We start from the raw sequence: 144179 nt of genomic DNA, 5'->3' as shown, positions 1-144179 counted from the left end.
ACGAAAAACATTGAAATACATTAAAAATGGGCTTCGACGGACCTGAGATATTATGAAATATCATATATATGATCATCGGGTCCAGCTATTGGGTCGCCCATATGTATATGCATAGGCCCTGCCCCTTAGTGTTGTTCCACTATGATATAGCAATGCGATCTGATTCCAATCACATATCGCCTAAGCCAGAGGTCCATGGTTAGCACTCATATTAATCCCTGATAGCGATCGTCGATCGCCATCGCAATTTCCCTTGCGCTCGTGCCGATTTCCACTGATTGCCTCCCACCGATCAGATCTGGACCGTTGATCGGCCTGATCTGACGGTCGTTGTGCATTTGGACTATTAAGCCTGCGATTTTGGTTTTTTCATGGTTTTGGAGTGTTTTGCCTCCTGATAGTGTATTTCCACCCTTCCAAGGGCTCTTGGCATGCGATGGTTTTGACTTTGAATGATCCTTAAGAGGATTTTGAAGACTTTTGGGGCATACTTGGATCCTTTGGCATGATTTTAAGCAAACTTTGGAGACTTTGGGAGTGTTTTGGGTCCATTTTTTGGCCAAACACCTCCAAGGCTAACAGGACTCAAAGATGAAATTTTAGTATTCCGAAGATTCTGCTAAGTGACAGTACTGTACAACAATGTCCAGCAGTTGACTATAGTCAGTGACAACACATTACAACCATCAAAATGAGGGTTTTGATTATAAGCATGATTAGATCTATTTCATGGATATCATAGTTGTTTTGTTGAATAGATAAAGTTATGGATTATTATACTCTATTTTTTCTGAATCATTTGATGATGGTCTAAGAAGAAGAATATTTGCAAGGGTTTTCCCTATAATGGATTTTTCCCTGGTATCAGACCAATCCCATTGTCTCTATGTGTGTGCGTGCTTTTCTTCTATTGTTACTTTATGTTCTGCTACATTGATGATCATGATGTTGTTATTTCTATATAATTTCATATGTTGATGAAGAATGGTGTATATCTGAATAATGTAATGATGATATGGGGCATACTTAATGTATTAATGAAGAAATGCAATTATCAAAGTAAACAACAATGTAGACCTATGAAAAGTTAACACCATACTCACTTCTCCTCAAATCCTATCATGCCAAGTGGCACACCACATCACCCCCTCATTTTTCCCTCCCATACACCTCCATAAAATGACCATTACTATTTAAAATCATTCATTTTTTTTGTTTTTCCCCTTGTAAACACTCTTCACTCAAGCTAATGACCAACACAGTGTTTTTCTTATGTGCATAGCATCTGACTATCTATGTTCACCAAGTAAATCGTGGTCATGTATCCTCATAACACAATTATAATGATTAAAATTAAGAATGCTGTGATGAAAACCTCAAGATTCAAAACCCTCTGGTCACATTGACCCCCTCATCAACACAAAGGTAGAAATTCATGATTTGTTTTGTCCCCTTCACCTGTTAGACCTTTTTTTCTACCTATATGGTAATCACTTGAATGAAGATGACCTGTTTTGATTTTTTGAATCAGGGTTATATTAGCTCATAGTCCCAATCATTTATCCCTTCCCGGACTTTATGTCCTAGCTTATGGTCACATACATCAAGGAAAAGAATTATTGTGCCAGGTTAACTAGGGACAAGATTCCGGAAGTCACCTCGAAATTGGTCCAGAATGCTTTCATTTACCAAAAATACCCTAACCTGGATAAGTTCACAGAGACCACCCTTCTTTCCAATTACAACAAACTCTCAGTGGTTGAAAGATAGGCCTTGTTTCAACAAATTTTAGTTCCAAATGCTCAATCACCTTCAACCTCAGAGAAATTCCCAATTTAATTATTTTCTGAAACTGTATAATCCATCTTAGCCTTAATTCAATTGCTATTAAGTGAGGATGAAACATCTAATATCACCAAATCTTCTCTAGGGTTCTTATGTTTGATGATGAGTTATAACACCATTTTTGATATCCCTTCATCCCTTTTTGAAGCCATCAAGTTTCAATTTGGCCATTTTTTTTTTTTTTTTATCTTAACTCCTATTTCAGATACTACTCCATACTAATTTACTTGTTCCTATACACTCATGTAGGGGAATTTGATTACCTAGGCCTCAACATTGTAGACTCCAACAAGGAAATAAAATATGTAGTTGGTTGGGACATTTCTCTGAAGAAGAAACCCAACAATGATAGGATTTCATAGTTCATTTCCACTTTCTTGTCTACAAGATATAAACTTATCAACAAAGTCTCACCTTCTAGAGTTTTTCCCTAACAAATAAAGATTCTTCAACTTAGCAAAGATTCCAAGGTAGGTGGCAAGTACTTATTTGAAGATTACATTGAAATCAGGGTGTATGGGTTTGAACAATCTCCTTATCAATTTCCTTTGTTCATTCCCATGAGGATATTTTCTTTAGAGTTCATCAAACATAGCTTAAACATTGACAAATTCCACTTTGTCCTTGCCAAGAAAGGTTATATTTTCAAGCTCCCAATGATTGTAGGCCCCTTTGTTGTGAACTCCAAGCAAGCTTTTCAGCAAGTAGAAAATATGATAAAGGAACTAAACTTTGAGATAGGGGAGGTGTGGCACTATGATCCCCATGGTGTTATATCTAGTATAAGGAAAGAGATTAGTGCCTCTTCCTATCAACCTAAAAATAGACCTAAATTGGAGTGGAAGTCTAATTTGGATCCTAGCCTATCAATACAGAGATGGAGGTCGAAACACCAAGCATGAAGGAGAAAACCCAGAAAAGGAGTATTGATGAGGAAGGAGATACAATGATGGAGGATGCATCATCAAACAAGAAATCCAAACTTCAGGAGCAAAAATAGGAGGAAATTGAGGCCAAATTGACCAAGAGGAATATAGACCGGTCAGGTTTCCAATTTCTTTTTGAATGTCCTCAACAAACTACCACCTCTAGTTCAAATGAGGTAGCAATTCTAGGCTTAATAGGGAGCACATCAGCAGTAGGACCTAAGTGAGAGGAAGGGAAGATGACAGAGGAAAAAAACAAGAAGATCAAGGATGAAATGTTGTCACAACTAACATCTCACTCAGTTCCTGACCAAACCAGGCTTCTAGGTGCCATAGACCTGGATAGAAACCAAATGTTGTTTTTCTTATATCATCCTTGAGTGCAGTCCCTCCCATCTAGGACTCTATTTAGAAAAATGGACTTGTCGTTGGATATGACTAGTGTCCTAGTGACGGTGTTGGCTACCAAAAACATACAAGGGTCCCCCAATGTGAAGTCCCAATTAGACCTCACTCCGTTTGGAGTAGAAGCCCCATATAGAGTATCGTCCTAGCCACCATAACACAAAGGTTCCTCTTGGTTTCAACAGATAACATATGAAATTATATACATAAACCTTGAAAAGGCAAGTGAGTTGACATTGTGAAACACCTATTTTAATGTATAAAATGGGTCTTTCACAATATTCCTCAACTCAGTGACAAATTCCAACCATATGAAGAGATTCCTATTTCTGAGAGAACCCATTTTGACTATTGAACCACTAATTTAGACAACGGAAAGTGTATTTTTGCATTAAAGCCCACATGTGCATATTTGATTAGGTCAGACCAAAAGATGAATTGGACACCCATGGATGGCTATAAATACAAGTCAAGTGACCCAAATTTGGACATCATAATGAAGTATTCATTCTATTCTTATTTCTTTGGTTTTGGTTCACAAATGTTTGCGATGTTTTGTGGAAGTTTGCCTGCATAGGTTCAAGATTGTAGGGTCTAAGGCTCGCACATGTCTAGGGCTTTGGGTCACAACCATAGGCTTGTAACAAGAAATTTTCGTCTCCAACTTCATGCAAGTTGGATCATCCTTGTAGCTGAAGCATTTTAGTCGCACGCGCATCACACCATTCATGTGGTTGGGACCTAGGGTTTGGTTTTATCATTTGATTGCATATTTCACTTGTTGACCACAGATAATGCTAGTTGATTGAGGCTTCTGAAGCATGGTTTTGGTTATTAGCATTGTTGGGTTCATCTCATGATATTGTTTAGTTGATTTTTGCTAGATAGGATTACTATAGAAAATATCAATCATTGTACTCTCTTTTGCTGAATCATTCAATGACAATTTAATAAGAAGAAGAAGTTAAAAGGGTTTTCCCCATAGTGGGTTTTTTCCTTGGTCTCCAACAATCGTGGTGTCTTTATGTGTGAATGCTTTTCTTCTATTGTTCCTTTATGTTCCATTGCATTGATGATGCTATTTTTATTTCTATATAATTGCATATGCTATTGAATGATGTTGTAAATATGAATAATGTTAAGCTTCTATGGGGGGGGCTTTAATATGCAAATGTTGAAATGCAATTGTTAAAGCAAAGAAAAATATAGCCCTAAGAAAAATTAACAAGGGAGATAAAAAGTGAGCCTCTACAAGTAGGTAATAGTACTAACCTAAGAGATACACACAAGAAAATAAGTATATGTTAGTTATCCAAGCAAATATTTCACATAGACATAATGATCATTAAACCACATAAAACACACCTTCAAAAAGATAAGTACGAAGGCCACAAAAATAGTTCAATTCCTTAGTACATATTAATGAAACATATATAGAAAACATCCAAAAAATAGTCCTAAGACATTCATAATACATGCATGAAAATTTGTTGGCTCATCGAGCTTCAATTATAAGGTGAAGTATCCAAGTACACAATTACAATGGTGAGGCACTAGATCCAATAGTGGAAGATTAAGTTACTTCTTGCTTCTCCAAAGAATAGTTTTCTCTCCTATTCCATGTAGAGAAGCCAAGACTAGCTCTCTGAAGCTTAAGCCTCCAAAATCCCTTTCCTTGAGTTATGAGGTTGCTTTCATAATAAAGGGAATGACCTTTCATGTTCCCATGACTCTTGAATTTCCCTCATTAATCTTGGACTTCTAAACAACTCTTGACCTTCTAATAACTTTACGACTTCTCCTAAAGACATTTTGTCCATATATGACTAAGTGACTTTTCATATTCCACATATGACTCCTAGACTTCCACTCATTACATTTTTTTCCTTTTCCTTGAATATACATCATTACATTCTGCATGATGATGTGGCATGGTACATGGAAACACATTTACCATTAGGATGAAACTTGTACATGTCACAACTTGACAATCATGACATGGACTTCATGATGAGGTGGTAATGCCAGGTTTTTTTCCTTGTTTCTTCATATCGCATTCTTGACGGTAGATCTAATCTATGATTCATCTTCATGGAATATCCAATTTATTGCTCATCATCACCCTAAAAGTGTATTTGATTAATATTAGAAGCCTCTGAGTAATCATGTAATGTATTCTTTCTATCTCAGTCCATTATCTCCTTCATGTCTTCATGATTGTTTTTCGTTGTGTCTCTTCCTTGAAAGTGTTCTTTGTTCATCCCATTTACTATATTCCTTGAGCATCACCTTTTCATGCTAATATTGTACTCCTATTAATTAATATCATTCATGGTAAGTAAAAATCAGTATTAAAAGAGGAAAGATTTATTAAAAGGATGTAGTCAAACTCATCAATGGCGTAGGAAATCTACACTGTTCATTTTTACTATGCTATTCACTATGATAAGGATATCTCCTTGGTCTAACGTAGTGGGGGAAGAAGAAAGGACAAGGTGGAAACCTTCATGCTTCAAGGTTGTGCCATGCACTCCAAAGAAAAGAAAAGAAAGCTTAAAATCAAAGTTTGACCAATCAAGGGTGAGGTGGACCTCCTTCAGACTTCCCTACTGCTCCGTACACTCAAAGGAAGGTTCTAAGGAATACTAGGGTGCATGGGTTCATTAGGAAGGAGGGAATTTGAAATGTTTATCCTTCAGGACTGCGTTATGCGGTCAAAGGGAAAGGATACTTCTAGGAGAGTGTAGCTGGACTGGTCAAAGGTATACAAGAGGATTCCTTCATCCTTCCCTATTGTGCCATGCTCTCTAGAGGAAGAGGTTAAGCAAGTCTTGGGCACATAGCACATTGGGAAGGGGAGAAGGGTGAGGCTTTAGCCTTTGGGAGTGCACCATCTGCTCAAAGGAAGAGGAGGCTTGAAATAAAGCACAAATATGTTCAAAAAGGGGTCATTGTTGCTTTTTAATGCACTTTTCATCCTAGGCTAGCACATTTTGAACCAACAATGGATTCTTGACCATTAGGAGTCTAGTTTTCATTGAGGGAGGCCATAGGGATGAAGCCACTTTGCTTAGGATAAGAGGATATTTGCTTTGCATGTTTTTACTCTAAAAAATGGTGGAAGAGGTCCATGTTGTTAGCTGGGGGTGATTTGTGTGACATGCAAGGAATAGATAACCAAACTTAGTGTAGTGAGTTAATATAAGCAACAAGAGTCAGGTGATGTCCCTTGAGAGCTTCATAATGTGCAGCAGATTTGGGGTGATCCTAAGAGGTACTTATTGAACCAATCCTTGGTAGTAGGATTGCATAATTGATTCCTAAGGATAGATTGATCCCCAAACTCGATAAGAGGGGTAAAGGCTTCACAACTTGCACTAGCATAAAGGACCAATAAGGGCTTCGAAATGGCTAAGTGTGGGATTGACGGGGTAAAAGAAGAAAATACATCTAGACATGACTCAATCTTGGATCACACACATAAAACCATAAATAAAATCCAAAATAATACATAAGGCTCATGAATGATAAGCACACCTCAAATGATACCAAAGCGACACTTATTTCTAAGTGCAATAGTTGAAACAACGCATAGAACATAAATTACAACAATTGTGACCAGAAGGTGTGCTAAGCTATAGTAATGTTTCTAGCACATATTCTAATGATATGTAATACCATTTAATGCAGGAGAGTGCACCAAAACTAACTATGGTAATGTGAAAAGGTGTGGCACATGCAGGAGTGAAATCAACAAAAGTGACACCTACGATAGGAGGAAAACATGAAGATGACACTTCCAAAATGTAAATGACCTTGAAAGTGACACATGCTAGAGCGAAGATAACATGAAAACGACACTTATTAAAGTGAAAAAAATCAAAAGAGACTGCCATGAATGTGAAGGTGACACTTGTGAAAGAAAAAGTGCACAAAAGTGACAATTGAGAAAGTTCTCCATAATAAAAGTACAAACACAACCAAAATGAGGGAGATTTCTAATGAAAGTGCACACTAATTGTCATCATGAGTTGAACATTTCACAAGCACTATCTTGATGTATGGTGATATTCTTGTTCAAGATTGCATAAAGGAAGTGTTATCATGAACTCATCGAGATTAAGCATGTGTGTGCAAGTGACTCAAAGAATTAAGCACTTTTTGGAACATAAATGACCATGGAGTAACCATAGAGTGAAAAATCGTAATATCCTCAGTAGGATCCAAAATTCAAGTGTAGGAAAAATTTTGGAGGGTGTTGATCACAATGTCAACATGTCCCCTTGCAAGAAAAGATCAATTTTCTTAGGTAGGAAGAGGATATGATTTACAGTGAGTTGAGAAAGGGAGTCTTAACTATGAGCAAGGCCAAGAAGCTATTGGAGAAAGAAGGCACCAAAATAAAGAAAGAAAATGCTAATTCAAGAGCCCTTCATTTGCAGAATGAAGACTTCAAAGAGCTGATTATCAAACTGGGGGTAGACCCAAATGATAAAGTTACCATAGATGCCATAATTAAGGGCTCACAATTTGAGATCCAATCATTGAGGCAGTAGCTTAAAATGCTTGCAGTAGAGCATTTGTAAACAAAGGAGTTGACCCAAGTGGAAAATGAGAAAGAAATTTTTGCCAAGAAGTTAATAGAGAGGAATAATAAGGTGGTATCCCTCAAACAGACTCGTTACAAATATTCAAAAAAGGATTGATTCCTACATTTGGGTTGTGATTGTGCCTGACAATCTACAAAACCTTACTCAGCAATTGACCAAGTCTTTCAATGATTTGTATCTATCAAAAAGTGAGCTCAATAAAATACAAATTGACTTGGATAACACCAAGTACATTCTTACAAACAAGGAGAAATAGATCCATTCCAGTCAGGAAAGTGTGGAACACATCAATAATAAATATCAAGTAGCACAAGATGAAATCAAAGCACTGAAGAATAGGCTGAAAGGCAACATGTACCTCATTGAAGCTAGGAAAATAATTTGGGATGATATCATTTCTAAGATAAAGAGTATATGGGAGCATATGAACTTAGTTGCAGAACAAAAGGCTGCATTCAAGGATATTGAATTCTTCATCCAATCACCTAAAAATGAAGATGGTAAAAATGCCAAGACTACATAATTTTTTATCAAATATCTCAATGAGTGTTGAAAACGCAACAAGAAAATCCTAATTTATTTTTGTCCTTGAATTAAGTTAGGAATAAAATTATAATTCCACATCACATGAAATCTTGTATTAGTTAACTAATTTAATTTCACTTAGTTGTTTCAATTAATTCGAGTTGAGGGTATAACTTGAGCCATGTAGAGTGTCTCTTACATTATAGGAGCCATGGTTGAGTTTATTTTGAGTTGTAATTAATTAATTCAGTTTAACTGAGTTAAAGTCAGTTAAACTAGTTCCAACTATTGGAGGAACTAGTGGGAGGTCTAGAAGTGTCGTGTTGCATGCAACGATCAACCAAATAACTGATGATTCACTCATAAATAACTCATGCATATCATATCTAAGAGTTACTCAGTTGAGATTGGAGTTCAGGGACAATGTACTATCAATTGTATAATAATCCGAATTGTATAGGTGGTGCATGCAATCAGAGGAATGCCTATGAGGATTCCAAAATTCCAATTGAGGAATTTCCTAATTAATAGGGGTTAATTCCCAAGGAAACAACGCAAGTAAATAGGGACTTGGGCAAGCAAGAAATTGGTTAAGTATTGGCCTGAGCTTGTCTAGGAAGTAGTGAGATAGATAGAGATAGTGCAGAGGTTGTTCTGGCTTGAGAAAAGCATTGTAATATTTTCATATTTTCTGACTAATGCAATATATAGATAGCAAGGGTTTGTAGCTGTGGCTTTTCCTGGGAAATCATTGTGTAATGTGTTGATTGAATTCTTTGTCTTGTATTCTTCGTGATTTCGCAATTGTTTAATTATTTTTGATGATGAGTAGAGTATAATTAAGTCTATTCTTTTAGTAAATTAAAATTAGAAGTTTGAATCTATAAGGAATTTATACATGGTATCAAAGCATAAATTACTCTAGAAGAGGAAAATACGAGTTTTTCTTTTGCAGGTGAAATCACATTTGCAGTATCATACTTCAGAGCCAGCAGAATGTCGTTCAATGGATCGAGACTCGAATATGCCCTTGAGGGTAGTTCGAACTATATTACTTGGAAGGACAATATGGAGGCAGTTGGAAGACAACAAGCCTAACAAATTCATAGACAAAGATATTTCTAAGCCTACAACAACTGATGCTCATGATCTAGTAGATTGAAGAAAATGTGTTGCAAAGGCAAGAAGGATTATCCTAGAATGAGTTTAAGATAATATTGTGTCGAACCTCCATGGTAAGGAGACTCCAGATGCAATGTGGAAGGCCTTGAAAGACCTGTCTAAAAGCAACAATGACCACAGGATGTTGGCAGTGAAGGAAAAACTCAGGAAAATTAAGATGGAGAAGAGAAACACAATACCAAAGTACTTGACCAAGTTCACCTAATGTAGGGATGAGCTTGGAAGTGTTGGTGTTATAGTTTTTTAAGATGATCTAGTCAGCCTAGCACTTCTAGGCCTTCTCAAGAGTTGGCACAACTACCAAGATTCGGTAAATGGGAGGGAGAAGCTACCAGAGTGGGAGCTTTTGTGGTCTAACTTGGTGCAAGAAGAGATTTGGCAAAACACTAGAGATGAATCCTCATCCAAGCATGATGAGGAGGAGAACTTTTCCTTAGATGGAAAGGTGAAGAAAGGGAAAGGGAAGTCATCTCATTCCAAATCATATTCCACTCAGGGTGGGAAGAATAAGGACTTGTCGAAGATTAAATGTTTTCATTGTCATGATCTGGGACACTATGCCATGGTGTGTTTTCACAATAAAGCCAACAAGAAGCCCTCAAGAGGAGTAGTAGGTGAATCTCTTTCTTCACAATTCGAGATGGATTTCACCCTCATCACTCGTATGATGACATAGATGATGGGTAGTGTGTGGTATCTGGATAGTGGGGCCTCATTCCATATGACTGACAATGAATAATTCTTCAATGACTTGGAGGAGAAGGGCCTCTAGATGCACATAGAAATGGGAGATGATGGAAGGTATAGCACAACCCACATCAGTACTATTACATTTTAGAGGGAGTCTAATTCTCCTCTCACATTAAAATATGTCATGTATGTTCCAGGTCTGAAGAAGAATTTGGTTTCAGTCTATATGTTGGAGGATTGTGGCTACAATATGATATTTAGCAAGGGAAAGGATTTACTTCGTCACATAGCCTCAAGACAAGTGAAGCATATTGGGTTTTGGGTGAAGAACCTCTACAAATTGAATGTGGAAGACTATGCTACTTTGAGCACAAAAGAAGAGAAGGTGCAAAGTTGAGACATCAGTGAGTTGTGGCATAGAAGATTGGGTCACTTGCACCATGGAGCTTTGAAGATCATGCAACATATTTTTGCAAGACTTCCCAAGGGTACATTAGAGTAGAAAGATACACGCAAAGGGTGTACAATAGGGAAGTACACAAAAGCCACCTTTCATGACAAGGACAGTCGAGCACAAGTGATCCTTGAAAGAGTTCACTCATATGTGTGTGGACCATTCTCAATAGCCTATAGCCAAGCACATGTATTATGTAATATTTTTAGATGATTTATCTCATAAGTGCTAGATTTTCTTTAAGCAGAAGAAAGATCAGATGTTTGCTCAATTTTTTGAATTTGAAGCACTTGTTGAGAAAGACACTGACAGGAGAGTGAAGGCTCTCAGTAGTGATAACGATGGATAATATGTGTCAAATGAATTCAATAATTTTTGTGCATTATAAATAATTCGACAGGAGTTAATAACACCCCATAACCCACAACAGAATAGCGTGGCTGAAAGGAAGAACTTAAGTATTTTGGGAGATGCATGGGTTATATTACATGATCAAGGCCTACCATTTCACTTGTGGGTTGAAGCATGTAATACAACTATATATGTGTAGAACAAGAGCCCTCATCGAATTCTCAGGATGAGTACACAAGAAGAATAATTTTTAAGTAAGAAACCAGATGTTGCACAATTTAGGATATTTCGTTCATCATTTTACTGTCATGTTACCAAGGATGCAAGGAAAAAGCTAGAACCGACAGCTACTTTGGGCATATTTGTGGGGTAAAATAATACACCTCACAACTATCGGGTGTACCTACCATCTCATAAGATGATAGTGGTTCGTTGAGATGTGAAGTTCGATGAAGAGAAGGCCATGAGATGTTCCCTTGAGAGGGAGCTTTAGTTGCATGGAGAAGAGGAGATTTTTGCTCCAAATGAAGAACCTCAGGATGATCTGGAGCAACCACATGCAGAGGAGTAGAGAGTGGAAACAACCACTCATGCAGATACTTCCAGAGATGGAAGGAAATGCACTAAATATTCTAGCAGATTGATGCATGTTGCTAGAGAGAATATGGGAGCACCCACATCAAAATGCAAGTAGAGGAGGTCACCAGATTGGTATACTGGCTACATGGATCTAATGAGCGAGAGTTCAGAGATTGAGCCATCCTCATTTGAGGAAGCAATGTAGAAACTAGTATGGGTTGATGCCATGGTTGAGAAGTATGACTCCATTATCAAAAAAATGTTTGGGAAGTGGTCCCAAGACCAACAGAAAAGTCATTGGTGAGTTGCCTATGGCTTTACAAGGTAAATCAAGCAGAATATGGGAGTGTGGAGAGACACAAGGCCATATTTGTGGCCAGAGGGTTCTCTTAGGTTGAGGGAATTGATTATGAGGATACCTTTCCCCCAGTAGCAAGTTACTCTTCAATCAAATCTATTCTAGCACTTTCAGCGTAGATGGTATGGGAGATACATTAGATGGATGTGAAGACAACATTACTCAACCGTTTGATTGAGGAAGAGGTATAAATTAAGCAACTAGAAGGATTTGAGACCTTCAATAGAGAGTTGCATGTGTGCAGACTCAGGCAAGCACTATATGGATTGAAACAAGAACCTCATGCTTGGCACACTAGGATTGACAACTATTTAACCACGTCGGGCTTCACCAAAAGTGAAGTAGATGAAAACCTTTACCATATTATGGTTGAAGGTAAATTCTTGATTATAGTAATATATGTCGATGATTTAATTCTAGCAGGTGATGAGAAGCTGGTAAAATCTTGCAAATAGGATCTTCCAAGAGAATTCAAGATGAAGGAACTAGGGCTCATGAATTATTTCCTTGGTATGGAAGTATTGTTAGAAAATTATATATTACAGAGAAATGGAACACATAAAATATTGTAGAAACATAAACAAAGAAAATGCATAAAACAAGAGAGACATAGATATACGTGGTTTACCCAATTTAGGCTACATCTACAGAGAAACAACTAGTCCTTCCTTTTATATTATCTAGCAAAATGAAGAGATAAAACCTACAGCAGATCTGTTGTAATTTCCTCTTCGCTCTCACACAATCTCCTCTCTCTTTCTCACTCAGAATATAGATCTCCATAGATGCAATACAGTTCCCTCATATATAGTGAGGGGTTGCCTTCTAGGGCAGAAAACCATAATTTAAACATAACTTCTACCATTATATCTCTACCTAATGAACGACCCAGATTGAGTATGAAATTACAACATTTTACAAGGAAATTTTACATCTATTTTTAGCTTGAGGGGCGCTGCCCCTAATCCCCCGCTGGGGGGGCGTCAAATAATTGTTATCGCCCCCCCTCAACCCCCCTAGTGGTGTACATTTAACGAGTGGTGTTATCACCACATTGCAAACTGGGGTCCCATCTGGCGATACCTCTAAATAAAAAAGATAATCAGGATCCACACCCAACAATCTCCCACTTGAAGACTAGTTATAGCAACTCCACCGCTACTTCATTTGCTGGATAATGACCCCACTTTGGACCTGGATATTTCTCATCTTCTTCATCATACTTGAAGACCAATTGAAATTGAGTAGAATCTCAGTTTCTTCCTGGTTACAACTTTTGTTAACATATCTGCAGGATTCTAGCTAGTGTGTATCTTTTCCAACTTCAACTGTCCATCTTCCAACACTGACCGTATGAAATGGTACTTGAGTTGTATATGTTTAGTCTTGGAATGAAATGCAGAGTTCTTTGCAAGATGTATGGCACTCTGGCTATCACTGTATAACCTGCCCAACTCCTACTTCTTACCCAATTCATCCAGAAACCTTTGTAACCAAATCATTTCTTTACTAGCCTCTGTAGTAGCAACATACTCTGCTTCTGTTGTTGAGAGTGCAACAACAATTTGTAGTTTTGAAACCCAATTGACAGTTGTTCCACCTATAGTAAACACATACCATGTTGTGCTCCTCCTGTTATCTCTATCACCCACCATATCTACATTAAGATATCCCTGTAGAGCAATGTTTGAACCATCAAAGAATAATGCTTGATTTTTGGTTCCTTTCAAATACCTGAGAATCCACTTCACTGCCATCCCATGTTCTTTTCCTGGATTGTTCGTGTACCTACTTACAACTCCCACTGCATGTGCAATATCAGGCCTTGTGTAGACCATTGCATACATTAAGCTTCCAACTACTGATGCATGTGGAATTTTAGACATATAAGCCATTTCTTCCCGAGCCTTAGGACACACCTCCTTACTTAGTTTGAAATGGCTAGCCAAAGTTATACTAACTAGTTTTGCATTCTGCATATTAAATCTTTTCAACACCTTTTCTATGTACTCACTTTGAGACAATGTTAATTTTCGATTCTTCCTATCTCTAGTTATTCTCATACCAAGGATTTGTTTTGCAGCACCCAAATCCTTTATTACAAATGAGTTTTCCAATTTTCTTTTGAGCACATTTATTTCCTACATGTTAGAACCTACAACAACCATGTCATCTACATACAATAACAATATAATATAGCTGCCATCATTTTTCCTTTTGAGATAAACACAATGATCCAAGTGACATCTAGTATAACCTTGTTCAGACATAAACATGTCAAATCTTAGATACCACTGCCTTGGAGCCTGTTTTAAGACATACAATCTCTTCTTCAACCTGCACACTAGTTTCTCCTTCCCTTTTACCTCATATCCTTGTGGCTGCTGCATATATATCTCTTCCTCCAAATCCCCATGGAGAAAGGTTGTCTTTACATCTAACTACTCAAGATGCAAATCTTCAGCTGCTACTAAACTTAAAATATTTTGATTGAATCCATTTTAACAATAGGAGAAAATATCACATCAAAGTCTATACCCTTTTTTTGTGCAAACCCCTTCACCACAAGTCTAGCTTTATACCTTTTTCTACCTCCATCTTCTTCCTTCAACCTATAAACCCATTTATTATGAAATGTTGTTTTACCTATAGGAAACTTGACTAAGTCCCAAGTCTGGTTATGTGCTAAGGAGTCCATCCCTTCTTTCATGGCTTGCTCCCACTTCTTCCTGGTTTCTACTTGCACTGCTTCTTCATAACATTCTGGTTCACCATAATCAGTCAACAATACATAATATAATGAAGGAGAGTATCATTCAGGGGGTCTACTTATCTTGGTAGATATTCTAACACCACTTTTAGGCATTTGAGGTGCTTGTTGCTGTTGATGTTATTGTTGCTGTTCTGGCTATTGATCATTATGATTTTCAGGCACCTTCATTTTTTCTGTGATCTCATCAAGCATTGTGTATTCTCTGTTTTCTTTTCCCCATTTCTTTTCCTACATCTAATCCTTATACAAAACCTTTTCATTGAATATGACATCTTTGCTCCTAATGATTTTGTGCTTTTGAAAATCATAAAAGTGATAACCAAAATCATTAACACCATATCCAATAAAGGTACATTTCTTTGATTTTGCTTCAAGCTTTGCTTTTTTTTCTTTATTAATGTGGACAAAGGCTTCACAACCAAAAGTCTTTAATAATGAGTAGTTTAACTTTTATGTGTCCATGCCTCCTCTGGAATACCACCATCCAAGGAACTTGAAGGCCCTCTGTTTATTAGATAAACAATAGTATCTACAGCATCTACCCAAAATTTTAAAGCAAACCCTCCATGCAATCACACGCACCTTGCACGCTCCATGATTGTCCTATTCATTCTTTCTGACATACCATTTCCTTGTGGTGTTCCTGGAACTATCTTCTCTCTGTGAATTCCATTCTCTAGACAGTACCTATCAAATTCTTTGCTGCAATATTCACCTCCATTCTCTGATCTAAGACACTTCAACCTTTTTCCTGTCTCATTTTCAACCAAAGCTTTCAATTTCTTGAAAGTATCAAATACATCAAATTTATTTCGAATACAATATATCCAGGTTTTTCTGGTTGCATCATCAATAAAAGTAACATAATAACGAGAGCCATTGAAAGAATATACCTAAGCAAGTCCCCATACATCTGTATACACAAGCTCTAACTTTTCAGTATTCTTTTCTTTCCTGACTCTAAGGAATCTGACTCTCTTCTATTTTCCATAAACACAATTCTCACAAAATTTTAAATCAACATGCTTCAAACCTGGAAACAAATTTCTTGAGTGTAGAATATGCATCCCCTTCTAACTCATATGCCTAAGTCTATGATGCCACAATGTTGTATCTTATCCTGTAGAGGTTAAAGCATTAATAGAGTTAGAAATACCATTGCATAAATACAATGTACTAACCTTTTCTCCTTTTTCTATTACCAAGGCTCCTTTAGTGACCTTCTAGGTTTTATCTGTAAAAGTTGTTACACAACCTTCACCTCCCAACTTCCCTATTGAAATCAGATTTTTCTTCAGATCTGGAACATGCCTTACCTCCTTCAATAGGCATTGATTTCCATTCTTTTGTTTTATGAAAACTGTACCCATTCAAATGATTTTACAAGGTTTATCATCACCCATTCGAACTTGTCCAAAATCTCCTTGAACATAATCATGAAAATGTTTCCTATCAGGTGTTGCATGGAATGAGGCCCCTGAATCTACCACCCAGGCATCAATAATATTTTCTAATGAAAGAATCAAAGCATCTTGCAACACATCACCTGTCAGATTTGCTTCATGATTGTTTTGTTAGGCCCCTATACTACTAGTGTAACCCCTTATTGTTATTAGTACAACCCACTTATTATATTGATGTACCCATGTAGTGCCCATATTGTTATTATTGTGCCCCATTGAAGCCCACTATTGTTATTATTGTGCCCTTACATTATTATTGTTATGTAGGCTCTAATTATGTTATGACCCCTTAGACTCCTATATATAGAGAGGAGGTCTTTTCATTTGAATCATCCAAGAATTGTTCATTTATGTAATGTAAAGGAGGTTTCCCCCTCGAAGAGGCTGAATTCTAAGGCATTGATCTATCTTTTCTATCTTTTCTTGAGCTGGTTTCATAACATTTGGTATCAAAGCTTTGGATTCTAGGGTTTCGCTGCTCCAAACAGGTCATCGTGGCATTTTTTCTATAACTTTTTTTCTGCGACGTTTCAGAAGATAAAAAAAACCCATTTGAGAAGACATCACACTGAATCTTAGGTCCAAATTTTAGAGCATTTCACAATATATTTGCGGAGATATGATCTGAGGAAGTTGGTCTTTTTGCAGACTCCTGAATTACATTCCAAACAGGTGACCTGGGGAAAATCGTCATAACTTTCTCTCTGAGCATCAGATTGAAATTTCGTAAGAAGGTATAGAAAGAGGACAGACTGTAGTTTCTTTTAGATAGTTTTTAGAGCCAAAGGTCGAAATAGTGACACGTGGCACTTCATACAATTTCGCTCTTCTGGAAAGGTCTATAATCAGGTCATCTTGGGGGATTGTGCATAACTCTTTCTTGGAGAATCCAATTTGGATCAAACTAGTGGCATTGGAAAGAGGACACATAGGGCTACTACAAGTCACAATTTTAGAACTTAAAGATCCGAAAGTACAGAGTTACAGTCGTTTCAAGATTGAATTCCTAAAATCAAGAAAAAGCAAGATGAGGAAGTTTGATGGTAAGGATCCAGTAAATTGGATACTTCAGATGGAGCAATATTTTGATCTACATGGTGTACCACTGTTACAAAAGGTATGTATTGCATCTTCATATTTAGAACCAGATCAATTTTTATGGTATAAAGGGATTTGTTCTCGTAGAAAACTTGTTACGTGGTCAATTTTCACGGAGGAAATGATAGCACATTATGATGATACAAAGAGCAACACCTTCTTTAGAGCAACACCACAACAATTGGAAATAGTAAAAGGGCTTTGTTACATATTGGAAAGTAAAATTACGGTAACAAGGAAGTCTACCCCTCACAACTATAAAGATGGAAGTGTTGTTTCTCCTAGCCTTCCACAACCTACAAGGGTTACACCACAACAGTTGGAAGAAAAAAGAGAAAAAGGGCTTTGTTACAATTGTGATAGCAAATGTACTAAAGGTCATAAGTGTGCTGAGAAGAAATTATTTTACATAGATTATGAAGACGAGGAAGAAAAGGATCAAGAAACATCAAAAGAAGAGGATATACACTAGGACCCCACCCTAGAGAAAGAAGAAATGAATCAGACCATATCTTGTAAAGCATTGTCAAGAATTACCACTCCTCAAACTCTCAAGATAGAAGGACATATAAAGAACAAAAAGGTGAAAGAAGTGAAAGATCACATTGAGAAAGAAGAAATGAATCCAACCATATCCTGTAATTCATTGTTCGAAATTACCACTCCTCAAACTATCAAGATAGAAGGACATATCAAGAAGAAAAATGTTCAAGAAGTGAAAGATCACATCAAGCATCAAGAAATGAATCTGACCATATCTTGTAAAGGATTGGAAGAAATTACCACTCCCCAAACTCTAGAGATAGAAGGACATATCAAGAAGAAAAAGGTTCAAGCAGTGAAAGATCACATCGAGCATCAACAACAAGTTCTCCAACTTTTAAAGGATAATTCCACTTCGGTGCAAAATCAAATGAAACAACAGGTAGATCAACATCATAGTGAAAAATGTTTTGATGTAGATGATTGGGTATTTTTACTGCTACATCTCAAGCAAGCTATTTATGAGAAGGAAATGTTGGCAATACTACATGCACTAAAAAAATTGCGACCTTGCCGAATGGGAAGACTCTTCAAGGATGAGGATGTGGAAGCATTGTTTTGTGCTATTTCTATTATCCAACCAGATTGGATAAACGAAGCAAGGGATGAATGGAAGAAGGACGAAGAAGTATGGACACTTATTCAAAAGTTGCAAAAGATCTCAATTCAAACAATATTGCCAAAAATTGAAGAGGAAGGAAAAATCATATTGGAGCCTGGAGCAATCACAGAAACAAGAACCTGACAGCTACGAAATCAATCAATTTGAGAGTATCTCATCAAGTGGAAGAATTTACCCACTGAAGATTCCACATGGGAGGACAAGAATTTTATACAGAAGCATCAAGAACTACTCAAGCATTGAGGACAACACTTTTTGAAGGAGAGGGGCATGTTAGGCCCCTATAATACTAGTGTAACCCCTTATTGTTATTAGTACAACCCACTTATTATATTGATGTACCCATGTAGTGCCCATATTGTTATTATTGTGCCCCATAGAAGCCCACTATTGTTATTATTGTGCCCTTACATTATTATTGTTATGTAGGCTCTGATTATGTTATGACCCCTTAGAATCCTATATATAGAGAGAGGAGGTATTTTCATTTGAATCATCCAAGAATTGTTCATTTATGTAATGTAAAGGAGGTTTCCCCCTCGAAGAGGCTGAATTCTAAGGCGTTGATCTATCTTTTCTATCTTTTCTTGAGCTGGTTTCATAACATGTTTTCTTATTGTGCATCTCCTTCTTTTCCCTTCTGAGACATGTAGTCTTTCTTTAGGTGTCCTTTCTTCCCACAGTTACAGCACACTATCCCCAATCTGGACTTGGATCTGCATTTCCCTGACTTACTTGGATATCCTGGGCTCCTTCCTCTTTCCATTTTTCTTCCCCCAGTCTCTGCAGTCAAAGCATTACCTGATGTATCACTGAAGCATTTTCATCAAATTTCTTCGCTAAGGATTGCACCGACAACATCGTCAAACTTTAAAGTACTAGATCCATAGACAGAGTTACTAATGGCCCTAACTAAACCATTCCAACTTTCTGACAATGAGCATAGAAATAACAAAGCCTTAACTTCATCATCAAAAGTAACTCCTATAGAAATTAATTGACTGGTAAATGTATTAAATTCATTTAAATGATCAGCAACATATCCACCTTCTAACATATTCATATTAAATAAACGCTTCATAATAAATACCTTATTTGAGGCTGAGGGTTTTTCAAATAGTTTGGACAATGCCAACATTAAACCCTCTGTTGTCATTTCCTTTCAAATATTAAAGGCTACCAACACCGCTAGGCACAACCGTATTGTTCCAAGTGCCTTTCTGTCAAGAATATCCCATTCTGTGTCTATCATACTCATCGGCTTCTTTGTCTTTCCGCTCAATGGTAGGTACAAATCTTTTTGATATAAATAATCTTCCATCTGCATCTTCCATAGCTGGTAGTTTTGGTTGTTAAATTTTTTGACCCTAAACCTACCATCTTCTGCCGTTGGTCCCACTTGAACCAGGAACCCTTCTCTCCCGTGAGTTTATCAGCCAAATAAACCTTCGACTTTGATACCAGTTGTAGAAAATTATATATTACAGAGTAATGGAACACATAAAATATCGCAGAAAAATAAACACAAACAATGCATAAAATAAGAGAGACACAGATATACGTGGTTCACCCAATTTGGGTTACATCCACGGAGAAAGAGCCAGTCCTTCCTTTTATATTATCCAGCAAAATGAATAGATACAACCTATAGCAGATTTGTTGTAATTCCCTCTTTTCTCTCACACAATATCTGTTGGGTCCCTATAATACTAGTGATTACCCCATTACTATTGTAGTTATACCCCTTATTTATATTGTTGTGCCCCTATTACCCCCATGTTGTTATTTCTGTGCCCCATAGAATCCCTCTATTGTTATTTTTGTGGCTTTATATTATTATTGTTAGGTCGGCTGGATTATATTGTGACTCCTTAGACTCCTATATATAGAAAGGAGGTTTTGTCATTTGTATCATCCAAGAATTGTTCATTTATGTAATGTAAAGGAGGTTTCCCCCTCGAAGAGGCTGAATTCTAAGGCGTTGATCTATCTTTTCTATCTTTTCTTGAGCTGGTTTCATAACATTTGGTATCAGAGCTTTGGATTCTAGGGTTTCGCTGCTCCAAACAGGTCATCGTGGCATTTTCGCTATAACTTTTTTTCTGTGACGTTTCAGAAGTCACAAAAAAAACCCATTTGAGAAGAAATCGCGTTGAACCTGGGTCCGAATTTCAGAGCTTTTCGCGCAATATTTGCGGAGATATGATCTGAGGAAGTTGGTCTTTTTGCAGACTCCTGAATTACATTCAAAACAGGTGACCTGGGGAAAATTGTCATAACTTTCTCTCTGCGGATCGGATTGAAATTTCGTAAGAAGGTACAGAAAGAGGACGGACTGTAGTTTTTTTTATGTGAGTTTCAGATCGAAAGGTTGAAACAGTGACTCGTGGCACGTCGTACAAGTTCGCTCTACTGAACTAGTCTAAAAGCAAGTCACTGTGGGAGATTTCACATAACTCTTCCTTGGAGAATCCAATTTAGGTCAGACTTGTGGCATTGGAAAGAGGACACAAAAGGATACTACAGGTTGCAACTTTAGAATTGGATGATCTGAAATTACAGAGATACATCAGATTCAATATCAGGCTTCTATAAAGTGAAAAAAGGTGTGTAGTTTTTTTTTTAATTTTTGTGTAAGCTTGGTTTAACGGAATTCAAAGGGCATAGTAAAGCATTATTATCGGTAACTGATGCCCCGAGGAAAGAAAATGCAAACACCTAGTAAGGAACCTGAAAGCTCTAGCATGACTCATGAAGAAGAGGAAGAAATGCTACATGATATATCAAAATTACAAGAACAAGTGCAACAAATGTCACGCTCACAAAAGCTAACAGAAGCTAAGATAAATGGCATGGAATCTAAGATAAATGGCGTGGAATCTAAGATAAAGGGCATGGAAGCTAATATGGATGATTTGAAGACAGATTTAAAGACAAACATGGCAGATTTGAAGACAGATTTGAAGACAGACATGGCAGATTTGAAGACAAATTTGACAAATTTTCTACAAGAAATACTTACTAATGGTGAAAAGGTAGTAAAGGAAACTCATGATGTGAACAAAAGAAATGTTAATCATGATTCCATAGACTCTAATGTTGGATCGAAGACCCACCATATTCCAAAAATCGATATGAGGAAGTTTGATGGCAAGGATCCCGCCACATGGATATTACAGATGGAGCAATTCTTCGATCTCAATAATGTGCAAAACACACAAAAGGTACGTATGGCAACTGTATATTTGGAACCAAATCAGTTTGTATGGTATCAATGGCTTTGCTCTCGTAAACAATTTATCACTTGGGCAATTTTTACGGAAGAATTGATAGCACATTATGAGGATACAAAAAGCAACACTTTTTTTAGCCAATTGATAAGTCTCAAACAAAAGGGTTCAGTAATGGAGCACATTGAGGAGTTCCAAAAATTGAACATAAGGGTAAAAGATATTCCAGAGGAGCATAGGATTGATGTGTTCATAGGGTCTTTAAAGGATAATATCCAACATGATGTTCGCCTTTGGGAACCTGATTCATTAGAGAAGGCATTCAGGTTAGCAAGAAAAATGGAAAGCAAAATTATGGCAACTAGGAAGCATACCACTCACAACTATAAAGACGGAAGTGTTGTTGCCCCTAGTCTTCCACAACCTATAAGGTTGACACCACAACAATTGGAAGAAAAAAGAGCAAAAGGGCTTTGTTACAGTTGTGATAGCAAATACACTAAAGGTCATAAGTGTGCTGAGAAGAAATTATTCTACATAGATTGTGAAGAGGAAGAAGAAAAGGAGCAAGAAAGGTCAAAAGAAGAAGATATACTCCAGGAACAAAGCCTAGATGAAGAACAAATAAATCCGACCATATCTTGTAATGCATTGGCGGGAATTACCACTCCTCAAACCATCAAGATAGAAGGACAAATCAAGAAGAAAAAGGTAATAGTGTTGATTGATTCAGGAAGCACCCACAATTTTATTCATTGTAGGGTAGCAAAAGAATTGAATTGCTTCCTATATCCAGCACCAGAGTGTCAAGTGATGATTGCAAATGGAGGAACAATAAATTGCTCTGGAAAGTGCCATAATATCAAGCTATCCATGGGAGAATATGTATTGACTAGCCCAATGCTTTCCATTCCAATGGGAGGTGCTGATGTTGTACTAGGAGTCCAATGGCTACAATCCTTGGGTACAATAGCTTTTAATTTTCAAGAACTTTTCATCAAATTTTCTACGGAAGGAAAGGAAGTTGAATTAAGGGGTATTGCAGGGAAACCAGGAAAGATAATCAGCTCTAATGGTATGACAAAGCTTCTAAAAAAGGAGCAAAGAGGTGTAATTGCACAATTATGTTCGCTAGATGTTTCCACATTGGAATCATCTATTTCTCCAGATCTCCAAAAAGTCCTGGACAATCATTCCAAGGTATTTGAGACTCCCAAAGGTCTCCCACCTATGCGTGATCATGATCATGCTATTCATCTGATTCCAGGAAGTGTTCCTCCAAACATCAGGCCGTACAGATATCCCTATGTCCAAAAAAGTGAAATTGAACGTATGGTTGCAGAAATGCTAGAGGCTGGTATAATTCAACCGAGTCAAAGTTCTTTCTCTGCTCCAGTAGTATTGGTGCACAAGAAGGATGGATCATGGCGCATGTGTCCGGATTATAGGGAGCTCAACAAGCTCACTATTAAAGATAAGTTCCCCATTCCTGTCATTGATGAATTACTGGATGAATTGCATGGATCAATTTACTTCACCAAGTTGGATCTTCGTTCGGGATATCATCAAATCAGAATGAAGATTGAAGACATTCCGAAAACGGCATTTAGAACTCATGAGGGTCATTATGAATTTTTGGTCATGCCTTTTGGCCTTACCAATGCACCTTCAACATTTCAAGGTTTGATGAATTCAATTTTCAAACCATTCCTTAGAAAATTTGTGTTAGTATTTTTTGATGATATACTAATCTACAGCAAGTCTTGGAAGGATCATGTTGAACATGTTGACAGGGTGCTACAACTATTGGAGGAGAAACAATTATATGCAAAAAGATCCAAATGTTTCTTTGGAGTCCAGGAGGTGGAATATTTGGGTCATATTGTATCTCATGAAGGAGTTAAGGTAGACCCTAGCAAAATTAAAGCCATTAAGGAATGGAAAATCCCCACATCCATAAAGCATCTGCGAGGATTTCTTGGGTTGACAGGGTATTATCGCAAGTTTGTTAAGAATTATGGGAGAATAGCAGCACCTCTAACAACATTATTGAAGAAAGATGCATTTTCATGGACTCCGGAAGCAACAAAGGCCTTTGAACATCTTAAAGAGGCAATGTGCCAAGCACCGGTCTTAGCTACACCGGACTTCACAAAAACCTTTATTGTGGAATGTGATGCTTCAGGAAATGGAATTGGTGCTGTTCTAATGCAAGATGAAAGACCCATTGCTTTTGAAAGTCGTCCAATCAAGGGAAAGTTTTTAAGCAAAGCTATTTATGAGAAGGAAATGTTGGCAATACTCCATGCACTTAAGAAATGGCGACCCTACCTAATGGGAAGACACTTCAAGGTAAAAACGGATCATGATAGCCTTAAATACTTTTTAGAACAAAGATTATCCTCTGAAGAGCAACAAAAGTGGGTCACAAAGATGTTGGGTTATGACTTTGAAATCATCTACAAAAAAGGGAAGCAAAATGTGGTGGCAGATGCACTCTCAAGAAAGGATGAGGATGTGGAAGCATTGTTGTGCGCCATTTCTATTATCCAACCAGATTGGATAAACGAAGCAAGGGAGGAATGGAAGAATGACGAAGAAGTGTGGGCACTTATTCGAAAGCTACAACAAGATTCCAGTACGTCTGATACATTTAGCTGGAAAAATGATTCGTTATGGTACAAAGATCGCTTATACCTCTGTAAGAATTCCCAGCTAAAACAAAAGATTCTTATGGAATTGCACACTTCTCCCTTAGGAGGGCACTCAGGATTTTTAAAAACTTACCACAGGGTTAAGAAGGAATTTTTTTGGGATGGCCTTAAATCAGATATTCAAAAGTTTGTGGCGGAATGTTTGGTTTGCCAACAAAATAAAGTTGAAACAATTAAGACACCGGGTCTATTACAACCTTTATCCATTCCAAGCCAACGTTGGGAGGAGGTTTCAATGGATTTTATCACAGGTTTACCCAAGTCTGAGGGAAAGAGTGTCATCATGGTGGTAGTTGACAGACTTACCAAGTATGCACACTTTTGTGCATTATCACATCCATTTAAAGCCAGTACAGTTTCTACTGCATTTATGGAAACAATTCAAAAGCTACATGGAAACCCAAAGATTATTGTAAGTGACAGAGATCCCATTTTCACTGGAAATTTTTGGACAGAATTATTTTCTTGTCTTGGTACTCAGTTAGCTCATAGCTCATCTTATCATCCTCAATCTGATGGGCAAACTGAGATAGTAAACAAATGTTTGGAAGGATATCTTCGTTGCTTTGTATCTGATAAACAGACACAATGGGTCAAATGGTTGCCTCTGGCTGAATGGTGGTATAACACTTCCTTCCATACAACAACAAAAATGACCCCATTTATGGCACTTTATGGGTATCAACCACCATCCATCACATCATATTTAAGAGAAAATTCTAAGGTTCAGGCAGTGGAACATCACATCGAACATCAACAACAAGTCCTCCAACTCTTAAAGGATAACCTCGTGTTGGCACAAAATAGAATGAAACAACAGGCAGATCAACATCGCAGTGAAAGAAGTTTTGATGTAGGTGATTGGGTATTCCTACGGCTACAACCATATAAGCAAATGTCCCTAAAGCAAGCTAAGAAGGATAATAAATTATCACCAAAGTATTATGGTCCGTACAAGGTGTTGCAAAAGATTGGTACTATGGCATACAAATTGGAGCTTCCTGCAGCTTCTCGATTGCACCCAGTTTTCCATGTTTCATGTTTAAAGAAGGTTATAGGCGACAAGCTCCCAGTTCAAACAATATTGCCAGAACTTGACGAGGAAGGAAAAATTATATTGGAACCGGAAGCAGTCACAGAAACAAGAACTCGACAGCTACGAAATCGATCAATTTCAGAGTATCTTATCAAGTGGAAGAACTTATCCGCTGAAGATTCCACATGGGAGGATGAGAATTTTATGCAGAAGTATCCAGAACTACTCAAGCGTTGAGGACAACACTTTTTTGAAGGAGAGGGGCATGTTGGGTCCCTATAATACTAGTGATTACCCCATTACTATTGTAGTTATACCCCTTATTTATATTGTTGTGCCCCTATTACCCCCATATTGTTATTTCTGTGCCCCATAGAATCCCTCTATTGTTATTTTTGTGGCTTTATATTATTATTGTTAGGTCGGCTGGATTATATTGTGACTCCTTAGACTCCTATATATAGAAAGGAGGTTTTGTCATTTGTATCATCGAAGAATTGTTCATTTATGTAATGTAAAGGAGGTTTCCCCCTTGAAGAGGCTGAATTCTAAGGCGTTGATCTATCTTTTCTATCTTTTCTTGAGCTGGTTACATAACAATATCCTCTCTCTTTCTCACTCAGAATACAAATATCCATAGACACAATACAATTCCCTCATATATAGTGAGGGGTTACCTTATAGGGGAAAAACACAAAATTAAACATAACTTCTACCGTCAGATCTTCACCTAATGAATGACCCAGATTGACTAAGAAATTACAACAATTTACAAGTAATTTTTACATCTATTTTTAGCTTTGGGGGTGCTGCCCCCGATCCCCTACCGGGGGGGGCTCCAAATAATCGTCGTCATCCCCTGTGGACCCCCCTAGTGGCGTACATTTTACGGGAGGTGTTTCCGCCACATTACAAATTGGGGTCCAATGTGGTGATACCTCTAAATAAAGAATATAATCAAGCTCCACATCCAACAAGTATGGCAAGGAGATGAGGAATTTTTTGTATCTCTGGGAAAGTATGCCAACAAGATACTAAAGAAGTTCCACATGGAGAGAAAAAAACCCATGGAGACTAGTCCTCTAGTAGGAAACTGGAGGAAGGAAGATGCTACTTCAGGTGAAGTAGTAGAGGCTACTATTTATAGGAAGCTTGTGGGTTCACTTATGTATTTGGTGAACACATGACCAAACATATGTTTTGAAGTTAACCATCTTAGTCAAACAATGGTTAAGCCAACCAAACTCTATTGGAAGGAAACTAAACATGTGTTGAGATACCTCAAAGGCACCACTCAGTTTGGTATTTAGTACAAACAGAGAGAGGGAGTCAAGCTTCAAGGCTACACAAATGCATATTTGGTAGGCATTCCATCCAACAAGAAGAGCATATTAGGGGGAATCTTCCCTATTGGATCAGCAACAGTTTCTTGGTACAACAAGAAGCAAAGATTACTTGCACTCAGTTCGACAGAAGCAGAGTACATGGATGCTAGTTAGGTGGCTTGTGAGGCTACCTAGATGAGGAAGATCCTTGTTGGGTTATTTTGTTAGCATATGGATTCTACAATGATTTACTATGAAAATTAGAGTTGTATCAGACTCTCTGAGAATCAAGTTTTTCATGATCGGTCCAATCATATCGACATCTGGTATCACCATCTACGATATTTTTGCAAAGGAGAGTCATGTTACTAGAGTACATTCCTATAGAGGAACATGATGCAGACATCTTGACTGAGGAATTTTCAAGAGACAAATTTGAGTTCTATAGAGGAAGGATCGGTGTAGCAGATAATCCCTTTCTTGTTGAGAGGGAGTGTTGAAAATGCAACAAGAAAATTCGAATTTAATTTTGTCCTTGAATTAAATTAGGAATAAAATAGTAATTCCACATCACATGACAACTTGTATTAGGTAGCTATGTTAATTTGACTTAGTTGGCTCATTTAATTCAAGTTGAGAGTCTAAGTTTAGTCATGTAGAGTGTCTACTACATTATAGGAGCCCTATTTGAGTTTATTTTGAGTTGTAATTAATTAATTTGATTTAACTAAGTTAAATTCAGTTATACTAGTTCAAATTGTTAGAGGAACTAGTGGGAGGTCTAGTAGTGTGGTCCTACCTATAGTGAACAACTAGTTAATAGATGATTCACTCATAAATAACTCATGCATGTCATATATGATAGTTACCCAGTTGAGATTGGAGTTTAGGGACATTGTGCTATCAGTTGTATAATCATCTGAATTGTACAAGTGGTGCATGTAGTTAGAGGAAGGCCTATGAGGATTGTGCAATTCCAATTGAGGAATTTCCCTAATTAATAGGGGGCTAATTCCCAAGGAAACATTGCAACGAAACAGGGACTTGGGAAAGCAAGAAAATGGTTAAGTATTGGCTTGAGCTTGTCTAGGAAGCAAGGAGAGAGATAGAGATAGTGTCGAGCTTGCTCTAGCTTTAATAAAGCATTGTAATCTTCTCATATTTTCTGACTAATCCAATATACATATAACAATGGGCTTTAGATGTGGATTTCCCCAGGAAATCATTGTGTAATGTGTTTATTTAATTCTTTATCTTGTATTCTTTGTGATTTCGTGATTGTTTAATTGTTTCTGCTAATGAGTAGAGTAGATTCAAGTCTATTGTTTTAGTAAATTACAATTAGCAGTTTGAATCTACAAGGAATTTCTACAATGAGAAATCAACCAATGACCTCAGAGCCATGGATATCATAGACAGGATATGGGCCATTGTTTAGGTTACCAAAATTATTCAAAGATAAGCAGCGAGGGCTAAAGTTGAAGAGTGTTTAAATGAATTAGCAAAATTGGTAGCTGCATTCAATTCAAATTTTGATCAGAGAATCAGGGAATAGTTACCTAGTTGTTCGAATTTCCAAGGGAACCTGATTTCATGGGCGAAGCATGTGTAGCTATTAGTGGAGGTCAAGAGTAAAGTAGGCTCTTCTCAAGAAAATACTCCCACTCTTAAGGGAAAGACTATAGTCGACTATCTATAAAGGGATTTCCAGCTACTTTGGCTAGTGAAGACCTTGTTCACTACTAAGCCAAATTACACCAAGCTTACAAATATGAAGATAACATACAATAATTTCTATTTCACTCCTTTACTAGACCCAACATTGTGACAAAGATGTTATCAATTCATCAATCCACCACGAGTTTGAATAGTAGATCCTGGGTCCACCTCAAGAGATCAAAGAAGTCAACAATGAAGATATTTTGATCTAGGAATCATGGCATTTTCATGTCATTTTGAAATTTTTGTAAATATTTTATTTTCAAGAAGAGAATCAAATATATTATGTAATAATTAGGACAACTAGACAATATGCACGCTTGCACAACTAAATGGTTAGACAATTGTTGCATTCCAAGATATTTTGTAAACTATTCTTGTTTTGGTTCCCCCTATAAGAGGGAGGAGAGACTCATTAGTAAGGGTTCAATTTGTTTTTCTAGTGGTTGTAATTATTTTGCAATTTTTTCTATTTTTCGAGCTTATGAGATCTATTTTGTTCTTGAATATTAATGAAGAAGTTTTTGGTGACTCCAAGCTTTGAGATGTTTAGTATGTGACTCAATGTTTGTTTATCATTTCATATGTGTTTCTTTCCTCTCAAAATTGTGTAATTGTAGTTGTTGGATTCAATATTATATAATAGATTTACCTATGTTATGTTATGGGAAATGATATCTGTAATGTGTGGGATTGAAGCCCTTAAAACACGGTCCATGGTTTATGTATCTCATTCCCTTTGTCTTTCCATGATTCTTTCAAAATTTAGTATAGATTATTCCATCATTACCCTTCTGCACTTGGTTTCTTTTATTGTATTTCTTCTTTCACCTATACTACAACAATTAATGGAACTACACTCTATGTGTGTAAGCACGAAACTGAACATTAAGTCTTTGGAATGAAATATTGCCTATGTATAAATTGAATTTAACTGTTAGTAAGATAATTGAACCAAATTTAGTCATTTTACACCACATCCTTCTGCAGAATAGAGAAATCCTTAAAAACATATTAAGATGTCTTAGGCACTGGCCTCTCTTCAACCCAGGGGTTGTCTCTAGCAACCACAACACCTCTTGGCATCATTTTTTGGGAATGAATCAAAATATATTTCCCTAGGTATATATGTGTGCATTCCTTTGTATGGTGAGGAAAGGAAGTGTGGGTTGAGATATCTCACCTAGTAGAGTCTTTGGGCTATAAACCTAGCTTTCAGGAGGCCTCACGCTTGTTCAGATACTTCTCTACAGAGAAATCCTCCTCTCTTTGACCCAAAAATAATTATCTCCTATATAATTTGGAAAGAAGGAATCCATAAAAATCCAAATCCAGATATTTTTTCCCCACAAATTTCAACTTCTAGTTGCTAAACAGATGAGATAAATTCTTTTGAAACCTCATCTAGGGTTCTAGACTTCTCCAAGGAATGTGTTCCCCCACTTGCTTTTGGCTTCTCACAACCCAAGTCCGATGACGTCTCTGTCAGTTCTTATCCTTTCACATTTCATACCATCCCTGAAGTTGAAGAAGTTAAATATATTCTCATTCCTAGTGCATTTCAAAATTCCATAGTTATTTCACATCGAATCTCAATTGTTGTTGTTCATTCATCCCTACACAGAGGTCATGGAGTAAATATTCTTACACCTCCATTACAAAATATGTCTATCCCTGGAGTTTTTTTCAATAGATATGCCCCTTTGAATCTACAATAGCCTATGAATGCAATGCCCCAAGACTATCTCAAACTCTTGCCTAGATTTACTGGGGAAGATGATGTTACAACTCAAAAACATATTGAGAGATTTTGTGCATTTGTAGAAAACTTGAATGTTGAACACTTATATATGGTATTGAGGTTTTTTTTCCAGTCTCTAAATTGGGAGGCTAGAAAATGGTTTAATACCTTACCTAACAACTCAATTCCACACTTGGGAAGAATTAGAGAACATCTTTATGCAGAAATGGGGTGAGAATAAAAACCATGGATATTTCCTGATTGAATTTAATGCAATAAAGAAAAGGCCAAATGGAGATGTTATAAAATTCATAAAGAGATTTTAAAAATTGCATAACAACTTACATGTTGAGATTAAATCCCCACAGGAAATAACTAAGGTGGTGTTTGCTAGAGTTTTTGAATCATATTTTGGGTTTACTCTAAGAGAAAGGAAATCCATCACACTATACCAGATTCAGAATGATGCTCTGAAAGTAGTAGCAAACTTTGCATCAACAAGGAAGTTGAAGGGAAAGGGAGAACACAGTGATAGGAGAATCAGAAAAGAGGAAGTTAGTCCCTTTGGTCAACTCAAGGAAACTAGGGAGCATAATTTGGATGAGATGAATAAGTTGATCATAAACCTCTCAAACAAGCTAGTGAAGTTGGAGTTGGAGAAAACAAACCCTCCTATATAGACACAACAAGGTCCCAACACAAAATTCAATCCCCAATATAAGAGACCTCCATTGAAACTCCTACAAAGAGAAATAAAAGACCATTAATAACAAATACGACATCCCTTTTATATAGAAGATCATCCTGAGGAAGGCATTAAAGATGCACTTGATGTTCAGGAGAATCAATAGTTAACTCTGTCGAAAAAGGAGCATGAAATATAAGCACATGGAGGAGAGGAGGATGATCCATATGTTCCATTTTATAAGGAAGAAATAGATGCTTACTGCAAGTAGTTTGTAGATTTCATGCAGGTAGAACTACATAGAAGATATGACTTGAGGTCCAAAAAAATATCTCAGACAGAAGACCAAAATGAAGAACCTACCACGCCCAATCAAACTAATAAGGGGAATATCCTGTTAGATTTGATCCAACAACCAAAGAAGAAACCTCCCACCCCATCCACTCTGAGTCCAAATTGGCAAATACAGAAAAACTACCAGTACAAACCAAGACAGTACATTAAGAAAATAAAGAGCCAATTGAGCCAGTGAAAGTGGGAAGTAATGCCTCAGACATTAGTTTACAAAAGGAGTTGGAGAAGGTGAAAATATTTGCTCCATTAACTGAATTTCTAAAACAACTAGCCTACTAAAGACAAATTTTTGATTTCATGGATGTGTCTCATGTTGCCTCAACATAACAATTTAAATTTACAGGAAGAGAGGCTTGTGGTCATGTTTGGCCTACATGTCGAGGAGCAAGACCCTTCCACACCTCCATTCTATATCACATTAGTAATTCATGATTGTTGCAAAATTGTATGCTGGATTAGGTGCTTCTCATAATCTAATCCATCTCTCTGTCATGGAGCAACTAGGCCTACAAATAACAAAACCATATAAGGACTTATACTCCTTTGATTCCAAAATGGAAAAATTCCTTGGGATGATCAAGGATTTGGTGGTTAATTTGGCTCAAATCCCAGTGACGAGTGTAGTAATGGACATTGTGGTTACAAATATTCCTGCAATATTTAGTATGCTTCATTCTAGATCATGGGGAATGAGGTTTGGAGGATCTATTAAAATTGACCTCACATATGTCATTATCCTAGTGTTTGGTGGAGAAGAACACAAAATGTACAGAAAGTCCAGATTTGTAAAAACTATTACTACGGTGGATAACTCCAAAAAATCACTAGTACATGTCCAAGAAAGATATTTTTCATGTCTTTTGTTATCAGTAGATGAACGATATGGAGGACACTCAACTGGAAATTACCTCATAGGTCAATAAGAAGCAAATAAAAGTTGACTGTGGTTGGAAGCTATATTTTGATGGTGTTATCACCAAAATAAGAGTTTACATTGTTCGTAGTCATGGTCTTAGATAAGTATCAAGTCATCTTATGTTTTAATGGGTAGGTGATAGGTTAAGAGTCTCAAAGGTCTCATTTTTCATATCCAAATAAAGTATAACAACCTTATTCCATGTCTCATAAGTCTCACATTCTGTTTAGAAACTCATATCTTAAACCATTTTGAAAATTTTTGGAATTAGCCCCGAATCCACATTTTTGTAGCGTAGACAGTGTAAAATGTATGTTTTGCGGTACAAAAACGCTGCTATTTTCATAGCACTTTTCCTTGCACGCTACTAAAGTGTGGATTCATAGGCAGTCTTGTCAAAACATCAATCCGTTAAGATTCTATTAAATTTTCATTATTAGGTGTCAGCTAGGAGTCAGTTCTTAAGCATGCCGCCATCCAAAACTCATCATTTCGAATTTAGGGGTCATCATGATAAGAAATTTCAAATTCGGAAAGGGCTGGCTAGTTTCTTTTTACAGTTTGCATGCAAACCCTCAAACAAATTGTTTTTTGAATGGTAAGCTATGGTAATTTCTTACCAAGGTTTCTCTCATCCATAATTCAAGCGAGGCTGACCACCATAAGCAAGCGAGGTTGATCAATATAATTTCAAGCGAGGCTGGTTTGTTACAAGAATTCAGAAGCAAAGATGACAGAAGAGAAGAAAAGTCACAAGTCTGGTCATTGTTTAAGAACAGAGCCTGAAAGCACCGTGGTCTTAGTCAGACATAAATCAGTTGTAGAAGAGTAAATCAGTGATCTCGGGAGAAAGTCCAAGTTTGAAGGGTAATTTAAATGATATTTTAAAAGCCATTGATATTGCAGAATCCCCTTTGGTGCAGGCAGATGTCATAGAATCTGATAAAGGAAAGTCGAAGAAGATGAAATCCTCTAAGAAACTGGAATTCGAGGATGATGTTACAGCATTTGTGTTCAAGCCCAAAAATTCCTTAACCAGACAATCTAAAAAGATACAAGAGTCTAATGTTGAGTTAGGAAAAACAAAAGAGGTTTCCGCTATTCAGGAAGAGTTGATAGACCTTTCATCACCAATACCTGAAGGTGACAAAAACAGAGTTTTTTCCACTCAAATAGAAAAAGTCAGTTATGAAGAAATGGAAGAAAGGTTAAGAGCAGCCAATAATGAAATTGCTAGATTAAGGATGAGAGAAAGAAGGCACACTGCTGAGAAGACAAATTTCAAAAGGATAAAGGCCCTCTAGGAAGTTGAAAAGGTTTCCAAACCAGAAATAGTCAGCAGTGAAGCTCAATACTTCACTTGGACTATTCCTGCAATCAAAGAAGCCAAATTTGTAAGGAGGATGAATGCTCAGTTGAGAGCTACTAACAGGAGATTGAAGAGACAGATTGAAGACCTAGAAATACAGTTAACAAAATCTGAAGAAAAGGCTACAACAATAATGAAACAGGGTGATGAAAAAGGGCAGTGAAGGATATATCTTAAAACAGTTTTGAGAAGGTCATCTGTGAAGAAGAACATCTTATAAGGGTAAGTTGTTTTGATTTTTGGTGATCATATCAGTCTTTATGAAATTTTGGAAATTCCCAAACTACAGATTTTTGAAAACTGTATTGGAAAAAGAGCATACATAGCAGTTTCGTAGCGTGCTACGAAACTGCTGAAGGTGACCTTTTAGCACTTTATAGATGCATTTCGAAGGTAAGGTCTGATAAATTCCAAGTTTTGATGTTTCTGGTAGACATATGAGGATCATAGATGAAGTTTCAGATGACAGTGATGTAGAAAGAAAGTTTCCAAGAAGTATTCCATAAGTGATATAAAAGCTGTGCTATGAAAACAGACTATTTTCGTAGCAAAATCATCTTTCATCCTCTTTTCCATATGTTCGAGGTTCCCTTTTTGCACAGGTGGAAAATGAAGTTTTAATGGATTACTAATATATGCCACATATACACCAGCAAAACTGCTCGAAGATAAGCATAAAGGATCAAGGGCTTTAAAGGCAAGAACTCTGTCTCCTTGTTTTTAGGACAATTAGGTCATGACTCAGCAGGGCTTGCAACAATACTGGAGACATCATAAAGCTCGAAGACATGGATTAGTAGCTGATTAAAGAATGTATTTAAGTCATATATAAGGTTGTTGAAAGCATGTTTTAGGAGTTTCATTCCTATTTGTATTAGGACTCTTAAAGACAGCTAGCTGTCAAGTTGTAATTAAGTAGTTTGTTTTATGAATAGATAGGTGTCAATGTTAGGAATTTGAATTCTCCTAAAGATGGATCATAGAATCCAAGGTTGTAAAAACTCTATATAAAGCATGAGAATCGAATTCCTCAGGGTTGGTAATTTTATTAGCAAAAGAAAGTTGTGTTATTGTAAGAAACTGTGGTTTTTCAAACTTAATACAGAGATCAGTTTGACTACTCAAGATTCACAAGGGGTTTATGTGTTTGATGTTTTTATGGCCTTTTTAAATTACTTATTTACAGTGGTATGAGCTTGTGATACTTAGCATTCATTGGAAAATGCTCTAACTTCCTTCACATGCTTGTAAACTGCGTTGATTCACTGTGTTACTGTTTTACTTATAAACCTAAACTCCAAGTGCCTTGAATTCCATGTTTTGCCGATCATGTTGGTTTGTTGAAGACTATCTTGACTCCATAGCCCAATATATGTTTGCTAATCTTTGATTCAACCAGTCAATCAGTTATACATTTATCCATTTTTGTTCCTAGAGTTAGCCCTCTAATCATTAATCAAAAATCTTAAACCTATTGAGAGAGCACTCTCAGGTTGAGAAGGCTAAGCCTCAACTAAAAGATTGGTTTGAAAGAGTTAATCAGAGTCTACTTGATCAGCAGCCTATCAAGGTCATATTTTGTGATAACAAATGGGGCCTACTCTAGGGAAGGAAATGGAAAAGGAGCATTGTTGATATCCCATGAAGCTAACCTTATCCCTCTCTCATATAAGTTAGAATTTAACACTGCAAATTATATTGTTGAATAAGGAGCATTGGTGATGCGCCTACAGGCTACTAGAAATCTGAAAATTGAATGTTTGACAATTTTTGGGGATTCTAAATTCCAAGAGCAAGATAACCATTTGCCAGAAGCAAATGGGACTTTGGAAAAAGCTACAATCTTGGCTAGCCTCAATTATCAAAAGCCATTTCTTATCTTTTATTTTTCATCTCATAACACGGCTACAGTTGTCTTATTGTAGAGCAATGAAGAAGAGAAAGAATAACTAGTCACATTTTTCATCAAGGTATTGAGGGATGCAGAAATGAAGTATGATATTTTGGAAAATATTCCTATGCTTTGGTCAAGGCCTTGAAGGCTTTCCAAACTTAAATTTAGTCATCTCAGAGAATTTCCTATGTCCCTACAACTGGTGTTAATGACATTCTCACCCAAGGAGACAATGAAGGTAAGAGAAGCAAGTAGATAGCCAAATTCCAGGAATATGGCATGGGCATCAGGCCCACCAAATTAGTAAAAAGATAGGGATTGGCCAAGATTTTGTCATAATCAAATTTCCAGGAATTAGGGATCAACTTGCTAGATGAAAATACCAAAAAAAGGAAGCAAGACAAACAGGAAAGTGCAATGAGAGAGGTACAAAAAATTGCAATATTGAAGTATTTGATTTCTGACTGGTACAAGTTCATTGTCCATTATTTGTTGTTCTTGGAATACCCACCTAAGTTTGGTAGGACTAGGTACAAAGCTTTAAGACTTCAAGCACAAAATTTTGTCATCTCTAATGGTTAGTTGTACTGGAATGACCCTGTGGGAGTTATGTTGCTTTGTTTGGGTGAAGGAGAAGTGTCCAAAATAATAGATGGATTCCATGGTTGTATTTGTGGAGGACACTACAGCTAGAAAGAGAAAGCTCATAATATTTTGAAGTTTGTATTCTATTGGCCTAAGTTGTTTGGTGTTGTGCATGATCAAGTAAATTCTTGCAAAGAGTGCCAAATATTTGTTGGAAAAAAAAAATAACACCCCTGGCTTTAATTCTTGTTTTTTGTGAAAGAACCATTTAGATAATGGGGACAACATTTAATTGGGGAAATTCATTGACTGTCCAGTGGGAAACATAATTGGATTCTTACAACAATATATTACTTCACCAGGTGGGTAGAGGTTGTCCCTACCAGGAATGCAACTGATACGGTGGTCATCAAGTTCATGGAGGAAACCATTTTAGCCAATTTTGGTTGTCCAAGGAAAATAGTTACTAATACTGCTCAAGTGTTTAAGTCTACCAATTTTATTAGGTTTTGTCAAAACTATAACATCATCTTAGGATATTCCACCACTTATTACCCACAGGGAAATGGATTGGCAGAATCATCCAACAAAACCTTGGTTAGAATTCTCAAGAAGACCATAGCATAAAACCAAAATAATTGGGACTCTAAACTTAAGTTTTCATTTTGGGCAAATAGAGTCACCACTAAGAGGTCAATTGGTAAGTCTCCATTTGAGTTGGTGTATGGGACTTCATTAATATTTCCTACCCAATTGGCTATGCCTATGGAAAAATTCATCCAAGATGCAAAAGAGGAGCCTAATCCATTGACTAGGAGGATAAATAAGTTGGTTGAACTGCACGAGAACAAAGAGCAAGTGACTCAGAATATAATCAAGTACTTGAACAAGATGAATGATCTATTGGACAAAAAGACTAAGGAAAAAAAATTCAACTAGGTGACATTGTACTCAGATGGGATGTCAGGAAAGAGATCAAAGGTAAACATGGAAAATTTGATCCTTTGTGGTTCGGACCCTTAAAACTAGTTGAATTCAAAGGGAACAACACATTTCTGCTAGAAAAATTGGATGGTGAAGTGCTTGAGTTACCTGTAAATGGGAAGTACCTCAAGCAATACTTTCATCACTAAAGACATCTTCCCAATTTCATTGTAAATACGATGAGTCATTGTAAATACCAAATTGTTTTGTTTGTTTTTTAATATATATATATATATATATATATATATATATATATATATATATATATACATATATATATATATATATATATATACATATATATATATATATATATATATATATATATATATATATATATATATATATATATATATGTATATATATAGATATTTTTGACTCCATGTCCAATTTGAAGGCACTAATCTGCAAGTTCTCAGTGCCCTGCTAGCAAGGCATTGTCCCCAGTAGGAGACAATGTTGTATCCTCCTCATTTTTCCTTTCAAGTGTTTATGTTGTAAAGGATAACTTGTTTCTACATACATGGAGTAATAACAAATCTTTAGAAAAGAAAATAGAAAAAGAAAGAGGAAGAAGAAACAAAAGAAGAAAATTGAAGGGGAGAAAAGACAAGCCAATGTAGGCTCCCCCCTCCTGCATTTCACATTTGATGGTTAAAGTACAAGAAGCTATTGAGTAGATCCCCACCCATACTGAAGTCACCCAGTCCTAGAGAGACTCTGGTGGGGTAACGAGCACAACAATTAAGGTATCGCTTGCCCCTGGAGAGTCAAAGTTAAAGAGGAAAACAGGTCTGATAAACGGTCAGGATCAATTCTAGGGGGGGAACCCCATTCCCAACCCCAATCATCCACCCCATTCCCCAGAAACGTCAGCAAGTGAGCATGGACCTCACCAGAACTAGTCACACCCCTACTCGCTTCTCCTCAAATCATATTGTGCCAAGTGGCACGCCATGTCACCCCCTCATTTTTCCTTCCCATACACCTCTGTAAATTTACCATTACTATTCAAAGTTGTTCTGCCCCTTGCAAACCTCATTCGCTCAAGTTGACGACCAACACTGAAATTTTATTACACCCATAACATCTGACTATCTTCGTTCACTAGGTAAGTAGTGGTCCCCTATCCTCATAATGCAATTACAATTATTAAAAAGAAGAAGGTTTCACTACAAACCCCTAAACTTCAAGAGTCAAAACACTCTAATCACGCTGACCCCCTCATGGACACAGAGGTAGAAATTCATAACCCATTCGGTCCCCTTTGCCTATTAGATCTCTGTTTCGACCTGTATGTTAATTGGTTGAACAAAGAGGACCCATTTTGTGTTGTTGAATTAGGGTTATATTTCCTCATAGTCCCAACCATTTATCCCTTCCATGAATTTATGTCCTGACTTATGGCCGCATATGTCAAGGAGAATAATTGTTGTGCCTCATCAACTGGGGACAAGATTCTGGAAGTCACCCCAAAATTGGTCCAAAATGCTTTCATTTACCCAAAATCCCCTAACTTTAAGAAGTTCCTAGAGACCACGCTTTTTTCAAATTACAAAAAACTCTCAATTGTTGAAAGACAAGCCCTGTTTTAGCAAATTTCATCTCTAAATGCTCAATTACCTTCAAGCTCAGAGAAATTCCCAATTTGCTTTTCTTCTAAAACTATATAACCCATATTAGCCCTAATTATACTATTATTAGGTGAGAATGAAATGAATAATGTCACCAAAGATTCTATAGGGTTCTTATGTTTGATGATGAGGCTGAACAACATTCTTGATATCCCTTCATTCCTCACTAAAGACATCAAGTTTCAATTTGGCCATTTTTACCTTACATCCTATTTCATGTACTACTCAATACTGGTTTACTTGTTACTATACACTCATGTAGAGGAATTTGATTGCCTAGGCCTCAACATTATAGACTCTAACAAGTAGAGAAAATATGTAGTTGATTGGGACAATTCTCTAAAGAAGAAACCCAACAATGAGGGGTTTTCACAGTTCATTTCTACTTTCATGTCTACAACATATAAAATTATCAAAAAAGTCTTCCCTCTTATAGTCTTGCCCCATCAGAGAAAGATTCTTGAACTTAGTAAAGATGTCAAGGTAGTCGACTAGTGCTTATTTGAATATTACATTGAAATCAGGGTGTATGGGTTTGAATTACCTCCTTATCAATTTCTTGTGTTCATGCCCATGAGGATATTTTATTTAGAGTTCATTAGGAATAACTAAAACACTGACCATCCACTTTGTACCTACAATGAAAGGTTATATGTTCAACCTCCTAATGAAAATAGGCCCCTTTCGTGTGAACTCTAGGCAAGCTTTTTAGCAAGTAGAAAATATGATAAAGGAACTAAACTTTGAGTTAGGGGAGGTGTGACACTATGATACCCATGTTGTTATATCTAGTAGAAGGAAAGAGATTAGAGCCTTTGTCTATGAACATGAAAGTATACCTTAATCATAATGGAAGTCTAATTTGGATTCTTAGCCTATTAATACAAAGATGGAGGTCAAAACACTAACATGAAGGAGAAAACCCATAAAAGGAGTATTGATGAGGTAGGAGATACAATGATGGAGGATGCATTGTCAAACAAGAAAGCCAAACTTCAAGAGCATACTAAGGAGGAAATTTAGATCAAATTGACCGAGAGGAATATAGACCAGCTAGGTTTCCAAGTGATATTAGAAGACCCTCAACAAATTTCCACCTCCATTTCAACTGAGGTAGCAATTCTAGGCTCAATAAGGAGCACATCATCAATAGGCCCTAAGTGGGAGGAAGGGCAGATGATAGAAGAGAAAAATAAGAAGATTGGGGATGAAATGTTGTCACAACTAGCATCTCATTCAATTCCCTACCAAACCAAACTTCTATTTTCCATGGACCTCTCCCTGGGGAGAAACCAAAAGTAGTTTTCCTTATATCAACCTTTAGTGCAGTCCCTCTCATCTAGGCCTTAGTTTAGAACAATGGAATTTTTGTTGGATATGACTAGTTTCCCCTTTTAAGACAAGATCAATTCGCATAGGCAGGTAGGGGAGATGATTTACAACGAGTTGAGCAAGGGAGCCTTGACTATCAGCAAGGCTGAGAAGACCTTGGAGAAAGAAACCATCAAAATAAAGCAAGAAAAGGATAATTCAATAAACCTTCTTTTGTAGAATGAAAGCTTCAAGGAGCTGATTATCAAACTAGGGATAGACCCAAATGATAAATTTTCTATAGATTCCCTAATTAAGGGCTCACAATTCGAGATTGTCATTGAGGCAACAACTTAAAATTCCTACAGCAAAGCATGTGCAAACAAAGGAGTTGACCCAAGTGCAAAATGAGAAGGAAAATTTGGACAAGGAGTTAATAAAGAGTAATAATGAGGTGGTAGCCCTCAAATTGAAGGGTACAAAACTTCAACATAGGATTGATTCCCACGTTTGTGTTGTGATTGTGCCAGACAATCCACAAAACACTATTGAGCAATTGACCAAGGCTCTCATCGATTTACAACTATCATAGAGTGAGCTTAAGAAAATACAGATTAAATTGGATAACACTAGGTATATGCTTACAAACAAGGAGAAATAACTCCATTCCACCTAGGCAATTGTCGAACTAGTCAACAATAAATACCAAGTGGCACAAGATAAATTTAAACCACTAAAGAATAGGGTGAAAGGAAACATGTCCCTCATTGAAGCTAGGCAAATAGTCTAGGATGATATCATTTCTGAGATAAAGAGTATATGGGAGAATATGAACTTAGTTGTAGAAAAAAGGTTGCAGTCAAGGATACCGAATTCTTCATCCTGTCACCTAAAAATGAAGATGTTAAAAATGCTAAGACTGCAGAAAATTTTATCAAATATCTCAATGAGAAATCAACCAATGACCACAAAGCCATGGTTAACAAAAATAGGACAAGGACCATTGCTGAGGTTACTAATATTATTCAAAAATAATTAGCAAGGGATAAAGCCAAAGAGTGTTTAAATGAATTAGCAAAATTGGTAGTTACATTTAGTTCAAACGTTGACTAGAAAACCAAGGTAGGGTTACCTAGCTATTGGGACTTCCAAGGGAACCTACTTCCATGAGAGTTGTATGAGCAGCTATTAGTTGAGGCCAAGAGTAAAGTAGAGTCTTCTCATGAAAATACTACCACTCTCAAGGGCATGACCATGGTCAACTATCTGTAGAGGGATTTCTAGCTACTTTGGTTGGTGAAAACCTTGTTCACTGCCAAGCCAAATTACACTAAGCTTATGAATATGAACATAGCCCACAATAATTTCTTTGGCACTCCTTCGCTGGACCCATCATTGTGGAAAAGATGTGATTAGTTCATCAATCCACCATGAGTCTGAATAGTAGAGGCTAGGTCCACCTCAAGAGATCAAAGAAGTCAGTAGTGAAGATATTATAGTCCAGGAATCATGGAATCTTCATGCCATTTTAAAAATTTTGTAAATATTTTATTTTCAAGAAGAGAGTCAAATTTGTTATGTAATAATTAGGACAGCTAGACAAGTTGCACGCTTGCACAACTGAATGGTTACACAATTGTTGATTTCCAATATATTTTGTAAACTATTCTTGCTTTGGTTCTCCCTATAAAAGGGAGGAAAGACTCATTAATAAGGGTTCAATTCGTTGTTCCAAAGGCTATAACTATTCTACATTTTTTGCAATTTTTGAGCTTATGAGATGTATTTTGTTCTTGAAGATTAATAAAGAGGTTTTTCGTGATTCCAAGCTTTGAGATGTGTAATATGTGATTTTGCCTTTGTTTATCACTTTACATGTGTTTCTTTCCTCTCATAAATTGTGTAATTGTAGCTACTAGATTCAATATTATATAACAAATTTACCTATGCTATGTTATAGAAAACGGTATATGTAATGTGTGGGATTGAAGGCCTTAAAACACGCTCCATGGTTTCTATATCTTGTTCCCTTTGTCTTTTCTGTGATTCTTGCAGAATTTAGTGTATAGGATTCTATCATTAACCCTCTGCACTGGGTTTGTTTTCTTGTATTTCTTCTTTTACCTATACTACAATAATTAATGGAATTTCAGTCTGTGTGTAGGCCACCAAAACTAAACATTAAGCCTTTGGAATGAAATATTTCCTATGTATAAATTGAATTTTCCTCTGAGTAGGGTAATTGAACCAAATTTAGTCATTTTACACCACATCCTTATGCAAAAAAAACCAATCCTTAAAAACATATTAACATGTCCTAGGCACTGACCTCTCTTCAACCTGAGGGTTATCTCTAGGAACCACAACAACTAGATCAATATTGTTAATCCTCTTTTAAAGGTTCACTTTTCTCTCCCTTTTGGTAGAAGAACCTTGATACATTCTGCAGTTGAACATTCCACAAGGCATACTCACCTTTTCATCTGAAAGTACCCATGCACTACTCTCTTGTGTTGATCATTGTAGAAAAGGAAACTATCTAAGAATATATGGCATCCTGACCTTATTTCTAGAAGGGATCCTAACAAAGAACGAAAACGAAAAGTGGAGTAGATATTTCTCTTCTCAATGTTCAAAATAGCTAAATAGATTACATTGAAAACATCAATAATAAATGACAGGAGTAGAAATCGACACCTATGGAGTAGAACTGAAGTAGAATTGAATTGTCTACAACACCTAGCAGACAAGAGAATCAAATGTTATGACACCTAGCAGGAAATGAGATTAATATCTCAACATCTCCTCCTAATCTCAACCGTTACATGTAGAGACACTCACAATGCCTAATTGCTTTCTTTGCAATTCAAATACATTCTTGCCAAATGGCATTGTTAAAATATTTGCAAGTTGATCTTTGGAACCACAACAAGAAAGTACTATGTCCCCATCATTGATAAGCTCACAAACAAAATGAAAAAGTGTGTCAATGTGCTTTCTCGTTTTGTGGAAATCATAATTTTTTGATAAAGAAATTGTTGAATTGTTATCACAGTAAACTGGAGTTGGCTCCTTCTCAACATTTGAAATATCTTTCAATAATCTTCTCAACCACACTGCTTGAAAAGCTACTCAATTTGTTGCTACATATTCTACCTCTGCAAAAGATATTGAAATGATTGATTGTTCCTTTGATTCCCATGAAATCAGATTGACTACAAGTTGAAAATCATATCTTGAGGTGATTTTGTGATCATCTAAACTCCCTACATAATCATTGTCTGTATAACCTGAAAGTGAAGAATTTTCAGAATGTGTATAGAACAAACTATAGTCTATGGTCCCTGCAATATACCTTAAGATCCTTTTTTCAACCTTCCAATGAGAAATATTTGGTGATTGCATAAACCTGGAAACAAAGCTAGCAACAAACATCATATCAAGTCTAGTTGCAGTAAGATACAACAAAATACCAACTAGAATTTTATACAATGTGGGATCAACTGGTGGTGTTATATATTATTTACTCAGTTTTGTGCCTTGATCAATTGGTGTCTCAAATGGTTCACAATTGGTCATTCTGAATTTTTGGATGATGTCAGTGACATATTTTTGTTGACCAACAAAAATGCCATTAGCAGATTGGTGAATTTCAATACCTAAGAAGTATTTCATGACCCCTAGATCTGTCATATCAAACTTTGTTTGCATTGTTTCTTTGAAGTCTTCTAACATCATATTTCTTATATAAAGGACATAATATCCGTAAAGGCATACGATAAGGATTTTACCTTCATGAGTTTTGGTATACAAAGTTGGCTCAAGGCTGCTTTTGCAAAATCCATTTTTGATGAGATAGGTGTCGATGCAACTATACCAAGCTCTTGGATCTTTTTGAAAACCATATAGAGCTTTCTTCAATTTGTATACCTTATGCTTCTATCCTAGAACTTCAAAACCGGGAGGTTTATCTACCTAACCATTTGACGGGGTATCTCAACATTCTTGGGCTTGTAGAAAGGTCTTCATTCTCAAAGACAAAAACTCGTAATTTTTGCCAAACAGAATCAGGGTCTATGGCAAGGTACTAGAAGAAATCGTTTCTTCAAAGACAAAATGTGTGTCTCTTCTTTTAAATATCCTTTTTAAACTTTAAAAAAATATCTCCTTAAAAAATTTAGCCCTCTCTTTTCTTTTAACATTTACAAATTTAAAGTTTTTATTAAAAAAAACTTTAATAAAAGTTTTTTTATTTTTTTATTTAAAAAATCGTATGAAAAATGGGCTTCCTCCCTTATGAATCGCTTAAAGAAAAAAAAAAGGACTTTTCATTCCATTAGAAAAACACTTTTGAATACTTTTAAAGCCAAATATGAAGTGTTGAATTTCTTAAAAAGGAATACCTTCATGAATCTTTGGTACCTTCTCTTTGGTAAATCACATTAACACAACCTTTACTACTACGGGGCTGCGTGTGGTTGAAAATGTTGTGAGTGTCGTGAACTAAAACAAGCTTTTGTTTAATTCTTGAGTGTTAATAATGCTCTGGACTAACGTGGACCGCTTTGGACTAATGCAGATTTGGTGTGTTGTGTATAAGTTAATAACGTTGCCTTCAAGGTTGTAGGGTACGCTACTTCGACTACTCTTCACACCAAAAAAAAAAATTCTTGTTCTCCTTTGTAGACTCTCAATCTCTGTGTTTTAACAAGATTCAAACACTTCTCTCACTTTTCTCACGTTGTTGCTTTTTCAGGGAGTCTTCTGCAATGGTCCTCAGTCTAAATATTCAAAATAGCTAAATAGATTACATTAAAAACATCAATAATAAATGACTAGAGTACAACTCAATACCCATGGAGTAGAAATGAAGTAAAACTAAACTGTCTATGACACCTAGCAGAAAAGAGAATCAAATGTGATGACACCTAGTAGACAATGAGATTAATATCTCAATAGCTCCCACACCAAATGGTGCAAACTCTAATTGGGAATTTTCAATGGGGAGACCCCCTTGCATGTTGGTGGTATCCAACACCATCATCACTCTTGTAGCCATATGAGAGGCAATAAGGATGTTTTTGGAATTCACATCTTCTAATAATTTTAGAGTGTAGTAGGTGGATGTGAAGTCAACATTTCATAATGGTGAATTGGAAGAAGAGGTTTACAATGAGAAAGCAAAAGGATTTATTCATTAATTCAGAAGAATACCATGTGTGTAGACTAAGAAAAGATCTGTATAGGCTGAATCAAGACCCAAGAGCATGGTATGCTATATTGGACAAGTACTTACAGTAGCAGGGATTTAGAAGAGGAACAACAAACACAATTTATACATTAAATTTGATGACAATATTAAATTTATACAAGTTATTTTGTATGTAGACGATATTATTTTTGGAAGCAATTTGGAGCATATTGAACATGAATTTTTGAAGGCAATGTAAAAAGAGATTGAGATGCCAATGTTAGGAGAATTTTCCTTCTTCCTTGAGTTTCATATTGCTCAATCAGAAAAAGGTATTTTCATCTCCCAATATAAGTATTTGAAAGAAACTATAGAGAAGTTTGGTATGGATGACTATAAACCTCTGTGTACACCTACGAGGACTAGCTGTAGACTGAGAAAAAGAGATTAGTTTCCCACAATGAATCAAACAACTTACAAATCCATGATCAGAAGCTTGTTATACCCAACTTCTTCTAGACTAGATATTATGCAAGAAGTAGGGTTGGTTGCAATATTTCAAGCAAATCCAAAGGAAATTCATGTAAATGTAGTAAAGAGGATATTCAAATATCTTCAAGGCACAATGGACTATGGCCTATGGTATGAATGAGGTAAGGATTTCACCTTAAAATCTTATACTAATGTTGATTGGGCCAATAGTGTTGATGACAAAAAGAGTATGAGTAGAGCAATGTTTTTCTTGGGAAATTGTCTAGTTTTTTGGGTAGGCAAGGAATAGAACTCAATCTCTTTATATAAAGTAGAAGAAGAGTAAATATATACAACTACTTGTTTCCCTCAAATTATGTGGATGAAGAAGGAATTAAAGGATATCAATATTGAATTTCATATTCCCATTCCCATTCTATGTGATAACATGAGTGTTATTAGCATTTCCAAAATTCATGTTATGCACTCTAACACCAAGCACATTCTAATTAAATATAATTTCCTATGAGATCAAATCACTAACAATGTTGTGAGATTGGAATCTGTGGCTACTAATGAGCAAGATTTAGACATTTTCATGAAGCCTCTTCTAAGAGATCCTTTTGAGTACCTCAGACACGAATTTTGAGTGACTGCACTCTCATCAAAATGCCTCAAGAGTGTTTGAGATTGGGTAACTACTCTATCTTCAAGAAAATCTAACTAGTGGGATATGGGAGAAGAAGTATGAGATATTTTTGTTGTGTGCTATATATATATATATATATATGGGGAGTGTCACTAATCAGTGACATGCTTTGATATGACATGACATGATCTCAAGTGGACATATGCCAGACATGTATATCCTTTGCCATTGATTTCAAAGGGGGAGAAGATACTATGCTCAAGCATTGCTAAACATAGTGGACCTTAGGGGGAGAAGGAATGTGAACAATCCAAACCAGGGGAGAAGTAATATATGACAAAGGAAGAAATTATATGGCTTTATGGTATAAAGAGGATCTTTTGAAGCAAACCAGACACAATGCATATTTAGCCATGGAAGATATCATATTTAGGGGAAGTATTTAATGTGGAGAAGAATAGCCCAATTAGTGTTAGGGGAAGTGTTGTTGCACGTAGTATGATCCAAATCGGTGTTAGGGGGAGTTTAATTACACATATAATTTTATGTGCTATTGATGCATGTCACTGTAATCAAAACCTTATATATGTTTGGCGCAGTTTCCATCATTGCCAAAGGGGGAGATTGTTGGAAACAATGTTACAGATTGTTGGACCTAATGTTATCATTGATTGGAACCTGTGATTGATTGGGAAGATTGGAGTAGAATCATTGATTTCAATAGAAACGTTAAGTTGGTTTTTTAGGTCATTGATAGGTAACCATCATAGAATCAAAATAATTGAAGTATCCTTAAGAAAATTATAACTATGGATGGTGGTTAAATGGTTGAATGGCCTCTAGGTTGAGGGAAATTTGTCTCGAGAAGATCAAGTCAAATGCCCCTATGAACTGCATGGTTAGATGGTCCTCAAAAATACTTTTTTAATTGTATGTGATAGTCTAAAAGTATTTGAAGTGTTCAAGAATTTTGTGGGTTAGGGCTTCTTGAAAGGAAAACAAGAAGTGTAATGCAATGCATATGTTCGTGGTACTTCAATTATTCAGGCAAGTTTGGTTGTTCAGGCAAGTTCATCTATTTTAGCAAGATTGGCCGCTTGGAAATTTGGTATTCAGGCCCATCATTAGTTTCGTATGTTTCATCTGTTTGTGCTAGTTATTGTGCTCAGGTTAATTGGTTATGCAAGAGCTTGGGTGCTCGGGATGTTCTACTCGAATTCAATCACAAGGAAAGGTTGGAAATCGATATTTTCCTTTTCGTACAAAGAGATAACTTGGAGTAGTGACATGTTTAATAAGGTGGTGCTAACTATGGCAAGGTGATGATGTGGCATCATGTGGAAGGCAAACATGTTAGGAATATTTAGACTTTTTGGATGGCCAAGTGGGCCAAATCCATGTGACATGTGGTAGTTCTTAGAGAGTGTCAAGCTGCAGGATGAAGTAACCATGAATGTTGTAGTATTGTTAGTTGATGATGTGGAATTATATTGGGAGTTGTGCCAATAGGTGGTGGATGCATATAATTTACTTTGTTATAGAATTCTCATAATTATATTGAAGCTAGACAATGGGCCTAAACACGTGTTGTTCAGTTGTTCGATAGTTTGGTATTTGGGAATGGAACACTTCGGTGCAACATCAAGTAAGTGTTGAACCCAAACTAGGTTTTGAGTGCCATTATGGCGAAAGCCTTGGTCCTGACTATGGTCATATGAAAAAGGCTCAAGTTCTGAAGAATATAAACAATTGAGAAATTGGTGTTGAAACATGTTATGAATTAAAGGATCTCATTGCAAAATTAGATAGAGAAGGATGGTGCAAACTACAAGATCCAATTTCGTTGATGAAATGACGGAAAACCACTAATAGAAACTGCAACAAAAGATTGAGTGCGCTAACTAGCATAATCACAACTAAAGTTTGAGTAGCTTTAATTGAAAAGCATAGTTGGTGGAATTAAACACCAAGTTTCTTGTCATTCCAAAGAAAGGGAATAGACTATCAGATAGATATATTCAGTGAACTATAGCTAGATCAATCAAAAGTACATCCTTGAGCCGAAGCAAAATTTAATGAAATACCTATTCTCAAGCAGTGCACAGTTGGAATAAAAAGAAAGAGAAGTTGAACAGTAAGTACAAAGGTGTAGAGTGTGACAGTGTTGGAGTAAGAACACAGAGTGGGTGCTTTGCATTTACATCATAATAAAAATAAGTCTTAATGGTTTTTATCTTGGAAGGGTTTCCACTATAAAATCATTGTGTACAATTGTGAATGCATTTTATTGTTTGATTCAGTGATTTTTGTTTTAAAAACAAAAATACTATAATTACTAATTCAACTCCCCCTCTCAACAATTCCAAATTCCAAACATGTTTACCAAATTAACCCATCAAATATTTGTTGGGTTGAAGGTTGGTATGGTAATTCTTTAAGTTGCACATCTTACTAATTAACATACCAAAACCTTGGTCATATCAAGACCTAGCTGAATTTGTGATGTATTGGGTAACATATGAAAAATATATTGAGAAAATATCCATCAATTTGATAGCACTTTTAAATTTATTTGCGAATTTCTAAAAATTTCTTGTTTTGAGACGGAGTTAGGGATACCACACCACTCATGCGAAAAAGTCTTGAAATCCTTCATTAGAGGAACAATTTTCTTAGTGAATGCAACTCCTCCAACTTGGGAGACTTGCATCAGAGTAATCCAAATTAACAAAGATGAGAAACAAGCTTTATCAAAATTTTGGCATTCTTGGCAATTAGTCTTCAGCATTTCCACCACATGGTATGGTTGGTTGTACTGCTTCCCTGGCTTAGTTATTTGACTAATGTCTTTTACCATATTTAATTTCACATCAATTGCTCAAACCATCAGAGTAAGGCACAATTAAATTTTTATGAAAGTGCATTTTACCCAAGGGTCTTGATCATCGCTGATAATACTCCCTTTTGAAATTTTGATTGCTATTCCTCCAGTGAACTCTCTAAGCTATACATTAGTGTAGAACTCTTCCAGGATTTTATCACCCCTATGTGACAAGCAGATAATTTTGTAAATGGAAGTAGCTATCATAGATAATGGATTTTCCAACCTTAAAACTCCATGAAATCAAATGATTATAAATTTTGCAACTTCTTGCTTGAGGCCCTTGAAATATGTGACCATGGGTGTGCCCAATTAATAATTAATTCCTTATTTGTGTACCTTCTATACTTATATAATCATTTATTATTGACGATACCCCATTTTTTAAAATATAGAAAAAAAAAATTAGTAGAAGAGCTCACAATTTTTTTCCTATTTGATATTATGGAGCCAAACCTCAAACTATTTTATGGTATTTTTTTCAAATCAAACTTTCTATCTTGCCTGGGTAGGGCCTCCTCGACTTGAAAATGCACATGCCTCATTGTCATCTTGAAATCATCCTGAAATTATTTTCCTCTCAAGCACTCAAATTTAGAGTTTCAAATAAATATACTTGCAATATCTATAATATCAGTTGTCATCTTGAAATCATCCTGAAATTATTTTCCTCTCGAAATCATCCTGAAATTATTTTCCTCTCAAGCACTCAAATTTAGAGTTTCAAATAGATATACTTGCAATATCTATAATATCAGAGAGCTCGGGCGCTACAATAGACAATATATGAAGAGCAATAATAGGTAGATTTAATATCCACCTCAGTTTTATGCATAGAGTTAGTGTATTTAAATCAATATTAATTTCGTCCACAACCTCTAGTTCTACTTATCCAATCACATTTAGTTTGGTTGTTTCCATTACTCTTGGATTATTTGAGGCACGTGGTTGAGATATTTTGATGTTTTTGGTAGTTGGAGCACTTTTCGAACATGCTAGGTTGTCAGCAAAATAATTTAAATTATGCTCGATATCTTTGTCGAATGTAACATCTAGGCCAAGTAGTATCATTTGATCTATATGTATTTTGAAATTGAGTCGTGATATTTCCTCTCCACTTCTGGTCGAGTTGACTATGCATTAAAATGTTCTCAAAACTTAAGTAGGTATTTTTCCTCTTTTCATATTATTACAATTGTCGATATCATCTCATTGATACAGATCTTAGGGCCTAAGATCTTAAAAAAAAAAAATTGAAAAAAAAAAAAAATAAGATAATAATAACTATATTGTGGTAGACAATCTATTCTATTACAAAGTGAGGTTGGTTATTTATAACTTTTTTTAATTACATTACCATGAGTAAATAACATGTGTGATAAAATACTATGTATGGATAATACCATGGGTGAGTTATTTAGGGTCTTTAGTTACATTACCAAGGGTAAACATCATGGCTGAATTTCCATTGAGATCATTCATCTTCCCTTATGAAGCAATGGTCCCCATTGCGTGAATTTCCCTGCGAAGAGGCTTTTTTCAAAGATGAGTTGTGGATGATCAAGTGTTGTTGAAGGCAAAAGTTTTGTGTGGTTAACCCATAATCGGGGGTTTGTGGATAACCCGTAACCATGATGAAAGAAGATTCGAGGATAGAGATACCATGTAATGCTTGTGAGCCAATTATGATATCGATAGTGTGTGGCCAACCAAATGGATTTTGATGGCAAGGGTTTTGCCAAGAAAATTTGAAAATGGAGATACCATGTAATGCTTGCAAGCCAATTGTGATATTGACAGTGTGTGGCAAAGAAAATGGATTTCGATGGCAAGGGTTTTGCGTGGTTGACCGCTAACCATGATGAACAAAAAGCCTAGGATAGAGATACCCCGTAATGCTGGTGGGCCAACTGTAAGGTGGACAGTGTGGCTGAGAAAATGGACTTCATTGGCAAAGTGTTTTGTGTGATTGACCCAAAACCATGATGAACCAGGGTTCTAGGATAGAAATACCATGTAGTGAACCTCAATATCACTTGTCAATCTATTTGATATAAATTTGGTGGCTCATCTTTGTACATTTTCACATTCCAATAAGATATCGTAAACACTTTCTCTAAATACTTAAGTTTGTACACTAAGTCGGCCTGCCATACTCCATACCAAGCTTCCCAAATATTTAATGCGATACATCTATTAAAAAATAAATAAATTGTGAATGTCATTCGCAGAATAACTAATAACACCTCCAAACAATGAGGATGCCACAAAAGTTACAATGCCAAAACCCACATTGCCAAAATCCAAATGAAGGATGAGATGAGGTAGACCCGACAAACGAAGGACCTGGGTCCTACAAGCTAAGCCTGGTGTTGAACCAAGATTCTTTATATCCACTGCATCTAAAATTGAAACAAAAACCCATCAATGGGTTTGTTAGTCATGCTATTTCATTGCACTTGGCATAGAGCACCATCTTTGTCAATGAAAAAAGGGTTCTTGATGTCAAACTGACAGGAAGAACTCAGACTGCATGCTTAGGAATTTGGTTAGCAGAAACATAATTTGAACCTGGGGAACAAATTCATTTTCATCCCAGCCCTCTTCTTCTTAGCAATCTTTGTCCATTCTGCATGGAAAGAACCAAAGTGATCGATCCATTCGTAAGTATGTGCACCGAATAGGTCTCGTTATGCCTGGAAAATATTAGCAGGTAATTCGGCGTTGAAATAAGTATAAAAATAGGCAAGACTCACGTTCATAACCGAAGTGCTGATGCCGGCACTGAATTCCAAATTCACTACCCTTCTCCAAGCACCCTGTCTCTCAACCATCTCTCTCGCAAACTCTGGAGCAACCAAGAGGTTTGGAAGTTGTGGGTTCCGTTCGCAGGCCGCCTTGATTTGATCCAAGAAAACAACCCTGACAATGCACCCGCCTTTCTCGAGCTCACCTATGTTCCACCCTGCAAAGGTCTTTGGCAGCTCCTCATTGGTTAGACCCGCGACATAGCTGAGCACATAATAGGCCTCAGAGATGAACTGCAGGTCTCCATACTAAAGCTGTTGTGAACCATTTTTACAAAATTCCCAGCACCTCCAGTTCCCACATAAGTAACGCAAAGCCAGTCGTGCACTTGCGCAACGACCTTGGTGACCACGTCTTCAATATGCTTATAGGCCTTGAGGGTTCCACCACGCATGAGCGAAGGGTTGTTGCGAGCTCCTTCCTTGCGTCCGAGACCCCCATTCCTAGGTATATCAAGCCTTTCTCGGTCACCTGCTTGGCCCTCTGCTCGTTGTTCTCGCACCCCTCGTTGCCTCCGTCTACGATATAGTCGTTGAACTCCATGTACTCCGAGAGCATCGAGATGGTGTGGTCGACCGGAGGCTCGACCTTGAGGAGGATGACCACAACCCTTGATTTCTGGAGGGATGGAACGAAGTCCTTGGGATCGCCGAATCTAATATTTTACAGATTGAATCTCCTAGCGATGGTGCAGATTCGAGGATCATCATATACGCTCTTAGATTTCTCCGTGCTTTGTTTTGTAAACCCTTACTGGAGAAACTCAATGTCGTCAATGGCCCAAGGCAAAAGCAGATTCATCCTCTAATATTTTGGCATCATCCGTGGTTTTTCTACCCTGGAGTCGTCACTGCTCTTATACCACTTGGGCCCAGATTTGAAAAATTGAAATGTAAATGGTTTTTTAGTTACGTTATCATGGTAAATATCATGGCTATGGTGGAGGCAAGAGCAGGTTCATCGTCTCATATCTTGATGGCATTATTTCTACTATGGAGTCGTCACCGCTTTGATACCACTTGGTGTCCTAGATTTTTTATCAACACTTTTCTCAAATCTTTACCTTGCTTTATTGTTCTAATATATGTTTGGTATGATTCTTCTTCTCGGAATACTTCTTTTCTAGCATAATCCTTATTATACTGAAGTTTGAAACTACTTATAATAATTATAATTATAAAGTTACTTTAATGAGTAACTTAAACTTAAAATCATTAAACATATGGTTAGTAGGCTAGATTGACACAACATGGTTTTGTGATAATCTTAAGCTCATTGGTGCCTTAGAGAGGTTTTCACCAGTGGACACGCCAAAGCCATTGAATGATATACCTTAGAGAGCTTTTCACCCGTGGACATGCTAAAGCCATCGAGTGATATATTTTTTCATCCAGATGCTATTTTCTACTGATTCAAGTAGGATCCCTTGAAGTGTATTCAACTGCATTGCGTTGGAAGATTGTATGTTATCTATTACAAAGGGGCCTAGCCATGCATTTTCTAGTGTTCTTAGTTCCCCCTATATTCAACTATGATACAATAATGTTAGATCTCCTACTTTCAAATGCTTTTCTTGTAGATTCCTACTATTCCATGACTTTTTCTATTTTTTATTGACTTGTTGCTAATGGAGTGCATGGAGTTTATTTTCTTCTACTCCATGAAGCTACTAAAGTCACTCTTTTTTAGTTTTCCCAATGTCATACTTTATCAAAGACAGTGCACTTGCTAGATTTGTGTTATAAATGAATGGCATTATTGCTTCTTGTCCATAAACTAGCTTGAATGGCATGTGCCTAGTCAATTGCTTAAATGCCATGCAATATGCCCATAAAAATGTCGATATTTTATCATCTTAGTCCCCTTTATAGATATTGCATATCTTAGGGAGCTCTTTATGTAAGGTTTTGTTAAAGGATTGTACTGCACCATTGGTTTGTGGATGGTAAGTCATTGTTTTTGTATGCTCAATCATAAATTTTTGTAGCAATATTTTAATTGTAGCATTGACAAAGTGTGTGCCCCTATCACTAATTATAGTCAGGAGGCATCCAAATCTTGTTACTTCTTTTTCATAAATAAATTTGGCTGCTACTTATTTTTTACAAGATTCAACCGATTTAGCTTCCGCCCACTTCATTTAGTATTCCACTATAGTCATAATATATTTTTTCCCTTTCTTTTGGCCCTTTTGGGAAATTGATCAACAAATTCGACAACGCAAATCTCAAATGGTAGGTTTGATTTTATAGAGGAGTGGAATTTCATTTTCTGGCAATATTTTTCCTATCCTCTAATAGATTGCACACTTCTATACTTCTCTTTAACAATATTTAAACAATGTTGGACACCATAATCCTACTTGTAAAGAATTTCTAGCTATCATGTCACCTTGATAATTTTTTTTGAAAGGAGTATGGATGGACCTCTTAAAACCCTTGCAACAGTGAGGGCTACACCCTAGTGGATGATTTTATGCTTAGTTTGCATGAATATTTTGCATATTTATTTTTCATTTCGTTCAATGGTGAATAGTGGTGATTCAGTGAAAACAATAATTTCTTTTGCAAGGATGGCTACCAGTCAAGCAAAATCCTATTTAGTTTCATATAATTCCATGCTAAAATTTTGTTCTGGTCTTTTGGTTCTTCAAGAAATTCCTTCACTCATTATTCCTTTGGATGAGGAAGCTTTCAATTGTGAAAAAAAATCAAAGCAAGGTTTGGTTTGCAGGTTTAATGGCTTCTAGTCATGGTTTACTAAATTTCACAAATGGATATCTGAGACGTGGAAGCTCCTTTTGGTAGATGAACTAAATATTACCCCTATGGCTTGGGCTTTTTTCATTACGGTTTTGATAATATAGAGGGCTATTTGTGAAGTTGGGTTGTGATTTTGGGGTAGTATCGAACTCTTCATGTAGCCCTGGACTCCCACATTTGAATTGATAACGAAGTTAATCCCTACGGCTCTAGTTTGTGTAACAATTAAAAAACTTTCCTTTCATTTTTGGAATGTCCCATTTTTATCCATTTTTTGGAATTCGTTGGGGAAGTTTTATCATCATTGTCCTGAAACTACAAAATTTTTCAAGACTACTTATGTCTGAATATGTTTGGATATGGAATTCAACAAGGGTTATCTCGCAGGGATTAACTTGATGACTTGAAAATGTGTTTGGTTCCAAAATATCAATTGTAAGAATAATTCATTTCGGAGCATGCTATGAAGTGGGGTATGTAATTAAAAATTTCCACAAGCATTTACAGAACAATAAAGACTAGAGAAAAAAAATGAAGGCCCAAAAGGTGGGAAGGTTGTTACTCTGAAAGTTTTTGGAAGGTGTACCAAAAACCCTCACTTAATTTATTAGTGATTGCTAACCCTACCAACAATGGATAACTTATTAATTCTCTTCAGATCTACAAAATAGTTGTTATAAAACCCTGCCGAAAATGGCATGCAAAAACAAAAAAGAAAATAACAGTGTACAAAATAATGTAAACCCAATGAAATTTTATTAATAAAATATTATTGCATATAACACCTGGTGAGGAGAATATGCAGACTCCGATCTACAACATTCCCCTTTGTGGGATAGGTTCTTTGCTACCCTTTGCTTTAGCTACAACCCTTTCTCTCACGATGGATATAGAGGGAAAAAGGAAATGATGGTGGCTTGAACTCAAAAGTAGGAGCTCAAATGCCAGAGGACAATATTGATGACAATGAAATGGTCATATGTAAAGAATGAGGAGAAACCCTTCTATTTATAATAGAATATTATTAGATGAAATCATGATCTAACTATTAGGAATATTTTATTGAGTTAACTTAGAAAATGGTTAAAGTAATTAACAAATAAAAAATGATGTATTAATTACTTAAGAAGGTATTGTCAAAGTGAGTAAGAGATAATTACTAAATAATGATTTAATAATTATCTCAATGAGAGAAATAAGGGATAAATATGGAATAATAAATAAATAATTATTTATTTAATTGTTCTTGGATGATTTAATCAAAACGGTTTAGAAATAATCATTAAATAATTATTTAATAATTATTTCGAAAGAACAATAGATAAATAATTATTTATTTAATTATTATTGTAGGTTTCAAGGGCTTTAATTACAAATAATTTAGGAAAATGGTTCTCTAAGGTGAAAGTGGGTTTTCATGTGTAAAAACTATCCTACATGGTGTATTTCAATTAACTTTGTAAGAAATGGCTAGCTAATCATTTTTTAGGTGATAACAAATGTGTTTAGAGTGGTTACTATACGATATTCAAAGAGGAAGACTTAGAGGATAACGAAGAAATCGACGACAAGAAGTAAGTAGATAAAACCAAAGAAATTACATAAGCGACAATGGAAACCAAGCAAGAATATAACATGTCAATGAGGATCCTCTAGATGCAGTAAAAGTGGAAAAGAAACAAACCCTCATGGAAAAAAAATTCCCTCTTGAATACATATGGATTATTCCTGCAAAAGCATCTTACTGGATAGATCAAATAGATGAGGAAGAATCCAAATTTCACTTTTCAAAGAATGATTTGTTATAAATAGAAGAAAACATGGATTGGACTTTAGTTGGGAAGAAATTAAAAGGAATTTCACCAAGGAAAACAAGAAGGTAGACTAAGTCAACACAGAAGTAGTTAATAATGGAATGTAAATGTATCTAGATATTGGGAGTTTTTAGGAGAATGTTTTGTTGGAAAGGGTCTGAAATTTTTATGTCATGGGGTGTTAGAGAATCAAGTAGGGAAACTATTAAAATAATTTCTTGTGAACCTTTTGTTAGCTTCTTATTATTATTTATTATATTAGTTTCATCAAAATTATAAAGAGCATAAACCATGAAGATCATAAAATACAAAAGACACAAGATGTAGGCTCCAAGCTAGGGAAAAACCAGTCCAAGGGGAGAAACTAGAAATAATTTCTTCTCTTTTAATAGAATCAAATGAGAAATCCGAGACCCAAAGACCAAATCCAAGACCTCCTTGAATCACCAAGTCAGCCCTCCAAAGGTTCCTTCTTGAAATAAGCTCAGGTAAACAAGGTCAATGAAAGTCAAACTACAAAATTTCTAGTCAAATCAGAGTTTCGACCCTCTATTTCAAACCTATAGTTTAGAACTGCAATTTTTAGCTTTCTACAATCACCTAGAAACCCTAATCTTGTACATGTGAGAGAATCCAAGCATAAAAATTATATCCTCTTCATTTTCTTTGACTTTCTCTTGCTTTCTTGATCTTTTCTTCTCTTGCTCCAAATTGAGCATGAAGAGTATCCAAATGAGTCAAGTTCTCTTCCTTTATATACCATTCTCAAGAGGTCAAATAGGCCTCTTTTACGCTAACTATTTACGAGTAAGGATGACTTGTTCTTGGAGGTCATTTTGACTTTCGAGATTCAAAAATATATTTTCTTTCTTCTTACAAATTTCCCAAATGGGTCTTATACAGATGACAAAGATTATGTTGCCTCAATAAACCCTAGGAGCATGAAGAACATTCTTGACCTAGTGACAAATCAATTTGATCATGAAACCCATGCTTAAAATAATATTTTTTTTTTCTTTTTACAAATATATACAATGTCATAAGTACAAAGGAAATTATGAAGATCGAATCTAGTTACAATATCCAACATGGAGAACTTGCTTGAGGGTTTGGATGGAGCCTCCATGCTCAATTTCAAACCTCTAAGGAAGATTGGAATATGTAAAGGTTATAGCCTAGTAACCATATTTTTTTAATAATACAAATTCCTACCCATTTCTTTGAAAAAAATATAATTGTTAATATGGAAATATCATACACATTTGTACGGGTTAGATGACACCCAAAATCTGACAAAAACATGTATAGGTGAATCTTTTCTAGCTGGAAACATCATGAAAATAAACAAATCAAAGGTTTTCCAAAGTTGAATAATAATAAAAAATCAACCCGCACGAGAGCTCTAAAGGAAAAAAATTCAATATTGCATGGATTTTCCGTTGATAGTCGCACAAGCTGCTCAAAGTCCAATCAATAGTCCAAGACCACTCCACACAATTTGATAACATATACAAAATCATTATATGTTATCAAATTAGTAGTCTGAGACCAATTAATAGTACAATTTTCCCTAACAATTACTGCCCAAGGACAACCGATTTTGAGCCAATTTGGAGATATGTAGCCCCCAAAGGAATCCTCTTGTCCTTCTCTCAAGTCATTTTCTCATTGATGAGCCAAGGGAGGGAAAGAGGAGTTCAAATTATTTATATAGAAGGAATTGGAAGACCAATATAAGAAGATGTTTTTGCATTTTTATGCTAGTAAAATTGCTCCCAATCAATCCTGGATTCCATTGTTGAGAGGATTCTGCCACTATGGAGAGTTCTCTTTGCTTCTTTGAGAGAGGATTTTGCAAAGGAGATTGAAGAAGGGAAATTCTTATTGAGATCTCTTCAGCATATTTTCTCAAGAAACTCCCTTCAAGTGTCTTGATATGTTATTTTTAACTCTTCCATCACCAATAATCAACAAAGAGGATCACGTTCCTATACGTTTATTGATGTGTTTTTGATTCATTAAGATTGTTTCATGTTGTTTACTTTAGTTTTAGTTTAATCTTGTTTATGCATTGTTTCTATTATATTCAATGCTTTGTTGGTTCTTATTTCAGCACTAACATCATCCAATTATTTGTATTCTCCTCGTAGGAAATAACCAGCTCCAAGTGTTTTTGGGACCCTTAGTTAAAAAAACACTAAATACAAAATGGTGACTCCACTTTCTTGCCTTCTTTAATCTAATTGGTTGTTCCAAGTTCTTCTCCTCAAAACTTTCATTTTTTTTTCATCCAAAATAGTACTAGAATTACGCAGGCCTCCCTAGGACCTTTTTGCGACCCGAAAAATACCTTTGTTTATTTTTTCGATCCGATCTCACTAATTTTCCCACTATTGAGAAATCTACGGGCAGCTAGATTATGCGATTTCTCTTACTTTGATAACTGATTGTGATGTATTTTAAGTTAAATTGGTTATATTCTTCTTTCACTTGATTATTATTATGGCCTTATCATCAAACAACTACCAAACTATGAAGATCAAATAGACAAGAGGAGAAAAAATGTAGGTTGCAAGCTAGAGCCAAAACCTCTCCTCTTGGGAGGAAAACCCACAATAATTATTCTCTTTTTATAGAATGTTAATATGATTAATTCCAATACCTAAGACCCTTGTCAAATACCCCTCCAATACCAATTCAAACTTCCCCTTCTTGATGAACTTTTTTTCTAGCTACTTTGACCTAGAAACTTCCAACAATTTTGACCCGGCAACTTCCAGCAACTTCGACCCAATAACTTCAACCCAGTAACTTTCAGCAACTTCGATTCCTAACAACTTATTTTGTAGCTTTTAATTACCCAACAATTTCTTCTATAACTCCAACTTACCTAGCAACTTCTACAGTTTTGATCCAACACCTACTTTAGAAACCCTAACACAAGAGAGAGAGAGGTACAAAAAATTGATTTTTCTTCTCTTCCTTATTTCCTCAATTTTCGTCCTAATCTAGCTTCTTTCTTGAGGAGATCGAACTTTCTTTCATGCTTGTGGAATATCTCTATAAATGAAGTCGAAGTTCCCTTATATATAGGCTTCTTAGGAGGTCGAATTGTTTTCCATCAGGCCGACTTGATCATTCTTGTAGGTCGACTTGTTTGAGAAGGTCCTAGAGGGTCTTTATGACACTTTTGAATTTACAAAAAAAATCTTTACAAGATACAACATGCCCAAAGGGGTCTTACATGTATGACAATCACTCTCTTGACTTCATAATTCTATGAAAAAACTAGAAGCACTCATTGGGTTCTTGACCTACAAATAAATTTATCTTGAGCATGAAACACATGCATGTAGAATGACAATAATAAATTTATTTTCTATTTAATATCAAATATATAAAATCATGATTAAAATAGACATTATGAAGACCGAACCTAGTTACACATTTGAACATTCCCTTTTAACTAGGGATCTATTCATAATCCATACAAGGTACTTGGACATTCTCATATCGAAGAATTCTCAAAAGAAGAGTCAGATTGGTAAGCCATCTCATTATCTATTTTCTTTGCTTATACTAGTGCATCTCATCATACCAACTAACATTGTCACATGGCAAGGCCTTGACTACTAGTTCTATTCTCCACAAGATTGGAGCACAATTTTGGTGAGAAAATGACTGATAGACACCATCATCATTGTCTCTTAAGGCACATACCCCATCTATATGTTCACAAGGTATGTCCTTTTAGGACCATTCCTTTCTTGGAATAACACATCCTCAATGATTTTCCTCTTCAACTCTTATCTATTGGATGCCCCACCATTTCCTCAATCAATATCGAAATAAATCTCATATGATTACCCAATCCTCCATTCTTTCTTCATGACATGAAGACAAGAATGATTTGTCTATCTCTCCCTCTCAACTAGGGAGGATCTACACATTCCTATAAAATGAATATTCCCAATCTATCTTTTACAAGGGACTTGCCCAAGCTCCCTCTCAACTAGGGACATGTTTCCAATAGTAGCTCTCTTCACTTTGGTGGAGATCATGGTACTAGTGGTTTCTTGTATGGCTCCTCTTTACGCATCATGTCATGAACTTCATCTTCTTCATTATGGATCCTTCTTCATCATAACTTCTTTTTAGGGCTTTTGCCATATTTCTCCATCACTTCCCTTCAATGGACTATAACATTGAACCATTAGTCATGTCATCCTTCTCTTCATCAAAAAGTGATATTCTATTCCATATGTGGATTTCCTTGATATAGCTACCTCTTCTAAGGCATGTTTCTATAGGAACTTCCATCCAATATGATGAGTTCTAGTTTTAGGTGACTTCTACAATCCTTTTTCGGTAGACCTATTTTAACACAACCAAATATTTTCAAAAATCAAAATGAACATCAAATCAAAGTTACCTTTTTATGATGGGTTTTTATCATGAAATCAACTTATTGCAACCACAACATCCTACACATGTATGAATCCATATCCAAGGAATTCATTACCAAGATCTTGTTTTGCAATAGACATACGGGTCTTCATACCTTCTTCTTCCATGGATATGTCATAGCTAATTATTCTAGTTATTCGATGTTGATCACTTATCTTCTCTTATATGACTAGAATTACATATTTCACTAACTCTTCTTCCTTTCTTCACATATTGCTTCCCCAAGAACTTCTATACATATTTCCTTCATCATAGAAACCATAGTTTCCAACCACCTCATATTCTTTCATTTTTTCAATATGTAGAAGAGTTCAAGGAACATTGTATACATGCCTTCGTGCATCATTCTAATGGAATATTTTATTCTTCTTCAATCATGCTCATGAGATAGAGCATTCAAGCATATTTTCTGCAACTATTTGATCATAGGAATTTATCTATCAAATATATACATAACTATTCCTCCTTTTGGTTATCTAGAATTCCTTCTAGAATATTTTTTTTCCTTACTTAAAGATGAAATTAATTCAACCAACTTTACATGTTGCACATCTTGGTTATCATACTTTATGAGTGAATCCCACACAAGGTGGAATGTGGAATATATGTGAGGCACTTGCTTCTTCCTAGTGGAGATGAACCTTCTAATGAAGATTCCAATGGAGGATCTTGATGATCATCATTGTAAAAATGCTCCTTATTGATGATGTTGTATTATTTTATCTTATATATTACTAGATGACTTTCCTACAACCATATATACTGCTACTTAGTTTTTCCTTATATGTGTCCAATGGAGATTCCATTTCTATCATGATGACTGCTATAACCTTGTAGACTTTCTACTTCATCTATCCCTCCATGCTTCTATGATGATGTCATATCTATCTCACTATAATGCATCCTATCATACTTGTGATGCTTTCAATCATATTCTATAATTGAAAAGAACTAAGTGAAAGAGGTTATCATATTCATAATAGATATCTTTCACTTCCTCCTTCATGGGTTTCTTCTTTTTTAATTCTTCCACTTCTTTGATAACATGTGCTTCATTTCTTTCCTTTATCTTCTTGTTATCCTTCTTGAGTTTGGGACAATTCATTTTAAAGTTCCCATATTCATTACACGCATAATATTGTATCTTTGACATATTGATCTTTCATTTTTTTTCAAGGATCAAACGTTCCAAACTTTCCTTTTCCCCTAGCCATGGCAGCATATGGTCGAAATTATTCATTTGATCCAATATCTCTTTTTCTTTTTGTTAGAGCCTAGATTGACCTCAGGCTAAATTGAAGCAATTCTAGGGTAACCATAAACCACGCTTAACCTGGTAGCTAGCCCTACCAGGTCGGGAGAGGGCTCTCTCCTTGTCAATCTCAATGGAGATGACTGCAAATATGGATTTTAGGCTAGGTATAGTAGCTTTAGGGTTTTTGGGTTGATTTTGAAAATTTTGTTACTGGATCCAATGGAGTAGGCAGGTTGGGTCCGGGAAATTAAATCAGAGATACAAACATGTTCTATGGGGTGAGATAGATAAGTGTTTATGTACTAGTAATTGGATGAGATGATTGATTTAAGACTGTTGAGGAGCTGAGGAGGGCATGAAGAAACCATGAGTCCTCTTCAAATTGTTGAAAACATAAAAAACCAAATGCATTCCCAAGACAAAGCACTGTTATTAGTGTATTTTGTCTATTTATCTTGATTCATTTAGTTTAGAAGAAAAAGAGAGATTTGGAGACATATAACACATAAGAATAACTCATTACAGAAGAAGAAACAATACATAAACTCATTATCACAAGAATCCCACAAAAATAGCTGTGAAACCTGGTTTTATTCCTTGCCAAACTGCTGATACAAGTATACAATGAGTGCACCACTTCCAAAAGAGTCCAACCTTTACAAATGACTAAGAAAGTACATAATATAGGCAATAAAACCACCTGAGCTAGCCATTAGGGGTCAAATCCAAGAGATTAGGAGTTGTTTCAACCACATCTAAACTAGGAACAAGAAAATAGGCAGTGGAACAACTTGCCTCTAAAACCAAGGAAACTGATACATTCACTTCCAAACCACTTTTAACTGATGTATCTACCCCCTCAAGTCATTTTACATTCATATTTACATTGCATTACATCATTTACAATCATAAATTCACCAAGGATGAGAGAAAAAGTCAACTGGCAGTCAAACTAGGAAAAATTTCAGAGTTCTGGGCAAAATTTGCAAAATCAGCTATATGCGCAGTGTCATCTTCTGTATGCGCAACACCGCTTCTAGCCTTCTTTTGAAGGTCTTACACTCTACCAAATTAAGCCCAAGATAGCTTGTTGGAAAGCTCTGTCTGTCTAGTTTCTGAAACATCTTGAATTTCCTAATTTGGAGGTCATTTTCCTGTTCAAAAATGAATTCTCCCAAGAATTCTTCCTATGGGTGCATAAAGTGGCAGAGAGGGCACTTTTTGAGTGTTTTTTTCCCTTTAGGAGACCTAGTTTTGATCCAAATGAGATGCAACTTTTAGGGATTGATGTGCTTTTGATAATGAATCCAGAAGTACAATCCATTTTGCAAATGGGTGTTCCAATCCAATGTGCAGCACCGGTGGCGCTACGCATCCACTGGAATTTCCTATGTTGCATAATTCAAAATTTTGAAATTGACAAAATAGTTTCAAAATTTACCCAGTTTTGGCTCAAAGCTGCTTCATGGGTTACTTTGCTGGGCTAGAGTAGCATCAGCCAAAATTTTAAGCTTATCATCCTTCTTTTTGCCTTTTCAGGCCCTCCTTAATCTTACCTTAAGGTGCTTGATCCTCCTATTTCATATCCAATTCCGGGTCAAATAATGGTGGGCCATATTCCTTAGCATCTTATTGTCTCTATTTACTTTATTTAGAAGCCCCTCAAGGTGAATATTAACTCTTTCAAGCCATATCACAAAACTCAAAACATGACTGATATCTAAAGCATGTGGTGGCTAATGGGCAAGCAAGTAGTTCACTCATGCTGATAGGTTCCTCCCTGATAATTCTGCCACCTTTGTGAGGTTTCTTCTGCTGCAAGATCCTTTCCCTAGAGCTGTCACTTAGGGTGTCCTCCTCAAAATCAGGGTCACTGTCTCTTTCCATGCTTGTCTCTATGGGATGATGTGGTGATGATATGGTGAATGGTGGATAATAGATGGGGGAAAAAGATGAGTATGAAGAGATTTGTGAAAGGAACAATAGTGATGAGGTGAGGTAGGGGAGTGAGAGGGATGGATAGAGGACCTAGGGTTTTGATGTATGAGGGGCTTAGGGTTTCATAAAGGGATTAGTTTCTTAGGGAAAATAGGGAAAGGGAAAATAGGTTAGGGAAAATGGGATCAAGGGGTAGATTTAGGGCAAATGAAGTTGGGAAAAGGGACAAGGGATTATGGTTTGCAATGGTATGAAATAGTGTATAGAAGCAAACTAGGGTTTGACTTTTAGGAGACAAAAATCATGAACCATACATGAAAACCCTATTTAAGCTCAAGATATGTTGATACTTACTTGTTGGGAGGTGAATGCAACAAAAGAAGTGATGGAGGATTATTTTTAAGGGTTTGGAAACTTCACAGACCAATGCGCAGCACCACCAGCCTAATGTGCATTGCTAGTTCAAATTTCTAAAGGGAAAATTGCTCTGATGCGCAGCGCCAACCTCCTGATGCGCAATGCCTTTTTGTAGACAACATTTGAAGGCATTCCCGGTGTCCAAATCGGACATGTGATAGCTCGTTGGAAATATTATCGAGTATGCTTTCCAGAACATCTTGAATTTTTCAATTTGGAGTTCGTTTCCCCTGTCAAAAGTCAAATCTCCCAAGACGGGTCAAAATGTGCAGAATGAGGCTGCCTAAATGTAGAGTGCTGTTGCAGTCAACTTTTGAAGGTCTTCCTCAACTCCAAATTAAGCTCATGATAGATATTTGGAAATTTATCTTTGTCTAGTTATCAGTTGACTCATCAATAAAGTGATTTGGTCATCCCAGCTAGGTTAAATCTTGATTTTCCCAATGTCACTCCTGAAGTGCATCAATCCTCGTGAGGCCAATGATGTTTTCAACATTTCTCCCAAACCATGAAACCTGTGTAAAAACTGAAAGATGTTTTTCTTCGTAGGTCAAGGATGGAAAAAATCCTCTCTCACTATTGTCAAATTCATCTTTTCTTTCTCAAAAACATAGTTTTAAGAAAACCTATCCCGATATGTGGAACATGGGATTTGTAGAAATGAAGGGAAATGAAGGGGATGAGGGGCTTATAAATTATTGAGAAAAATTTGGGAAGTAGGGATGGATGTTAGGAAGTAGGGGAAGTGGAATTTCAAATATTGAGTGAGGGGAAGGGGTCCAAAAGGGCAAAACACACGCATAACCTAGAAAATTGTCAAATTGTAGCAATAAGATAGGGTTTGTGGGAAAATAATGAATTTGAGGGATATCAGTGATGGGAATTGTTTAAGAAGGTATATTATGGATAGGGGAAGGTGTATGAACATTAGGACATAAGTTTTGTTGATCATTTTTCCATCCAAGAAAAATTACCTTCAAAACCCTAGGAGAGGGAAATGGGCCTTACCCAAGTACAACTGAAGCATAAACAAGGTGTAAAATGACCCATTGGAACCTGAATTGATGATGAAAACTTTTTGAATGATGGTACACTCAGATGAATGGTGACATGGATCGACACTTCGAAAACTTTGGAAAACAAATCCTAGACCTAAGACCTGATGATCAAATTTTACTTGAAGACTCACTGAAATGACAAAATTTGACTTTGACACCCTAAGACCACTTTGTAAGAGCATGTTTGATCACTGGTGGAAGGCTTCAAAGACTGACACTAACACTTTCAACCTAGTTTCTTCAATCTTATATAATGACCAAAGTTCATTGAATTGAGTGGCTTCCTTCATTCCATATATACTTGATACAAAGTTTCCCCATTCATCAAGTAGTGCATTGAGCACAATGGTGGTCATTTCTTTATCAAAAATTATTTATCCTGCTTCTTGTAGTTTATATCTTATTTATGATACCTTCATAAGGTATGAGGCTAACTTCTTCCATTGATAACTTCATCTTATATAGTTCATTTCTCAGTGATGTAACTTCTCTTGCAATGCTTACAAAAAACAATTCTACCAGCTTTTCATAGATATCTTTTGATTTCTCCAACTTAATTACATAAGGGATGGGGGAATCCTTGATTGATTCTATGAGGATTCTATTAGCCCTTATTTTTCTTTGATATAATTCGATAGTGTTTGATCCTTATCTTGAGATGGTTTAGAGATTGAACCCTTAACATATTCAATAACTTCATTCTCTATGAGGATCAAATCTATCCTCTTTTTCCATGCAAGGAAATTTGACGACCCAACCAGTTTGTTGCTCTCCTTGCAGAATGAAGTCATGTTGATATTGGATTCATACATAAATATAAAGATACTTACTTGTCAAGTGAATATGCTCCTAGATGAAGATATATTCAACTTGATGCCTTATTGATGATGTTGCTTCCTTGGTGATCTTCTTTAAGGATGTTTGAGATGTGATATTTGCTCAAATGTAAGGGAGATGACCTTGATTTCTTTGATGATGATGGAAATTCTTATTCTTTCTTCCTTTGGATGTAAAAATGTAGAATATGGAGACTTCAAGATGCTTCAAATGTGTAGTCCTTCTTTTAATGGAGGTAGGTTTTTTGGGGTCTTTTACTTCTTCCAAGATTTGTGGTGATGTGATCCTTGTGATGTTATGGATGGTCCTCCTTGATATTCCTTAGTTTTTATAGCCCTTATGTTTTTTTTTTTCAATGATGTGATCTTGAGGTTGCCTCTTCTTCATGTTGTAGTCACCTTAGAGATGATACCATGTTGAGAAATCTAGGGGCATCTATATTAGGTGATTTATCTTACTTTGATAATCTCTTGTGATGTATTTGACTTAACTTGATTAGCTTCTTTCACTTTATTATTATTATGTTCTTATCATCAAACAACTGCCATGAAGATCAAATAAACAAGAGAACATGAAATGTAGACTGCAAAACAATGCCACAACCTATCCTATTGAGAGGAAAAACCACAAGAATTCTTCTATTCCTATAGAATGTTCAGATGATCAATTCCAAGGCCTAAGGCCCTTATCAAATATCAGTCCAAGGAAAAGTCAAAATTCTCCTTCTTGATGAACTTTTCTTTCCAGCTATTTTGACCTAGCAGCTTCTAGAAATTTCTACCCAACGACTTTTAGTAACTTCTAACAACTTCGACCCAACAAATTTCAACAACTTCAACCTAGAAACTTCCAGCAACTTCAACCAACGACTTCCATCAACTTCAACCAACAACTTCCATCAACTTTGACCTATCAACTTCTAGCAACTTGGACCGCCGACAAATTCCTCTACAACTTTGACTTCCCCAATAGTTTCTTTTGTGAATTCGACTTCCCCAACAACTTCTGAAATTTTAGTCTAGAAGCTACTTTAGAAACCCTAACACGAGAGAGAGATAGGTCCAAAAATTTGATCTTGCTTCTGTTCCTTATTTTCCTTAATTTTTGTCATTTTCCAACTTGTTTCTTAAGGAAATAATGCTTTCTTTCATGCTTGTTGGATATATCGCCAAATGAAGTCGAGGTTCCCTTATATATAGGCTTCTTAGGAGGTTGAATTGTTGTCCATGAGGCCAACTTGGTCCTTCTTGTAGGCCAACTTGTTTGACAAGGTCTTAGACAATATTTATGACACTTGTGACTTTACAAAAAAATTCTTTACAAGATACAACATGCCCAAAGTTTTCTTACATGTATGACAATGATTATTTTGACTTCATAATTCTATGACAAACCTAGAAGCACTCAATGGGTGCTTGACCTACAAATAAATTTATCTTGAGCATGAAACCCATGCATCAAGAATGACAATAATAAATATATTTTCTCTTTAATATAAAATATATAAAATCATGATTACAATAGACATTATGAAGACCGAACCTAATTACACATCTCAACACCCAGAGACAGATGCATGAGTCATGTGACTTTGCAGAGCATAACCAACGAGACACACAAAGGGTTCAAAATTCATTGTAATTCCTCTTTCGAGAGTGTTCTAGCAGACTTTAGTGAACTTTCGACACTCCTACAATTTTTTATAGTTTAGATAGACTACTATATTTATTTCCTAACCATTCTTAGTAGGGAAACTGTTATTTTTACTTTGAAATTTTTGCAACTTACATAGCTTAATTAGGAGGAAAGTAAGTGGCCCTTATCCACACATATTTTCAACTTAGCTAGCTCATTTCTAACATAGCTTAATTAGGAGGGAATTAAGTGACCATAATCCACATATATTTTCAACTTATTTTTCTCGTTCACATCACATAGCTTAATTAGCAGGAAAGTAAGTGGCACAAAATCCACACAAATTTCTTAATAACAAAAGCTTTTTTATTTTTCAAATCATTATTAGAACTAGGACTGGGTGTTAGTAAAGAAAGGGAGTAGCCCCTACTTCCCTCGCTTCCTTGTGACGATCCTGTGGTTGCATCTGAAATCTTTCTCAAACCACTCAGTTTCCATCTCCCTATATGATCACAGAGTGTAGTTAGGAAGGAAGTAAGTGGACCACTATCCACACATGATTTATTTCTTGCAAGGAACATGCGTAACATAGTGTAATTAGGGTTTTTGTAACAAATCATCGCATATCCATATTGCTTCATACTTTGATGGTCACAAGCTCACATGCATAAACTTGCACCTCACACTAAGCTCATCTAAACTTTGCACCAAGGGTATCCACCTTTCAGAATATTGATACTTAGTTCCTTTGAAGCTTACATTTTTCACACCCTAAGTGAAGATAAGCCTCCTTAAAAATAATCCTAGCACTTGAATACACTAATTTTCCCATAGGGCTTAAAAGATAATTTATAGTTCAAGTTATGACCATTGGGTAGGCATCCCATAAGTTGTCATTAGTTTTTTTCATCTTGAAACATAGGAATTATCTTGTAGGGAATTTGAAATCCTTCAACATGCCACGGTGAAAATTGGTGTGCACCAGAAACCTTACTAAGAGGGGTTTAGGCTTAGGTCTCAGTGTATGTGACTCTCCCCAAGGCTACTCAAATCATTGGTCTAGGGCTCCACATTCTTAACTGACTACCAAGAGCCCAATTTTTGACTGCTCCTGATCCAGATTTAAACAAGAATGCAACAAATTATAGATATAACCATAAATACAGAGATCCAATATAAATAACACTTCATTTCATTTATATAAAATATTGAAATATGCTTACAAACAGAATGGAAATAAGACTAGCTCGGGTGATGGTAGTTTATCTCTGAGAAGATATGTGGTGGCTACAAACCTCTGAATTGTGTTACAATGAGGCTCAAAGGCCTATTTATAACTGAGAAACAATGGAAAACCCTAAACATCCAAAACCCTAACCCTAGGAGATGAAGCGCCAAGCTATGGGCCTCGTTTGGGTAAATTGGTACAACAACTTCCCTGGGTCGTAACTTTGGCATACGATCTTCGTTTGACGTGCACAATACCTTGTTAGAAATATCTATTTGAGGATAACAAATTTTGAATGGCCAACATCAATATACTGCCCATGTTGGCCCTGATTTTCCCAAAAAAATGTCATTTAGGTCCTCAAAACGACTCCGGAAGTTCAGGACCCAAAAAAATTCCAAAAATAGTAAATTGTACTAAAAATAAGGAAACTGAAAAACTGAAAGAAACAATTGTGGGAGTCCAAGTGGAATAGGCGGGTGGCCACCCATATCTACCTAGATCATTCCTCCCCCCTTAGGAAGCAATGGTCCCCATTACGTTGAGTTTCTCCATGAGATGAAGAATCTTCTGCTGAACTTGGTCCCTAGTGAGCCACTTTCCCTTGTGAAGGAGTTAGCCTGCTTTGACTACTCGATATAGTTGGATCCCTTACTGTCGGTGTTCTTGATCTTTATGTCCATGATTCAATCAGTTTGGCTTGTTCCATGTAGTCTAGATTTAACTATGTTGGTGTGAGATGTTTTGCAATTTCTGATGTGTCCAACATTGGCGGGAAGTATGGTCGAAGGCGGTCCACATTGAACACTAGGTGCAGGCCAAGGAATGGGGAAATTCTAAGCTCAAATGCATTGTCTCCCACAGACTTGGTCGTGGTGTAAGGACCATATTAGAGTGGTCTAAGTTTCGCATAGGCTCTGGTAAGGTGTTCCTTATGCAAATGCAACCAGACTTTGTCGCCCACCTGAAACTGGTGTGGCACCCGTTGTTGATGATGTCACTACTTGTACTTGGCATTTGATTTATCCAGAATGTTGTGGACCTATTGGCAGATTTGTTGGATGTGTTCAATGAATTTGTTTGCCTTATCGGCTTCACACTGGACATGAGTCGAATCTGCCTGAGTAGTTGAAAATGGTATGGCAACATCAATGGGACATAATGGTTGGAATCCCAAGCCTACCTGGAAAGGGTTGTGGCCAGTCAAGTTGTGGAGAGCCTGGTTATAGCTGTGCTGGACATAGGGAAGGCTCTCATTCCATGTGCGTGGATTCTTTGAGGTGTACATGTGTAGAATGTGTAGATCATCTTGTTGATGACCTCTGTCTCACCATCAGTTTGGGGATGGAAAGATGTGGACTTAGTGAGCTTTGTGTCCAACATCGACCAGAGATTGGGCCAAAATGTACTAAGGAACATGTTGTCCCAATATGAGATGATAGATTGTGGGATCCCAAAGTATACCCAAACTCGTTCAAATAAGAGTGGCTTTTGTTGTGATATTCTTCTTGGAGGCCACCATAGTGGCCATCTTTTAGAATCTGTCAACGACCATAAAAATACAGTCGTTTCCATGCTTAGCAGAAGGAAAGCTTGACATGTAATCCATGGAGATGGATTCCCAAGGTCGACTACGGGTAGGAATCAGAGTATAGAGGCCTTGCTTCTTGATGGTCAATTTGGCAATGGCTCAGGTAGTGCAGGATCTTATGTACTTCCCGACATCCTATTGAAGGTCTGACCAACATAAATATTTCTGTAGTATTCCCCCCATTTTCTTGACCCTGAAATGCCTAGTGGCCCGATTGTAGTGCACTTCCCAAATCATCTTGGCAAGCTCGCTTGAAGGAATACAAAGGTGTCCCAGGTGGCATAACAGGGTATCCTGTAGGTGAAAATATCGAAATTTCTGACCCTCCAAGAGCTTTTGTTTTATTTGGTCGAATTCTAGGTCGATTTTGTAGAGAGGTGGCCAATCAGAAGTCTCGTTCCCGCAAGAGTTGATCACGGTGGTTAACGCCATGATCGGTGGTCAGCTGAGGCATTTTGCAACATTATTGGTGCTGCCCTTCTTGTACTTGATATGAAAATGGAATTGTTGTAGGTATGTGGACGACTTCTGATGTCAATCATTCTGCAACTTCCCTTGCATCTGTATGAACTGCAGGGGTCGGTGGTCTGTGTGGATGACCGTTTCCTTCCCCAAAATGTAACTCTTCCATTGTCAATAGGTCTGCACAATGGAATACATCTCTTTTTCATAAGTGGGATACTTCCGGGCTATTTCTAAAAGTGTCTCACTATGATATTCCACTGGATGCCCCTGTTGAGTAAGGACTTCCCTAATAGCATAGTCAGAGGCATCTGTCTCAATCACAAATGATTGTTGCAAGTCTAGTAATGTGAGCACTGGTGCAGAGAAGAGGCAATGTTTCAACTCTGTGAATGCCTTCTGTTGAGATTCAGCCCAAAAGAATTTTTCTTTCACTCCTCCCTTTGTGACTTGACTCAAGGGCCAAGTGATATGAGAGAACACCAGCATGAACCTACAGTAGAAATTGGCATGACCCAGAAAGTTGCGGAGCTCTGTTAGAGTGGCTGGGGTTGGCCAATTCCAAATGACTTGGATCTTGGTTGGATCCACAAGCAGCCCCCATTCATTAATAGTGTATCGTAGATACCAAACCTGGGTCATTTCAGAAGTGCATTTCTCCAAATTGGCACACATATTATGTTTTCATAGTGTTTGGAGAATGTGTCGGATGTGGTGGAGTTGCTCTTCCCAACTCTGGCTGAAGATTAGGATGTCATCCAAGTATACCACTACAAATGACTTGGTGAATGGCTACAAGATGTCATCCATAAGACTCATGGAGGTTGTAGGATCATTCGTCAACCCAAAAGGCATAACCAACCATTTAAAAAGTTCCTCTTGGCTTTGAATGTAGTCTTCCACACATCGGAGGGTTCGATTGTACCTGGCAATATCCGGACTTCAAGTTGATCTTGTTGACATATTTTCCCCCCTTCAGTTGGTCCAGAAGGTCATCAATCTGTGGGATCGGGTACCTACTCCAGACAATGATCTTTTTCAGTGCCCGATAGTTAATACAGAGTCCTCAAGTCCCATCCTTCTTCTATACCAACATGATCGGGCTCCCACAGGGCAATGAAATCGATTGGATGTGACCTTTCTATAGCAGCTCCTGAATCTGCCTCTTGATTTCATCCTTCTCCAGAACGGAGTGCCGATAGATTGGTCCATTGGGAAACAAAACACCTGGGGTCAAATCAATGGAGTGGTTGACCTGACATTGCAGAGAAACCCTTGCGAGGGAGGTGAAGATGTCCTTGTACTCCTCCACGACCTTGTCCATCTGTTGTTGTCGTGCAGAGGGGCCCTATCTAGAGGTTGTGGCCACCATCTTCTTCTTTCCCTGAGTGTGTATCATCAGGAAAACAAATTTCCCAGTTTTGGAAATGAGCTTACTACATTGTTTTGCAGTAACCAAAGAGATGACAGTAGGTGGTGCTAGCTCTGGTATCCTTGACAACTTATTTCCCAAGGTAACAATAACAGCGCGAGGCCTCGACTCATACATAACATGTCGCTTCCACAAGTATGGTTGGCCTAATAATACATCACAAACATCAAGGGGAGCAATGTCACATAATAGCTCATCCATGAAGGTAATGATGCTGTATGGAAGGCAACATTGTTGGCTCACACGAAGATCCCGTTCTTGGTGAAGCCACTCGATGGTGTTCGGTTGTGGGTGTGTTATGGTCTGTAAGCCCATCCACTTCACGACCTTTTCTGAAATGAGGTTCTTTGGCTCTCACTGTCGACAATGAACTATAGTGGGGGTCCCATTTACCCACATCTAGGAGTGGAAGAGGTGCTCCTCCTCTTGTGGATATTCGGGTTCATCCTTGTGGATCTTCATGGTAGAAATGGTGGCATTGGGCTCCGCATCGATAATCTACTTCCCTTTGTCATTCCCCTTGTCAGGTTCTAACTCAAAGTCAGAACACCATCTGATTCCAAAGCCTTCAGCTCAGCCACCAGTGACTACTTGGCCCAACACTCACTTGGTGTTGTGAGTGGAGCTCTTATGGAACTCACACCAGTTTATCGTGTCCTTCTTCAGCTTCGTGGTGTTGTTCTTTGCTTGCAGCTTTGGTGGGTTGTATTGGGTCGTCCTGTGTTGGCTTTGTTCTTTGTTCTGTGGTTTCGGGGAACATTTCCCTTGCTTCAGATTCGTAGTTCCAAAGTCTTTCTTCTTCTGTTTAAACTTCTACTCCATCTTGACGGCGTATCGGTGTGCCATGCCAAGAAAGGAGATGTCCAGAACTCCACCTCGTCTTGGATGTATCTGTGTAGGCAGTTGCAGCACTTGAGTATCAAATGTTTCACAGAATCCTTGATACCCAACTTCGTGTGAAGGGTATGAAAAAAATTTGTAAACTCTGACACATCTTGGTCCCTTCCCTGCTGTAGCATGGTCCACTTTATGTATCCTGATAGCTCCTGATAGGGTAGTACTTCTCCTTGATGGCATCCCGAAATGAATTCCAAGTGGGAGCAGCTGAAAATAGTGAGGTTGTACTTTCATCCTTCTACTCAAAGTAGGTTTCCCACTAGTCCTTGACATGGGGGGTGGATTTGAGAAGAGAAAAAGTAATATTTTCCCGACTAGAAAAATCAGCAACAGAAAAATATCCTTCTAGCAGATTTAACCATTTATCCATGACATCTGCATCTATTTGGCCCTCCAATATGGGAATGCCAAAGTTTACTTGTACCTTAAAAGGAGTGGAGCCTCCAGAGTGGCTGCTGGATGTGGATGTGCCACTAGTGGGCAACTGTTGAAGGATATGGGAAAATTTATCCATCATCGTGTTCCTTTGTTTCTCAATGGCCTCCTCAAGCAATATTTTGATAGGATCCCCTGCTCCCTCGTCTTTCTTTTCTTCCCCCATGTGTGGTCATCGGGGTTTGCGAGGATGATATTGAAAAGGTTCAACCAGATCAAGCCATAACTCCTTATATCTCAACCTTGTTATAGACATGCAAAGAAAATTAGAGAAAGAGAAGACTGCTCTGATATTGTTGACACCTAATCATGGGGATTGGGTGAACAATTGTAACTAGTGTAAATAATAAATAATGGAAAAGGAAGGGTCATCAGGAGATGAAACCCAAGTGATCTAGGTGGATATTGGTGGCCACCCACCTATTCCACTTGGACCTCCACCATTGTTTCTTTCATTTTTTCATTTTCCTTATTTGTAGCACAATTTGTTATTTTTGGTAGTTTTTTGGGTACTGAACTTCCAGAGCCATTTTGAGGCCATAAACGAATATTTTTGGGAAAACTGGGAGCAACAGGTGTCCTTGGTCCAATGTTTCTCATCCAAAATTCGTAGTCCTCGGACAGATCTTTCTAACGAGGTATTGTGCACGTCAAACAGAGATCATATGCCAGAGTTATGACCCCAGGAAGTTGATGTACCAATTTACCCAAAATGGGGCCCATAGTTTGGCACTTTATCTCCTAGGGTTAGGTTTTTGGATGTTTAGAGTTTTCCATTGTTTCTCAACAATAAATAGGCCTTCGAGCCTCATTTTAAGATAGTTCAGAGGCATGTAGCCACCACATCTCTTCTCAGAGATAAGCTACCATCGCCCGAGCTAATTTATTTCCATTTCTATTTGTAAGCGTATTTCAGTATTTTACATCAATGAAATGAAGTATTATTTCTGTTGCATCTCTATATTTATGGCCATATCCGTAATTTGTTTCTTTCCTATTTAAATCCAGATCAGTGGTATCATAGTAGTCTTCTCTTTCTCTATTTTTCTTGAACTGGTCGAACCTCTACAAGACCAGCCTCGCAAATCCTGATGGTCTCCCGTGGTAGACAAAATGAAAGACGAGGCAGCAAGAGATCCTATCAAAATCTTGCTCAAAGAGGCCCTCGAGTGACAAATTAACACGATGATGGACAACTTTGCCCAAATCCTTCAACGGCTACCCAGGGGCAACACATCTACATCCAGTAGCTACTCTGGAGGCACCACACCCTTTGAGGTACAATTTAACTTTGACATTCCAATATTTGAGGGTCAGATAGATGCATACATTGTAGATAAATGGTTAAATCTACTGGAAGGGTATTTTTCTGTCCATGATTTTTCCGGTCGGGAAAAGATTACTTTCGCTCTTCTCAAAGCCACCCCCCACGTCAAGGACACTGCGAGCAGAAGGATGAAAGTACGACATCACTGCTTTCAGCCACACCCACTTGGAATTCATTCTGAAATTCCATCAAGGATCAGTACTACCCTATCAAAAGTTATGAGGATAAATAGATAAAGTGGACCACGCTGTGGCAAGGAAGAGACCAAGACGTGCCGGAGTTTACCAATATTTTTCATACCCTTTGCACAAAGTTGGGTATCAAGGATTCTGAGCTACATTTGATACTCAAATATCACAGTTGCCTACACAGGTACATCCAGGATGAGATGGAGTTCCTAGACATCTCCTCACTTGGCACATCGTATCAATATGTTGTCAAGATCAAGTAGAAGTTTAAATAGAAGAAGCGAGACTTTGGATCTACGAATCTGAAGCAAGGGAAAGGTGCCTCCAAACCGCTGAACAGAGGACAAATCCAAGGCAGGGTGGCCAAGGATAACCCTCCAAAGCCACAAGAAAAGAACAACATTGTGAAGCCGAAAAAGGACACAAGAAAGTGGTGTGAGTTCCATAAGAGCTCCACTCATAACACAAGTGAGTGTCGGGCCAAGTAGTCACTGGTGGCCGAGCTAAAGTCTTCAGAATGAGATGCATGTTACGACTTTGAGTCAGAACCTGATAAGCGGAATGATAAAGGGAAGCATATTATCGATGTGAAGCCCAACGCCCCTGTTGCTACCATGAATATCCAGTAGGAGGAACCTGAAGATCCAGAGGAGGAGGAGTGCCTCTTCCACTCCCAGATGTGGGTAAAGGGCTCCCCGCTATAGTTCATTGTTGACAGCGGGAGCCAAAAGAACCTGATTTTGGCAGAGGTCGTGAAGCAATTGGGCTTACCGACCACATCACATCCACAACTGTACACCATCAGGTGGCATCACCAAGGACGGGATCTTCTCATGAGCCAACACTGTCACCTTCCATACAACATCAAGCCCTTCACATATGAGGTATTGTGTGACATTCATCCCCTTGATGTTTGTGATGTATTATTAGGCTAGCCATACTTGTGGAAGCGACATGTTGTGTATGAGTCGAGGCCTCATGCTGTTATTATTACTTTGGGAAATAAGTTGTACAGGATACTTGAGGTAGCACTGCCTACCACCATCTCTTTGATTACTGCAAAATAATTTAGTAAGCTCATTTCCGAAACCAGGAAATTTATTTTCCTGATGATACACCCTCAAGGAAAGAAGAAGACAATGGCCACGACCTCTAGACAGGGCCCCTTTGCATGACAAAAACAGATGAATAAGGTCATGGAGGAGTACGAGGACATCTTCACCTCCCCTGAAGGGGTGGCTTTGCACTGCCAAGTCAAGCACTCCATCGATCTGCCCCCAAGTGCACCACTACCGAATGGACCAATCTATCGGCGCTCCATTTTGGAGAATGATGAAATCAAGAGGCAGGTTCAGGAACTACATAGAAAGGTCACATCCGACCGAGTTCATCGTCCTGTAGGAGCCCGATCGTGTTGGTACAGAAGAAGGACGGGACTTGGAGACTCTGTATTGACTATCGGGCGCTGAACAAGATCACTATCTGGAATAGTTACCCAATCCCATGAATTATTGACCTTCAGGATCAACTGAAGGGGGGCAAATATTTCAGAAAGATCAAATTGAAGTCAGGATAGCACCAGGTACCAATCAAACCCTCTGACGTGTGGAAGACTACCTTCAAAGTCAAGGAGGGCCTTTCCGAAAGTTGGTTATCAATTTTTGGTTGACGAATGCTCGTGCTATCTTCATGAGGTTGATGGATGAGATTTTACAGACATTCACGAACTCATTTATAGTGGTATACTTGGATGACATCCTGATATTCAGCCGTAGTTGGGAAGATCACCTCCATCACATCTGACAAGTTCTCCAAATACTGCGGCAACACAAGCTATGCCAATTTGGAGAAATGCACTTTTGGCATGACCCAAGTTCAATATCTGGGATACATTATTGATGAATGGGGGGTGCATGTGCATCTAGCCATTATCCAATTCATTCAGGATTGGCCAGCTCCAACAACTCTAACAGAGCTTCGAAGCTTTCTGGGTCTTGCCAATTTCTACCGTAGGTTCGTGTTGGGATTCTCTCATATCACTTGGCCCTTGAGTCAAGTCAACAAGGGAGGAGTGAAAGCAAAATTCTTTTGGTCTGAATCTCAATAGAAGACATTCACAGAGTTGAAACATCGCATCTACTTGGCACTAGTGCTCACATTACCAGACTTGCAACAACCATTTGAGGTCGAGATAGATGCCTCTAACTATGCTATTGGGGAAGTCCATACTTAACACAAGAATCCAGTGGCATATCATTGTGAGACACTTCCAGACATAGTCCGAAAGTATCCCACTTATGACAAAGAGATGTATTCCGTTGTGTAGGCCTACCAACAATGGAAGCATTACATTTTGGGGAAGGAAACAATCATCCACATAGACCACTGGCCCCTGCAGTTCATATAGACACAAGGGAAGTTGTAGAATGATCGCCATCAAAAGTTGTCCACATACCTGCAACAATTCCATTTGAATATCAAGTATAAGAATGACAACACCAATAATGTTGTAGATTTCCTCAGCCAACCACTGATAATGGTGTTAACCATCATGCTCAACTCTTGTGGGCATGAGACTTCTAATTGGCCACTTCTCTACAAAAGCGACCCAGAATTTGGCCACACATAGTAGATGCTCTAGGAGGGTCAGCATGTTTTAGATTTTCACCTCCAAGATGCCCTATTATGCCACCTAGGTCACCATTGTGTTCCTTCAAGCGAGCGTGCCAAGATGATTTGGGAAGAGCACTATAGTCGGGTTGCTGGGAATTTTGGGGTCGAGAAAATAGTGGCAGTACTGTAGAAGTATTTCTATTGTCCGAATCTTCGACAAGATGTTGGAAAGTACATCAGATCCTGCACTGCCTGTGCCATTGCCAAACCAACCATCAAGAAGCAAGGCCTCTATACTCTATTGCCTACCCCTAGTCTACCTTGGGAATCCATCTCCATGGATTACATTTCAGGCCTTACTTCTACTAAGCATGGCAACGACTGTGTTTTTGTGGTCGTCAATAGATTCTTGAAGATGGACATTATGGTAGCCTGCAAGAAGAATATCATAGCAAAAGCCACTGCTAAACTCTTCTTTGAACGAGTGGGGGTACACTTTGGGATCCCACAATCTAACATCTTAGATCAGGAAACTCTTCTTTGAACGAGTGGGGGTACACTTTGGGATCCCACAATCTAACATCTTAGATCAGGATAGCAGGTTCCTTAGTGCATTTTGGTCCAGTCTCTAGTCAATAATGGACACCAAGATCACTAAGGCCACAACTTTCCATCCCCAAACTGATGGCCAGATAGAGATCATCAACAAGATGATCATACACCTTCTGCGCATGTACAACTCAAAGCATCCAAGCACATGGGATGAGAACCTCCCCTATGTCCAGCATAGCTATAACCGAGATCTCCACGGCTTAATTGGCCACAGCCCCTTTCAGGTGGGCTTGGGATTCCAACCACTATGTCCCATTGATGTGGCCATGCCATTTGCAGCTACTCGGGCAGATTAAGCTCATGTCCAGTTCGAAATCGATCAAGAAAACAACTTCATTGAGCACATCCAACATATCCGCCAACAATTAAACAACATTCTGGAGATATCAAATGCCAAATACAAACAACGACATGATCAACATTGGGTGCCACACAAGTTTTAGCTGGGTGACAAAGTCTGATTGCATTTGCAAAAGGAACGCCTTACTGGAGCTTATCGGAAACTCAGACCACTCGGATATGGTCCAATAACCATTACCAAGGCTGTGGGAGATAATGCATTTGAGCTCAACATTCTCACATTCCTTGGCGTGCACCAAGTGTTCAATGTGGACTGCCTTTGACCATACTTCCCGCCATTGCTAGACACATCTGACATTGCAGAACAACTCAGACCTACAGAGTTAAATCTAGATTGCATGGAATAGGCCACAACTGATCAGATCATGGACATGAAGAGCAAGAATACCCGCTAGCAAAGGATCCAGCTATATCAAGTTGTCAAAGCAGGCTAACTCCTTCACCAGGGCAAGTGGCTCACTAGGGATCAAGTTCAACAGAAGTTTCCTCATCTCATGGAGGAAATCAACACAATGGGGACCATTGCTTCCTAAGGGGGGAGGAATGATCCAGTTGGATATTGGTGGCCACCCGCCTATTCCTCTTGGACCTCCACCATTATTTCTTTCAGTGTTTCAGTTTCCTTATTTGTAGGACAATTTACTATTTTTGGCAGTTTTTTGGGTCCTCAACTTCCAGAGCCATTTTGAGGCCCTAAATGACGTTTTTTGGGAATGATGGGAGCAAAATGGGTCCATGTTTTGATGTTTCTCATCCAAAATTTGTAGTCCTAGAATAGATATTTCTAACAAGGTATTTTGCGCATCAAACAAAGATCGTATGCTAAAGTTACGACCCCGAGAAATTGATGTACCAATTTACCCAAAACGAGGCCCATAGTTTGGCGCTTCATCTCCTAGGGTTAGGTTTTTGGATGTTTAGGATTTTCCATTGTTTCTCAACAATAAATAGGCCTTCAAGCCTCATTGTAAGACAGTTCAGAGGCATGTAGCCATCACATCTCTTCTCAGAGATAAGCTACCATCACCCGAGCTAGTTTATCTCCATTTTTGTTTGTAGGCGTATTTCAGTATTTTACATCAATGAAATCAAGTATTATTTATGTTGCATCTATGTATTTATGGTCATATCTGTAATTTGTTGCATTCCTATTTAAATATGAATCAGCAATAGTCACGCCCTCATGTATATAACTATGAGAAATCTAAATGAATAAACATATTTCATTTGAGGAGTTACTTTCTAGCCTGACATGGTATCAAAGTCAACCCTTTTTTAGTTTCCTCCTTCTCTTGTAACTCCGTTATGCCATTTTTGCAGTTTGTCATATTCTTTATCCTGCATTAGTATTATTCCACTCTGTTTTCCTGACATGGTATGCTACAATTATTTTAGTTGAACGTTGCAATACTCTCCATCCCTATTGCAATCTCGACACTACTCCCCTACCTACCCTGGTCAGCGCCACCTTGTAGTTACTGTTACTACACCTGCGGAAAGCCACACCAAGGTCACCCGAGTCTCGACCTTCTCGAACTACTATCGCTCCTTCCTCCTACACATTGTGGCAATGCTCGGACACACCTCCATGTTACACAGTCCAACACTCCGCTCCTTTGACTGCGTTCAACCTCATGGTTCAACCTTGGTCCCTCCTCATAGTTTATGCCTAGTTTTTTGATCCTGCATTATCACATTGCCCGCAACCTCGCCGTAGCGCTTGAGGTAGTCCGAGAGGGGGTGTCCTCCGTTTTCCAACTCCACACACAATGCTCGACCTCTAGTAGGCCTCCATACCATAGTGGAGGGTGGTGCAGCGGAATGGTATTGTAGTGGAATTACCTGGCTTTGTTTGATAGAGCATGATGTATTCCATTGGAGTGGCATGGGTTGTGTTGTGTTAAATATTTTTGAATAATGAATTCTTTTATATAAAAACTGTGGTAATGGAAATAACGCTTTGTGTTAACTCATGCACAGTCAGCTCATACAGCCCCTTGCACAGTGGTTTCCATAGCCCAACACTCATACCACCGCTCGGTCTGTCGAACTATACTGTTTGCAATACCACCAATTTTTTATATATAACGTTGAATCTTCTCTCAATTTTATTACATTAAACGTTGGATGTTTTCATATCATAATGTTGTATTACATTGGATGTTGTCATATCATACAACTTCGCTCCCAATAGAATCAACCAGTTGGTCAACCAACTGTCCTCCCGCTTGGTCATATCTCTACACTAGTATTACCATATGATATTACGTTGAATGCATCTTGTTCCATATACACCCTCCCCATAAAACCCTCCTCCATATCCTCCCTACTCCATAAAATCCCTCCCCCATAAACCACCTTCCCCACATAATACCTCTGTTTTCATATATCAGAATCATATTTTTTTTACCATTAGGAGTAAAATTTTGCAACAGAAGAATTTTTTCCATAGTACATAGATTTTACAATGCATTCATTGATATCTATTATGGGAGTGGTTCTCACTGGGAAGGAGAACTATCTAGAATGGTTGCGGAAAATAAAACACACTCTCATTTTTAATGAGCTGTGGAAAGGAGTGTGTGTTGGAGAAGGAGACAAAGAACCAGAAAAGCCTACCTCAGACAAGGAATTTCCAATTTGGTAAAATAAGAACAACAAGGCTTATGTCTTGATTGAAGCATCAGTAAATGAAGAGGTGAATCACCATAATTCACCATTTTTAAATGCTTTCGAAGCCTTACAAAAACTAAAGGAACTCTATGACTTACACTCTGCACTTGAAGTTGTTCAACTCATGAATAAATTGTCCGGCCTTGAATTACAAAATGATGATCCTCTTTCTCTTGCATTAGAAGTAAAATCTATTATGCATTATATCAAAGTCACTAATTTTGAATTGGACATTCCTCTGATAGATTTTGTAAATGCACTTTATCCCACTTACTCAAATTATCTTGAGTCATTGCAAGCAAATGGAAACCTCAAAGAAATTACCTTTGACTCCCTTGTGAATAAATTTGCTGAGAGAGAGAAATATTTTGGGAAGAAGACAACTCCTCAGTCTTCTGAAGAGGCTATTTGTCTTGCACATAGAAAGAAGAATCTTTCTCAATATTATTCCATAGGAAGAGGTGGTTGAAGAGGAAATGGATGAAGAAATTTTAGAGGCAGGGTGGCAGACACTCTTAAGGAGAAAAGTTAGATTTTCATTGCATACGTTGCAATAGAGATGGCTCACATGATGCATCCACATGCAAGTTGCCTTGGGAAAGAATTGAGCAGGAGAGAAATCAACACAAAGGTAAAACTAATGACAAAGAGAAAGGTAAAGCACCTGAATCCACTCACCATGTTGTGGCATATTGTAATATTGGAGTAAAGGAAGACTTGTTTAATGCTTCACTTGCTTATTGGAAAAATTATTAGTTTCTTGATTCACGAGAAACATGCCACATGAATTTTAGAAGAGACTTTTTTGAAAAATTTACTGACAATGTTGATGGAGCAGTTTACTTTGTAGACAAATCATAACTCAAGCCATCAGGGCTTGGCACAATTAGGCTCAAATTGCCTAGTATTCCAAACTCTCTTCTACATGATGTTTTATATCTCCCACAACTGAGGAGAAACTTGAAGTCCTTGGTCCACATTTGCTAGTAGGACACTCCATTCATATGTTTGATGGCAAGGTTGAGGTGAGAAAAGCACCAAATCACTCACTTGTGATGACGGGGATAGAAGAAGAAAGTCTTCTCAAGTTGCAAGGTACCTCTACTTGTGGACACAATTCTCATTATGATGAAGGTAAATTTCCATCAAGTCTATTATGGTATGCTAGATTTGGACACTTGAACTATGATAGCCTTTGCTTGTTGAATAAAAATGGTGTTACCAGTTTGCCTACAAGTCCTAGGAAACTTAAGCAATGTGATGCTTGCATGCTAGGAAAGCATCGCAAATAGTCTTTTCATGATTCACATTCCAGAGCACATAGAAAAATTGAACTCATTCATTCAAATTTATGTGGTCCAATTCCCATTCCTTCTGCGAATGGAAATAAATATATGATGACATTTATTGATGACTACACTAGAATGTGTTGGGTTTTTTTTATTGAAGAACAAATCTGATTCTTTTCAAACATTCAAGAACTTTCATACATGTATTGAAAATGATGCACAATCTCATATTGGATCTATTCACACTGATAATGGAAAATAATACACTTCAAATGAATTTGAAAACTACCTTCTCCAACATGGGATCAAACATCAAACAATTGTGCCTTATAATCCCCAACATAATGGAGTAGCTGAAAGAATGAATAGGAAAATCTTAAATATGGTATGCTCCATGATGTTTTTCAAGAATGTAAAATTGATGTTTTGGGCATATGCAATTTTATGTGCTGTATATGTAAAGAATATATGTCCATCTAATGCTCTTAGAAACAAGACTCCTTATGAAATGTGGTATTTCCACATTCCTTTAGTAAAGCATCTGAGGGTCTTTGGTTCCACCTGTTATGCCTTGATACCAAAGGTACATAGAAAAATATTGGTGCAAGGAGTCGTAAGTGTATCTTCTTGGGGTATTCAAAAACCTCCAAATCATACCATCTCTATGATGAAGTTAATAAAAAGTTTGTTGTATCTAGAGATGTAATATTTCTTGAATCTTCCAAAGCTGAGAATGTTGTTGAGCGACAACTTGATTGCTTAGATAGATTCGCAAATACAAAATCATTTCCAGAATTTGATAATCAGATTCCACATCTTAAAGGGGGGATTCCTATATTGGATCAATATGTGGAATCTTCTTCTGAAGCACTCTCTCCCCCACATGAAACTCCAACCACTAATGATACTTTGAGTGATGTGATTTATAGAATTGGGGGACTCAATATTGATTCAGTCCCAACTCAATTAACTGAGAAGACTGGACCATCTCAGAAAGGTTCCCCAAAGTGGCAGACAAAGACACTTGAAAGTGTTCATCCTGATGAGGTTGGAAAGAAAGGAACAAGAAATTGAACCTGTAAAACTGGAGGTGATGTAGATGACTCTGATTCACCTATTGATATGGATGTTTCTTATGATTGTGAATTGAATTTGTCTATAGATTTTGAACCAAATTCCTTTAGAGAAGCTGCTTCTCATGATGAATGGAAAGAATCGATGCAAAATGATTATGATGCCTTGATAAAGAATGACACTTGGAAGCTAGTTGATCCTCCATTAGGGAACCAAACCAATTGGCTGTAAGTGGGTCTACAAGAGCAAGTATAAAGCTGATAGCTCAATTGACAAGCACAAAGACAGGCTTGTGATAAAAGGGTTTGTCCAGAAAGAAGGGGTTGATTATGAGGGAAATTTTGTCCGCACATCAAAATGGGATACCATCTGGACACTCTTTGCCCTAAAAACTTAGAATGGTTGGAAAGTCCATCAAATGGATGTAAAAACTACTTTCTTGAATGGAGAGCTAAAAGATAATGTTTTTATGTCCCAACTTAAAGGATTTGTTGTGAAAGGACATGTACATAAAGTATGCAAACTTGTGAAATCCTTGTATGGCCTCAAGAAATCACCGTGAGTCTGGTATGAAAAATTAACTAAGCATCTTCTGAAACTCAATTTCAAACATTATGATCTTGATGATGCAACTTTGCTTGTCAAGAAAGTTGGCAAAATAGTTGTATATCTTGTGGTATATGTAGATGATCTTTCAATGACAGGGAATAATGAGAGAAAAATTGCATCCATAAAGAAGGAATTGAGGAAAGGTTTTTAAATGATTGATTTGGGATATGTTCATCACTATCTTGGTATTGAAGTAACTCAACATCCAAAGCCTATATTCCTTTTTCAAAGGAAGTACATTGGAGATCTGTTGAATAGGTTTGGCATGGCTGAACGCAATCCTCTAACCACTGCAATGGAAAAAAACGTAAAGCTCACATCCATTGAAGGAAAATAATTTGAGGATGCAACAAATGATAGACAACTTGTATGGAGTCTCAACTACCTGACTAGTACCAAACTAGACATTTCGTTTGGTGTTGGAATTCTCTCTAGGTTTATGCAAAAGCCTCGTGAGGGACATTGGTCTACTGCAAAAAGAGTTTTAAAGTACTTTAAGGGAACTCAAAACTTTGGACTCAAGCATAAACAAGTGGGCGACTTCAGCTTGATTGGATACTCTGATTCAAACTTCGATGGAGACAAAGAAACTGGGATATCTACTTCTAGTTATGCTATGAGTCTTGGATTAGGAGCTGTCTCTTGGAGATCATGCAAAAAATCAGTTCCATCATATTCCACAACAGAGGCAGAATATGTGGCAGTAGCTGAGGCAACAAAAGAAATTGTGTGGCTCAAGAAAATCTTGGAAGATTTTCCAGTGAAACAAGTACTTTCAACTCCACTCATGTTTGACAACACCTCCACAATAAAATTGGCCAAGAACCTGTTGAGGGCCCTGAAATCGGGTCAACAACAAGGGGTATACCCACCTGGTCGGGAACCTGGTTGGCGGCTCCTTGCCCATTTGGTGTAGCGGGTCCGACTGGAGATAACGGGACCAGCTTCCCGATCTAAGGGGTGTGTGTGTGTAGGGTTTGATTATGCTGTTTCTTTGAGAACTTTTGAGAGCTAATTTAAATCTAACTTATGATTTGACTATAAGCTGCTGAAATCTAATGAAAACAACATGTGCAATCTACGCTAACCCGGGGTATATCTTTTCCATCATGCGATCTAAAAAGATTTCATATAATAACTGGTAATGAAGATTATTCAGCTACTATAAGAATATAAACCATTTAAGATAAACCATTCTACATAAGAAGTTAAACAGGACAGTTGTGGACTGCATATCGCATGATAAATCATTCATATGTCAAGCATAAACAAATGACTCCATCGTACAAAAGTGCCAATTGGTAACCACACATTTATACATTAACATATAAATAACATCAGCTGTATATCACTCTAAGCAAATAAGTAGAAATTCATCAAGAGATAAAAGTACCATTTATGACTGATTTTTACTCACAAACTTCAAGTAATAATGATTTACTTCTACTTACTTCTAACACCTACTAAGAGTACAGAAATGCAACATCAGTAGCAGACATTAAGATGCAAATATCAATAAATCCGATCCTTCCATTCATCAAAACCTCCTCTGAGGTGCAGAAATGCATGTTCTGAGGACAAGTTTTTGACAAATTTCTGGACCCTTCTCCAATGCAATGAGAAGGGTTAAAATACTATGTCCTAATCCTAATGATAGTATTATTACAAAATTAAGGATTCGGTTTTCAAACGACCGTCCTTTTTCTAATATAACTAAAACAAAAAGAAACAACATTCTAAATAAAACTACTTGTGGACTTGGTCTTTGAAGTTGCATGTTTCTAACATAGGCTTGAGAAGAGTCGGCTGGCTAATTTCCGTTCTGAGCTGGGCTGCGAAAACGACATCCATAAGAGCTGGCGCTACCTTCTCGGCTGCGTTCATGATACACTTTACCGTCATCCATTGGCTATGTGGTTTAACCAGGTACATCCAGTAACTTTCCCAATTCAGTCTAGCTAGTGCTTGGATAGCTTTCCCTTTTGCCTGTGCCTTTTGCCTCCATTCTGTCTCCAGTTGCAACTTGTTTGGTAGGTATCCCGGGGTGGTCTCTGAAATCAAATTGGCCCTGTGTAAATTTTCATTTACATAGTCGATAAGAATACTTGCCTGTGTCGCTGCTGCCTCTGCTGCTTGCTCTGCCTGCGTGATCTGCTCGTCCCATTTATTAAAGAGCATTTCTTTATGATTTTCATTAATTCTAGGTGCTCCTGCTCTGTTTCCCTTCTCATCATCTTGCCAAGTCAAATACTCTGTCACTCTCTTGTCGTTCTGATTATATTCGCTTCGCAATTCCACCACCTGACTGGTGATTTTGTCGCTTAGCTCACAGAAGTGCCTCCAGTGTGATATTTTATGCCCCAATTCTTCTTGTTGCTGCAGTAGTTGCTCGTTCAAGCCGATGGACTCTAAAATAAACTCTGCAAGCTTAGGTTCATCTCTGTGCATTTCTTGCTCCGCCTGCAGTTATTTTTCTTTTTCTTCAAGACTCTTTTGGTAGCCTATTTGCATCTGTTGGAAGTCTTCTTGGAGCTTTTCGAGCTGTCTGGAAGCTTCATTGTTTGAGTTGGCTTGCTGTAACTGTTGTTGTAGTAGTTGTATGTGATTTTCTCGTTCCTTTAAGAGCTGCTGAACTTCAGAGGCCTTGTCAATAGTTGCAGAAGCATACGCTCCTGCAATTTGAGACAGCTTCGTAAGATTTTCTGTAGGATTATTACTTGGGTCTTTCCACAAGACGTCTAAATGTTCAGCGTCTTGAGACAGTGCATTTTCGAGCTTTCTTTTCTTTCTTTGTCTTCTCACAACTGCTTTGTGCTGGGGACTATAGAACACATCTAGTGGGGGAATTTCTTCTACATTAAGTAGAAGTTCTGAGGATGGAGTGATGGAGAGATCTTCTGCTTCTGTGGTAACGCTGACTATGGTTGGAGCAACTTCTTGCACCTCCTGTGTATCATTCACGGGCGTCTTTGGGACTTGCCCTTCGAGGTTGATTAATTCATTGAAGGACTCCCACTCTTTATCTAGCTCTGCTGTGACAAGAGGAGCTTCGATAACCGGAGGGGGAACATCTCTTGGTGGTGAGGTGATAACTTGTTGCTGAAACATTACACTGGACCGAGCTGTATCTTTGACTGCTTCTTCGTTAATTCTTTTGTCATGCATAGATTCTTCAGGGTGTTCGGAACCTTCTCGCGCGACGTTGGACTTAGATTTGGAAGTGCTGGAGTTCTCGCTGAGGCTGATGCTCGGAGTTGGCTCTCTAGTAGGTATTCGTAGCCTTTCTAGTGGAATGCTAGCCAGCCTTCTATCTCTATATGATGTGAATTTCTGGAGTTCACCTAGTGATAACCTTGACTGAGCTTCTCGCAAAATCTCTTTGAGTGACCCCTTACCCTGAAAGAGATCGTCAAACAAATCTTTGTGTCCGAAGAACACTCTTATCTTGACGTTCGTAGTAAACTCTTGGGCAACTTTATTTGGGTCGAATGGCCTCATTGGGAACTTATATAATTGAAGGCACGTCACGTTTTCCACCTCATCAAAAGCGTGTCCTGCATCGAATAAAGAGAAGGCCCCACAATTGACGGGAAATTGAGGCCAAATGGCCTTTTTCTTATCTTTTAATTCTTTGGTTAAGACGCCTTTGGAGCAGGTTTGATAAGCGATTTCTCAAGCCAAAAGCTTATCTGGGACATATAAGGGTAGGACATGTGGAGGTACAGTGCTTCCATAAACTCGAATGTAAGTAAACCATTCTTCCCCAAACCATCTTGCGATGGAGATGATGTCGATCTCGGCTTCGGGAGAGCACCTTGGGGGGTCCTTACCATATATCATTCTATATATGGGCAATATAAGACCATGGCAAATCTGGTAAAAATGAGGGGCAAACTGGGAATCCCACAAGACTTTGTGATAGACGTGAATAGGCAACGGGTCTTGGGTAGTCCATTTCCATCCCATAATGGGGAAATTAGATACAAGGAAAACATAATCCATAACATAGGCAGCCAAATAGAAAGGAGGATAGACCCTTTGAGAAAAGGATCTTTTGGACCTATAACTAACCACAGCCGTATATAGAGTATCGGAAAGAATTTTAGCCCAATCTACTAAATCGGCATTTGTGGCAGCGTCGATTAATGGCAGCCACTCAGATGAAAACTTGTTGATATCGGGCATACCAAACAACCTACACAGCATGGCTGTAGCAAAACAATATGGAGAAGTAAGGGAACCAGTGCTGTACATACCTTTCTTATCCTTCTTTAACGGCTCATCTCTTCTAGACCATTCTTTAGTGGTGTCCGATAGATCTGGGTTTTCCATTGCGAACTTCCTAAGAAATTCTGCATTATAAGTTGCTTGCGGTTCGGGCAGATGGTACATTAGCTTCAGATCTTGGGCGACGAAAGATCCCACGAGCCCATGTCCCTGAATCTTGAATTGTCTGTTGTTTAATTCTGCATCATCCAGAATCCACTTGACCATATCTATGTATGGTAGAATCTTAGGCCTTGCCGCTATTCTGTGAAGGAATGAACATGCTAGGTCTTCTAGGGTTGCTTCAGAGGAGCATCGTGCACCTGCAACGGCAGTCACTTTCATTATTCTCGGCTTCTCCTCTTCTAATAGCCTGTACATGCCTTCCCATGTGGAGATTCCTGCATCGCGGTTGCAGGCTGTATCTGTGTATAGGGGCGCCATCTCCTTGGTCTTCTCTCTTGCTTCGGAGCTCTGAGCTTTGTTCTTTTTTCCCATTTTTACTTTGTGTTTCTTTCTGAGTCGTCTTTGCACTTTGTTCCTGCAGATTACAAATGAAATGGAATGTCCGATCAGAAAGGTGATGGGAGAGTTTTAAATGCAAGAGATAAATCAATTACGCCACCTTACGTGAAGCAAATATCCAACAAGGCACGCGTCTTTAATCCTCTTAATGACTGACAACCAATTTACTTACTAACATTAAAAGCGCATGATTTCAGGTCAGGTAATGGTAAGTGGCTTTTCCTTTGAAAGGCGCGCCCGAAGGATTCGTACTAAGGTGATTTTATGATTTACTGATGTACCCTCGCATGTCACACGATCGCAATATCGCATATTGCAAAACCTAGTGCTTGCCAAATCTCGTCTGGCTTGTTTATGCGATATGCGATCTAGCGATCGCAATATCGCAGATTGGCGAATTTCTTGGCTTTTCGTTATGGACATCAGTATGGTGCGATGCGATGTCGTTATTAATCATGAGGGTGGTGCGTATTTTGATTTTAGAAGAGTAACGGAGATGTTTCCCATCTTTTTGCATACGCGACTTTAAAAGACCTATCGTCTTCCATAGAAAAATATCTAAGATGCCTTTTCTAAATTATGATTTGTAACTTCAAAAAAAGAAAGTCTAGCTTTTCTTAAAAAATTTATCTAAGGGTCCCCATTCATTCGGTATCATGATTTGATACTAAATGAAAGAAAAAGGGGGGGGGGGGGGGTTGTTGCTGGCCACAACAATTGGCGATTCACTTGGGAGAACCAGTTATCTCTGTTATTTCTATTGACGCTTTTAAAAACTTCTGAAAAATTTAAAAATTATGAACTTTATTATAAAAAGATAAGACAAATGAGACTTCAAATTGCCTATGATGTTTCGTTTCAAACTCTTTCCGTTTCAATTATTTGTACACCCAGTTCGTCTTTGCATCTAAATTAGTTGTTACTTGGTCTTTGTAAAACATAAAATAAAGTCTTCTCTGTTTATCAGTCCTTTAGTATGCTCCTTAGTCGCAGGTAGAGCCTCTGCTGCCAGCAGGCGTCCATAGCCTCGACAGGGTTACCTTTTAACCAGCAATGATCCTTTATCCTGCTTGAGGTTATTCGCAACATTCCAGAGAAAAATCCTTTTTACACACTTTTCCTTTTTTAATTCTCTAAAGAACAATGTCTTGGTTTGGTGGCCAAATTATGACACAGTCATTCACTTGATTTACACTTTTACTGAACAAGCCGGCTCGTGATGAGACCTCTTGTCTTTTGATTGCAACAATCTTAAGTCGTTGCCCTGTTTTGATAGACAGTATTGGCAAAGTCAACAAGTTATAATATTTGTGATCATGATAAGCCGGCTCGTGATGATACCTCTTATTCTTTGAGATATAGTGTTTTTCTTGGGTTGTTTCTCTGAATGTTGTAATTCCCTTTTAGCAGGGAGGAAGTCATTGTTTTTCCTTAAGAAAGTTCTGGACGACAATGATAGGGCGATAAAGGCTGTTTTGACAGAGAATACTTATCTTAAAATTGATACCTTTCATTGTGCTGACTTAAAACAAATCCTATACTGAGATATCTTTCTTCAAAATTTTGGAGTTTGAAATTATCATCATATATGGGTTGAAGTTCTAATGATAATAAAGATCAAATTTTTAAAAGATTCGCTGTTGATAGTAGTAGAAGTTCCATTTTTTAAACAGAGACAAGGTATCTTCAGTAAATGTCAAATGTCATTGAATCAGAACAAACATTATTATGGAGGAAATTAAAAAGGAATGATAGGCAAATATTTTCTGAGGTTATGAAGAGAATATGTATAGCTTTGCCTATCAGTTATTAAAAAACAAAAACCTAACTAAACTACTCCTACTCCTACTCCTATTCTAACCATATACAGGAAATAACTATGTGAAATGATATTTCCAATGGAACCATCTATTCATTTTTATCCCTAGCCGAATGAATCTTCCAAGCATTAATAAAAAGAAACGAATTTTTCTTGGATCGTAATTGTTGGCTGAGAAATAAAAACACAGAACCTCAATTGGAATTCTGGCTGATTTTCTTTGCTTATGCAAAGTTGTTTCCAACTGGGTACCTATTGGATCATAAAAATCAGAATGAATTTCAGTTGTGAATTGATGATGTCGCAATAGGAAAGATAGCAAGTCAAATTGTGGACAAGATTTTTTGATTTCAATGACTTGTAACCTTTTATCTGTTAATTTCGAATTTTTTGTGATTTTGTTTGAGAAGAAAATTCTCATATGTAAGTCGCTAAAACATAATCTATCCAAAGTTTGAAGATTTGAAAAGAAATCCGATTTTGTACATAATGAGTTTGAGTGAGAAAGGAATGATTGGGAATTTATACAAATAGTGTTACAGCACGACTGGGCTTTACTTGTAACATCTTGTTTTTCACAAAAACTGGCCAGGTTTTGTGAATAGGGAACTAGGTCATGATTACAAACTAGGATGGAGCTTTCCTCATGATACGAATCATAGATCGGGGTATTACCTAGGATAGTAAAATCATTTAAGTGATCTTCTACTTCGAGATGAGGGTGGACTGACATGATTTCTGATTTAAGTTGTCCTTTATCCTCTGACCCTAGTTGAGTTATCTGAGAAAACGCAACAACATTATCATTGTCAAAGTAACTATCACAAAAGACTCTACAGATTTCCCTAGGTTCCTCTTTTTCATTGTATGTTTTCTGACAAGGGAGGTCAGGCAATTCCTTTTTATCCTTGATCGAAAGCTGTGTTAATGCAATCTCTTTAACTTGAAAACCTAATGATGAGTCATTTAAATAACCCTCTGTAGTTTTTGAGATATCTTGAATATTAAGAGGGGAAAGGTTGTCATCACTAAAAACATCAGGATAAAGAGAAAAATGTAAATCTGGAACAATGCATTTAAAAACATCATAAAAGAAACTTTGTTCATCAGATCCATCACAAATGTCGGGCTTTAGATCATACCTTTTTGCGCTGATACTTTTTGAAAGAGAAACATTTGATTGATCTAACCTTGGCATCTGCATTCGTTGACTTGAAATGATATTGTCAGAGTCATCTTCTGTTTCCAAGGTAATTTTGCTCTTAGCATCTTCATCTCTCTTTTTTGGTAGTAGAGCATGCATGACTCCTAGGCTTTGTAGATTTTCTGCATTATGGATGCTTTGTGTATTTAACTTGGAATGATCATTCATATTAGAAGAAAAGCTAACAAAGGTAGAATTAATTTCTGATTGGTCAGACACAGGAGGTAGGAAATACTCATCGTAATCTGAAGATTCTTCGTCTGTGAGCTCTTTTTCGAGATCATACTGTAGGCATTTAAGATGAAATCGCATATTGAAATCCCTTACGGGTTTATCTTGTTCTCTAAGATAATCAATTTCATCATATACCTGGTCGTAATCATAACAATCAAATTCCAAGATGAACATCTTAACGAACAAGTCCCAGCCATGAATTGATACAACTGGGAGGGTTCTGCACCATTTTGTAGCTTCTGCTGTGAAGGTAAGAGTGAAAATCCTGCACAAAATGCCTTCATCAATCTTCTGAGTATCAGAAGTTGAAACTTTTTGTATGAACTGAAGGGCGTGATTGAATGCGGAAGAGTTTTTCTTACCATTGAACTTTACCTGAGACAATAGCCTTACCACGTCCAGTGGAATGTTGGAAGAGGTATGAACATAGATGCAACTCCAAATAGGAACTTCACGAGTAGTCATCCTGTTTCAAGATTTATAATTCAAAAACATTCCAACAGGTATTATGCTCAGGCCCTCCTTCTAGTGCCAAATATGTTGATGGCCCTGAAATCGGGTCAATAACAAGGGAGATACCCACCCGGTCGGGAACCTGGTTGGCGGCTCCTTGCCCGTTTGGTGTAGCGGGTCCGACTGGGGATAACGGGACCAGCTTCCCGATCTAAGGGGTGTGTGTGTGTGTAGGGTTTGATTATGCTGTTTCTTTGAGAACTTTTGAGAGCTAATTTAAATCTAACTCATGATTTGACTATAAGCTGCTGAAATCTAATGAAAACAACATGTGCAATCTACGCTAACCCGAGGTATATCTTTTCCATCATGCGATCTAAAAAGATTTCATATAATAACTGGTAATGAAGATTATTCAGCTACTATAAGAATATAAACCATTTAAGATAAACCATTCTGCATAAGAAGTTAAACAGGACAGTTGTGGACTGCATATCGCATGATAAATCATTCATATGTCAAGCATGAACAAATGACTCCATCGTACAAAAGTGCCAAATGGTAACCACACATTTATACATTAACATATAAATAACATCAGCTGTATATCACTCTAAGCAAATAAGTAGAAATTCATTAAGAGATAAAAGTACCATTTATGACTGATTTTTACTCACAAACTTCAAGTAATAATGATTTACTTCTACTTACTTCTAACACCTACTAAGAGTACAGAAATGCAACATCAGTAGCAGACATTAAGATGCAAATATCAATAAATCCAATCCTTCCATTCATCAAAACCTCCTCTGAGGTACAGAAATGCATGTTCTGAGGACAAGTTTTTGACAAATTTCTGGACCCTTCTCCAATGCAATGAGAAGGGTTAAAATACTATGTCCTAATCCTAATAATAGTATTATTACAAAATTAAGGATTCGGTTTTCAAACGACCGTCCTTTTTCTAATATAACTAAAACAAAAAGAAACAACATTCTAAATAAAACTACTTGTGGACTTGGTCTTTGAAGTTTCATGTTTCTAACATAGGCTTGAGAAGAGTCGGCTGGCTAATTTCCGTTCTGAGCTAGGCTGCGAAAACGGCATCCATAAGAGCTGGCACTACCTTCTCGGCTATGTTCATGATACACTTTACCGTCATCCATTGGCTATGTGGTTTAACCAGGTACATCCAGTAACTTTCCCAATTCAGTCTAGCCAGTGCTTGGATAGCTTTCCCTTTTGCCTGTGCCTTTTGCCTCCATTCTGTCTCCAGTTGCAACTTGTTTGGTAGGTATCCCGAGGTGGTCTCTGAAATCAAATTGGCCCTGTGTAAATTTTCATTTACACAGTCGATAAGAATACTTGCCTGTGTCGCTGCTGCCTCTGCGGCTTGCTATGCCTGCGTGATCTACTCGTCCCATTTATTAAAGAGCATTTCTTTATGATTTTCATTAATTCTAGGTGCTCCTGCTCTTTTTCCCTTCTCATCATCTTGCCATGTCAGATACTCTGTCAATCTCTTGTCGTTTTGATCATATTCGCTTCGCAATTCCACCACCTGACTGGTGATTTTGTCGCTTAGCTCACAGAAGTGCCTCCACTGTGATATTTTACGCCCCAATTCTTCTTGTTACTGCAGTAGTTGCTCGTTCAAGCCGATGGAATCTGAAATAAACTCTGCAAGCTTAGGTTCATCTCTGTGCATTTCTTGCTCCGCCTGCAGTTGTTTTTCTTTTTCTTCAAGACTCTTTTGGTAGCCTATTTTCATCTGTTGGAAGTCTTCTTGGAGCTTTTTGAGCTGTCTGGAAGCTTCATTGTTTGAGTTGGCTTGCTGTAACTGTTGTTGTAGCAGTTGTATGTGATTTTCTCGTTCCTTTAAGAGCTGCTAAACTTCAGAGGCCTTGTCAATAGTTGCAGAAGCATACACTCCTGCAATTTGAGACAACTTCGTAAGATTTTCTATAGGATTATTACTTGGGTCTTTCCACAAGACGTCTAAATGTTCAGCGTCTTGAGACAGTGCATTTTCGAGCTTTCTTTTCTTTCTTTGTCTTCTCACAACTGCTTTGTGCTGGGGACTGTAGAACACATCTAGTGGGGGAATTTCTTCTACGTTAAGTAGAAGTTCTGAGGATGGAGTGATGGAGAGATATTCTGCTTCTGTGGTAACGCTGACTATGGTTGGAGCAACTTCTTGCACCTCCTGTGTATCGTTCACGGGCGTCTTTGGGACTTGCCCTTCAAGGTTGATTAATTCATTGAAGGACTCCCACTCTTTATCTAGCTCTGCTGTGACAAGAGGAGCTTCGATAACCGGAGGGGGAACATCTCTTGGTGGCGAGGTGATAACTTGTTGCTGAAACATTACACTGGACCGAGCTGTATCTTTGACTGCTTCTTCATTAATTCTTTTGTCATGCACAGATTCTTCAGGGTGTTCGGAACCTTCTCGTGCGGCGTTGGACTTAGATTTCGAAGTGCTGGAGTTCTCACTGAGGCTGATGGTCGGAGTTGGCTCTCTAGTAGGTATTCGTAGCCTTTCTAGTGGAATGTTGGCCAGCCTTCTATCTCTATACGATGTGAATTTCTGGAGTTCACCTGGAGATAACCTTAACTGAGATTCTCGCAAAATCTCTTTGAGTGAGCTCTTACCCTGAAAGAGATCGTCAAACAAATCTTTGTGTCCGAAGAACACTCTTATCTTGACGTTCGTAGTAAACTCTTGGGCAACTTTATTTGGGTCGAATGGCCTCATTGGGAACTTATATAATTGAAGGCACGTCAAGTTTTCCACCTCATCAAAAGCGTGTCCTGCATCAAATAAAGAGAAGGCCCCACAATTGACGGGAAATTGAGGCCAAATGGCCTTTTTCTTATCTTTTAATTCTTTGGTTAAGCCGCCTTCGGAGCAGGTTTGATAAGCGATTTCTCGAGCCAAAAGCTTATCTGGGACATACAAGGGTAGGACATGTGGAGGTACAGTGCTTCCATAAACTTGAATGTAAGTAAACCATTCTTCCCCAAACCATCTTGCGATGGAGATGATGTCGGTCTCAGCTTCGGGAGAGCACCTTGGGGGGTCCTTACCATATATCATTCTATATATGGGCAATATAAGCCCATGGCAAATCTGGTAAAAATGAGGGGCAAACTGGGAATCCCACAAGACTTTGTGATAGACGTGAATAGGCAACGGGTCTTGGGTAGTCCATTTCCATCCCATAATGGGGAAATTAGATACAAGGCAAACAGAATCCATAACATAGGCAGCCAAATAGAAAGGAGGATAGACCCTTTGAGAAAAGGATCTTTTGGACCTGTAACTAGCCACAGCCATATATAGAGTATCGGAAATAATTTTAGCCCAGTCTACTAAATCGGCATTTGTGGCAGCATCGATTAATGGCAGCCACTCAGATGAAAACTTGTTGATATCGGGCATACCAAACAACCTACACAGCATGGCTGCAGCAAAACAATATGGAGAAGTAAGGGAACCAGTGCTGTACATACCTTTCTTATCCTTCATTAATGGCTCATCTCTTCTAGACCATTCTTTAGTGGTGTCCGATAGATCTGGGTTTTCCATTGCGAACTTCCTAAGAAATTCTGCATTATAGGTCGCTTGCGGTTCGAGTAGATGGTACATTAGCTTCAGATCTTGGGCGGCGAAAGATCCCAGGAGCCCATGTCCCTGAATCTTGAATTGTCTGTTGTTTAATTCTCCATCATCCAGAATCCACTTGACCATATCTGTGTATGGTAGAATCTTAGGCCTTGCCGCTATTCTGTGAAGGAATGAACATGCTAGGTCTTCTAGGGTTGCTTCAGTGGAGCGTGGTGCACCTGCAACGGCAATCACTTTCATTATTCTCGGCTTCTCCTCTTCTAATAGCCTGTACATGCCTTCCCATGTGGAGATTCATGTATCGCGGTTGCAAGCTGTATCTGTGTATAGGGGCGCCATCTCCTTGGTCTTCTCTCTTGCTTCGGAGCTCTGAGCTTTGTTCTTTTTTCCCATTTTTACTTTGTGTTTCTTTCTGAGTCGTCTTTGCACTTTCTTCCTGCAGATTACAAGTGAAATGGAATGTCTGATCAGAAAGGTGATGGGAGAGTTTTAAATGCAAGAGATAAATCAATTACGCCACCTTACGTGAAGCAAATATCCAACAAGGCACGCTTCTTTAATCCTCTTAATGACTGACAACCAATTTACTTACTAACATTAAAAGCGCATGATTTCAGGTCAGGTAATGGTAAGTGGCTTTTCCTTTGAAAGGCACGCCCGAAGGATTCGTACTAAGGTGATTTTATGATTTGCTGACATACCCTCGCATGTCGCGCGATCGCAATATCGCAGATTGCAAAACCTAATGCTTACCAAATCTCGTCTGGCTTGTTTATGCGATATGCGATCTAGCGATCGCAATATCGCAGATCGGCGAATTTCTTGGCTTTTTGTTATGGACATCAGTATGGTGCGATGCGATGTCGTTATTAATCATGAGGGTGGCGCGTATTTTGATTTTAGAAGAGTAACGAAGATGTTTCCTATCTTTTTGCATACACGACTTTAAAAGACCTATCGTCTTCCAGAGAAAAATATCTAAGATGCCTTTTCTAAATTATGATTTGTAACTTCAAAAAAAGAAAGTCTAGCTTTTCTTAAAAAATTTATCTAAGGGTCCCCATTCATTCAGTATCATGATTTGATACTAAATGAAAGAAAAAGGGGGGGGGTTGTTGCTGGCCACAACAGAACCCAAATTTCCATGATCAAATGAAGCACATCAATACAAAATACCATCCGATTCAACATCAGGTTGAGGCCAAGACAATACATCTATGCCATTTTTCCACAAATGAGAAGATTGGAGACATCTTCACCAAAGCACTTGGAAGAGAAAATCTTGAAAGATTCAGAATGATGCTTGGACTCACCAACATCCCTTGAAATTAAGGGGCGGAAAGTTGACACCTAATCATGGGGATTGGGTGAACAGTTATAAATAGTGTAAATAATAGATAATGAAAAAGGAAGATTCATCGGGAGATGAAATCCAAGAGTCACTCCCTTATGTATATAATTATGAGTAATCTAAATGAATAATGATATCTCATTTGAGGAGTTACCTCCTGACCTGATAGATACCACTGATCCAGATTTAGATAGGAATGTAACAAATTATAGATATAACCATAAATGCAGATATGCAGTATAAATAAAACTTCATTTCATTAATATCAAATATTGAAATATGCTTACAACAGAATGGAAATAAAACTAGCTCGAGTGATGGTAGCTTATCTCAAAGAAGTGATGTGGCGGCTACATGCCTCTAAATTGTGTTACAATGAGGCGCAAAGGCCTATTTATTATTGATAAACAATGGAAAACCCTAAACATCTAAAAACGTAACCCTATGAGATGAAGCGCAAAACTATGGGCCCCGTTTGGGTAAATTGGTACATCAACTTCCGAGGGTCATAACTTTGACATACGATCTCTGTTTGACACGCACAATACCTCGTTAGAAATATCTATCCAAGTAATTCAACTTTTGAATGGACAACATTAGTTTATGACCCATGTTGGGCCTGTTTTTCCCCAAAAAATGTCATTTAGGGCCTCAAAACAACTCCAGAATTTCAGAACCCGAAAAACTGCCAAAAATAGTAAATTATGCTACAAATAAGGAAAGTGAAAAACTAAAAGAAACAATGGTGGGGGTCCAAGTGGAATATGCGGGTAGCCATTGATATCCACCTACATAAGCTCATATGGCATAAAGATAACCTTAGTTGCAAAATATTAGGGCATATTTCCCTATACGTTGAGGTGTGGGAAGCATGGAGACATGAGGTGATCTTGGTAAGCCTACTAGAAATGTCACTAGTACTTTTAGGACATCGTCCCAGTACCACCCATTATATCTCCTCTTTATACCTTGTTTGATTGTTGGCTACTTGAAGAATCACCAATACTTTTAGGACATGAACCTAGTACCCTACTATAGAATCCTCACAAGGCCTAGTTATTGTTTGAGTGGACACAACATATAGGTCTTTTTAGGATTTTTTATCATACGTAAAGCACACAAAAAACCTTTTTTCTCTTGATTGGTTTGATAACATAAAGTTAAAGGGAGAATCACCCACTTATTAACACTTTGTTTTATGTATGTGGTTACTTTTATTTGATAAGTTTCCCTTCTCACCAGATAAAGTAACACACACCTAAAAGGGCACCATATGGGAGCCAAAAGTTACCTATCCCTCTTGTTGCATTCTAAACCTCCCCTATTTACTGAGAGGTGTGCCAAGTCTCTCACCATCTAGGCATAGAAGACACTATTCAACCACTTTGATTGGGTCATCCTTTATTAGAGAAACCTTGCTTTAGACCCCTCCCACTCAAAGTAATTATTTTACTAACCTTTTGGGGAGTCCACATACTACTCCCCCAAACAGTCCTACTCATTCTTCTCCACAAGGGAACTCTTTTCAAACTACATGTAGAGGTCATTCCAATATGAAAATACTGACAAAATCTCATTTGTAGCTTCTCTAAACCTACCAAATCTAACTAAGCTCACACACAATCCAATTTCCCATGATTCAGAATGTCCTCCCATGCTAACTAAGCTCTCTTAAAAAATTCCCAAGTTTGAAGGTAAACAGGGGGAGATCCCACCTACCACATCATGACCTTTCATTGGCAGTGTTCCTCCAACAACATCATTGAAGACTCAGTTCATCTATGGTTGTTTCAATGCACCCTCATACACCCTATAGTGAAATTGTATGTCAGTGAGACCTTAGGTTCTCATGCAACCTTTAGCCTCATTCCTCACCTTCTTTTAGCTCCCACTTCGACATGACACTATGTTAGAACTATTGACCCATTTTTGGAAAACTACATCCACTTATATTTCAAACCATATCCACAAGTGGTGAAAGGGTCATAGCCTCTGTAAAGTGAATGTAATAAAAGGCATTTGGCTATATTTCTTTTTTAAATATCTTCAGCCAGTAATTGCAAAATATGTGGCTACAACCATGCCCTAGATAGAGGAGAAAGCTATTAGTAAAGCTCAACAATTTGAGCTTATTTACACTTAGTTGGGGTACCCTTACTCCATACTCCCGGATGCCCCCTGATTACAGTCATACAAACAATATAAACTGGGAGTATCAAATGCATTGGATGGTTTAACTAGAGCCACCACCTAAAATCAACATAGAAGCACTTTCCAACAGTGAAGAAATATGTACAATGGACAACCCCATTTCTAATCATTTAGTGGTCCACTTGCAACCCATATTCAAACCAACACAGGATATTATCCCAATTGTCCTGTGCACTCTCAAAACACTCCCACAAAGGGTAACCAGTACCCTACTATGCTAAGTAACCAATACCCTAACATTCAGGGTAACCACTTGTAACAACATTGGTGGACATTCCATGTAATAAAAGTTAAAAATAATAACCACGATTGATGGAAAACTTATTCCAAGCTAAATGTTGGGCAAGACATCCTAGGGGTTGTTCATTTGGTTTATTATGGATAAGAATTTTGAAAGGCAAAATGGAATTTTTGTCACAATTATTAATGAAAATAATAGGAATTAGGAGAAAGGAATGGGAAACGTCATAGGTTGCATCTGAGGAGGAAATTTAAGGAAAAATAATGGAAATTAGGAGAAAGGAAGGGGAAATGTCACAGGTTGCATCTGAGGAGGAAATTGAAGGAAAATAATGGAAAATGAAGAAAATAGAAGGTTAATTGATAAAAAGGATTCTGAGGATAAATTGGTACCTTTTTTTTACAACTTAGTTTTGGATCTTTCTCATTATTCTCTCTCTCTCTCACACACTCTTGGACACAAATTTTTCTTGGAGCACTTTGGCATTGGATCAATAAAGAAAAATAAGGAAAGATGAAGGAGAAAGGAAGAAAGGAAGAGTTGGATCAAGCAGCTACAACAATATTCTTTGCAGGTATTGATTTGCATGTTTGATTTCCTTGCTAGATTTGGCATGCATGCTATTGCATGTGGTTCTTTTCTGTCATGGCATTGGTTTTTCCAGCTATGACAGTGTTTTCATCCTAGCCTTTCCATTTCCATATAGCCTTGATGAGATGGGTTCTCAAACTTCTATTGAGCTAGATTGTTAGATGAATTCGAAGTTGAGTGGAGTGGATCTCTGAAATGAAAATCACATGGCCTAGTGATCCTTGAACCAGAATATGGATCACGGAAAAGCCAGTGGCCCAGTAACCCTTGAGATAGACTGTGGATTGCAATAAATCCAAGATTTTGTGCCTTGGTGGGCCTAGGAATCCTTGCTGGTGAATGGTGGGATATACGGTAAAGCCAAGAGGTGGTTTTCTTTTTGTTGGGCCTAGTAGTCCAGGGATGGGATGTATGGTAAAGCCTAGAGAGTGGGTCGCAGTGTAGGGCCTAGGGATCCCTAGATTAGACTATGGATTACGATAAAATATGAGAGACTAGGGGGCACTAAAATTCCTCATGGTGTAGGTGGAGAACTCTAGTAGTATCCATGCTTGCTTGGTTCCTTGCAGTTGGTTATGAGTCCCACATTCATGCTTGGAATATGGTACAGGAGTGGTTGGTTGAAGAGAGATTTTGCTGAACCAATTTATGGTCAGGTGGAACGTGGTAGTCCAATCCGTGGTTGGTTTCTACATTCATTAATGGGAAATTCATTCCCTTGGTTTTTCATGTGTAAATGTACTGGCTTATATGTTGATTCTATGGCTAATGTATTCATGGTATTTCTATTTTTATTATGTTGGTTATGTGTATGTTTTATGACAGTAGCTATGTATGGCTCTCATCATGTTTTTACTTGTAAATGAATGAACAATGTGTCTATGTCCGAATAGATGATTATGTAGAAAATGATATAAGGGAACAATGCTCATAGTGATTCTCATATAAGTATGAGACCCCTATGCCTAAATATGTTGTTTACACCTGTAGATTATATATTCATGACATGTTTGGCAAAATTCCTATCATGGATAGTAGAGCTATGGTTTAGGTCTTGTTCAAGTGTTTACATTTTCATTATTATTTTCTTCTTATATTTATGTTCTAAAGGTGTCATTCAATTCTACGGAGTGACCTAAGCTCTGGGCCTAAAAAAATGGCTCAAATATCGGGGATGCTAGCATATCACTAAGTAAAATATTCCCTAGACACTGGCATGTCTTGTCATGAGAGCATCCAGAGCCTCCTAGACGCTGTCAGGCCCATAGCATGGGAGCGTCCAGACGTCAAGTCGCCTAAAACCTCAGTGGGACCTAGGGTTTGGTTAGCAAAAGTGTTGGGATGGTTCTTAGGGGTACTGTAGCTGATGTGGAAGGTATGTGTAATGTGTTTCATTGATTCCATTTCCTTAACATCACCTAGGAGGTTGAATCCAATTATAGTAGCCTCTTGTCACATGCTTACCCTCGTTGGGTAGTTACTTGGGTAGGTGTGAGAGGAGTGTGTTACAGAGTTGTATCGGAGCATGGTTCACCCCGAGGACTAGATGGAATGTGTGTTGGTCATGCATTCATGTTGCTGCACGTGTGTTAATCATCCTTCTAGTCTATGTGCTTGTTGCATATGCATGGTGTTAGTCATGGTTGTACTGATGTCACGATGTCAAAGAGGATGTTGTTGTATGAAGTATGTCATCATGAGTGTGAATTGGTTGCATGTTGTTATATATTGATTCCATGTATTGTTCTTGTATGCTTAGTTACATGTTTCTACCTATTGCTACAACTATTATCCGCTTATGCTTGATTATATGTGTTTATGCATGTGAGTTGTCCATGATTATGCTGATGTATTGTCTGAGTGTATGTTGGTGTATCATCTATATTTATGATTGTTTATGTCCACGTACACTGGTATGGTTTATTGCATCATGCATGAGACTGTAGTATGTGTAGTGATATGTGTTAACACCCAGGTTGTTCCCTATGACTCCCAAGGGAATACGGCCAGGGTAACCACTAACCAGTCTTTGGATCACTGTTTCTAGCCAAACTGTGATCAAAGAGGGCTCTCTCTTTATGATTTGTATTTGTTATGATAGTGTTTTTAGGCTAGGTATTATGCACAGGTTTTGTTTATGTTTTGGTTGAAGAGTTTCTTTCAGGTCTTGTGATATACTGTTCAAAGAGTCAAATATCATTGGGCAATGGAGTCTATGGCTACAGGTGTCTAGAAACCTTGAGGTGAATTGGTGAAACTTACATGGCCATTTGGATACTTCATACAACAAAGTTTTTGATTTATAACATGAACAGGTGAAACAAACAGTGAAAGCATTTAAGAATTTTCACTAAAGTATTTAAGTATTTCCACCAAACTAGGTATGAGAAACGGATAGATGTCTCAGGGGCAAAACTTGAATCCCTGGGAATGTCTATCACTGCAAAAGATATAGTTTTAAAGTGCAGCAATTAAGAATTACACTTCATTCACTGTATCTGAAGAAAACATGGATAATAGCTTAGTTTGAGTTCAGGGTAATCAGTGATTAAATCCTGGAACTATTCTTCTACTTTGCTATTAAGTGTAAGACATTTAAACAATAAAAGAGAACAAAAGACTCGAAAAACATGTAATACAGAGATTCGAGAAAGACTTATTGTTTTATGAAACACTCTGGAATCCTGCAACATTCACCATTCATCACAATGCATCAAGGTACGCCAAGCTTCGGAAATTCCATTCACCCTTTGTATTATTTCTCTGAGAATTTTACAGCAAGTGAGATCTCCCAAAATGAAAAAAACAACAACCCCTTAAGCTTATGTGCGGGGCGCATATATACTTACGATTTTTACAAAAATATCTGAGCTCTAAGTTACCTCAGACTTAATATTCTCACCAACTTTTGAGATATTATTATCAGAAATTTATTACAGCATTGAATACAAAATAAAGGCGTCTTGATGTTCTGTCAGAAGATATTTTGGCCTTTGGGAGTTGCTGAGTCGGTTGGGATACTTTGATCAAATGATTGAGAACCCGACTTTATGGCTCGTGCGCTGTATTTTTGGTCTGCCACCTGTGATTGTGATTGCTGCTGTGGTGAGTAAATAGCCATGCTGAGTTGGCTCAGCATCTGTCTCTTCCTTGTAGATTTATCCACCAAAATTCTGCCTGTGCATGACTGTTCATAAACTGGAGAAAATTAACGCTACAGGTTCTGGCCTGATAAGATTATCTGTGTCAAATTCCTCCATACTTCCTGTGTGGGCAATTGGTGTTTTATGATTGCCTCCATAGTTTCATCTGCTTCTGTATACTTAAAGAAATTTGGTGGTGTATCAAACAGGTGATCAATTTCATTCATGATAAAAAATAGGTTATCCACCCTATCATACAAATTCTGCCCTGATGCTGGCCCTGTTTCTGCTGAGGTACTGGGCTGTTTTGCAATTTGTGCTGCAGCATGGGCATCAACCCTTTTGATGTAATTTTCCAGGGTAAGCAGTCTTCCTACACTGCTTAATATGCTGGGGAGGCCTCTGTTCTGTAATGCCAGGAATCTGTCCAGGAATTTGTTGATCTCGGTCTGCATATCCTGTGTTCTCCTCTCCAGCGTTCCAACTAGACTTCGTAGTGTCAGGACTCTTTTAACTACTGAGATTGTCTCAGTCCTGTTGGTAATTCCTATTGTGGCCAGCTGAGAGCTTGTCTTGTTATTTAAAATATTGATCATTCTGCTGGCAGCATCTGGCATGTGGCCAAGGCTTGCTCTAGCTCTGTGTATTTCCTTGTTTGCCTTTGTGATGAGTACTATTTGCTCATCCATAGTCTCAATATACTGCCACTGATTGGTGATGGATCGACCAATGTTGCCCCAGAGGACTGCTTTTAATTCTGCTGTTACTTTTTCTAGTGCAAGCTCCTTTTCTAGTTCAGCTATTCTCTTTTTTAGAGCTTTTACCTCTCTTTCCTTTGCTGCCTCATTCTGCTTGCTTTTGTCAAATCTTTCATTCACCTTAGTCAAAGACCTTTTGACTTCATCAAGCTCTTTCATTTGGGATTCAAGAACTTGGATCTCAGCTTGCAGCTTCTGCATATCCAGACTAGGAGTCTGCTCTGTTGTTGGCGTAGTTGTTGCTGTAGATGGTGCTGTAGTTCCTGTCTGCTGAGGAGGAAGAGTAGTTGTTGGAGGAGCTTCTTCAAGATTGATTACTTCCGGAGGGGGCTGGGAAGTTTGGCCCTCTTCTCTCTGTCTCAATGCTATCTGTAATGCTGCCTTTGCAGCTTCTGATTGTCCTAGCTGGTCTTGAGTCCGAACCAGCTCCTTGTATAAGGATATCATCAAATCCGTAGCATCCTTTTCTAGCCTTTGCTGAGCAACTTCATCTGTTTGAGGATGGATGGTGGCTGGGAGCTTGATTTTCCTCCTTAAGGCAGCCATGTCTTGATCCCTTATCTTTAACAGTTCTTGGATACCTTTAACATCTTTAGGATCATGTCCTATTTCTATAATTACATCCTCCAAGGACTTGATTCTGTTGTCCTTGGCTTGTGATGAAGCCCTCTCCAATTCTAGCTGAGAGGCTGTATTATCCAGGCTGCTCTTCAATTTATAATTTTCCAATGTTTCATCTGCCAAGGAGGCATACACCATTTCACCAGTTTGTTTATGCAATTCGATTTTATCCATAGGGTGTATGTCTTTAGCCAGAACCTCCATGTTGGTCCTTAGGTAATCCGAGGTAGATTGGGGATGCAGAGTTGTGGGCATGAAGTGACTCATGATCATTTTGACTTCACTTACATCAAAGGCAGACATGAGTCTTTGCTGATTGGTGGGAGCCAGGTTCAGCAAATGATTGTACAGCTGTATTTTAATAGGATCACTCCTCCTTTTAATGTCGATAAATTGCTGTTTGATGCTTACTTGTCCTTCTTGGTGCTGGCTGGAGGAACTGACCTCTCCTCCCATAGCTCTATCATGTTCATGCTGGAATGAACTGGCTGACACTTCTCGGCTGGGTGGGCCCATGCCCGATGCTTGTCTTATTGCCACATCATCTTCTGGGAAGTCATTCAACCTTTGCCTTTTCTCTCCCGGATTGATGGATGAAGTCAGGGGAGTCTCTCTATCTCTTTTCCTGGTTAAGTCCTCCTTTTGTGGGGTTTGGAGGACCGAGGCATCAAAAGTAGTTTCTGCCCTAGGAGGCACTATATTCTGAGCCTGTTGCTCAGTGGAACTAGGAGTGTCAATCACCCTTTCTTGCTGCAAGGGTTGCTGTTCCTTAAGTGGCACTTCTTCTTGCTGTTGCCCTTCTTGCTGCTGCTCCATCTCTTCTTGCTGTTGCACCAATGTTTCCACTTGCTCTTCTGTCAATGGAGGTGGCTGTTCCACCTGTTTCCCTTTATCTTTACTGGCTGTTTGTGGTGTTTTCTCGGCAGCTTGCTGCTGTGTTGTTGATGATGAAGCGGCTGATCCAAGCTGTCTTCTGTATGAATGAGGAACCTGTCCACAATTTTCCAAGTCAGCTTGCTTTTGTATATTTCTAGCTTCTCTTTCTAGAAGCTCTTCAGCAGTTATTTCTTCTTCTAAGGTACCCTCTTCCCAATTTGATGCATTGGCATACTGTTCAATCTCAGGTTGTCTCTTGTGTGCATAACTACCCAATTTGTATTTTATCCTCCTGAGGGAGACAAAATGATTGGGGTCATAGGGTATCCATTCAAAACTAGTTTGCAGTCTGAGGCCTTCCAGGATAGTGTTTGCCTCTTTCCATCCCTCTTCTTTCTTATTGTAAAGGAAAGGACCCAGCTGGCTTCTCACCTTTAGCTGTGACTTCTTGTTCTTGCTCTGAAAATGCAGGTAGTCTGAGTTGCCAAACTGTCTGAAATATTCCAAGGCAAAAAGCCTCATGGGGACATACCTTGGTAACCTAAAAGGTGTCAACTCACAGCCATATATTCTGATGACTGTGTGGTTTTGGTAGAGGTACCAATTACCAATGCTGTAGGTTTTGTTTAGGTGAAGAACTCTCTTCATATCATTAGTTAGCCTTGGAGGAGGAACACCATGCAATACTGTCAAGGCTGGATAAATGAATAAGTCAATGAACTCATTGTATGTGTAAGGTGACACAGATGTATAGTGAAAGACAGAGGTCCAGAACACCACTGATCTTGGATTTCCTTGGGCATTGAGTTGCTTCAAAGGAAAAGAGAAGGTAGCTGGTTGATAAAACAAGAAGAGGTGGTATATGTATGAGGTATACCTGAATAGTCTTTCCCTCTTCAAGTTCATAAACTGGTCATGGATTTTATCTGCAATGTATGTAGCATAATCATAATGCACAGCTGGGGGCTTACCAGGAGAGAATAGAGACAGCATTGCCATTATGGTTTCATCCACATCCTCCATTCCCTTGAATCCTAGGGCATAGCTGATCAAATCCACTAACATCCTGCCCAATTCATTTAAGTACTGATATCCAATAGGAGGAGTTCTGAAGGATTCAGAGCCTGGTTTCACAAACAGCTGATTAATCTTAATGACTTGGTCGGTTGTCAGCCTGCTTCCTTTCTTTATCAAATTCTGCATATTGAGGGGGGTCAATTGCTTGGCAGTATGGAAGTGCAGCATCTCATTAATACTCTCTGAGGTGATCTGGAACAAAACTAAGCCTGAGGGGCTAATGACAGCTCTTCGGCTTGGGTCATAGCATTCCTGGCAGCTGTATATCAACTCTGGCATAGGATTTACCTGGGGGAGGTTATAGATTGGCAGGTTTGAGTCCCAGATTCCCAAAATGTCTGCTCCACTAAGATGATGGGCTTTCAACTCATTCAGCATCTGAATATTATATTTGGAGCCCATAAGAAACCAGTCCAGCATTTGGTAATCCATATCTCCCAGGGCTTTCCACTCCAATTCCTGGTGAGGGGCATTGAGGGGCTTGATGTTGAGAGCAATGGGAGTCTCCATGATCTTCTTCAAAGTTCAACAATTGTAGGTGGATGGTTTAATTGGAAGCAACACAGAGTAGAAGTGATTTTCTGTAAAAACAGTTTGTATCTCAGATACCAGAGGAGGAATTTACACAACAGCAGTTGAAATACTGTTTGTTTCAGGAGCAGGGCTTCTCTATGGTCTCACTATGTCCTCTTTTAGTGGGTGAATTGAGTTTAACAAGAAATTTGCCGGGAATACGCGGTGAATGTTGTTTTTTGAGCGAAATTACAGGTATTAAGGCTCGGCTGGTGTTTTTGGACTTCACAGTTGCAAATGTGGACGTGCAGAGGGAAATGGCCGGTGAAAATATAATTTTTAAGGTCTCCTTAGCCCTCTGAGTAACTTTAATTTCAATAACAGGCGTATGGAGGGCAGCAAACGGTAAATACCTGTTAATTGACGAACAGAGGTCGCATGGGCGTGCACGGTTGGAGCTCTGGAGGTCGCCTTTGTTAACTGAGTAGGTTGGCGAAAATTTGGACGTAAACAGCCATGCAGAGCCGAAGTAGCGACAGGAGTAAAAAGTGAGAAAAACACGGTTTTTTGGGTTAATATGGACCTTTTTACCATTTTGGCGCTTTTTAGTGATGACGTCAGCATGACGTCATTGGTGGGTCAAGGTGAGGTGACGTCAGCTGACGTCATCGGGTGACGTGGCGGTATGCTATTGGTCCATGGGGGCGATGAGGTGGCAGCCATGTCATCAGCGAGGTGGACCAATCAACGGCAAAAGGATAAGCAGAAATGACGTGGCGATATGACATAGGAGGGCAGCTGGCGGTCAGGACCGTAGCGGTTATGGTTAAGGCTAGCCGCTACGGTCTCTCGGGGCGGTCTGGGTACGGTGCTGAAAGTGTCAGGCCTGGCTCCGAGAGCCCTTATTGTTTGACGCGTGGCCTGCCCGTGACGTGACGCAACGTCACTTTCTCGGGCGGTAAAGGACCACCATGGGGGCCGCTCCGATATCGCTGTGGATCGTCGGATCCTTAAGATCTGATCCGACGGTGGGTGAGGTAAAAAGGTGCTTGATTTATAAGCGTAGGCGGAAAACTTTGTAATATAGTTTTTTAATGGTTTTTCAATGTTTTCCATTAAAACAAACTGCGCGCTAACCTTTTGGAAATGTGCCAGAGGCGGGCTTTTTAGACTTTGGGTAATTTTTGCAAAGGATTTAAGGGTAAAAGAGGGTTTATAAGGGTTTTTTCAATGCAAATGGTGGTTTGAGGAGCAAGTTGGCTTGTAGCAAGGGGGAATGGGACGTGATAGGTTCACCAAGGTGACCAGAGGTCACTTTGGTTCCTTTTGAAGAACATATGGCTATAATGCCAAGGGGAGGAGTATTTATAGAATTTGGGGCTTTATACACCATAGTGTTAATATTATTAGGGGACAAGGTAAGATGGGGGAGCTATATAGTAGAATTAGAGGTTAATATGAATGAAAGGGGCAAATGAGGGGGATCTCACTGAGTTCATGTGAAACTGCTTTAGTTTAGAGACTAGATCAAAATGAAAAGATTTTAGACAAGAAATGTGGTTTCTGAATGAACAAGAGCCACCATAAAACCATGATCTCTCTCCATGAATCTCAGCTGAAAAGGGAATGTTAGTAATGAAATTAAGGGGGAAAGGGAGGTTAGTCATGCTTCTTGCTGCAATTTGATGGAATTAACCACTTTGTCCATTGATAGATTTTGCCTTGGCAAAACACCTTTTGACATATGTGTAATGGTGAAAATACCCTTTCTGCAACCACAACTGCTTACCCAGCTATTTTCCTAGCATTTTTTGTTTCTCCTTGGAGGGTGCACTTGGAATTGCAAACCCTTACTTGCCTTTTCTTTTCTTTGGCTTTTTCTTTATTCTTTTCTATCTACTTCTACCCTTATTTCTTCCAAGGTCCCAGATTGAGCTGTTGGGAACCTTTTCTTCTCTACCTGAACTACTGGTCTGCCAAGATTAAGCAGTTTGGACAGACTTCTTTCTCTATTCTATAGCTCAAAATTGAAACATGGCATGATCCAGGTTAAACTGTTGGATCATCCATCAAATTTGAAATAAGGTCATCAACATTTGAAACACTTTACACACCTCTTGTTCTCTAGGAAATATGGGATCTTTGTGATACCAAAGCAGAGCATATTTGGACTTTCCTTGGCCAATCATGAAATATGAAACCTATTGGTATAGGTATCCAACAGTGGCTCCACATGGGGATGGTTTTTCTTTTGAAAGACCAAGAACAGCAGGTCAGATTGCCTTGTTCCTTGACTGCCCATCTTAATCTTGAAATTTGCTGCATAAATGTGTCAAAATTGTGTGCTTCCTCTTTGAAAGACCTCTGATTCTATTTGCCTCTTGCTGGTTGGTGAATCACTTGGAAAACTGTATTTTACAATCTAAAACAGAAAACTATATGTACATCCGCATATATACAATGAATCCTTAGTTTCTACTCATGGGGAATAGTCAAAGTAGTGCTTCAGCATCCTGCCATTGACAGGACCTTCATCCAAGTCAGTTTCAGTCAGACTTTTAAGGAAGTAAGTGTTGTTACCTTGTACTTCTTGGACAGCAAATGGTCCTCTCCATAAAGAGTCAAACTTTCCATGTTTTCCTTTCTCTTCTCTTCTTGCATCCCACTTTAAGACTTTGTCCCCCACATTGAAATCTTCTGCTTTGGTTCTCCTATCAAAGGCCTTTTTCAATTTTTCTTGTAATATCTGCACTCTGCTGAAAACTTGTTCTCTAGTTTGCTGTAAACAGATTATCTGATTGATCCTCCTTTGCATATCATTTGGCTCTGCTTGACTTTCTTGCAGAAGCTTCATAACCGGTACTCCTAGTGATGAAGGAAATTTGGCTTCTAATCCATAGACTAACTCATATGGGCTGGTCCCAATTGATCTTTTTGTTGTTAGTCTATCTGCCCATAAAGCGTTTACTAGTTTCTTATGCCAGTTCTTTTTGTTCTCTTCCAGCACTTTCTTTATGATATTTATTAAACTTTTGTTTGATGATTCAGCAAGACCATTTCCTTGAGGATAGTAAGCAGTAGAATGGCCCAGAGTTATGTGAAACTTATGGCAGAAGTTCACCATTTTCTTGGATCTGAAGGCAGCAGCGTTGTCTGTTATTATCTTGTCCGAACAGCCAAATCTAGCCAGTATATTGTTTTCCAAAAACTGAATAATTACTGAATCATTTGCTTGTCTGCATGGGGCAGCTTCAATCCACTTGGTGAAGTAGTCTGTTGCTGTTAGAATCCATCTGTGTTGCCCTGAAGATGAGGGATGAATTTCCCCAATGAAATCCAAGCCCCATTGTTGGAAAGGTCTTTCTGTTGCAATGGGCTTCAAAGGAAGTGGCAGCAACTGTCTTTTGCCTTCAAACAGTTGGCATTTGTGGCATGAGGCTGTAAATTTCTTAACATCAGAGAACATGGTGGGCCAGTAGTAACCAGCCCTCAGTATCTTGTCCACAGTGGACTTCCAGTACAAATGTCCACCACAGTCTCTAGCATGGAAATCTTGCATGATATTGTTAGTTTCATTCTCCATTAGACAGTGCAGCAATATACCTTCATGGTTTTTCCAAACTAGATTTCCATCTATCACACAAAATCTAGATGTTTTCATTTTTAGGAACCTACACTTAGTTCTGGACAATCCTGGTGGAGCACACAGGTTTTGTAACACGTAGCAGATATCAGAGTACCAAGGAGATTGTTCAAAGGCTACATTGATCTTTGGAGTCGCCAGCTCTGTTTCACTGTCCAGTTGGTTGATATCTAAGGCTTGGAAGTTTGCTTCTGTCATTAATTTGGCCAAACCTTGCCCTTTTATCAGCTTTGTAGGTTTTATTTCAATGTCAAATTCTAGTATGTTTGCAATCCATTTTCCTCTCCTACCCTCTAAGTTTTCTTGGGTGAGAATGTCTTTGACAATAGGACTTGGTACATAAGCCACAACATGGGAGTAAAGGATGTAAATCCTAAAGTCTTTAATAGCTTTGATCAAAGCATAGGCTTGTTTCTCCATAATTTGGTACTTTAGAGGGGCATCTCTAAGAGCTCTGCTGAAGAAGGCAATAGGCTTCTCATTCCCTTGGTCATCTTTCTGTAATAAAACAGCAGCAATAGTATGCTGGGAGGCAAAAGAGAAAATGATAAAGTCTCTGTCAAACTGAGGATTAGTTAACACTGGGGTTCGAGTCAAGGCCAATTTTATACTTTCAAAGGCTTGTTTTGTTTCAACAGTCCATTTGACCTTTGAATCTTTCTTTAGCATATTGTTTAGTAATCTGATTAATTCTGCTAAATTTGGGATAAACCTTCTTAAAAAGTTGATTTTCCCTAAGAATCCTTGCAACTCCTTGACATTCCTTGGGTGAGGCATTTGTAGGATAGCTTGTATCCTATCTGGATCAATTCTTATGCCATCTTTTGAAATAATGTGTCCTAAGAGTTTCCCTTCTTCCAAGCCAAATAATGACTTCTTGGGGTTTAGGGAAATGCCATATTTCCTACATGTTATGAAAATCTGTCTCAAATGTTTCAAATGTTCTTGGTCAGATTTTGAAAAGGGTGTGAGATCATCTAAGTAAATGACCAAGAAGTCATGAATCTCTTTTGCAAAAGCAATGTCCATTGCTCTTTGAAACGTTGCCCCTGCGTTTTTCAATCCAAAGGGCATTTTTACATACTTGAAAGTTCCCCATGGGGTTGTAAATGCAGTTTTGTCTTGATCATCAGGGTGTACTAGGATTTGATTGAAGCCTGAGAATCCATCAAGCAATGATATCCTTGAAGCCCCTACTACTCTTTGAAGAATATGATCCATTTTGGGTAACGGGTAGTTATCTTTGAGTGATACTTGATTCAAATTCCTTAAATCTACACAAAGTCTAATCTCACCAGTTTTCTTTCTTGTAGGGACCAAATTTGAAATCCACTCAGAGAACCTGATTGGTGCTATGATACCAGCTTTGAACATTTTCTGTAATTCTTTTTCAATGGAAGGAAGGAGCACAGGATTGATCCTTCTCAATTTCTGCTTGAATGGTTTTTGATTAGGCTTGAGGGGAATGGTGTGCTGGATGACAGAAGTATCATAGGACTTCAGATCCTCATAACCCCAAGCAAAAACATCTTGAAACTCTTTAAAGAGGTCAATGTATTTGGGTTTTTGATCAGGGGGCAAAGCAGCAGATAGTTTTATTATTTTAGGCTTGTCAATAGTACCAATGTTGCATTCTTCAACTGCTGCATCTAATGGCTGCATCTTTGGCTTCCTAGGGATGTCATTTGAATCAAAAATGTCCTCTAGCGGGGTAAGGCCTATTGGAAGGAAGTTGTCTTTGAGTTGTATGATTTCAGCTTCTGCGCTGGTCATCTCTTCACAGTCAATTTGGTGAATTTGCTGAATGTTTTCATTACTGAAAATGGTTGGACTCAGTAATTGTTTTGCTGTTCTAGGTGACATTGGGTGAGCAGACTGTTGAAACTGTATTTGTGATGGACTTGCTCCATCAAGTATTTGTGATTGACATGCTGACTCAAGTATTTGTGATTGACATGCTGACTCAAGTATTTGTGATTGACTTGCTCCATCAATATCAATATTTAATCCTGTGAACTCTTGTTGCAAGGTTAAAAAATTGTTTATTTGCATGTCATCCTCAAATACCTGCCATTCTTTGACATTGTTTGGAATAGAGGGTCTGTATTTGACCTCGGCTGTGAAACAGTTATTGGGTTCTAATGGGAATTTAAAGGTGCTGGCAAACGTTGCCAAGATGTGTGCATGGAGATTGTGGCCCCTTGAAATTTTTGTGATAACACACTCAGAGAAGGTCTCTAATATTTCAATTACAGCAGATCTGTAGGACCTCAATCTTTTGTCATTGGTGACAAAATTTCCTTTTACTTGTTGAATTACTAGATCAGAGTCTCCCATGATGGAGAGCCTAGGTGCTTGTAATAACCTTGCTAGTCTGAGACCTAGTAACAGAGCTTCGTATTCTGCCATGTTGTTAGTGCATCTAAAATTCAATCTATAAGCCCTGCCTTCTGCATAGTCTTTCTCTTTGTTATGTATCCACACTCCAGCTCCTGCCCCTAACTTGTTAACTGAGCCATCAAATTCTAGGACCCACAGGGTATCTTGCTGAACAGGAGATTTAAAATTCTGTCCATGAGATGGCAATGTGAGCAGGAGTTGGGGTTTCTTCCCCCATTTGTTTTCTAGGACAGCTTTATCACTTGTTTGACAATCTTTAACAACTAGAGGAGGGATGGGGTGTATTGTTGGTGTGCTTAATGTTTTGCAGGTGCTACTTACTTGATCAATGTTTTGTTCTTGTATGAGTGTTTCGGTCCTAATCTCATTGTTTGAAAGGCCTGCGCTGTCATTGAAGAGGATGAAGGAGTCTATGTCCGAATGGACAGCATATATTGGAAAATTTTGAGGCTTTTCTTCACTGCTGACCATGTACTTCATGAGTGTTTCCCTGTAAAGTCTTTTTGGTTGCCCAAAGACAGAGATAGTGGCATATGACATGTCTAATTGCAGGGAACCTTGGAGCTTGGCTCCCCATGATCTTGATAACAGCATCCCATATTTAGGTGGGATATCAGCGACTACAACATCCATTAGAATGGTTTTGTTGGGATATTGAACCAGAGACACACATAAATCTTTTATTAGGCCCAAACATTTGACTTGGCTAGAATCAAAGGAAAACAGGTCTTTGTATGGTCTTGTTATATCCAAGTTCAATCTTTCCATGACTGCTTTTGGCATAAGGTTGTGAGAGGCGCCTGAGTCGAACATTGCATTATGTAGTATTTTATCATGAACATGCAGGCTGACATAAAAAGGTAAAACCCCTGTGACCATTGTTTTTCCATCTACCTCTGGGCCAAACAGTAATTCTGGAGTGTCATCTAGCACATTTACATCATCTTTGCTAGTAGTGAGTTGAAGGGATTTTTTGATCTGTTGTTTGTATATGTCATGCTTGGCTAGCTCTGAGAGGGGAATTGCTATCTTTAGCTTGCCAATCTCTGTACCTAGGTCAAAGGGTTTGTCAATTTGGGTTTTAGAGTCACGGATAGCAGTCTTTTCTTTGTTCATTAAATCTTCTTGTTGGATTTCATCTTGATTTTGAGACCTGCCCCTTTTACTCATGTCTTGAGGGGTAATGTTTGGATTAAGGTGAGAGGGCGGAGTTGCCATGGGCTGTTGTAGTGGGGACAGCAGTTCAGTAACCTCCTCAACTACAATTTCTTCTGCAGGCAAGTTTATTTTGTCATTAGGTTCTGTGACCATGGTTTCTTTAGACCTCTGTTTATCCTTTATCTTGTCGGGCTGGTTTACATTCACAGTCCTACTCCTCAGTTTATACTGTTTATGGACTTCATAGACAGCAGTATCATATCCTTGTTTGAAGTCAAAAGATTCTCCTGACTTGGTTTGGAATGTTTTGCTTTCATCCTCCTCATGGTCTTCTTGTGTTAAGAAAACGTGGCTTTTACCATCCAGACCCATTAAGTTAATTTCAGGATCTTCATTGAGCTGATTGGCTGTGGAAGTTTCTGCGTAGTTTTCTTGAAAAGGGGGTCTAATGTCTTGGTCAGCACTTGTCTTTCCTATGTTTGGGTTCTGAGTTCTCCTAAAATTCGGGTTTCTAGGAGGGTTGCTTTGTGATGCTTCCCATGATGATTTTCTTTCAACTGATTCCACCCTTTCACCCAATCTCTTCATGCTGTTTAGTATTGCATCCAGCTTTTGATCAAAACCCGAGGGCTCTTCTCTGAAGCCAGTCTTCTTTTCCAACTTTGCCCTGTTTCTTTTGGCAATTAGGTTAGCTTCTACAGTGACTGCAACCCTTTGAGCTTCTGCAAGGGTTGGAGGATCTCTTTCTTTCAACTGATAGGCCATATCAGAATCAAAACCGTCAGGGAAGTTATACAGGGCCAAATCAGGAGGGGGCCTTAAGTTCTGCGGGATAGCATTATATACATTGTTAAACCTAGCACAATATTCCAAAACTGTTTCTTGGGGACCTCTTTTAATAGTGTTATATTCACCAAGTATGTGGAGTGGGTCTTTCTTTTTCTCCCATCTATTGGTAAACTCTTGGTACAGGTCCTCAGGGGTTGCAATGGAATTTGCATTTAGGGATCTAAACCAAGTTCTAACATCCCCAGTTAAGCTTTGGACAAAAATTCTCATCCTGACACTGTCATCATCTATTTCATAGGTCTCAAAGTGGTCTTGCATCTTCTTAGCATGCTGGACAGCTGTCGAAGGGCCATGGGAGTCAAAAAATGAGATTTTGGTTTGGTAGTCTTGGGGTAGGGCTGGAGCATTAGCTGGTAGCTGCAGGGGTGCATACCGGTTAGCCATGTTTATGAAGTTTAGGGGGTTAATAGGAACAAACGGAACAGCAGGGATTACTGGTGTAACAGGGTTAGTGGTATGGGTTACAAGCGGGGAACTGGTTGAAAGGGTATGTGCAGATGGTGAAGATGGGAGAGGAGGGCTCTGAGGTGTTGATGATGAACTAGGGGAACCAGGGGTGGACCGGAAAAGAACTTTGCAAGGAGTGGGAATGAGGATAGGTCGATCTGAACTTATATCTGAATCAGCAGGCTTCTCCTGCTTTTGCTGTCTCCTTATGTTCTTTGGAATGATATTTGGGTTATCAACAATGATGGGTTGATTAGGGTCAGGGTTTGCCCTAGTGTGCCTTGGGTTTCTTTTGGGAGCCAGCTTCTAGATATTCTTTTGAATTTGTACAAGAAGTATATATATGCAAGGACTGGATGAAAATTTTGGAATGGCTATATATGTTTCAAAGCTAGGATGAAGATTCCCTAATTAGCTCTTCCCTAAAGCTGTCCCTGTATTACAGAAACAGTCCTAAGGCCTCTTGGCTAGTTTCAGGCTTGATGGTAGCTTTGGAAGATAGATAGTAATTAAAAAATCTTAAGAAGTCCCCAGTGGAGTCGCCAATTATGTTAACACCCAGGTTGTTCCCTATGACTCCCAAGGGAATACGGCCGGGGTAACCACTAACCAATCTTTGGATCACTGTTTCTAGCCAAACTGTGATCAGAGAGGGCTCTCTCTTTATGATTTGTATTTGTTATGATAGTGTTTTTAGGCTAGGTATTATGCACAGGTTTTGTTTATGTTTTGGTTGAAGAGTTTCTTTCAGGTCTTGTGATATACTGTTCAAAGAGTCAAATATCATTGGGCAATGGAGTCTATGGCTACAGGTGTCTAGAAACCTTGAGGTGAATTGGTGAAACTTACAGGGCCATTTGGATACTTCATACAACAAAGTTTTTGATTTATAACATGAACAGGTGAAACAAACAGTGAAAGCATTTAAGAATTTTCACTAAAGTATTTAAGTATTTCCACCAAACTAGGTATGAGAAACGGATAGATGTCTCAGGGGCAAAACTTGAATCCCTGGGAATGTCTATCACTGCAAAAGATATAGTTTTAAAGTGCAGCAATTAAGAATTACACTTCATTCACTGTATCTGAAGAAAACATGGATAATAGCTTAGTTTGAGTTCAGGGTAATCAGTGATTAAATCCTGGAACTATTCTTCTACTTTGCTATTAAGTGTAAGACATTTAAACAATAAAAGAGAACAAAAGACTCGAAAAACATGTAATACAGAGATTCGAGAAAGACTTATTGTTTTATGAAACACTCTGGAATCCTGCAACATTCACCATTCATCACAATGCATCAAGGTACGCCAAGCTTCGGAAATTCCATTCACCCTTTGTATTATTTCTCTGAGAATTTTACAGCAAGTGAGATCTCCCAAAATGAAAAAAACAACAACCCCTTAAGCTTATGTGCGGGGCGCATATATACTTACGATTTTTACAAAAATATCTGAGCTCTAAGTTACCTCAGACTTAATATTCTCACCAACTTTTGAGATATTATTATCAGAAATTTATTACAGCATTGAATACAAAATAAAGGCGTCTTGATGTTCTGTCAGAAGATATTTTGGCCTTTGGGAGTTGCTGAGTCGGTTGGGATACTTTGATCAAATGCTTGAGAACCCGACTTTATGGCTCGTGCGCTGTATTTTTGGTCTGCCACCTGTGATTGTGATTGCTGCTGTGGTGAGTAAATAGCCATGCTGAGTTGGCTCAGCATCTGTCTCTTCCTTGTAGATTTATCCACCAAAATTCTGCCTGTGCATGACTGTTCATAAACTAGAGAAAATTAACGCTACAGGTTCTGGCCTGATAAGATTATCTGTGTCAAATTCCTCCATACTTCCTGTGTGGGCAATTGGTGTTTTATGATTGCCTCCATAGTTTCATCTGCTTTTGTATACTTAAAGAAATTTGGTGGTGTATCAAACAGGTGATCAATTTCATTCATGATAAAAAACAGGTTATCCACCCTATCATACAAATTCTGCCCTGATGCTGGCCCTGTTTTTGCTGAGGTACTGGGCTGTTTTGCAATTTGTGCTGCAGCATGGGCATCAACCCTTTTGATGTAATTTTCTAGGGTAAGCAGTCTTCCTACACTGCTTAATATGCTGGGGAGGCCTCTGTTCTGTAATGCCAGGAATCTGTCCAGGAATTTGTTGATCTCGGTCTGCATATCCTGTGTTCTCCTCTCCAGCGTTCCAACTAGACTTCGTAGTGTCAGGACTCTTTTAACTACTGAGATTGTCTCAGTCCTGTTGGTAATTCCTATTGTGGCCAGTTGAGAGCTTGTCTTGTTATTTAAAATATTGATCATTCTGCTGGCAGCATCTGGCATGTGGCCAAGGCTTGCTCTAGCTCTGTGTATTTCCTTGTTTGCCTTTGTGATGAGTACTATTTGCTCATCCATAGTCTCAATATACTGCCACTGATTGGTGATGGATCGACCAATGTTGCCCCAGAGGACTGCTTTTAATTCTGCTGTTACTTTTTCTAGTGCAACCTCCTTTTCTAGTTCAGCTATTCTCCTTTTTAGAGCTTTTACCTCTCTTTCCTTTGCTGCCTCATTCTGCTTGCTTTTGTCAAATCTTTCATTCACCTTAGTCAAAGACCTTTTGACTTCATCAAGCTCTTTCATTTGGGATTCAAGAACTTGGATCTCAGCTTGCAGCTTCTGCATATCCAGACTAGGAGTCTGCTCTGTTGTTGGCGTAGTTGTTGCTGTAGATGGTGCTGTAGTTCATGTCTGCTGAGGAGGAAGAGTAGTTGTTGGAGGAGCTTCTTCAAGATTGATTACTTCCGGAGGGGGCTGGGAAGTTTGGCCCTCTTCTCTCTGTCTCAATGCTATCTGTAATGCTGCCTTTGCAGCTTCTGATTGTCCTAGCTGGTCTTGAGTCCGAACCAGCTCCTTGTATAAGGATATCATCAAATCCGTAGCATCCTTTTCTAGCCTTTGCTGAGCAACTTCATCTGTTTGAGGATGGATGGTGGCTGGGAGCTTGATTTTCCTCCTTAAGGCAGCCATGTCTTGATCCCTTATCTTTAACAGTTCTTGGATACCTTTAACATCTTTAGGATCATGTCCTATTTCTATAATTACATCCTCCAAGGACTTGATTCTGTTGTCCTTGGCTTGTGATGAAGCCCTCTCCAATTCTAGCTGAGAGGCTGTATTATCCAGGTTGCTCTTCAATTTATAATTTTCCAATGTTTCATCTGCCAAGGAGGCATACACCATTTCACCAGTTTGTTTATGCAATTCGATTTTATCCATAGGGTGTATGTCTTTAGCCAGAACCTCCATGTTGGTCCTTAGGTAATCCGAGGTAGATTGGGGATGCAGAGTTGTGGGCATGAAGTGACTCATGATCATTTTGCCTTCACTTACATCAAAGGCAGACATGAGTCTTTGCTGATTGGTGGGAGCCAGGTTCAGCAAATGATTGTACAGCTGTATTTTAATAGGATCACTCCTCCTTTTAATGTCGATAAATTGCTGTTTGATGCTTACTTGTCCTTCTTGGTGTTGGCTGGAGGAACTGACCTCTCCTCCCATAGCTCTATCATGTTCATGCTGGAATGAACTGGCTGACACTTCTCGGCTGGGTGGGCCCATGCCCGATGCTTGTCTTATTGCCGCATCATCTTCTGGGAAGTCATTCAACCTTTGCCTTTTCTCTCCCGGATTGATGGATGAAGTCAGGGGAGTCTCTCTATCTCTTTTCCTGGTTAAGTCCTCCTTTTGTGGGGTTTGGAGGACCGAGGCATCAAAAGTAGTTTCTGCCCTAGGAGGCACTATATTCTGAGCCTGTTGCTCAGTGGAACTAGGAGTGTCAATCACCCTTTCTTGCTGCAAGGGTTGTTGTTCCTTAAGTGGCACTTCTTCTTGCTGTCGCCCTTCTTGCTGCTGCTCCATCTCTTCTTGCTGTTGCACCAATGTTTCCACTTGCTCTTCTGTCAATGGAGGTGGCTGTTCCACCTGTTTCCCTTTATCTTTACTGGCTGTTTGTGGTGTTTTCTCGGCAGCTTGCTGCTGTGTTGTTGATGATGAAGCGGCTGATCCAAGCTGTCTTCTGTATGAATGAGGAACCTGTCCACAATTTTCCAAGTCAGCTTGCTTTTGTATATTTCTAGCTTCTCTTTCTAGAAGCTCTTCAGCAGTTATTTCTTCTTCTAAGGTACCCTCTTCCCAATTTGATGCATTGGCATACTGTTCAATCTCAGGTTGTCTCTTGTGTGCATAACTACCCAATTTGTATTTTATCCTCCTGAGGGAGACAAAATGATTGGGGTCATAGGGTATCCATTCAAAACTAGTTTGCAGTCTGAGGCCTTCCAGGATAGTGTTTGCCTCTTTCCATCCCTCTTCTTTCTTATTGTAAAGGAAAGGACCCAGCTGGCTTCTCACCTTTAGCTGTGACTTCTTGTTCTTGCTCTGAAAATGCAGGTAGTCTGAGTTGCCAAACTGTCTGAAATATTCCAAGGCAAAAAGCCTCATGGGGACATACCTTGGTAACCTAAAAGGTGTCAACTCACAGCCATATATTCTGATGACTGTGTGGTTTTGGTAGAGGTACCAATTACCAATGCTGTAGGTTTTGTTTAGGTGAAGAACTCTCTTCATATCATCAGTTAGCCTTGGAGGAGGAACACCATGCAATACTGTCAAGGCTGGATAAATGAATAAGTCAATGAACTCATTGTATGTGTAAGGTGACACAGATGTATAGTGAAAGACAGAGGTCCAGAACACCACTGATCTTGGATTTCCTTGGGCATTGAGTTGCTTCAAAGGAAAAGAGAAGGTAGCTGGTTGATAAAACAAGAAGAGGTGGTATATGTATGAGGTATACCTGAATAGTCTTTCCCTCTTCAAGTTCATAAACTGGTCATGGATTTTATCTGCAATGTATGTAGCATAATCATAATGCACAGCTGGGGGCTTACCAGGAGAGAATAGAGACAGCATTGCCATTATGGTTTCATCCACATCCTCCATTCCCTTGAATCCTAGGGCATAGCTGATCAAATCCACTAACATCCTGCCCAATTCATTTAAGTACTGATATCCAATAGGAGGAGTTCTGAAGGATTCAGAGCCTGGTTTCACAAACAGCTGATTAATCTTAATGACTTGGTCGGTTGTCAGCCTGCTTCCTTTCTTTATCAAATTCTGCATATTGAGGGGGGTCAATTGCTTGGCAGTATGGAAGTGCAGCATCTCATTAATACTCTTTGAGGTGATCTGGAACAAAACTAAGCCTGAGGGGCTAATGACAGCTCTTCGGCTTGGGTCATAGCATTCCTGGCAGCTGTATATCAACTCTGGCATAGGATTTACCTGGGGGAGGTTATAGATTGGCAGGTTTGAGTCCCAGATTCCCAAAATGTCTGCTCCACTAAGATGCTGGGCTTTCAACTCATTCAGCATCTGAATATTATATTTGGAGCCCATAAGAAACCAGTCCAGCATTTGGTAATCCATATCTCCCAGGGCTTTCCACTCCAATTCCTGGTGAGGGGCATTGAGGGGCTTGATGTTGAGAGCAATGGGAGTCTCCATGATCTTCTTCAAAGTTCAACAATTGTAGGTGGATGGTTTAATTGGAAGCAACACAGAGTAGAAGTGATTTTCTGTAAAAACAGTTTGTATCTCAGATACCAGAGGAGGAATTTACACAACAGCAGTTGAAATACTGTTTGTTTCAGGAGCGGGGCTTCTCTATGGTCTCACTATGTCCTCTTTTAGTGGGTGAATTGAGTTTAACAAGAAATTTGCCGGGAATACGCGGTGAATGTTGTTTTTTGAGCGAAATTACAGGTATTAAGGCTCGGCTGGTGTTTTTGGACTTCACAGTTGCAAATGTGGACGTGCAGAGGGAAATGGCCGGTGAAAATATAATTTTTAAGGTCTCCTTAGCCCTCTGAGTAACTTTAATTTCAATAACAGGCGTATGGAGGGCAGCAAACGGTAAATACCTGTTAATTGACGAACAGAGGTCGCATGGGCGTGCACGGTTGGAGCTCTGGAGGTCGCCTTTGTTAACTGAGCAGGTTGGCGAAAATTTGGACGTAAACAGCCATGCAGAGCCGAAGTAGCGACAGGAGTAAAAAGTGAGAAAAACACGGTTTTTTGGGTTAATATGGACCTTTTTACCATTTTGGCGCTTTTTAGTGATGACGTCAGCATGACGTCATTGGTGGGTCAAGGTGAGGTGACGTCAGCTGATGTCATCGGGTGACGTGGCGGTATGCTATTGGTCCATGGGGGCGATGAGGTGGCAGCCATGTCATCAGCGAGGTGGACCAATCAACGGCAAAAGGATAAGCAGAAATGACGTGGCGATATGACATAGGAGGGCAGCTGGCGGTCAGGACCGTAGCGGTTATGGTTAAGGCTAGCCGCTACGGTCTCTCGGGGCGGTCTGGGTACGGTGCTGAAAGTGTCAGGCCTGGCTCCGAGAGCCCTTATTGTTTGACGTGTGGCCTGCCCGTGACGTGACGCAACGTCACTTTCTCGGGCGGTAAAGGACCACCATGGGGGCCGCTCCGATATCGCTGTGGATCGTCGGATCCTTAAGATCTGATCCGACGGTGGGTGAGGTAAAAAGGTGCTTGATTTATAAGCGTAGGCGGAAAACTTTGTAATATAGTTTTTTAATGGTTTTTCAATGTTTTCCATTAAAACAAACTGCGCGCTAACCTTTTGGAAATGTGCCAGAGGCGGGCTTTTTAGACTTTGGGTAATTTTTGCAAAGGATTTAAGGGTAAAAGAGGGTTTATAAGGGTTTTTTCAATGCAAATGGTGGTTTGAGGAGCAAGTTGGCTTGTAGCAAGGGGGAATGGGACGTGATAGGTTCACCAAGGTGACCAGAGGTCACTTTGGTTCCTTTTGAAGAACATATGGCTATAATGCCAAGGGGAGGAGTATATATAGAATTTGGGGCTTTATACACCATAGTGTTAATATTATTAGGGGACAAGGTAAGATGGGGGAGCTATATAGTAGAATTAGAGGTTAATATGAATGAAAGGGGCAAATGAGGGGGATCTCACTGAGTTCATGTGAAACTGCTTTAGTTTAGAGACTAGATCAAAATGAAAAGATTTTAGACAAGAAATGTGGTTTCTGAATGAACAAGAGCCACCATAAAACCATGATCTCTCTCCATGAATCTCAGCTGAAAAGGGAATGTTAGTAATGAAATGAAGGGGGAAAGGGAGGTTAGTCATGCTTCTTGCTGCAATTTGATGGAATTAACCACTTTGTCCATTGATAGATTTTGCCTTGGCAAAACACCTTTTGACATATGTGTAATGGTGAAAATACCCTTTCTGCAACCACAACTGCTTACCCAGCTATTTTCCTAGCATTTTCTGTTTCTCCTTGGAGGGTGCACTTGGACTTGCAAACCCTTACTTGCCTTTTCTTTTCTTTGGCTTTTTCTTTATTCTTTTCTATCTACTTCTACCCTTATTTCTTCCAAGGTCCCAGATTGAGCTGTTGGGAACCTTTTCTTCTCTACCTGAACTACTGGTCTGCCAAGATTAAGCAGTTTGGACAGACTTCTTTCTCTATTCTATAACTCAAAATTGAAACATGGCATGATCCAGGTTAAACTGTTGGATCATCCATCAAATTTGAAATAAGGTCATCAACATTTGAAACACTTTACACACCTCTTGTTCTCTAGGAAATATGGGATCTTTGTGATACCAAAGCAGAGCATATTTGGACTTTCCTTGGCCAATCATGAAATATGAAACCTATTGGTATAGGTATCCAACAATATGGTCATGTAGTGATGACTGGACTTTAGCTAGAATGATGTTATGTGTTGGCACACTTAGTTATTATATGTTTATATGTTGTTATGATTATGTTTATACATGTATCATGATGATTTGGATGATCTTATAAATGAGGTATCCTCCCCAAATTATGCTAAGGTACGTTGGTTTATTATGATTTGGTTTAGCTGACATATTATGCCTTGCAGGAGAAAGGTGAAAATGAATAGCAAGATGGTAGACTACATGGACTCTCCATATGAGTCAAATGAGAAACATGGTGAGCACTCCTTTGATTTGCTAGACACATTGAGAAGCTTGAAGGAAGAAATAAAGAGTTGTAACGCAGACAATGATAGGATCATACAGGCACAAGAGAAACAAGAAGATGTTAATGCGATACTCCTTCAGAGTTTTTCATAATTGCATTGACAAGGGCCACTTCCGATCAACCATGGGTAGGAGGAGATAACTAGTGGGACAAATGGCAGTAGGTATCCTAGTAGACAGAGGTTAAATAGAGTTAACACTGTGAGAGATAGAAAGGTGTTGGGCACTCTGGATAGGAGGGGTGATGAATACAGATACTATTCTTGTTCTATTTCGGATAGGCATCATGATCATCATCGTTATTATCCGTACAAGAGGAGTGATAGGGGATACTTGTCCGATGAATTTAAGAAAGAAAATCCACCTAATTTTGATGAAGATATAAAGAAGCCAGAAGATGCATAGGCTTGGATACTTCGCATGAAAAGATTCTTTGAGTTACATGAGTACACAGATAGCATGAAGTCCATAATCGTTATCTTCAACTTGGTAGGTAAAGAAAACATTTGGTGGGAAGGCGTGAAGTGGGTTAGAGACACCAGGATGAAGTACTTGAGTTGGCATGAGTTCAAAATGATTTTCAGGAAGAAATACTTGTAGGAAAGGTACTATGACAATAAGGTCAAAGAATTTAATGACCTAAATTTGGGGTTAATGAAAGATGAAGAGTACACAACCAAGTTTATGGAGTTATTGAGGTATGTACCACATCTTACAGATGAGAAGGCTAAAGTTTAGCGATTTGTCAGTGTTTCTACATTAATATTTAAAGATCGGATTGAGTATGATGAGCCTCGATCTCTTGAGGAAGTCATTGGGAAATTGAAGCATTTCTATGAACAATGAAATCATAAGAATGAATCTCAACAAGGATGGAAAGGGAAAGACAAAGGTAAAGATAAATGGAGGCCTAAGAGAGTAAGGCCTCAAAATGTAGGCGAGAAAGAAAATGTGGCACCTCAAAAAAAGTTTAATGCAACTAGACAGGGACATGGATCACAACAACAACACAAAGGTAATGATACTAGACAGTTGGAGTGTTGGACATGTGGTGAGGAGAACCTTAGTAAAGTTTGTCCACAAAATCAGGGTGGTAGGGCTAAGATATATAGTGCATAGGAGGCACAGACTATTGGGGATGTGGGGAAGAGTATTCCTCATGTTTATGAAAACGTGGAAAACAGATGGGCAGAGCACTAGGCATATATCATTGAGATGTATGGTAAGCTTTGTGATCAAGTTATTTCTATTTTCATTGACCCTAGATCTAATTATAGCTATGTTAGTCCTGACTTGGTGGATAAGTGTGGTTTTAGTAATGAATTGCATGTAGAATCTTGGTCAGTGCAGTTGGCTACAGGTACAAAGAAGCAAGTTCATCATTGGGTAAGAGCTTATGCATTTGATTTGAATGTTATGCCTACCGCAACACATTTGAATGTATTACCTTTGGGATCATACAATATGTTTTTGGGAATGGATTAGTTGTACCTTCATAGAACCAAGGTGGATTGTTATGACAAATCCATTGAGTGTGTGGATGACAATGGGGAACCAAGAGTCTTGTAGGGAAAGTCAATTAGGATGGTGACAACTATGTAGGCAAAGCGCAATTGCAGGAAAGGGTGTGTATTATTCGCACTGCACATTTATAGTGACAAAGGTAAAGAGGTTGAGGATATAGATGTTTTGAACAGGTACTCAATTCCACAAAAGTTTCAGGATGTATTTCCCAAGGACATTTTAGAGTTGCCACCTCATAGGGAGATATATTTTTCTATTGAGTTAGTGCCAGGGGTAGCTCCAGCATCAAAAGTACCTTACAGGGTGAGCACACCTGAGTTAGTAGAGTTGAAGTTTTAGTTGAAGAAAATGTTGGAAAAAGGATACATTAGTCCAAGTGTATCACCTTGGGGCACACCAATATTGTTTGTGAAGAAGAAGGATGGTGTTCTCAGATTCTGCATTGATTACAGGTAGTTCAACAAAGTGACCATCAAGAATAGGTACCCCTTACCGAGGATTGATGACTTATTTGATCAGTTGAATGGAGCAACAATATTCTCTAAGATCGAATTAAGGTCAGGATACCATATGATATGCATCAAAGACAAGGACATCTACAAGACTGCATTCTGAACTAAGTATGGACATTATGAGTTTGTTGTAGTTCTATTCGGTTTGACTAATGCTCAACTAAATTTATTTGTTTGATGAATAATGTGTTTTGTCATTATTTGGACAAGTTTGTTATTGTGTTCATTGATGACATACTGGTATATTTTAAAAATGGGGAAGAACATGTCGAGCATTTGGCAACAGTGTTGAGACTGTTGAGAGAGCATCAGTTGTATGCTAAGCTCAGCAAATGGAGTTTCTTCTGGACTGAGGTACATTACTTGGGACATGTTTTCTCCAAGGAGGGAACTACAACAGATCCAAAAAAGATAAGGGACATCATGGAGTGGGTATCTCCTAGGAATATGGATGAGGTGAGATCTTTCATGGGGTTGGTAGGCTATTACAGGAGGCTCATTAGGAACTTCTCACAGATTTCTTATCCTATTACATCATTTCCAAATAATGGTAAGAAGTTTGAATGGAAAGAGGAGTGTGAGGCTAGTTTTGAACATCTCAAGCGATTGTTGACACATGCTCCAATGTTAAAGATTGCAAATCCGGATAAGGAGTTTGTAGTATGAACATATGCTTGCAAGAAAGGAATTGGTGGGCTATTTATGCAGGATGGATAAGTAGTATGATGTGAGTCACAAAAACTAAATGAGCACAAGCAGAATACCCAATGCTTGATCTTGAGATAGCAACGATCATACATGCATTGAAGATGTGGAGGCACTATCTTCTTGGTAGGAGGTTTGTGCTGATGAGTGATCACATTGGGTTGTGGTATTTGTTTGATTAACTGAATATGAACACCCGACAAGCTAGATGGTTGGCCACAATCATTGAGTTTGACTTCGAGATCAGGTACATCAAAGGAAATGAGAATAAGGTGGCAGATGCTCTTAGCAAGTAGATACATGTAAATCACTTAGCAGCTTTGAGCTCTTATGGGACAGACTTATAGGATAGGATCTTGGATGCAAGACAACAGGATGTCAAGCACATGGAGATTATGTGTAGGTTGCAATAGAGTACATGTATAGGTATAGGTGGTAGTACACATATAGGTACAGGTGGTAGTACAAGTATAGGTATAGGTACAGGTGCACCAGATGTGGACTATTGCATTACCGCATAAGGATTGGTTAGATTCTGAGACAGGATATATGTGCCAGACAACAGTGAGATCAAGAAGGTGATATTGAGGGAGTTTCATGTAAAACCATATTAAGGTCATCTAGGCTATCAAAATACATTTACCGCAGTAAAGAAATTTTATTATTGGTCGAATCTGAAGAAGGATGTAGCAGAGTTTGTGGCCAGGTTTTTCGATTGTCAACGTGTGAAGGTTGAGTGTAAGCATCCAAGTGGATTGCTACATCTTATTGCAATTCCAGAGTGGAAATGGGAGGTCATTTCCATGGAATTTATCATGGGTTTGCCAAGGACAGTGAGACAACATGATTCCATCATGGTTGTTGTGGACAGGTTGACAAAGGTTGCACACTTCATTCTAGTGAAGTCTACATTCTCAGCCAGCGATGTAGCACATGTATTCATTAGAGATGTGGTCAAGTTGCATGGATTTCGAAAGAATATTGTGTCAGAAAGGGATGCAAAGTTCACTTATAAGTTTTGGAAGGAGTTGTTTGCAAGTTTGGGCATAGAGTTGGCCTTCAGTACAACTTATCATCTGCAGAGCGATGGACAGACAGAGAGAGTCAAAAGGGTATTGGAGGACATGTTGAGGATATATGTGATGCATTAGCAACGAAAGAGGGAAGAATATCTTCCACTAGTAGAATTTTCTTACAATAATGGGTATCGGGAATATTTGAATATGAGTTTTTTTGAGGCATTGTATGCAAATTTGTAATGCTCCCATTAGTTGGAGTGATCTAGTTAACAGGGTGTTGATTGGACCAGACATGTTGATAGACATGGAACAAGAAACGTAGATAATCAAGAATAATTTGAAGGAAAAATAGGATAGGAAGAAGGATTATGCAGATCAGAACAAGTTGTTCAAGTAGTTCTAGGTTGGGGAACAGGTGTACTTTCACATCAAACTAAAGAAGATCTCCTTATGGATTGGATCATGTGCCAAGCTGGCACCACGGTTTTCTGGACCCTTCAATATTATTAAGAGGATATGTCTAGTAGCCTATCGATTTTCACTACCTCCAATAGTGAAATTCTATGATGTTTTCCATGTGTCATTGCTTAAGAAGTATGTTAAAGTTGTTGATCATGTGATTGACTGGTCTATATTGCAAGTCAAACCAGAAGGAAAATTCCATCTGGAGCCTTAGTGTATATTGTAGAAAAAGGTGTTCATGCTCCAGAACTGAGCAATCGAGCAAGCTAATGTGTAATGGAAGCACTTTGGGCCCTATGAAGCTACATGGGAGATGGCGGATTAGATGTGGGCTATGTATCCTTCATTGTTTGTCAGTTGAGGCAAAGTAGTTTTGGTATATGTTTTGGCATGTGTTTTGGCATATGTTTTGGCGTGATGTTTTCACATATGTAAATATGTATATGGATGTACATACCATCATGATATATGTTATAAAGCTCCAATAAGCAATATGGTGTCATTTCATTACAATTGTCATGTTGGTTTGTTTTCAGTAGGGTGATCACTGTAAATACTACATCGAGCTATGTTATAAATATCCATGAGTAGTATGTCTTCTTTCAACAGTTTTGTTGAGGTATATGTGTGATTAAACACTGACGATGATGTCCCCCAAGGGGGTGGGTTCTGTAACAACCCTGGTGAAAATTCCATGTAATAAAAGTTAAAAATAATAAACACGGTTGATGGGACACTTATTCCAAGCTCAATGTCAGGCAAGACATCCTAGGGGGTGTTCATTTGGTTTATTATGGCTAAGGAAATTGGCAAAGGAAATGGCTAAGGCTTTGGAAAGAAAAAATGGCATCTCTGTCACATTTATTTATGAAAATAATGGAAATTAGGAGAAAAGGAAGGGGAAAGGTCACAGGTTGCACATGAGGAGGAAATTGAAGGAAAATAATGGAAAATGAAGAAAATAGAGGCCTAATTGACAAAAAGGCTTATGAGTATCATTTGGTACCTTTTTGTCAGTTTAGTTTTGGAGCTCTCTCATTATTCTCTCTCTCTCTCACTCTATCTCATTCTTGGACACTTAGATTTTTCTTAGAGAACTTTGGCATTGGATCAAGAAAGGAAAAGAAGGAAAGAGGAAGGGAAAAGCAAGAAAGCAAGAGAAGGATCAAGAAGATACAATAAGATTATTTGTAGGTGTTGATTTGCATATGTGATTTCCTTGCTAGATCTGGCATGCATGGTATTGCATGTGGTTCTTTTTTGTCATGGCATGGGCTTTCCAAGTGTGATAGTGTTTTCAGCCTAGCCTTTCCATTTCCAAATAGCCATGATGAGATGGGTTCTCATGCTTCAGTGTAGTTGGATTGCTAGATGGATTTGAAGATGAGTGGGTGGATCTCTAAAATGACAAACACATAGCCTAGTGATCCTTGAACCGGAGTATGCATCACGTTAAAGCCACTAAATTAGTAACCCCTGAGCTAGACTGTGGGTTGCAGTGAAGCTAGGACTGTGTGTCTTAGTGGGCCTAGGAATCCTTATCGGTGAACGGCAGATATACTATAAATACAAGAGGTGGATTGCTCTCCATTGGGCCTAATAGTCTCAGGATGGGATGTATGGTAAATCCTGGAGAGTGGGTCTCAGTGTAGGGACTAGTGATCCCTGGATTAGACTATGGATTATGGTAAAGCCTGAGAGGCTAGGAGGCACTAAAATTCCTCACGGTGTAGGTGGATAACTCCAGTAACATTTATGTTTCTTTGGTTCTTTTCGGTTGGTTATGAGTTCCAAATTCATGCTTGGAATATGGCACAGGGTTGATTGGATGAAGATGTTGAAGAAAGCCTAACTAGATTCAATCTTCATAATGACATGATATTTGTAAATGATGAAATGAAATGAAAGAAATAAAATTATTTTTATATGCCTCATTGCATGGGTTTCATGAGCAAGAGGTTTATTTGTTAGTGGCTCACAATGAGAGCCTTAGTATTTATTAAGTCAAAGAGCCAATTTCATATAGGAAGGAGTTATTCTTGAGCCTATGTTCAATGTATTCAAGTCTATAGAAATGTCTAACAACCATCCAAAGAAAAGAACTATCCTCTTGAACAAGTTGGCCAACAAATTGAATTAAAGGAAGATCATCTCGACTCACTATATAAAGACACATATATTCATACACTCAACTCAGCTTATTTATGGAGACGAAACCACTATAAATACCCAGCTAGGGTCTCTGCAAAAGTGAAGTACATGAACTCAGATTCTTTGAATTCTTTGGATGGGTATAGGTCTGAAATGCACATTACAGGAGGGCAGACAATATCAGATATTTTCGGAGGAAAGTACAATGGGTAATTACAGTGAGTAACTACAGTCTCGGTGTAGGGAATATCTCACTGTAGGAAAGAACACTGTCATAATCTTAGTGGTTATCACAGGAAAGAGCTCAAACCTGTCTCCTAGCAGTCTCTACATACATGTGATCTTTTTTGGTGTCCAAGTATGAATCATGCAATACACCCAATCCACATTTAACTGTCAACCCGAGGTTCTACTAGTTGTTTCAAGGCTATCACACACTGTATGTGTAGAACACAGTTTCCCTACCCAGTAGTGAACATTAACTATAAATTCATCAATGTGTAACAACGAGCAATATTTTAAACAACAATAAGAGTGACAAGAAGTAATAACTCTAATAACAATAAGAGTAACAATAATAAGGACTCCAACAACACACTGATAAACATTCACAACAATAATAAACTCACAGAAATAAGCCTAACACACATCTAATCTAGTAGCACCTGGTTAGGAGAGTAGGTCCAACTCCCTGATTAGGGTTGTGGCGAGATCAACGAATCATGATATGCTCAAAAGATCAACTTTTCGTTAATAAAATAAATATTGCAATGTGTTGTTATAGACTCTAAGTTAGAGTATTTCTCTTGCAACCTTAACGACTCTTTTTAGTGATGGCTTTTAAAGCCCGCAACTTTATTTTGTACAATTTGTCAATAATACAACTCCTAGAAGTACGAAACTGCCTACCCTTAATTACATGGTGGTTTTGAGAATGAAACATAATGTTGAAATATAGAAGTGTGTCAATCAAAAGGTTGATTCACCATTGCAACCAGTATTCAAGAATAATGTTGCCAGCTTGATAGCATCATCAATCATTCTCCCTTTAAATCTGCAAAAATAACTGAATTAGCAAGTCACTTAGGTAATAATCCCCTACGACTATGATTCATTGAACAATAATCCATAAAGACATGATGAGAGGTATACCTGTGAAATTTAGGATATCGATTAACCACTATTGGCGTGAAATGGATAAAAGAACAGGGTAAAAGGGGTGAGTAAAAGTATGAAAATCTAGCTACCACATCTCCCCCCAACTGGCCTTACTATATTTCCTCATGTAGTTTGTCACCTACAAAAGTCTGGGTTCGAGCTGTGATGATCACCATGAAGCTGTGCAAGTTCACATTTTTCAAACATCTCTGTCCCTAGAGGCTTATACCCATATGTTTGGATGACTTCTTTCCACCAATACTCACTTACCTTGTAAGCTAGAGTGTACTGATAAGCTAGAAACTAGATGATGGGAAATCGAAACCTCAAACCCATCCATTGGATCCCATGAATTCGCATGCACACAACATACTGGGGTACCCTGTTTAGAGCCCGAGCAAAATTGGGGGCCCCAAAAGGCTCACGTATCTTGATAGTTGATGAAGAGAGAATCCACCTTTTCTGGCAGATGTCCCAGGCTTCCTCAAAAGTTAAGATCTATTTTTTACATATATTAGTACATCATTGCTGAGTTTCCAACATATTCTCTTTTCGTCCCTCAATCCCCAAGAAAGTTTCATGTTTGTTGTAAACATTCACAAACTGACAATTCTCCATCCGGATGACAAGTGGCCTATCTTCCTAATTTTCTTCAAACGTATTGAAAGCCTTTTTCCATTTAACTTGGTTGATAGTGTAGGAGGTAAAGGCTTTGAGTTGTATGTCTCCTACATATGGAACTGGGTTAAATGATTAATCATTTCCCAGGAAGTAGTCATGCATGTACAACTCGAACATCAAATGCTAATCCAAAATATTGTGGCATCTGATGATGTGCAGAAACTAGATTGAATGTTCCATATCATGACTGAGCTCCTAGCGGACGCTTTGTAAAAGAAGAAAACATATTGTTCATGGAGGAACAAGGCGTAGCTATGAGCAGGGGGGTGACAAGCCATTGCCTTCTAAGCCAACGTAAACATCTCTTCCTTATTAGCCTTTAGTAGCTTCACCAGTTCTTCCATTCCCTCATTTTAATTTTGGTGTTTCTCCTACTTCCGCTTTTCCTTTTCTATATGTTCTATGTAACCAAAGACTATTTTCGCAGCTTTCTCATGAGTTTGAATTATTCCTTACCGATGTGCCTCTAATGGAATGGACCCTTGTTGAAAGCGAGTTGTTGTAGCTTGCCACTTCTGAATTTCTGTAGACATGACAAACTCTCGTGCCTCGATCATATTAAAAAATGACTCTGTCTATGTAGCTGCTAAAGTTGTTGGCCTATCTTTAATCTGTGTTGCCATTGAAATAGTTTCAGGTTGGGGCTTTGCAGCATTTCTCTTGTGCTTTCTCACTTTTCTTCATAGATGACATAATTGTTTCCTCAATTTCATGATTTCTATTTTCATCTGCATATTCTCTCTTAATTGTGCCTGGTATTGTTCCTTAAGAGGGGTTCTCCTTCTCGTACATTTCTCGATAAACTCTTGCTTCACAACTACTTATTCCATAGGTCTCATAGCTAGTCTAGGGTTTGGCGGGTTGACATTGACAAAATCGTCAACAGAGTCTTGTTTTACTCTAATTTCTTCTGTTTGTTCCTCGACTCGGGGAACAATCTTGCCATCTCCTTCTTCAAGTATCAAGACCTTTACATCTTCCCTTTGCACTTTTGGATTCACTACAGGGTCTTGTGTGGTAGTGTCTTTGACACCCTCCTCTTGTAGTTTCTCTATAACCCGATCATCCTTTTCCACCTGTGTAGGAATGGTTCCTAGCCCTTGTGGGTTAGTCTTGTAAATAACATCCTTTTCCATTTGCTCAAGAATGGTTTCTAACACTTGCAGGTTAGTCTGATCAGTGGTGTACTCTCCCATCTGCTCTAGAATAGTTTCTAACCCTTGCGGGTTAGCCTCATCTACAACAGTCTCCTCCATCTTCTCAGGAGTAGTTTCTAACCCTTGCAGGTTAGTTTGATCAACAACATCTTCCTCCATCAGCTCAAGAATAGTTTCTAGCCCTTGTAGGTTAGTCTATTCGGCTGCATCTTCCTCCATCTGCTTAGGAACAGTTTTTGGTCCTTGTGGGTTAGTCTGTTCACCCACTTCTTCCTCCATCTACTCAAGAATAGTTTCTGCAGGAGTAATATGGCCAAAGCTTCTTCATTTTGTCCTTCGATTGGCACTAGTTCTTGTGTGACTGTGTTGACCTCCAGCCCTTCATTTTCCTTAATTCTTTAACCAATCGACACTAGTTTTTGAATAACTATGTCGATAATGGTGCCCTTATATTTACCAAAAAGGTTCAAGATTAGAGGAGAAGCTTCTTCCTTCTCCATGCGTCTAGAGGAATGGGATTTCCTTGCCCCTCTTGGAAAATATGGAAGAAAAGGAGAACGAGTAATAATTTCATCAATTTTCATTCTCTCAATTCCTACTGATGCAGGTCCTCCTTACTCTTCTTCTATATCCAACGACTATTCTATTCTCTCCTTTTCTCTTCTTGCATATGCTTCCTCCGAGTTTTCCTTATACCCATCAACCAACACTATCTCTTATGGAGTGGTTTCAACTACAACCCCTTTTCCCCCAAAGGTTCCACATTCATTTGACCGGGTGGTGTTGGTTCTTGTGTGATAACACCACCTACATTTTCAATCATAGGCTCTTCAACTATTTGAACAGGTGGTACTAGTTCTTGTGTGTCAACACCACCTACATTTCTGACCAAAACTTATTCAATTTCTTGGACACATGGTGATGGTTCTTGTGTAACAACACCACCTACATTCTCAACCAAGAGTTATTTAATTGTTCAGACAGGTGATGCTAGTTCTTGTGTGTTAGCACCACCTATTACCACACCCAAGTGTGGTGATTCTTATCCTAGATTGCCAGTCGACGCTGGTTCTTGTGGAGTAATGTCGACTGCACTCTCTTCTATCTCCATTACATCAATATCTATTGGGCCAACATGCGACGCTGGAACAACGTTGTCTGTGGCCTCTTCTTCCACCGCTACATCTTCTTCCTCTTCCCCTATAGGTAGCATACCCACAAGTTATTCCCGCACCAACTCGGTGAATTGTGGCCAAGCCACAGAGGTTTGCGACTGAGCATGCACCACCAATAATCTAATCAACCCATGTTTTTTAAGAACCACTAATGGTTTTCAAGACCACCAGGAATATGAGCCATTAAGTGGAGGCTGCTCCATAGGAAGTATGGCATGTCTAAAGCATAAACCTGTGCAAGCCGAAACCAAAGGCATGCAAGGAGTTTGAAATGATACTTAAACAATGTAGAGAAATTGCCTTTGCAGGTAACATACCCATTTAAAAAATACGCCACCTCACCCTATGGATATGGAAGTGATTTACGACCATATCCTCTTCCTTTCTAGGCCACTGTCTCCCTAACCTACAAAAACAATTATGGGAACTACGGTAGAGGAGACTTCTGAGAGAACCATTTCTGACCTCCTTGCTACAATCCACTGGCAATTTAAATGGATTCCTTCGTGACAGAAATATCCAACCCACAGACTCTAGAATGATTTCCTTCCAAGTTTAATTCAAATTCCACTGTGATGGCTTCATCAAATCCTTGTAGCTTCTCAAAATACACATTCCACCCTGCATCCAAGAAGACTTGTCAAACATATGCATTACGTTGAACCTGCTCTGTATTCTCTGGTTCATGTTTCACAGCTTGTCCACCCATTATGCAATGCCTGTAACAACACTTCGGAGTAACAACAGACTGTCGGGAAAGAGTTTCGGTAGGTAGATTTGCATTGAGAGCTGTGATAGCAATGGGGTGTAGTGAGAGTGAAAACCAGAAGGATAACGATGAAATATGGAAAAATCATGGCAGATAATGGATAATAATGGATGTTAATAATGGTAATTACTTCACAATGTTGGAAAGGACCATTCATTAGTACAACAATACTAAATTCAAGTCCGGATGCATATGGCTATTGTGCAAGGTATGGTGGAAAATCATGAGTGAAAGCATTTAGCACAATTTTTAATAAAAATAATAATAAGTCATCATTATAGTACCTCCCCCCAACTAAGGGATGACTGTCTATGGTCATATCGAGTCATGTCACATGAATTATTAATCAAATCCACAAAGTCAATCAAGGACGTACCTGACAACTTACCTTGATGGAGTAACAACAGTGGGGGAGTAACAACACCCAAGAAGTGACAAGACTTATTGAACACTTAGTTGAAATTGTGATGATGTAACAACATTGGAGGAGTAACAGCATGAGAACACTTAGACGAAATCACGATGGAGTAACAACACCAATGGAGTAACAGCACCAGAGGAGTAACAACACTGAAGAAGTAACAACACCAGTGAAGTACTTAGTCAAGATTACCACGATCAAAGTAACAACACCAGTGAAGTATTTAGACAAAATTGCCATCATTAGAGTAACAACACCGGAGGAGTAACAATGCCATTGAGGTACCTGCAAAAAAAAATTGATAGAGTAGTAACAACATTGCATATATATATTTATTTTTTTATATTATTATTATTTTATTTTTTAAATCAAGGGTGCAGAGGAGGAATTCCCTGCACTAATAACTTCAAAACCAAAATTACCAGAGAGATATTTGATAAAGGAGTCTCTTGAAGCTAGACGGTGATATAATCTAAGGTGATGTCCATTCACGATCAGAGAATGTGCCTCATCAAATGTGATAAGTCTAACAATCCCATTATTGAACACAATATCAACCTCATATGGTCCCATCCACCTGGAGCAGAGTTTTCCCTTAAAATCATTGAATCGAGAATCAGAGAGTAATGCCTAATCCCCTCTTTAAAACACCTTTTTATTAATGAATTTATCATGCCATTTCGTTCACTACTACTGGATTGCATTAGTATTTCGGATAGCTACCAAACAAATTCCATCCAACTAATTCAACTATTCCATTCAGTGTTTGTGGGCTTCTGGAAGTTCTAAACCTACTTCAAGGGATTTCATGAGCATCTTAATTTCAAATTCCACTGGAAACAAAGGGAATTTCCCATAGAAAAGCTCATATGGTGAAAACCCTATTGTTTTCTGCCATGTTGTTCTATACACCCACAATGCCTCAGTAAGTTTTTCAGCCCAATTTTGATGATGGTTTGCTACATTGTTTGTAAGAATATTCTCTAGTACCTTGTTTTTGCTTCTAACTTGACCATTCGCCTGAAGATGATATGGAGATGTTACCCTATGATTTATTCCATATTTCTTCATGAGTTCTGCTGTCATATGTGATGTAAATTGTGCTCCTCCATCTGAAACTATCTCTCTAGGAGCTCCATACCATGAAATAATTTCTTAAAATAAAAATTCTGAGACAACCTGTTCTATTGCTATCACAGCAGCCTTATCATCTACCCGCTTTGTTACATAACCCATGCAAACCAAAATTTGAAATTTATGTTGTGAAGGTGGATTAAATGGCCCAACAAAATCAATAGCCCATTTTTCAAAGGGCTCAAGATCTAGTTGAGGCTGTAATGGCATTTCATCTCCCTGACCAGGCTGACCCATTCACCAACAACTATCGCACCCTCTAACATATTTCCGTGCAACACGAAAAATAGAAGGAAAACAGTATCCCATTTGTAACAACTAATGATCTATCCTCTTATATGCAAAATGTACCCCAAAGGGGCCATCATGAGTAGCTCTAAGAACATCATATATGTCATCTCCACTTATGTCATGCCGAATTCGCTGATCATATCATGTATAAAAGAGATACACCTCTATACATGAGTAACAAGCATTGTGATGGATAATCTGTCATTGTTCTCTATAAGATAAGTGTTGAGGCACCTTTCCTTCGTCACTAGTATCCATCCTAGACAGGAAATCTACGACTACATTATCTTTCCCTGGTTTGTCTACAATGGTAATATCAAACTCCTGAATTAACAACAAACATCTTGTAACGCGACCAAGGGTTATTAGTTTGTTCATCAGATACCTGATAGTTGTATGATCAGTGTGAAAAAAATTAGGATACCCTGTGATGCAATGCTGAAATTTATTAATAGCGTAAATGACAACCAAGAACTCCTTTTCAATTACCGTGTAATTTAATTTAGCAGGGGTCAAATTCTTACTGACATAGTAAATTGCATACAACTTCTTGTCCTCCTGCTACCCCAAAACTGCCCCTACTTATGTTTGAGAAGCATCAGTAGATATGTGAAACAAGAGCTTCGAGTCAGGACAATGTAATATCAGAGCCTTGCAGACTAGTTCTTTGATTTCTACAAAAGCTGCTTCACATTCATATGTGCACACAAATTCTGCATCTTTAGGTAACAATTGAAAAAGTGGGAATCCTATTTTAGTAAAAAAATTCTATGAAATTCCTATAACAGCTAGCAATAACCAATACCGTTGTGTACCTGTGTCGGTGTCTTAAGAATAGGAATGATTACCTCTACCTTTGCAGGATCAACCCGAATTCCTGTAGTTGAAAGTGAGTGTCCGAGAACTATCCCTTTCTTCATCATCATATGGCATTTGACTGTACTTAGAGAAACATGTGTCTGCTTGCATCTTTCGAGTAATTTCTCTATGTTTTTCAATGCTTCTATAAAGGAATCCCCATATGGGGTAAAGTTGTCCATGTAAATCTCAACACTATCATTAACTAGATTAGATAAAATTCCTAATATTTCCCTTTGAAAGGTAGCAGGTGCGACCTAGAGGCCAAATGGAAGGACCCGGTAAGCAAAGGTTCCCAAAGGGAATGTGAAGGTAGTTTTGTCCTGATCCTCAGGAGCTATTTGTATTTGATTATATCCATTAAACCCATCTAGAAAGGAGAAAAACTCCTTCTCGGCTAATGTATCAAGGACTTGGTCAATAAAGGGTAAGGGAAAATGGTCTTTATGAGTTGCTTTGTTTAGTTCCATGTAATCAATGCAGATCCGCCACTTTCCATTCTTCTTAGGAACAATGAAGAATGGGGAAACCCATTGACTACCTGATATTGGATAAATAAAACCCACATCTAATAGCTTCTGCAATTCATATTTGACAATGTCTTTTAAGGTAGGATTCATTCTTCTTTGTGGCTTCCTAATAGGTCGACATTCCTCTTTAATGTATATATGATGAGTACATAAATCAGCAAGGATGCCTTTCATATCGATATACTCCCAAGAAAAATCTTCTTTATGCTCCCGAAGGACTTTTAGCAGATATTCGAATTGGGAGTGTGAAAAGTTAGGATTAATATTCAATGTTTTCCCTGGTTCAATTTCTACAAGAACACTATTATGAGGTACAGTTTTAGGAATGTTTTCTATTTCTTTTTCTAGCTCAATATCTTCCTGAACATTGTAGCTCATGATAGTTTCTAACAGCTAACAGGTTGAATCATAAATAAAGTTGCAATTGCTGAGAAAAGTGTTAATCGCATCGCCCTCCATTTCATCATTAAAACAAAGAGCCTTGTTGATGGTAAGGATGGGTCTAACTTATTCATCTTCAAATTCAGGCTCTTTGGTAGGCAGAGAATTTTGAATCAAGGTAAATCTGGGTTTATTTGATGAACTTGGTTCTACACGGGGTAAAGGATAAGGTTCTTTGTAACTTCCCCATTGGATATTACCATGTTTCCAAACTAACACCCAATGTAATCATCTGCGGTTGTGAGCCAAGGTATTCCTAAAATCAAAGGGTGCCCACTAGTTGGGGATTGGGTATGTAAAACTAGAAGGTCAATGGGGTATTTACATGAGTCTACCAAAATAGTGATATCTTCCAACTTCCCTACCAGTCTAATAGTAGACCGATCTACCAATTCTAGGACGGTGGGAGTTGGTTTAAGGTTCCATAGACCCAAGGTAATCACGGTTGCATAGGTTATAACATTAATCGATGCTCCCAAATCTACCAATACATTTGGGATATTCACCCCATGAATATGCACTATCAGAATCGGATTCCCAGGATCCTCATATTTGACAGGTATAGATTTCCCCAGCATTATATCTGATAATTTACCCATGACATGAATAGTAAGTGGGTCCTTTGGTTTTCTACCAGGTTTCTTAGAACAATATTCTTTAATTGTCTTAGCATAAATTGGTATGTCCTTCATAGCCTAAAGTAACAAAATTTTAACGAATAAATTCTACAATTCTCCTAAAAAGTCAAATTCAGGATGAGGACTTTGTTTGCTCAAAGATAATCTTTCAGGATATGGTGGACCATTATGACACCCTCTAGTAGCAATAGTCTGTGAAGGGGTTTGTTGCTTCATAGGAATATTTGCTGGCTCATACCCTATCATTCTTTGTTCTGGTTCTAAGACTTCATCATCAGTATGCTCAACAATTATAGGTGAAGTCTAAGTATTGACCACTCGACTAGATCGAAGATTTAATTTGTTACATTCCATAGTGGAAATACTACATGCAGGGAGGTTGAGTGTCTCAACTTGTCGAACCCATCTATTATTTAGATTTGGACTGGGTTGGACAGGAAATTGAGGACGAAGAGGAGGATTACTAGTGGGCGTATTAGTAGGCATCTTTAGCTTCTGTTGTGGCATAGGTTTGGAGAATTTTCCTGAAGGAGGATGAGGAGGTACATGTCGGTTTAGGGACCATGAATAATTCAGACCAAATTGAGGGTACCAGGGTTTCCAAGGCATTGAGTAATGGTAATACTATGGCCAAGAGGGCAAAAAAGGTATAGACTGCTGACCAAAATTCATATTATTAAAATACTAAGACTGGTCTTGAGGCATACCTTGATTCATACTCAGTGGTCGTGGTTGCCATGGTTTCCTTGATCCTATAAAATAAAGTTGTTCTACTTCTTCATTAGTCCCCTGAAAGACTACCTTCAATCTAGGAAGAGAGGGGAAAGTACTCGTGGAATGACTCTATTCACATATAGCACAAGCCTCCATAGAATTTAATGGACATTCCTTCATCAGGTGCTTCTTCTTGCATTAAGGGCGGAAAATACACATGCCCTTCTCTGCTTCCATCTGATTTTTCTTAGCCTGCAACATGTCTAGCTGCGATGATAATGTGCTTAGGATAACAGTTGTTAGGTTGTCCAGTAGATTACCAATTTCAGCCTTTGTAACTCCACCGCTGGATGTTTTGAGAGTTTGGATTCCTTGCCTTTATCTCACAGCCCCTCATGAACACTTGATGCATAATTCACAAATAGTATCAAATTCCTCCTTTGATATATATCCTTTCCCTACTTCGTTCAATAGCTCTAGAGATTCCTCCCTTAGTGCCTTGAGAAAAATGATCTTCAAGATATTCTTATCCAAGTCACTATGGCCGAATCTCTGCAAACTATATTGAAAACGTTCCACAAAATCTTCCATATTCTCATCCTCTTTCTGCATAATCTTAAAAATTTCTTCCTTTACATCTCGAGATTTGCAGTTGTCCAGATATTTCTCAAGGAAGATCTTCTTCATATCATCCCATGTAGTAATAGATTTTCCTCCCAAACCCATAAACCGTCTTAAAGTTGTTCCCTTCAAAGTAGCGGGAAATATATTCCATTTTTGAGCATAAAAAATGTAATCATACCCCTGACAAACAACGTCGAATTCAAAAGGGAATGTATTGATATCCTCGAAAGCAATACCATGGAATTTGGGTAGTGTTGTCAAAGGAATAGGATTCTTAGGTGCATCACCTCTGATATCCCCAATTAGAAATTCAATTGAATAAGTTGTAGGAGCCATGAATATCTGCCAATACTCACTTGGAATTTCAACAGGTTATGTTTCTAGTTGTTCTATAACAGGTGATGGAAGTTGTTTGACAACACTCCCTTGATAAAATGGTGCCAAGAATTCCTTCAAATCTTCTTCCTCTAAAATTTCAATATGCAGTTCCTCGGATCCTCTGCTTGCTACTTCTTCTTCGTTGAATCGCACTACTACTATTGGAGGAGGTTCTAGTTGTGAAACTGATTGCCCTTCATATCTCGTATGATATCTTACCCTAGAAGTGGCTCGTGATAATGCTCTAGACTCAGCCCTTGATATGATCTCTTGGATGTATATTATTTTTCCTTGAATCAACCCCTTTTCTTTTCAAGGGTCTCCCTCTACCCCTTTTATTGGTGTCTTTGTACATGCAATCAAGAAATAAAAGGGAAACATTCAAACAAATTCAAAGCTAAAGAACTGGAGTAGGATAAGAACTTCCTTCTTGTTGTAGCAGCTACAAACACTGTCCAAAACTTTTCCTTAATCTATTTTGGAGCCTCCCTACCAACCTTCACAGTAGCTTGCCTTGCTTCGTCAAGTCCTCAAGATTCAGTGTCTTTCTTGCTCAAAGGTAGCTGGTTGATCACAGTTTGATCTTTTCCCTTCATAGGCTGCTCACCCGGACTTGGTCTAGTTGCAGGTTGAGCAACTTCCCCTTGAATATTGCACATTTCTGGAGGTTAACCAACCTTTCCCTCTAGGAATTGTGCAATCCTCTCTTAGGAATTGCACAATCCTCTCTGATAGCCTGTTGGTCTCCAGGATTGCGTAATCTTGCCAGCCAACCCTTCCAATGGGATTTGCACAAATTTTCCCATCAATAGGCTGATCAGCCTAGGATTTGTGAAAATCTGGGAAGCAGTCAGCTGTTGGGCCCAGAAATTGCGCAATCCCCTTAGGCAGTCGACCTAGCTTACAGTCAGGAATGCACATTTCTCTACAACAATCAAGCAGTCTCTTACATGTGCATTTGAGTTGACCTGTTCCCTCCAGGGCTGAGCAAAACAGACTCGCATGCATGGGTTGTTTCTCCCAAGGTAGCATTCAAAGGAATTCCTTGTTTTAGGGATCTATATTTAGCAGTTGGAGGTTACATGCAGGGAACAACTCAGAAACCTCCCTCCAAGTGTCGCTTCCCCTAGATTTGTGGCATGCACGTCACAACCTCAATGTTATCAAAACTCATCAACTAGACACTGCATAGCTCATTCCTCACATCAATCTTGTAGCTCTGATATCCCACATCACATCTAGGAACAATCGACACATTCAGCTCAACTATTTTGGGGTAAGCTCGCTTCCCATGCCTTGTGCTACATTTCTATCGCTTTTTGTGTATTCTCTTGTGTGAGTGTTGTTTACTTGATTTCTTTGAATTCATGATGCCATTTACACATATTCTATCTTGTCCTAGTTCTGTTCCAATTTTCGTTGTTATCTCGTTGCAGTCGCATGCATGAAACTATTTTGCACGGATGTTCAAACAACTGGCAAACGACCTCACCCACATGCATGTTGATTTGTTTGCTGAATATTCCATTCATGTTTTGCATGCATTGTTTATCACTTCTGTTATCACTTAGTGTTGCCATGCATTCACTAACTTACTTGCTTTCAGTTTCTCGTTGGCGAATCAAGCCAACCTTGGTCTGGGCTTTGCCTTCACCAAGCCTGCATTGCGCAATCTAGAGAAGGAAGTCTCACCTTCCTCTCCATATTTGTGCATTCTGGCCCAGTACTGGCCTCTTGGACTAAGTTGTGCATTTCTAGAGGTCAATGGTTGCTTGGCCCAAAAATTCATGCAAATATACCCC

The 144179-nt window shown here is 38.4% G+C and overlaps 1 pseudogene; it reads right to left on the bottom strand.

The window, feature by feature from the left end:
• Positions 1 to 51803: 51803 nt before the first annotated feature.
• LOC149239684 (6-phosphogluconate dehydrogenase, decarboxylating 3, chloroplastic-like) lies at positions 51804 to 92807 on the bottom strand (annotated as a pseudogene).
• Positions 92808 to 144179: the final 51372 nt, after the last annotated feature.

The sequence above is a fragment of the Pinus tabuliformis genome, chromosome 8 (assembly GCF_031772625.1).
Source record: "Pinus tabuliformis cultivar Carrire ecotype Pingquan chromosome 8, CPIR1, whole genome shotgun sequence".
Taxonomy (NCBI): Eukaryota; Viridiplantae; Streptophyta; class Pinopsida; order Pinales; family Pinaceae; genus Pinus; species Pinus tabuliformis.
This window is presented reverse-complemented; position numbering and strand designations above follow the sequence as displayed.